The following is a 144,179-nucleotide window of genomic DNA, read 5'->3' as shown; positions in this document are numbered from 1 at the left end:
TCTGGTGGATGGTCAGCCCGCCCAACGGGCTGGCCCTACTTGGGCGTCAAACAAGGGACGACCTGGATGAAATACACACTTCACAGTGGACTTAACACATCACAGTGGGCCCCACCAGCTGAATAGTGTAAATACAATACATGCACCAAGGCAGGCCTGGTATTGGACAGTCAATTCAGCAGCGTCCCAGCCCTGCTGGACGTCCTAAAAACAGCTGGACGGCTGGATCTCTTACATGAGGTGGTTCCCACTATATGTGGGTCACTAGAAGGTGGGCCCTAGTTAGGTGGGCCACAAAGTAGGTGGATGGAGAGGATAAAACACATACATCAAGGCCAGTCCAGCAAGTTATTGGACAGTCAGGTTGCTGGCCCAGATTGGGTGTGGGATTTGCCTCCTAGTTGGGCCCATGGCCTACTAGATATGGGGGAATAGATGGGCTATCACACCCCAGACTTGGTAATCAGACTCACAAGGAACTCGATGGCCGGTTCTAGTCGCAACAGCCTCCGTAATACCCCATTCTCGGCTCCTGAGGCAGGTTCTGATCCTCGGATCCTACAAGGTGGATTTTCATAACAATATAATCATTTCCAATACGAGTATACCCAAGATCACAGCAAGTATATCTGAGAATAACAAGGCACACATTACAAAATCCACTAAGAATTTCAACTTTTACGAGCTTTCATAAGGTCCAAAAGGACATACATAAGATAATAGAAAAGAAGAGAAAAACCAGCAACACTGGAGTCCTCAAGCTCAGCTCTACTCCAAGCTCTGCCGCTACGACACCCGCCTAGGATCACCTGCACGCATCAATCGTGCATAAGCCTATAGAAGCTTAGAGGGTGGTGAGAGTGTGTGATAATGGTGCACAGAAGAATAGGAGGAGATACAGGAAAAGGAACATGCTCAATGACAATATCACTAGCCTTGCCAAGGCTTATCATGAATACGATGCAATGAGTACTAGGCGTCATACCAAGGCGATGCATGAAGGGGCTTATACAGTCGATGCGAATGCGATGCAAGTAATGCCAGTGCTCATATCCAATCCACATATCAAGTACATTTTTAATCATAAGGAAATCACCAGGGTCCATTACACTACTGGATGACTGCCGCTCTACAGGCCCCGCACAGTCAAACGAGTGTAAGAGACTTCACTACCCATCTGTGGATAGCCAATCACCAGTAAGGCCTGACGGTAGCGGACCCATTCACGAGTTGGTCAGACTCAGCCTAGTGATGCCTTCTTACATCAGGCGAGTAAGGCCACACCCCTTTCCAACCGACTACATGACAGTGGGAGTCGCGGCCTGACAGTATAAGGCCCTCGTGCACTCATATATTCTCCGGTCACGGTGCTGAAGCAGATCCTTGGTACCATGGAAGTTTTAAAAATTTCACCCATGGGCATCCTATGCACCTGGTGTGCTCAAGTATCATTTTCGGTGTCCACACATTTGGCCATCCATGAATATCTCAGTGGAGGCAAGGCCCTGATGAAACAAGGGTGGTATCATCATGAAATGCGATGTCAATGCATGAGTCACACAAACAGATCATGCACCAGCTTCAGGCACTCAATGTGCATGAGGGGAGAAACTTCATCCCTCTATGACCACCATACAATGCAATCAATTCACATAGATGATGCATATGGGTGTGTGCGCTACCTGTAGAATATACATTCCTCCTTCCCAAGGAGGGACATGGTGTAGATACATAGATAGGTACTCTAAGGAGAAGTGAAGTCCTCTAGTGGGCGCCCAATACTTTGGGGTGACCCACAAGCTAAGAGAGTCGTAAAGTCTTAATGGAGGAAACGGTCCTAATCAGGTCCAAGGTGGGCCTTCAACCACCTATAAGGGCCCTATGGGCTTACCTTAGGGCCACTAAGGAGGACATCTAACCTCAACTGGGTCCCAAAAGGTAGCCTGTTACGCTTAAAAAGTAAGGTCCAAGGCCCCAGTAATCCATGGCCTAGTGGGCTATACACAAAGCCCAACTCATAAGCAATATGGTGGGCCCTCAAGCAAGGTTTGGGCCCAACCATGAAAGTCATAAACTCACATATTGTGGTGGGCCTCATGAGCAGCCGAGTAGTTCAACTATGTGGCCAATTTCACACTTGATACAAGTGAGTTGGGCCTCACACCTTACCCCAAGTACAGGGTTAATTTGGTGGGTAGCCAAGGGCCCAACTATATGCATATTATAGCCCATAAACCCATCACAATAGGTAGAAAAGTATAGGCCCAAAGGTCAATGGTCCTACTTAAAAAGTTCTAGTCCAAAAGGCCTAAGGAACTAGTCAATTAACCACATACAATGTTCCAATAAAAACCCAAGGGGGGGGGGGGGGGCGCAAATGAATACTAAGTAAGCCCAAAAATATTGAAGGAAGAGGCAAGGTAACTGATTAAATCATCCTCAAATCTGGTGGGTCATACTACCCAAACAAACATTTATGGGCAGCAACATTGGGCCCATTGCTGAATTTCCAGCCCACCTGCTTCTTGGGTTTGTTAGAGTTCAGCAAATAAATTAATTTATAGTATTTATTTTCTGATGACCCACACACATCACTATGGGTCCCACCAGATAAGAGGGGGATATACAAAACATATTACAAGTGGGCCATGTTGTTGGAATACAGGCCCAGCAATAGCCCAAGGTAGGGGCGTCCCATGGTGGGTAGTCATACGGGCCTGGGTATTTGGCCCAAAACTGACCCAAATTTGCAGGCAGCACCACGATTAGTACAGGGGCCCGATGACCCTAAAAATTTACAGGATGGTCCTTCCATGGGTGGGCCATACCTCTATAAAATTTTGTAATTTTTGTATGGTCAAAAGTTTTTTAATTAATTTAAATAAAATAGACTATCCAGACAATCTGGTTAATCTAGACGTCCCAACGTGGTAGGCCGGTCCAGCCCTTACCACGGTGTGTACAGGGGTTCATTGACCCTAATATTTTTATATGGGTCGTAAAATGTGTGGACCACCTCCTTGTAAATTTTCATGATTTTTTTATACTCAAAAGTATTTTAATTAATTTAAAGAAAATGGACTATCCAGAAAATCTGTTTAGTGCAGATTTTTGATAGGCCCTGATTTGAGCTTCCAATGGGGTAGATTAAAGTCCTCTAAAATTTGGAGAAAATTAGTTTTTATATCCCCTCATATATGTACTACAAAGTGGGGTCCATGGTGTGGTCCACCAGTGGAAAATTTATTTTATATTTAAGGAATTCCACACTGATATGTTGCTGGAACAGTACAGAAATTACAGACTAACCACCTCACTTGGGCCCACCTTTGGGACCTCAATCAGGGTCAGATGGGGCCGAAATTTGGTATGATCATAGGTGGGACATGCAGCTACAAGAATCACATATTAATTAGTATCAGTATTCCCATCAAATAACCATAAATCAGGCCCCAAGGTGGCTCAAAAATCTGTCCAGACAGTTTCTGGACAGCAACAATAGCTTGGAATAAAATAATTTTAAATAGTAATTAAAATGGGATTTAATCTCAGGAAATTAGGGAATGGACCACACTAATGGGCCCCATAATTATTCAGACCATCCCACCCTCCAAAACACCTTTGCATGTGCCCCTATTGGTTGGATTTTGGGGCCACATGTCATAGGGTAGGATGCCATGGGCGTCCTCCCTCTTTTGGGTGGCTGGATTTTTGTTGGCCCACAAGGTGGGCCACACACCATGATCAAGAAATACAAATAAGGGAAAGGAAGGAAAGAATCATGATCCAACTATAGGGAAAGGGCTCCGCTACTATTGAGCCCTCCTAAGAACAATCCAACCACGCATCATACATTGGTATACATCTACAATATGAATCTCACACATGCATGGCTAAAAATTCAAATAGATGGTGGGAATACCATTCCCACCATGATCCTAAGGTCTAGATGACCTCATCATGCAATAAAATCATGGGATCCACCATGATGGGGTCCATAAAGGAAAGCCCCATGCATGGGACATGTATGCATAAGGTGGACCATTAGGCCACAACCATGGGATTGTGTGGGATCTCCACCATGGATTGGTGGGTGCCACACTTCCCTCATGTAAGAAAGGAAACATCTAAGCCATGGAAATCAGATTTTCACATTAGAGGATCACCCACCTCTAAAGATGCCTTCAATCTCCAAGATCTAGGTACTAGGCTTCAAGAGGAAGATGATTCAAGGGTGGAGACGGGGTTTTGACGGCTTGATAGAGGAGGAAGGAGGAAGAAGGGTGCTGGAATGGGGAGAAGGGGCTGGAAGTTTTTACAAAATTGGAGAGGAAAGAAGAGAAAATGAGAAAGAAGACAGAGAGAGAGAGAGAGAGAGAGAGGAGGAGTTGTAGGGAGGTAATAATAGGTTTGTAAGAAAAATACTCATGACCATAAGGAGGAGTTTACAAAGTTGTAGGTTAGACTAGGTCTCTTGGTGGTGTTTGTAGTTAGTGGTGTTAGTTATGGATCTTTGTGTAGTGTGTGGGTAATGTACCTTGGAACTTGTGCTAAGGGTGGTGGTGGTCCACATGCATTCTACCAAAGTGGGCCACATGATTAAGGGTCATATAATGAAATGTACACAACTTTTGATCTACATAATGGATGGATGCATAAGATGCGTCGTTGGAACCGCAGTGACAATACGAACAAGATAGAATAGGTCTCGGGTCGATCTGAGTTGGGGCCTACATGACCAAACTCAAGGATGGCCGCAAGCACTACCCGAGGATCGCGAGTCGTCGAAATTTGACCGGTAGGACTGCGGGACCAAAATGAATGAGATACACACTCACTCACACATGCACATATGCGAACTCGGGTTGGGTCTCACATGGGCGGTGTGTATTCCTCACATGTACAGCAAGGTGGGGTCCACAAGAGTGGTCCACCAGTTTCAAATCAAGCTAATATTTGTCTTTCCCCTTAGTCCAGGCCTATTGGACGGTACCAGCAACTGGACCATCCAGACCTGTTGGGCCCACAACAGAATGGCCTCCCTTATGGCTGGATGGTGTAGATACAAGACATACATCAAGGTAGGGTCCACCTAGATGGACCGCACACATCCAGACCAAGCTAATATCTATGTTCTCCATACATCAGGCCTGTGTGGCCATCCGACCCATGCAAGCCCAACAGCCTGCAAGGTACTGTTGGATGTTCAACAGCTTGGGCAGCAGGGATGTCCCCACTGTTGGACGGTCTAGTTGCCATGGACACATCAGGTGGGCCATACATCAACATGGAAAAAGAGAGAGAGAGAGAGAGAGAGAGAAAGAGAGAGAAAAAATGAGTGGTGGAGGGGCTTCGCCACTATGAGCCCCTTTAGGTGTGCAATACATACATCAAGATGGGTCCCAGAATTGTGTGGGCCCTCAAATCAGCAAATCAAGGTGGGGATACCATCCCCACCACAAAATCAAGGGTCTAGATGACCCTTACATGCTAAGCATCAAGGAAACATCATGATGGGGTCCATGGAGAATGGCCCCATCATGGATACATGCATGCAATCATGGTAGGCCATTAGCTACACCTAGGGACCCAAATGGGATCCCTACCATTGATTGGTAGGCCCCACTTGCCCCATGCATGAAAATAGGGAAATCTACTCTAATAAGCACCTACCTCTTCTTCTTCTTGGCTTCTAAGGTCCCTTAGCTCCTAAGGTCCTTCTTTAATGGTGGGAGATGAGGCTTTAATGGTTGGATGGATGGGATTTGCTAGGAAAAGGGGCTAGGTTCTTTGGGTTTCTTCTCTTCTCCCTTGGACGTCCTAGCTCTCTATGGGGTTGCAATGGTAGAGAATGGAAGAGAGAGAGAGAGAGATATTATAGAGAGGAAATGATGGCTTGTAAGAAGTAATTATGGTATGTAAGAGGCATGGGAAGAGAGAGAGTATGCTAGTAATGATGGCTTTGTAGGGTATGATGGCTAGGCATAATGTCATGCTAGGTTAGGTTAGGCGAGGGTGATGTTATGCAATGATGGGTTGTTATAGAGATCTTTTCTAATCTGGAATCCTTCAGTCCCGCAACGCACGGTGTATGCCGGGATTATATGTGGGTCATATCTCCCAGCCTAGGCATCACATTGGCTTGCGAGACATGGCGTTGGAACCATGGCGACGGCGCGTTCACAATGGTACAGGTTTCGGGTCAAGTCGACTCGAATCTACAGGATGCGACTTAAGGTCACGCACAAATGCTATTTACAGGTCGCAGGTCATCGAAATTCGACGGGGAGGATCATGGGAGTCTAAGGAACGGTATGGTACTAGGATACGGGTCTTATAGGTATGGCATGTAAAACTGTGCTCCTGGACAATTGTCCATTGTAAAGGGTGATAAATTCGGCCAATTCTAGTGTCATAAGAATAATTTAGAAAAGAATCGAATGAAGGACTTTTCGTCTACATCAGTAATAGGGAGCATCATGTATGCTCAAGTATGCACATGACTGGATATTGCCTTTGTAGTTGGAATGTTAGGCAGGTGTGTATCTAATCCAAGAATGTAGCATTGGATAGCTGCAAAGAAGGTCTTGCACTACCTACAAAGAATAAAGTATTTCAAACTCACATATAGAAGATTTCATCATTTTGAGTTGGTTGGATACTTAGACACAGATTATGCTGGCTGCGTTGATACAAAGAAGTCCACATCATGTTATATTTTCATGATGGTTGGTGGGGCTGTGTCTTGGAAAAGCATGAAATAATCAACCATACCCTCATCCACCATAGAAGCTAAATTCATTGCTTGTCATAAGATATCTAATCAGGCATTGTTGTTACTGCATTTCTTCTCAACTTTGTGGGTATTGGAGCATATCCTGAAACCATTGAAAATATCTTACGATAATTCAGCCATGATTTCCTTTTCTAGTAACAACAAGCATTCATCAAGGTCGAGGCATATCGAAATCAAGTATCTTATTGTAAATGAAAGAGTTCAGACTCATCAATTGTCTGTGGAGTTCATCAGCACGAAGCAAATGATTGCATATCCGCTCACTAAAGGGCTCCATATCATGCCATTTCAGGAGCATGTAACATCCATAGGAGTCATTGATCCCACAGATGTTTTCAGTTATTGGCAGTTGAGCACGTTTTATTATCATAGACAATGAAGAGATCTCATTGGATATATTTTGATGATTTTGATATAAAGTTTATTTCTGTTTCTCTCTAAGTATGCACAATTTGTTTTGAGAAATTAGAATTGCAATAGTGTCTCGTTAGAGACATTTGAAAGCTCCATGACCTCTAAAGGATAGGCACATATTATCACACTACATGTGTAATTCTTATACTACACTTCCTAGTTTTTGATATATATCATTAAGGCTAATAATATTTATGACCACGCTTAGCCTAACTTCACTTAGGTTAAGTGTTGTGATAACTACTGCTAGTCAATACTAGTGGTCTTGATCAACCATATTGTAATAGCATTGCCCATATTAATTAACAATTATATTGGTCAACCATTTAGATGTTTTCTTCAAAATTAAAATATATTTTCCAAAGTTTTTCAATCATTGACATTGATTAATGTGGCCCAAGTGGGAGAATGTAAGAATTCTATAATGTGGGCCTTATTGATCAATAGTCTGAATTGTCCTAAGGGTTGGATAGTGTGATCAGGAGTACTAGTGGACCCCACTTAATTGTGATACATGCAAAATCATGTACGGGGTTGTTTGCTACAATTGTGATACACACACAGTGTTTTAGTTGAACTAAGATTACTAAATTCGTGTGAAGCCTTAGGGAGAGGAGTTTCGATGGGTTCCAAACTCCTCAATCCTCTAATATATATAAACAGGGTTGGGTCCCTAATCCTACATATAATAGAAACAAGAATTCCCATCTCAGGGCTTCTCTAAGCGTGTAAGGAGAGGAAGACTGCGGCATCAAGTCTATAGCGATGACGTCCTAATTAAGTACGTCGTTTATTTAGTTCATTGATCTCCATACTCGATGCATTGCACAATCCTTTGCAATTCCCCATATAGTTTACATTCTTGTCACCCCCTTTTACACTCCCTCTCTCTATCTCACAATGCCTACTCGCTTCATCTCTATTTCTTACCATGCTTGGAAATACATCAATTTTTGTCTTCCTAGTACCAAGAACATGAGGAGAGAGAGGGAGAGTGTGTGTGTGTCAGTTCTAGAACATAACAAGCATCTCACCCCAATTCCTACCCATGGGCCCCACCACCATTGGGCTCAATTTGGATTGAATGGCAACGTATGACAAATATTAACCTATGATCAATGCCCTAAAAAATTGACAATTAAGATTATTTACACAAAAATAGGCCCAATTAATAGTTTGATCCGTCTAGTGGTTAGGATCCTCATGGATTGCTTATGATTTTAAAAGAAAGAAATACTTTCGCTAGTCAATCATAGCCATCCATGACTTGTAAAAATGATGGCTCCAAAAATAAGGCCTAACTAAAGATGGCTTAAATTATTATCTAATCAACTATTTTATTTTATTTTTGCATAAAAGCCTACGAAATGTGTTCTAAATTTTATTGGCAATACATATGGACTAATTAGACTGTTCAAGTGAACTAATGCCAACTAAGATCACTATAACTTATAGAACTCTGAGAGCATGACCATTTCTCAAATAAAAGATCTACTCGTAAAACATTGTTTGAAAACTTGGCAAGTTAGTTAGGGACTCACCCGAGTTAACTCAAATCACAAAAAACCTAGCTGGTCATGACATTTTTTTTTTTTTGTACAAAAATAGTCCAAGTTCTAGGTAACTTGGCTAAGGTTTGTATGATTTGACTGATTTATTAAGTGGTGAAAACTCCACTAAGCTAGTCTCTTTTAAAAGATGTTACAATCAAGTGATTAACGGTAATCTTTCTTGTTAGTGAACTGAAGATCTTTAATTTTATTAGCAATATTTTTAAAATTACTTTTTAATAGCAATTTCATATCAATTAATATCTTTAATTAGTTCCAACTTTTTTTTATTTTCAATTAATTTTTAATCTTCAAATCACATTCTTCTCCTTCTTTATGAGCCCACCTATATTTTTGCCTTATTTGCAATATTTAAAGCTACATAGTACTCCAACTCTTGAAAGGTATTTATAAATCTCCCATTTTTCTTTTATTGTATATCATACAAATGGTCATTTATATGATTTTTCTCCCAGGTCATGTCACCAATTTATGTTCCTCATTATTAAGATGACGAGTCATGCAAGATACACATACATTCCAAATTCAAAATATGTTATTTGCAAGACAAGTTTATTTGGTGCATATTTATACTAATGAACAAAATAGGTATTAATGAATAATTTTCTTGTTCATGTAGTTTAAAATTTATTGAAATATATAATAGTGATTAGTATTTTGAATAGATTAATATGACAAGTTTATTTGGCGTATATTTATACTAATAAACATAATAGGTATTAATGAATAATTTTCTTGTTCATGTAGTTTGAAATTTATTGAAATATATAATAGTGATTAGCATTTTGAATAGATTAATATCATATGATTTGCTATATGTAATGATACATACATACATATATGGAAATGGTACTATAAGTTCGACCTCATGGGAACTTCCCATGAGGTCGAGCTGTATGAGCCCACCATGATGTGTGTCGAACATCAACACCGTGCATTTTATGGATCTCGTTTAGGTCTAAAAATCAGCCGTATACGGAACTCAGGTGGGCCATATCATCTAAAACCATGTGAAGACATGCCTAAAACATATAAAAGCACTTGGTGGGGCCCACAATGAGTTTTGGATGCATCCGAAAGTTGGTCTAACTGCTCATCCAAGTGGGACACACAATGGATAAGCTGGATTTGTAAACCACATCTTGGTGGGCCCAATAAATGATTATGAATATTTTAATGGGAGGGTAATCCCTCTCAACTATTGTATGTGGTGTAGCCCACCCAAGTCATGGATTGGCTTGCTTTTTAAGCCTATGGCCCACCATGGAATGGTGCATCTGACCAATGGGATAGATGTTTGACACACATCATGGCGAGGCCCACACAGCTCGACCTCATGGAAAGTTCCCATGAGGTCAACTTCAAAGTACCATTTCCCATATATATGTGTGTTTGTGTAGAGAGAGAGAGAGAGAGAGAGAGAGAGGAATGCTCACCTATGCACCTTTTTATGCGAGAACTTATGTGCACCTTTACATGCACATGTGTCATGGGCAAAAAATCCGAACGGTCCACATGATATGACATTCCATAAAACCTCAAAGATTCAAAATTTAAGATGAGCGAAAACTCTAGTGGGCTATAGCAAAGGGAGAGGCAAATCAAGGGATGAACCTTTTTCTCTTTACTATGGCCCACCAGAGTTCTGGATCAATCTAAAAGTTAGGCCATGGGGGATTCATGGGCTGCTACATCAAGTGGACTGTGACCATGGCACGTGTGCAAAGGTGCACCCAAGTTCTTACTTAAAAAAGATGCACAAGTGAGCATCTCTCTCTCTCTCTCTCTCTCTCTCTCTCTCTCTCTCTCTCTCTCTCTATATATATATATATATATATATATATATATATATAAGAACTTAACTCATTACAAAATCAGGCCTAGTGTGAGTTCCTAGTCTTTAAATGTTGTTCCTAGTCTTTGAACGTTGTCCTAAAATAAAAACCTTCCATTTATCATGAAAAGCAAATGTTGTGGATTCTTGTGTCCCCGCTGGAACATAGGGATTTGAGAGAAGAGACCGCCTTTCAGAGGGACAGGGGTTGGTACTAGTACTGCAATAGGCTCCTTCCCCTTTCCTGCCCTTGCAGGAATGGTCCGCCATCACTGTACTTTAGGGCCATCATACTAGATGATGGGGGGCGCGTCACGTTTTTAAGCTACCTCGAAATACTGGCTACCTGACTTACAGGAATTCTACAAGTACTCGTTAACAGAACGATTGATTAATCAAAGTCACCTTCGCCTAAACCTTCCATTTATCATGAAAAGCAAATATTGTTCCTAGTCTTTGAACGTTGTCCTATAATAAAAATGTTCCATTTATCATGAAAAGCAAATGTTGTGGATTCTTGTGTCTCCCCCCCACCCCCCCTCTACTTGATATTTTGAAAAAGAGGCACGGCTCCTAAGTGATAAAAGAAAGAAGAACTCATCTTCTTTCTTTTTTAATTACCTTCCTCATGCGCATATGTCCACACATATATGATATATCATATATGTGTCTGGATCATATTTGTATAGGGTCAAATACTCAACTAGATTCCAATTATTATTAGATTATTCTTCTTCTTTTTTTCATTCAAGAAGTGACTTTTGACCTCTCCCCCGAAGGAATTGGGGTTGTGAGACACATTAAAAGTACAAAACTTAATAGTATACCACTTCTATGAATAGCTCGTAATTATGCATCTCTTCCATTTTTTATTGGCATTACTATAGTGGGATTTCAAATAAATGGGCTTCATTTTTTAAGCTTCTCATTACCCGTAGGAGTCCCACTACCGTTAGCACCTTTTTTTAGTAGTCCATGAGCTAATCCCTCATTGTTCCCTGTTCATTCTGCTAGCAACAATTCGATTAGTTCTCTACACTATATCAAAATAGAATCGAAGTAAGTGAGCTCCTGTCCCTATCTCTATTGGGGTTGACACTCTTGTGTTAGAACTAATCAAGCTTCTTCCATTTCCCCTCACGGGCGGGGTAGGAGCCGAGATAGCTACTCTAGGAGGAATGTTTTTATGTGGTGCTAATGATTCAATAATTGTATTTGTAGCTCCAGAATGTTTCAATTTATGCTCCTACCTATTATCTGGATATACCAAGAGAGCGATTGGGATATGCACAAAAATCCAAGATTTCATCTTTTCACCCGGAGCATTAAGAGTCTTTTTTTTTGTACTGAAGTTTGCGGTTTTTTTTTTTACCGAAGTTTGCTGGGCAATTCAATCTACTCGTAGCAGTAAGCTCAGGTCTTTAATGCTCATTAGCCAGGGCTCCTCCGCAAGGTTCATCCATGAAGGGATGCCTTTCACTCCATCTAGACCTTTAATTGGCAAGACAAAATTCTAAGATTTCTTCTTTTTTATGTAGGTGATAACCCTTCCTCCTTCAGGACCCTTAGATTCCAAAACTATGCCTCGAGCTTCTTGAGTCGCAGGCGACGGGTACATTCGAGTTGTGGGGTGAAATGCCACTTGAACCCAGATCTATGGCTTATGTTCTTCATGTAGCATTCAGATCCAACATATAACACGCATCACACCCCAATTCCTACCTGTGGGCCCCACCACCACTGAGTTCAATCTGGATTGAATGACAATAGTATGACAAATATTAACCATATGAACAATACCCTTATAAATTGACAACTAAGATTATTTCCAGAAAAATAGGCGCAGTCAATAGTTTAATCCATCTATTGCTTAGGATCATCGTGGATTACTTACGATTCTAAAGAAATACTTTTGTTAGTCAATCAACACCATCCCTGACTTGTAAAAATGATGGCTTAAAAAATAAGGCTAAATTAAAGGCGGCTAAGATCATTATCCAATCAATTATTATTTTGTATAGCAGCCTACAAAAATGTGTTCTCAATTTTATTGGCAATATAGATTGGATGATTAGACCATTCAAGTGAACTAATGCAACTAGGACCACTATAACTTATAGAATACCGAGAGCATGAAAATTTCTTAAATAAAAAGATCCTCTCATTAAACATTGTTTGAAAACTTGGCAAGTCAGTTAGGGACTCACCCGAGTTAATTCAAATCACAAAAAACCTATCCGGTCATGAATAATTTTTATACAAAACTAATCCAACTTCTTGGTAACTTGTCCAAGGTTTGCAATGGTTCCAATGATTTATTAAGTGGTGAAAACTCAACCGAGCTAATCTCTTGTAAAAGCTGCTATAATCAAGTAATTAATGGTAGTCTTTCTTATTAGTGAACTAATAATCTTTAATTTTATTAGTAATATTTTTAAAATTACTTTCTAATAACAATTTCATATCAATTAGTATCTTTAATTAGTTCAAATATTTTTTATTTTTAATTAATTTTTTAATTTTCAAACCACATTATTCTCCTTCTTTATGAACCCACCGTACTTTTACCTTATTTACAATACTTGAAGCTATATGGTACTCTTAACTCTTGAAAGGTATTTATAAATCTCCAATTTTCTTTTTATTTTGATTTTTTTGTATATCATACAAATGGCCATTCATACTATTTATCTCCTAGGTTACATCACCAATTGATGTTTCTCATTATTAAAATGACAAGTCATGTAAGATATACATGTTATGGGAAAAATGGGTCGACCAATGAGATAAGGTTAGGTCAGAATTCCATGTACTTCGCCAAGTCGGTCAACAACCGATACAACTAAAGGCTTGATTTCTGGCCTCAATCCGAGTAGGAAATGAGATTGGCCTCGACCTTTTGTCAGTCCTCGATAACAAGTTGGAAAACCCATTGATCCGCCTGATACCAAAAAGAACTTGACTACTACTCATTAAAGCAATTAGGTCGGCATAAACCTAGGTTGTCATAACCCTTCTTCTACTAGTTCTAACTTGGTCTTGACGGTGTCTACCCAAAATCCCAGCCAAGGATCTAGGAAGGTGATCGCAACACGAATCTGCCCGAGATCTTGGCCAAGGATCTCGGAAGATCCTCACGACATGAACGGGATCTGAATCCCTATATAATATGTCCCTACTAAACAGGGAGACTACCTCTTATGCCACCGCCTTCTCTTACCTATAAATAGGAGCATCCCCAATGGTGAAAAGTATGCACAATCTTAAGCCTAAAGCCATACGCACGAACAAACCCAGATTCCCTACCTGACTTAGGCATCGAAGGGTCCCCTGTTATAACTAGGGTCTCCTTTGTCCGCTCCTTATGCAGGTGCTCAAAGGTTCAGGGAAGGTTAACCAGATTTCTGCATTAACAGTTTGGCGTCGTTTGTGGGGACAACAATTAAAAGCTGTTCTCATCACCTACAAGGGTTCGGCAATGGCAAAAGGGAGAAAGAAAGCCCAAACCACCACCGTTGTGCCCAGCCCTACGCCGTCGGAACAATTTGCAGATCATCAGGACTCATCTTCCCAACTTCTGACCGATTATGCACTTGTAGGCCAAACACAACGGTCCTGAAATCGGGGTGGTTGGGCCCCATTGATGTTGCATGGTCCATCATCGCCATAGACGGATGGCTCCGTGCTACCGAATTTGGCATATCCACAGGCGAGGGTCGATCCTTATATTATGGTTTAGATTGGCTGTTCATCTATGAACCCAGCCTTGCATATATACCGATTATCGAGGCTAATTATCGATGTCAATTATCGGTGCCGATTATTGATACCAATTACAAGTATGTAACAGCATAACATCATGATACCTACATCTTGGAGCCCACCTTGTGTATATATTGGGCCCCATAGGGAAGTCTAGTTTATTGCGCGATAAAGAAATTAAGGAAGCCCACTTATTATACTTAGACTCAGCTATGCCCTCGGTGGGGGATATTGTGACGCCTCATCACTGTTGCACATGTGGGCGGGCACACGTGGGCAGACGCTGATGTGAGCGGGACCTGAGGGTCTGGGCGAGCTACCAATGGTTGGCACGCTACTGTGTACGTAGTAGGGGTTGAACTTGTCCCACATCGGAAGAGTCGTAGGAAGTTGTGGTGGTCATATATGGGGTTCACACCTTAAAGATACAACACGTTTTGGGGCAACCCCGAGAACAAAGCCGTGAGCCCTCTGGGCAAAGCGGACAATATTTTGTCCTTGGGTGGGGTGTTTTATATGGTATCAGAGCCGAGGACGGCTCTGCCCTTGGTGGGGGATATTGTGACGCCCCGTCACTGTTGCACATGTGGGCAGGCACACATGGGTGGACATTGATGTGGGCGGGACCTGAGGGTCTGGGCGAGCTACTAATGGTTGGCAGGCTACTGTGTACGCAGTAGGGGTTGAACTTGTCCCACATCGGAAGATTTGTTGGAAGTTGTGGTAGTTATATGTGGGGTTCGCACCTTAAGGATACAACGCGTTTTGGGGGTAACCCCGAGAACAAAGCCATGAGCCCTTTGGGCAAAGCAGACAAAATTGTGTCCTTAGGTGGGGCATTTCAAATCATCTCTCTTAAACATCGAGTTGAAGCCCTAACTAGCAATCTCGATCAGATAAGGCAATTGGTGGAACGAAAAATCCCTCCCCCCCCCCCCCCCCCAACCAAAGGGCTAAGGAAGTTGTCACTCAAGCAGCCATAAAAATATATGCACCATCTCAAGCACCCATCAGCTTTCGGGGAAATAGACAAGTCGATAAAACACAGAAGCCAGCACCCTCCCACGCTTCGAGCACTGTCGCACTGGCTGCCTCCGACCTTATGCCATAAGTTGGAGAAGAAGAGGCATGACAAAGCCCGCGAGGCCGAAGCGATAACTAAAAATGAGGATCTTAGGAAGCCGAGCTCAATGAACTGCGAGCTTAGATCGATGACATACAACAGACTTATCGGACGCACGCTCCTACCTCAATAAAAGCATTACTGGAAGAAACTAAGCCCCCATTTACTGCCGACATCATGCACGCTCAGTTCCCACCCAGGTTCTGAATGTCGTAGATCACCCTTTATTCCAGAACCACCAATCCAACCAAACACCTTGAATCTTTTAAGGATGGGATGAAACTTCATGGCATATCAACCGCGATTATGTGCCAGGCATTTTCCTTAACCCTAACAGGAGCAGATCAAAAGTGGTTCCGACAATTGAAGCCACAATCCATTAGCTCATTCATGTAGCTCAGCAAAGCGTTCATCACTAACTTCATCAGAGGAAAGGAAGTGCTCAAACTGACTACTCACCTCCTCATCATCATCCAGAAAGAAGACGAGCTGCTAAAGGACTACATCAAACACTTCAACCTGGAAGCAATGCAAATCGAGGGCTATCTAGACCAGATCACCTTGGCCGTCATGATGGGAGGCCTGAGGGAGGGGAGGTTCCTCTTCTCACTCAACAAGAACCCACTAACAAAATTGTCCGATCTCCTTAATTAAGCTCAGAAATGCTCCAACACTGAGGAGATTTTCAGCTCGTGAAAAGCTGCTCGAAACAAGGGTAGCTCAACCAAGGAAAACTGACCTAAGGAAGAACAAGCCTCAACCACCAGCAACAAATGGAGAAAGGACGATGATTTAACTAGAGATCAATGTCTGAGCAGACGGCCTGAGAACAGGTTTAGCTCTTACACCCTCTAAATGCAACTCCCTGATAGGTTCTCATGGATGTTCGGGACAAACAAATCCTCAAATGATGAAACAAAATGAAATCTGATAACGACAAGTGGGACAAACGGAAGTACTACCAGTTCCACAGCGACCACGGCCACTCAACCAACGACTGCTTTGATCTAAAAGAGGAGCTAGAAGCTCTCATCCATAATGGGCATTTACGAGAATACATCAACAGGATAGAAGAACGGGTAGATCGGAAAAACAAACAGCCCATCAACAAAGAAGCAACCGGGGAAATCCGCACTATCTTCAGGGGACCCGCTAGAGGAGGAGAATCGAACCGAACACGAAGAGCTCATGACCGAAGTATCAGTCACAGCAGCTCAGAGCATCAAGTCCACGTCACCAGCAGGCCTTCGAAGGAACGGAAAGTAACATCTTGTGAGCTAACCTTCACCAAAGAGGATGCCCGAGGTGTCCACCGTCCCCACCATGATGCATTAGTGGTGACCATGACTATAGCCAACTGCAAGGTATTTCAGATATTGGTAGACAATGTCAACTCAACCGACATCCTCTTCATTGAAGCCTTCGATAAGATCGACCTATCAAAACTCCCTTGCTTGAGTTTGCATGGGACAAAGTCACCTCTGAAGGATCCAAATAGCTCCCAGTCACGACAAGAGAAGGATAGAACTAAACAACGACCATGATCGACTTCTTGGTGGTCGATTGCCCTTCCATCTATAATGTCATCCTCGGACGACCTTCCCTCAACACTCTACAAGCAGTGGTATCAACATACCATCTCACGATGAAATTTCTAACTGAGCATGGAGTTGAGCAGGTCAGAGGAGATTAGCAAGAAGCTCGGCAATGCTACTCCATGGCGTTGAGAACGTAACACCAAGCGATGGCCATCACCTCCCTGGATCCTCAGGAGGACTCAGTCGATAGAGGGTGTCTAGTGAAGGATCTCGTAAGCATCTCACTCGACGAATTTGATCTTACCAGGATGGTGCAAATCAACTCATCACTAACTCTAGCTCTATGAAATGAAATCATAAATCTCCTTCGACAACACATCGATGTATTCGCCTGGTCCCATTAGGACATGCCCGACATTGATCCAAAGTAATAATCCATAAATTGAATATCGACCTTGACCACTGACTAGTAAGGTAGAAGCGACGAGCATTTGAGCCAGAACGGTATGCAATAATCGGTGAAGAGGTCGAAAAAATCCTCGAGGTCAGTTTCATCAAAGAAATCTATTACCCCGAATGGATCGCCAACGTCGTTCTGGTGAGAAAGTCCACTGGGAAGTGGCTGGTCTATGTTGATTACACTGACCTAAACAAAGACTGCCCTAAAGACAGTTTCCCTATTTCGTGGATCAATCAGCTAGTCGACAGCACAGCCGGGCACAAACTCCTAAGCTTCACGAATGCTTACTCAGGATACAATCAGATCGCCATACATCCCTACGGCAAGTAGAAGATAACCTTTGTCACCGATAAAGGACTTTACTACTACAAGGTTATGCCCTTCGGGTTGAAGAACTCCAGGGCCACATACCAATGACTTGTAAACCAAATGTTCACTAAGCAGATTGAACGCTCCATGGAGGTCTATGTCAATGACATGCTCGTTAAAAGCATCAAATCTGCAAGCTACATTGCCAACCTCGAGGAGATGTTTACAATCCTACGAAGGTATCAGATGAAATTAAATCTAAGCTAGTGCACCTTCAGCATCAGCTAAGGAAAGTTCCTTGGCTTTCTGGTCAGCCAGAGGGGGATAGAAGTGAACTCTGATAAAATTTGAGCTCTGCTGAACATGAGCTTGCCCAATACGACAAAAGAAATCCAATGTCTCATAGGGAGAATAGCTTTCAACCATTTTATCTCCCGAGTCATTAATAAATATCTCCCTTTTTTCAAGCAATTGAAAGGGAAACAAAAGGTAAAGTGGACCGAAAAATGCGAGCTCACCTTCCAGCAACTCAAATAATACTTAGGATCTCCACCACTACTTTCAAAGCCCAAGCATGGAGAGCTATTACTGCTATACTTAGCAGTTTTAACAGCAGCGGTCAGCTCGGCCCTTATCCGGGAGCAAGAAGGGAAACAACTATCGGTGTACTACATCAGTAAAACCCTGGTCCCAGTAAAGACCAAGTATCCAGATATTGAGAAGATCACTCTGGCCCTAGTTGTCTCGTCACGTCGCCTGCGACCTTACTTCCAAGCCCATGCCATCGTACTCTCGACCAACCGACCTCTTCGCCAAGTACTCTAGAAACCTAAGGTATCAAGAAGACTTATGAAATGGACAATTGAACTCAACAAGTTTGACATTAAATATCAACAACGAAGCACCATCAAAGACCAAGCAATGGCTAATTTCATTGTCAAGCTCATGTGCGAGAGCAACCTGGGGGCCAATCAGAGTAACAAGATCAATCAGCTTAAAGATTGGACAACCAAGCCAGATCTTCCGACATGGACATTGTACATCGATGGTTCATCCAATTCTAAAGGCAACGGGGCTGGGGTAGTCCTTGAGGCTCCTAATCAAACCTACACATAATATGCTTTAAGATTTAGATTCCAAACATCGAACAACGCGGCGGAATATGAAGCACTACTGGCCGGGCTCAGGTTGGCAGCAGCAATGAGAGCTCAGAATCTGGAAGTCCATAGTGACTCACAGCTCATTGTCAACCAGATAACCAATGAATACCAGGCCAAAGAAGAGAGAATGAAAGCTTACTTTCAAAAAACCTGAGAACTTAATAGCAAATTCCCTAAATGTGATATCGGCCTAATCCCCAGGTCAGAAAACTCCAAAGCAGATTTGTTAGTAAAGCTGGCCACAATAGTTGAAGACGACATCCTAAAGTCAAAGCCAATCGAGTTTTTAGCCTAGCCAAGCATCAACAAATCCGACCCAAACACAGTCCTCCCAATAGATTTAAAGTCGAGCTGGATGGACCCAATAATCAACTACCTTCAAGAAGGAAAACTGCCCGAAAGTTGACTCAAGGCATGAAGACTCCTATCCAAGTCGGCCTGGTTGTAACGTCTCAGAAAAATTCGTACAAAAACCCGAGTATCAACTCAGGTAGAAATCACTAAGGATCAAATTCTGTAGAAATTAGGCGAAAATTAATTAAGTACTAAACTAAATAAATCAGGAAATTAGCTCGAACCACTTTCTATATGAATTGCAAGACCCAAAACTATTAGAATCGCTAACCCAACATTACGTAGAAACCTAGGATCAATCTTAAAACCCAGTTGCTCTCGGGAGCACATTGAAACTCCGTATCGAGCCTGGACCGCGCGTCGAAAGTCCGATACTGTGAAACTATATGGTTACGACCACCTTACTGGGCTTGACAACCTTCATGGGAATCGAGTCCAAATAGTATATAGAAATGTACAACTTGAGCCTAGAGTGAAGTGTGTGAGAAATGCAAATATTCTTAGGAAATGAACTCAAACTTAAGTGAATTGGGTTGTTCGCTTGCAGGCCAAATTTAAGGTTTTAGATCGTTATATTTTGACCCAACTACACTCTTGGATCAGGGAAATTTCTCTGCACCCATTGGTATACTTGTGGCCCTGATCGAGTGACGATGACCGTTGAACTAAAACAGGTCCTCCACGATCGATCCACTAACCCGATCAGACCAAAACCTTAACCTGGCATAGATCCATTATCAAGGAACTTTCTTCAAACCGTATGCAAGCAATGGACCTCCAGATGAGCTCCGTTGGCCCGAAACAGCCACCCTTTGGCTATACCCTAAGTATACCATGGCCCTGGGGCCATTGACATCACTTCTGGGCCTATATAAGGACCTTAACCCACCCCTCTCTCATTCCATATGAATTTTCCTAACCCTAGGAGAGAAAAGAGTAAGGAGAAGAGAGAGAGTTTGGGAGATCGTTACTGGGATTCATTCTCACTACTCCTCGTGTTGAATCACCACCCCACCATCGCTACACCGTCGATTCCAGATACGATTTGGGTAAGAAATCCTAACCATAATCTCATCCTTAGAATCCAAATAGAGGAATTAGCAAAATAGCTAACCTGTTTCAATGTTTAGGTAGCCGCTGTGCCATAGACAAAGACGTGGGTACGAACCGAGTTCACGATGAGCGTACCAATGAAAGGTGCAGACTATAAACATTTAAGTTATGGTTTTTAAGGCTTTTAATGTCAGCAATGATTTATGTCTGACTTGATTGCTGCCATATGATCTTAGTTATGACGTTTTTGATATATCATGTATGTGTAAACTAGGTTATATACTAAAAGGCATTCCATGTGTTTGTTGAAATGTTTGAATGAATAAGAAATTATGATTTATGCTTCCCATGACTATTAATCTAGAATTCATGTTTGTTGTACGTATGACAACTCCTTGGTGAAAAGATTTGCCCTAATATATATTATAACTAATTTATTATATGCATGTTGAAATTTGTAATCTAAGTGTTTAATAAAATGTCTGAATGAGAAAATGTTTGTTGAAATGTATTTAATAAGGGTACTGAGATGTGATTCTCAATTTTCTTATCTATAGTTACAATTTCCTTCATGTAACCTATCTTGCTATTACGTGATTTATGGATGAAATGCCTATGTAGGTTAACATATATAATATGGTTGTTAAAATGCCCGAATGAGAATTGTATTTGAATTGGTTGTTAAATGCTGTTAGATTATCACATGTGATTACTTACTATAATTGAGTATGATCGAGACTACTACGTAGTCTAGGCAATCGGTAATGGTTCCCGGTTGAGTGGCCAAACTAGATTCGCCACATTGGATACGTTCGATGAATTCGAGTTGTACGATGATTGTCGACAGTGGTCAGGCCATGTGGAGTGCTCACGTGCTCCATGTCGATTAATTCAGCATGCGCTCGTACTAATTGAACTTGTCAAATAACCCGATTGGCCTATTGTGTGCTTACCATGTATGGACGCTACTACTTAAATCTAAGGTACCACGATCCGCTAAGACTCATGAGCCGGGCATGGTGGTATGGGACATTGTGGTCGAGCAGTCGGCCTACGCTGGGGTGACGAGCCTCCCTATAGTGTCCAGTGAGGAACCCAAACTCGTGAGCCGAATACGGTGGTATGGGACACTGTATTTGAGCTGTCGGCCTACGCTAAGGTGACGAGCCTTCCCGTAGTGATCTTGAGTATAAACTAGGCCTACGTTGAGGTGACGAGCCTCTCATAGTGACCTAAACTTGCCTATCCACTCCTTTTAAATCAGGGGTGATGTTGCCTATAACTTGCCCATCGTATGTGATTAATTAAGATTGATGACCTTAGATGGATCATCGTTTGGGTAAATGATATAAAGGGAGGTACCTTAACTTTTCAAATCTGTTGTATGAACATGCATAATAAATTACTTAGCTAATACGATCATGTACCGCATTGCATGTGCTTTGGCAAGGAAGTGCACGTTTAGGGAGTTTGCCATGCGCGATCGTGAGATGATGTCGCTGAAGGAGTGTAGGTGAGGGCATGCATCATTATAGCATATCATTCCTGCATTAACAAGAGTACTTAGGACATAATTGTTGTACTGCTTTATCATTATTGCTTGACTGAATTGATAGCATGTTAACCTTTGCCTTATAACTCCACTGAGTTGATCACTCACTCCCACTCTGGGACGGTGTTTTAAAACACCAACCAGACTCTGTTTTAACTGCAGATGATGACGAGGCTTACGAAGCGAAGCCTAACTTGTATGATGATAAGGAAGAGTTCTCCTATATGCAGCTATCAGGTGGGTCTATGTAGACCATGTACTGATCGACGGGATTACAGGGATACGAATTAGTTGGAATTACACCTTGTCATTTTGTATATTTTGGAGCAAACATGTATATATTCATCCTGGTGACATGATCATACTCTAGGGATTTATAACCACTTCTATACATTATATACCTACCTCAGTCTTCCGCTTGCTTAACTTAATTCTCCTTGGAGTAAGATATGATGTTTTAGTATAATCCCACTAATGTTTAATGCACTAATATGGACAACATTTAATCATCATTATCTATGTTGCATAAGTGATGCGTTGGAACTCGGGATGAGCTTTGCTCGACCCCTAATTTTTGGGGTGTTACACCTATATACCATGATCGAGGACACTTCGTAAAAAAGATTCTCCCTACCATAACTCCAATATCTCTGACCCAAGGACGCCGGAGACCGAATACGTTCTCAGGGAGCTACACGAAGGAATTTGCAGCAACCATTCTGACAGTCGTGCCCTTGCTCATAAGGTCATTCTCAGGGATACTTTTGGCCGACCATCCAAAAGGATGTCAAGTAGTACGTACAGAGGTGTAATAAGTGTTAAAGGTTCGCAAAAATACCTCATCAACTGCTTAAACAACTGACCCACATGATCAGACCATGACCTTTCACTCAATGGGGAATAGACATCATCAGTCCCTACCAAGGGGTAAGGGACGGACCAAATTCACAGTTGTTGCAGTCGATTACTTCACCAAGTGGGTTGAGGTCAAACCCCTGGCCAAGATCACCGAGTAGAAAATATGTTTTCGCCTGGAGAAGCATCATATATTGTAACATCCCGAAAATTTTATGCAAAGACCCAAGCACCACCCAATCAGGATTCTCTTAGGACTCAATCCTTTAGAAGTTAAATGTAAATTAACTAGCACTAATCTCGATTGCCTGTGAAATTAGCACCAATCACTTTAAATTTGATCTGCAAGACCCAAAACCTGTAGAATCGTGAGTGCTATGTTACCCTGAAATCTAGGATTCAACGCTAAATCCAGTTGCTCTCGGGAGTACTTGGAAACTTTATATCGGACCTAGACCGTGCGTCGAAAGTCCGATAGCGATGATCTTAGACAGTTATGATCACCTTATTGGGCTTGACAATCACCTCAAAAATCAAGTCTAGATGATGTCCTAAGACGATTTGCTTAAGTCCGGAGTAAAGAGAGTGAGAAAGGTGAAATTATTTAGAAATTAAATATGAATTTACGAAATCTGAGTCGTGTTGCTTGTGCGCCGATTTTAAGCATTCTGACCATCAGAATTTGACCCGAATTTACCCTTGGATCAGGGAAGATGGCCCAGACATGTCAAAGTGCCGGTGGACCTGATCGAGTTTTGGTGACCGTTGAAGTGAAAATGGTCCGCCACTGCTGATCTGTAAATTCGATCGGTACAAAAACTCAGCCTGACCTAGATCCATGGTCAGGGAGCTTAAGTCCGACTGCACGTGGAAAAGGGACCACCAGAAGTGCTCTGTTGGACCGAAATAGACCCGATTTGGTTATAACCTAAGTATACCTTGGCCCTGGGGCTATTTTCATCAATATTAGGCCTATATAAAGACCTTAAACCCTCACTCTCAAACTCCATACGAATTTTCCAAACCCTAGCTAAGAGAGAGAGAGGAAAAGAGAGAGAAAGTGAGAGAGAAGTTGGTGAATCATCTTGAGATTCTTTCCAGTTACTCTGCGTACTAAACCATCGCATCTGAATCGTTATTTTGGCAATTTTAAGTTCATTCTTGGGTAAGTCAATTAAACCCTAACCTGTTTTAGAGCTTAGAATAGTCTAAGTGTTGATGTAGCTCATTTCATTCATGCCTTAGGTTATCTAGTCGTCGTTGACAAAGACTTATCGTCTGAATCAGATCTGTTGCGCACTTTCTGGTTTAAGGTGCGGACTATATTCGTATAGGTTATGGTTTTCAAGGCTTTCAATATCGGTTAATGGTTTATTATTGTTGTAGGTGAAATTTCACATGCTAAATACGATGTTTGTATTGCGTTTCTGATATATATGAATTATATTGAGATTTGTGTATTCCATGTATATGTAGAAAGTATCATTTACGTATGAAATATGAGCATGGGGTTGCCATGATTAATTGTCGCATGTTTGTGCTAGTTGTATGTGTAACAACTCCTTGGTGAAAGGATTTGTCCTAATGTGAGCTATCACCAACATACGTCATGTATGTTGGAATATCTAGCCTAAGTGTTTGTAGAAATGTCTGAATGAATAAGTGTGTCATATATTATACTTTTATGGGCGTTAAGAAGAGATTCTCTACTATCTTAATGATGTGTATGATTTCCTCCATGCAATCTATATTCTTTGTCTGTTTAACTTAGACGTTACTTACGTGTGAATTCATGTTAAGTTGATATTCAACAAATGCTCACATGCTGTATGATTGGAATTGTTGATCCATTACTATTCTGAATTGCTAGTATGAATATCTGTTATACTTGAATGTGTTTGGGACTATGGAATAGTCTAGGGAATCGGTAACAAACCTTGAGTTCGTGGCTGAGGTTGTTTTCGCCACGAAGGACGTGTTTGACAAACCCGAGTCGTATTAGGGTGTCGGCAGTGGTTTGACCACACGGAGGGTTTGCGCACTTCATGTCATTCAACTCAACGTGCGCTCGTGCTAGTCGAGCTCGTCAAGTAACCCGATTGTCCCGGTGGATATGCACCATGTATGGACACTATTGTTTGAATCTAAGGTACCCAACTTACCAGTGCAGTCCCGTTAACTATGGTACCTCGATCCGCTAAGACTCATGAGTTGAGCATGGTGGTATGGGACACCGTGGTCGAGCTGTCGGCCTACGCTGGGGTGATGAGCCTCCCAGTAGTGACAAGTGAGCAATTTAGACTCGTGAGCCGATTATGGTGGTATGGGACACTATATTCGTGCTGTCGGCCTACATTGATTGGTGATGAGCCCTTTGTAGTGACCTCGAGCATACCTTAATACTGCATTGAGGCGACGAGCCTTAGGGTAGTAACTAAGGTATGATAGGCATGCATTGATTGGTGACGAGCCCTTTGTAGCGACCTAGAACCATAATATCGTATGAGATTGTCTAGGACTGACGACCCTAGAATGGATCACCGTTTGAGAATTGAGATAAGGAACGTACCTTAGCTTCCCAATCTTGCTGTGTGAAAAGGATTAATAACAACTTGGTAATCATGTTCATGTACCGCATTGCATGTGCCTTGGCGTTGTGGAGCACTGCGGGAGTTTGTCATGCGTACCGTAAGATGAAGACGTTGAAGGAGTGCAAGCAAGAGCATGCATCATTTCTACATACATCCTTACATTAACAAGAGTAATTAGGACATGTTTGATTGTCTTGCCTTATCATTACTGCTTGATTGAATTGATAATATGTTAACTTTTACTGTATGGTTCTACTGAGTTGATCACTCACTCCCACATTCTGGGACGGTGTTTTAACACCAACCAGACTCTGTCTTAGATGCAGATGATGATGCGACCCCCGAGGCAGAGCAGGAGTATGAGGATGATGAGGATGCGTTTTCCTTTATGCAGTTCTCAGGCGGGTACATGTGAGCCGTGTTCTAAGCTACAGGGATTCAGGGTTTATTTTGTAATGGATGATTTCATTTTGATACTTATATTTTGCAACAAATACTTGTAATTATAACCTGGCAGAGCATACATATCTCAGGGACTTATATAGATATACATATGTTTCTTCAGTCTTTCGCTTGCAGATTTCACCTAGCCCTGTATTATGTTTGTAGTTTGGCTTAATCTACTCCATGTTTTATGCACTCATACAGACAACATACATCCATCATTGCATATGTTGCATAAGTGATGTTTTGAAACTCGGGAGCTGAGTTATGCTCGACCCCTGAATTTCAGGGCGTTACAAGTTGGTATCAGAGCATGATTTGGATTAAACCGGACCTGGGTTATGGTCACACAACGCACACTGATGCCACCTTAGGGTAGGAGGGTGCGAGATAAATCTAGAATTAGTGTAGGTTTTCTAGTTGCACCTATCGGTGAAAGTTTACTGAAAATGATCGCCCGAGATCGAGTCTGTACACACTCTTGATCACACACAGCAACCCCAAATCTCTTCTAGACCATCCATCGACAGGTTTAGACCATGTATCATCCCATCCCAGCCGTTAAAAACCCAGTAAACTTGAACCTGTATCAGATTCTAGTCGAGATAACCCGAATTGAGTCGAAACGGACTAGGGGCCCAATTGGGGCAATTCCAGGGGGACCCAGGGTGGGACCCACATCATTTTTGAGCTTGGGGAGGGGGAGGACCTCGCCCCACCGGCGAGCCATCGCCAGTTAGTCCAGAGACCGGCGAGGCCCTCACCGCCCAGTGGGCTCGGACGGGCTGGGCCGGTCGGGCCGACGCTGTTGGGGCCTAGTGTGGCCCACTCCTCCATGGTTGGTCGAATAAAACACCTCCCAAACCCTCTTTCCTTCATAAACTACCCTCCCATGCTTTTCTTTTCTTGAAACTTCTCTCAAAACCCCATAAAAACCCATCTTCAAACCCTTTCTTCTTCCATTTTCGTGCATCCCCATTCTACCCATCTCAAAACTCACCTCCATTGCTGATTTCCTTTCCTTTTCATTCCATTTGAGCACTCAAATTCCTACTTGGAGTCTCAAATTCGTGGAAGCCCCATCATTCCTTCCATTTCCCTCTTTTCTCTCATTTTCCATAGCCCTATTCGAGCTTATTACGGCCATATTTTTCATTTCCACCATTCTCTCTTTCATGGAGAAGAAAAGAGCTCCCGTTGATGAAGTCGGGCCTAGCCGCCCAACCCGTGCACCGAGGCCGAGAGGTGCCGCCGCGAGCACGACCGCCACCCGAGAGTATCAGACAAAGCGGGACCTCGATCCTCGGGCTCCCGTTGGAAGAACTTTGTTGGCGGAGCTATCTCATGGAGTCTATGAGGGCCGTAAGGTCCTTTTTGAAGCTCATGTAGATGCGCAGCTATTTGGAGAATATCTCTTATTTGAGCGCCTGGAGGAGGCCAGGTGGGGTCCGCTATTTGAAGGCGAATACCGTGCAAATGTGGGTACTGTCCGAGCTTTCTATGCTCACATTCGAGAACCTTCACTAGAGCCATTGCAGTTCAAGATCCCTTGCAGAAGAGAACGGGAGGCCACGGTCGATGTTGCTTTGATATCCCGACTTCTGAACGTGTCGCTTGGCGAGGTTCATGCAAGTGAGAAGAATCTGAATAGTCCGTGTGAAAGGGATCGCCGTACGCGGTTCCTGTGTGGTCGTCTGGTTGAATGGCAGCCTAACAGAAGTCTCTTAGTGACCAACATGACAGACGACTTCCACTTGCTTCACCACATTTGCATATTCAACGTCTATCCTAGGTGGAGCAACCGCAGTGAGTGCACGCGCCTGATGGTGGATTTCTTATATCACGTGGGGCAAGGAGAGAAGCTATGTGTGCCTACGTACATCTTGCGGCAGATAGTCCTTATTGCTCGTTCGAATAGAAGGACTGAATCACTCCCATTTGGCCGACTCATCTGAAAGCTTGCACATGAGTTTGGCTACAGACTTAGGGCGAAAAAGCCTGTACCTGTCCGTTACATCAATGAGACGACGCTTAATCAGATGGACATCGGGCCTCATCGACGACAAGCCTTACTTGAAGAAAGTGAGGATGAGACTGAGAGCAAAGAGGGAGAGAATAATGAAGAAGGTGGAGCTGAAATAGAAGAAGAAGAAGAGCAGGATGAGGAAGAAGTGGAGGCCTAGGACATGAGTGAGAGTTCTCCTCCTGCGGCACCGGAGCAGGGCATAGATCAGGCCGCCAAGGATACCCGTATAGCTCGACTTGAGGAGGGTCATGCTGTCCTATGGTAGGATATTATGGATCTTCAAGGCCTCGTGAAACATAAGTTCAAGAAGGTGTCTCGCACTCTGAAGTCTATCCTATGTTGCTTGCAGGATAAGGGTGCCCCTCCTCTATCTCCAGGTTCCGATGAGTAGTTGCATATGTAGTCATCCCTTGCTCTATTTTGTAGCTTATTTTTGTGTGTAGCCGTTATAGGCGTAGTAAATTGGAAGTTATTTTATTGTTTGAAGCTTAAGATATAATAGCACGCATGCTTTCTCTGTCGTGATCTATGTAATGCTGCACTTCTTGTATTGTGACAATTTTGTTAAATGAAATGCATGTTATTTTCCTTAAGTTGTGATGTGAATACTGTGTGGGTGGATTATGTGGATGTTAAATCTCACAGGTTGCATCCTCTGTTGAATGTAGGGTATGCCTCCTAAGGGCTCGAAGACTTCGGCCTGTCTCTTTTCGGGCGAGTCGCTTGCCGGGGTTCCCCCCTAGGCGATAGCCAGACGGATCCACAGTCGGGCCCATCTCATTTTGGTGTTGGGTCGGACTCTCAGCCAGCTACTGGCCCCGCTGCTGGGCCGACTCCTGTGATACCACCCATGGCTCCACCAGTCACGCCTTCGGTTCCTGAGCCGAACCGTGCATCTGCGTCGACGCCTTATGCATCTTCGTCCGCTCCGCCTCCTGATAGGCTTGAGCAGATGATGCTGTTGATGCATCAGCAGCAAATCCAGCAGCAGCAGCACCAGCAGTTTTTATCTTCCATGGCTAGTATCTTTGCTCAGTCGATGGAGGCGACTCCACCTGCTTCACCTATGCACCCATCTGGGAACACTAGTGCTAGCGGCACATTTGAGCGATTCCAACGCTTACGACCTCCCACATTTACGGGTTCTCATAAACCCAAGGAGGCCGAGTACTTGATTGACCGCATCTCTAAGATGCTGAGACCGCTTCACTGTTCTGAGGCTGAGCAGGTCGAGCTTGCCTCCTTCATGTTTGAGAAGGAGGCCAGTTTATGGTGGGACAGTGTTCTCCGCATAGTTGTGGAGGGTTTTGAGTGGACGTAGGAGGCATTTGAGGCTCGCTTCCACGAGAAGTATTTCCCGGTCACTTACCGACATGAGAAGGAGAGAATTCCTGCGCCTCCGTCAGGGAGGGATGTCGATGATAGAGTATGAGAACCAGTTTACTGAGCTGGGTCGGTATGCTCCATTGCTCCTGGGTGATCAGCCGATGCGGATACGGCATTTTTCTGAGGGGCTGAGGCCTGAGATTCGATCGAAAATGTGTTGTGCTAGCATCTCTTCTTATGCTGAGTTGGTGAGCATGTCCCTACGAGATGAGCAGGACGGGGACAGGTCACCCCGTATGCGAGCACCTATGGTTTCCAGACCGCGACCTAACTTTTCGAGTGCACCATTTCTCGGTAAGAGGCTGCGGGCAGATTCTCCTCCGAGACGTGCAGCGTCTCCAGCTCAGTTGATAAGTTCAGACTTGCGCTGTACATACTGTAGAAAAATCGGGCATTCGGATCATAATTGCTTCACGTGAATGCGGGACAGTGGATTTACGCCACCACAGAGGATCAGCCGTCCGATGCCTCAGGTCATATCAACTCCACCCCTTCATTCAGTGCCAGCTCACCCATCTTTCAGACCTTCTGTACCTCTCTTCAGGCCACCTCAACGGCCCATGGTACCACCGTCGAATCGCAGACAGTAGGCTCGAGTTCACGCGCTTACAGCTGAAGCGCCTGGGGCTGACTTGGCATCGAGATCTTTTGAGGTTACAGCTCACACCAAGGTATTCCCGTCTCCTTGTTGGTGGATATCGGGTCCACTACCTCTATTATACCGTATGCGGCAGTTAAGCGCCTGAGTTTGGGCACTGTTACTATGAAGAGAGTGACACTCACTACCGCTACAGGGACCTCCTCTGATATTACCAAGGTTTGCATGGGCTATTTGATTGATCTAGGGAGCAGATCAATTCTAGTTGACCTGTTTGTCTCACCTCTATATCATTACGATGTCATTTTGGGTATGGATTGGCTCACGAAGATGCGAGCAGAGATTGATTGTGAAGCTAGACTGGTGACAGTCTATGGACTTGAGGGTGGACATTTACTTTCCCTGTTCAGGTCAGTTACCCTTTCCGTTTGGGTTGTTATACTTCTCTATTGGAGAGTATTGCTGGTTCGGCGCTTGAAAGCACGCCAGTAGTTCAGAATTTTGAAGATGTATTCAAGTCGATTCCTGGATTACCCCCTCGGCGCGAGATTGATTTTACTATCGATCTCATGCCTGGTGCGACACCTATTTCATTGCCCACCTATCGCATGCTTCCGAGTGAAATAGAGGAATTGAGGAAGCAGATAGATGGCTTGTTGAATTTAGGCTTTATTCGACCTAGTGTGTCCCCTTGGGGAGCACCTGTTTTGTTTTCCAAGAAGAAGAATGGTTCCTTGCGATTATGTATAGATTATCGCAGGTTAAATCAGGTGACAGTGAAGAACAAGTATCTCTTGCCCAGGATCGATGATTTGTTGATCAGTTGAAGGGGGCACGGTACTTTTCGAAGATTGATCTGCAGTCAAGGTATCATTAGTTGCGTGTCAAGGATGAGGACGTACAGAAGACCGCATTCAGAACTAGTTTCGGCCATTATGAGTTCCTTGTGATGTCGTTCGGTCTTACGAACACATCGGCCATGTTCATGGATCTGATGAGCAGGGTGTTTCGACCGTTTTTGTTCCGATTCGTCATTGTCTTTATCGATGACATTTTGATATACTCTACGAGTCGGGGAGAGCACGAGGAGCAACTAAGAGCGGTCTTGGATGCTCTCAAGAAGAATCATCTTTTTGTGCAATACAAGAAATGTGACTTCTGGAAGGAGGAAGTCAAGTTCCTATGACATGTGGTGTCCAAGGAAGGGATAGCTGTCGACCTCGCTAAGGTAGTTGCAGTTCAGGATTGGAAGCAGCTTGGTTCGGTTACCGAGGTGAGAAGCTTTCTGGGTCTAGCAGGCTATTAACGACGCTTCATACGAGACTTCTCGAAGATAGCCAGACCATTGTCTCAGTTGACACGGAAAGACTTGAAGTTTGCTTGGAATGAAAAGGCCGAAAAAGCTTTTCAGGAGCTAAAGGATAAGTTGACGTCCGCCCCTGTGCTAGTATTGCCAAAGTAAGGGGTTAAATATATGATATATACTGACGCCTCTCACATTGGTCTGAGTTGTATCCTTATGCAGAAGGACAGGGTGATTGCATATGCCTCGAGACAGTTGAGGAAATACGAAGAGAATTACCCTACACACGACCTGGAGTTGGCAGCTGTCATTTTCGCATTAAAGCTCTGGAGACATTACCTCTACGGAGAGGAGTTCGAGCTCTTTTGCGACCACAAAAGCCTTAAGTATATCTTCACTCAGCGTGACTTGAATATGAGGCAACGCTAATGGATGGAAACATTGAAGGACTTTAAGTTCAATGTCTCTTCCCATCCGGGCAAGGCAAACGTTGTGGCAGACGCGTTGAGTCGCAAGAAGACTATTGAGTTTGTGGCTCCGCTAATGATAGCAGAATGGGACATGATAGAGTTTGTGCGAGACTTTGAGCAGAAACTCATGGTGGAAGAGCCATATGAGGTTATCGCACACATTCGAGTACAGCCCCTCATTGACGAAAGGATCATTACAGCTCAAGCAGATGATGAGCTATTGGCAAAGATGAGAGAACGGGTTCGTACAGATGAGGACTCCGAGTGGAGTGTTGGTTCAGATGGGGGCCTACGCTATCGTGGCCACCTATGTGTCCCAAACGTTCCTGACTTGAGACGGGAGGTTCTTGAGTCAGCTCATAATTCAAAGCTTGCAATGCATCCAGGTAGCACGAAGATGTATTAAGACATGAGGAGATCCTACTGGTGGGATAACATGAAGGTTCACATTGCTGAGTTCGTATCTCGTTGTCTCACATGCCAGCAGGTCAAGGCAGAGCATCGCTGACCTCTTGGACTACTTCAGCCCATGCCCATAGTAGAATGGAAGTGGGACTTCATCTCTATGGATTTTATTTCAGGGCTACCAAGAACGAGGAAGGGACATGACTCTATTTGGGTGATCGTCGACCGATTGACAAAATCGGCTCATTTCTTACTGATCAGAGTCACAAACTCTGCAGACAAGTTGGCTAGGTTATACAACAAGGAGGTTGTACGTCTACACGAAGTTCCCTTGGAGATTGTGTCTGACAGAGACACGCGATTCACATCTATCTTCTGGACTTGTATCCAAGAAGCGATGGGTGTGAAATTAAAGTTCAGCACCGCGTTTTATACGCAAACAGACGGGTAGACGGAACGTGTGAATCAGATTCTGGAGGACATGTTGCGAGCTTGTGTTTTGGATTTCAAAGACAGTTGGGATGACTGTCTCCCTTATGCAGAGTTCGCGTATAACAACATCTTCCAGGTGAGTATCGACATGGCTCCCTACAAGGCATTGTATGGTCGCCCGTGTAGAGCACCGCATTGCTGGGCAGAAGTTGGCGAGCGTAGTTTGATTGGCCCAGAGTTGGTACAGGCGACTTCAGAGAAAGTTGACATTATCAGGCACCGACTGCTGACAGCCTAGAGCAGGCAGCGACCGCTTGAGTTTGAGGTTGGAGACCATGTATTTCTTAAGGTTTTCCCTATGAAGGGAGTCCTGTGGTTTGGTAAGAAGGGGAAGCTCACGCCGAGATTTATTGGTCCATTTCAAATACTGGATCGAGTGGGAGTAGTAGCGTACTGCCTTGCTTTGCCCACACTACTTGCGGGCGTGCATAACGTATTTCATGTTTCTATGCTGAAGAAATAAGTTCCTGATCCTTCGCATATTATCAGTTGGGAGCAGGTGTAGTTGAGCAAGGATGCCACATATGTACTGCGACCGACGCGTATTCTAGACAGGAAGGAGCAGGTATTGCCTAGCAAGGTCATCCCTCTTGTGAAAGTACTGTGGACGCATCACAGTGAAGAAGAGGCTACTTGGGAGACTGAAGCTGAGGTAAAAAAGAACTACCCTCATATCCTCGAGGAGTATGAGAAGGTACTAATTTCGAGGATGAAATTTTTTCCTTAAGGGGGGTAGATTGTAACATCCCAAAAAATTTTATGTAAAGACCCTAGCACCACCTCAATCAGGATTCTCTTAGGACTCAATCCTTTAGAAGTTAAATGTGAATTAACTAGCGCTAACACCAATCACTTTAAATTTGATCTGCAAGACCCAAAACCTGTAGAATCGTGAGTGCTATGTTACCCTGAAATCTAGGATTCAACGCTAAATCCAGTTGCTCTCGGGAGTACTTAGAAACTTTGTATCGGACCTGGACCGTGCGTCGAAAGTCCGATAGCGATGATCTTAGACAGTTATGATCACCTTGTTGGGCATAACAATCACCTCAAAAATCAAGTTTAGATGATGTCCTGAGACGATTTGCTTAAATCCGGAGTAAAGAGAGTGAGAAAGGTGAAATTATTTAGAAATTAAATATGAATTTACGAAATCTGAGTCGTGTCGCTTGCGCACCGATTTTAAGCATTCTGACCATCAGAATCTGACCCAAATTTACCCTCGGATCAGGGAAGATGGCCCAGACATGTCAAAGTGCCGGTGGACCTGATCGAGTTTTGGTGACCGTTGAAGTGAAACTGGTCCGCCACGGCTGATCTGTAAATTCGATCGGAACAAAAACTCAGCCTGACCTAGATCCATAGTCAGGGAGCTTAAGTCCGACTGTACATGGAAAAGGGACCACCAGAAGTGCTCTGTTGGACCGAAATAGACCCGATTTGGTTATAACCTAAGTATACCTTGGCCCTGGGGCTATTTTCATCAATATTATACCTATATAAAGACCTTAAACCCTCACTCTCAAACTCCATACGAATTTTCCAAACCCTAGCTAAGAGAGAGAGAGAGGAAAAGAGAGAAAGTGAGAGAAAAGTTGGTGAATCATCTTGAGATTCTTCCTAGTTACTTTGCGTACCTAAACCATCACATCTGAATCGTTATTCCGGCGATTCTAAGTTCATTCTTGGGTAAGTCAATCAAACCCTAACCTATTTTGGAGCTTAGAATAGTCTAAGTGTTGATATAGCGCATTTCATTCATGCCTTAGGTTATCTAGTCGCCGTTGACAAAGACTTATTGTCTGAATTAGATATGTTGTGCACTTTCTGGTTTTAGGCGCGGACTATATTCGTATAGGTTATGGTTTTCAAGGCTTTCAATGTCGGTTAATGGTTTATTATTGTTGTGGGTGAAATTTCACATGCTAAATGCGATGTTTGTATTGCGTTTCTGATATATATGAATTATATTGAGATTTGTGTATTCCATGTATATGTAGAAAGTATCGTTTATGTATAAAATATGAGCATGTGGTTGCCATCATTAATTGTCGCATGTTTGTGCTAGTTGTATGTGTAACAACTCCTTGGCGAAAGGATTTGTCCTAATGTGAGCTATCACCAACATACGTCATGTATGTTGGAATATCTAGCCTAAGTGTTTGTAGAAATGTCTGAATGAATGAATGTGTCATAAATTGTACTTTTATGGGCGTTGAGAAGAGATTCTCAACTATCTTAATGATGTGTATGATTTCCTCCATGCAATCTATATTCTTTGTCTGTTTAACTTAGACATTACCTACGTGTGAATTCATGTTAAGTTGATATTCAATAAATGCTCACACGCTGTATGATTAGAATTGTTGATCCATTACTATTCTGAATTGCTGGTGTGAATATCTGTTATACTTGAATGTGTTTGGGACTATAGAATAGTCCAGGGAATCGGTAACAAACCTTGAGTTCGTGGCTGAGGTTATTTTCGCCACGAAGGACGTGTTTGACGAACCCGAGTCGTATTAGGGTTGTCAGCAGTGGTTTGACCACACGGAGTGTTTGCGCACTTCATGTCGTTCAACTCAACGTGCGCTCGTGCTAGTCGAGCTCGTCAAGTAACCCGATTGTCCCGGTGGATGTGCACCATGTATGGATGCTATTGTTTAAATCTAGGGTACCCAACTTACCAGTGCAGTCCCATTAACTATGGTACCTCGATCCGCTAAGACTCATGTGCCGGGCATGGTGGTATGGGACACCGTGGTCGAGCTATCGGCCTACGCTGGGGTGACTAGCCTCCCTGTAGTGACAAGTGAGCAATTCAAACTCGTGAGCCGATTATGGTGGTATAGGACACTATATTCGTGCTGTCGGCCTACATTGATTGGTGACGAACCCTTTGTAGTGACCTCGAGCATACCTTAATACTGCATTGAGGCGACGAGCCTTAGGGTAGTAACTAAGGTATGATAGGCATGCATTGATTGGTGACGAGCCCTTTGCAGCGACCTAGAACCACAATATCGTATGAGATTGTCTAGGACTGACGACCCTAGAATGGATCACCGTTTGGGAATTGAGATGAGGAAGGTACCTTAGCTTCCCAATCTTGCTGTATGAAAAGGACTAATAACAACTTGGTAATCATGTTCATGCACCGCATTGCATGTGCCTTAGCGTTGTGGAGCACTGCGGGAGTTTGTCATGCGTACCGTAAGATGAAGACGCTGAGGGAGTGCAGGCGAGAGCATGCATCATTTCTACATACATCCTTTCATTAACAAGAGTAATTAGGACATGTTTGATTGTATTGCCTTATCATTACTGCTTGATTGAATTAATAATATGTTAACTTTTACTGTATGGTTCCACTGAGTTGATCACTCACTCCCACATTCTGGGACGGTGTTTCAACACCAACCAGACTTTGTCTTAGATGCAGATGATGATGCAACCCCCGAAGCAGAGCAGGAGTATGAGGATGATGAGGATGCGTTTTCCTTTATGCAGTTTGCAGGCGAGTTCATGTGAGCCGTGTTCTGAGCTACGGGGATTCAGGGTTTATTTTGTAATGGATGATTTCATTTTGATACTTATATTTTGAAACAAACACTTGTAATTATAACCTGGCAGAGCATACATATCTCAGGGACTTATATAGATATACATATGTTTCTTCAGTCTTCCGCTTGCAGATTTCACCTATCCCTGGATTATGTTTGCAGTTTGGCTTAATCTACTCCATGTTTTATGCACTCATACAGACAACATACATCCATCATTGCATATGTTGCATAATTGATGTTTTGAAACTCGGGAGCTGAGTTATGCTCGACCCTCAAATTTCAGGTCGTTACATATATTGGTACGGAATCCTGCACATGATCGTCTTGGATAATAGGAAATAGTTCGACAATGATCGGTTCTGAGGTATGTATGAGAACTTAGGAATTCGAAACATCTACTCGTCACCTCGGCACACCCAAGCCAATGGGCAGGTTGAAGCTATCAACAAAATCTTCAAAAACCATCTCTGGACCAAGCTCGAAAAGCCAAAGGAGCCTGAGCCAAGGAGCTCCCCCATGTCCTCTAGGCATATCAGACCACCGCCCTTACGGCCACAAGGGAAACTCTTTTCTCCCTGGCCTTTGGATCTGAGGCCATTGTCTCGGTTTAAATGGGACTTCCCATCACTCAAGTCCACTTCTATGTCGAAAGTCAAAACATCTAACAAATGGCTTTAGACCTCGACCTATTCAAAGAAAGAAGGGACCTAGCTCAGCTCAAGATAACAACTCGGCAATAGCAGGTCGCCCGGTTTTACAACTCCAGTGTGAGAATGATGAGATTTCGAGTCGGGGATCTGGTCCTACGCAGAACATTCCAGAACACTGAAGAACCTGGCTTAGGGACACTGGGACCAAACTGGGAAGGGCACTACAAGGTGACGAGCATGACCCGACCTGGGACCTATCAACTCAAAGATACGGAAGGTCGACCTCTGCCGCACCTATGGAATGCCAAACATCCGAAGATTTACTACCCATGAAAGTCTACTTATATTCCAAATCTTAGATCGGAATCTACATTATAAGTACTTATACTTAAAGCACATTTTAATTTATCAAATTTCGTAGTCCGGTTACAATCGCAAGCTCGACTGAAGACAAGCTATCAACTTGATCAAGCATTTTTGTTGTAATTCTTATTTTTTATTAGCTTATTCTATTCTCGTTCTCAAAGTTAGATTAAACTATTTTTGATAGAGTAATCCATACTCTGCTTTGAGAAAAGGGAGAATCGAATCTGCAGCAATAGGTTTTCATTTATCTTATTGAAAATCTATTAGATCCCTTTATATCTTTTTGGGTTGAACACATACAAAGACTTCATCAATATCCTAAGAAGAAGATCGCTGCATTCAAGCTACAGCTACGACTTCGACTCACCAAATCGAAGATAAGTACTGTCTTTTAAATTATTTCAGTTTGGGTTTTTCTGAGATAGCCCGGAAATCTCAGTGGGTTTGTTTGTGGTGCCCCCATAAAATCACAAAATGGGTTTGATTGTAATAGCCTGTGAAAATCGCAATAACTATGTAAGATTTTTAAGGTGACCTTGAAAAACCTTGAAATAGTGAAAGCCAAAATTACGAGTATAGTAATTTTGGGAGTGGAGTAGGTTGTATTAAGGCACCGAACCACTATAACTCGTTTGTGCATTGTGGAGATTAGATATTATTATTTGTGCTATTATTGTGATTTATTTATTCATTGCAATAGTTTGATATTTTAATTTCCAAGACATCATGAAATAAGGTCGTCGTGCCTAAATCTTTTAGGTGTAAGGTTGTCCTACGAACTATTTAATATCAAGAATTCAATACTTTGCAAAATTATATTCAATTGATTTATTATTCTGCATTATATCGAAATATTTGACATGTCCCCCCCCCCCCCCCTTTAGAACATCTATAACTAGTCCTTTCAAGTGGTATCAAAGCGAGGTTGCTCTTTTTAGGATTAATTTCCTAAAGCTAGATCTAAATCTATTGGAATGTCAAATTTTGATAGTCTATCCATTTTCAGGTCATCGCCCTTTGATAGCTTAAACTATTCCTACTGGAAAGTTAAAATGAGAATTTTTCTCAAATCTATTGATGAAAGTGTGTGGCAAGTCACCATGACCCAATGGGTCCCTCCAATGTTGGAAGTAGTGGGTGAAAATGGAATTAAGTCCATGAAAGTACAAGTTTATAATCTTTGGACTCCAGGTCAGAAAAGCGAAAATAGTGCTAATGCAAAAGTACTTAATGTTATCGCTTGCGCTTTATCACCAGACGAGTTCAAAAGAATCATCTTGTGTGATACTGCAAAATAAGCTTGGGATATACTTGAAATGACACATGAAGGAACTAACATTGTCAAGAAATCTAATATTGAAATTCTTACAACAAGGTTTGAAGAAATCCATATGGAAGAAAATGAATCATTCATAGATTTCTTCACTAAACTAAATAACATTGTTAATTCCATGTGGAGTCTTGGAGAAAAAGTCCTTGAAAGCAAGGTATGTGCAAAAATCCTACAATCGCTTCCTGACAGGTTCAATTCTAAAGTCACTACGATACAAGAATTGAGAGACACTGACACAATGAAGGTAAATGAATTAGTGGGATCTCTACAAACCTATGAGCTGAATTTCAAAGCTCCTAAAATAAATCCATAGCCCTAAAATCCTCAAAATCCAAATCAAAAGACTCAGATAATGAAGAGAATAAGGATGACCTGGCTATGCTTGTTAAAAAGTTTTATAAAATATTTAAAAATAAAAATAGATCTGATTTTCAAAAACCGATTGACAAAAGAAAATGAAATTAGAAATCTAAATCTAAAGACTCTCAATGTTTTAACTAGTCTGAATATGGGCATCTAGTTGCAAAATGTCCTAAGAAGGATAAATCTAAAAGAAGTGGCATGTCGCCACATGGGATGAATCGTCTAAATCTGAATCATTCAGAAACTGATGAATCAGATCAAGAAGCTGAAAATGATTTAAGGGCCTTTATGACCTTAGCTAGATTTACCTCATCAAATGAAGATAAAACTTCTGATTATGAAACACCGAGAAGTGATATTGAAAATGAAGAAGATCTTCAAATAGCCTACAATGCCTTATATAAAGAAAGTTGTAAGATTGCAGCAAAATTAAAAATTCGAAAGGATAAATTTGCTGATTTAAAATTAGAACTTGAAAAATCTATTTTGGAGAAATCACATGTTTCTGATTATTTTGAGAAAACCAAACTAGAACTCAATCTAAAAAATTCTGGAATTGTAGATCTCAAAACTAAAAATAAAAACTTACTATTGGAAATTACTTCTCTAAAAAATTCTAAAGAAACTTGGATATATACCCAAGGTGACCCAATACTTGAAAAGCTACTAAGTGCATCTCGTCAAAGTAACGACAAATCCAGCTCAGGATATACCAAGAATCGTTCAGAAAAATCTAAAAATACAGCTCATATATTTGTTAAAGGTGAATCTTCAAACTCCAAAGAAGAAACTACTAAGGAAATTAAAGAAAATTAGAAAATCTCATCAAAAACCTTTTTATCTAAAAACTAAGTCCAACTATCAAAGAAAAAATTATAATCCATCTCTAGCAAATAAGATAGTGGACTTACTTAAGGAGCTTTTGAAATCCAACTCTAGAACTATGAGAGTAAGTGAGAATAAGAAAAAGTATTACTCTCAAACTAATCATGCTATTAGAGATCCTCCTAAACTCAAAACCATATTGAAATGGGTTCCAAAAAATAAGTGTCTTGTCATCCACACAGCTATCAAAGCTAGTAGCCATTCACGATGGTACTTGGACAGTGGATACTCTAGACATATGACAGGTGATATGTAAAACTTCCCAATCTTCCTATTTTTAAAGACATCAATCACATTGATGGAGGCTCAGTAACATTTGGAGATGGCAGCAACTACAAAATCACCGGAAGAGATAATGTAAAACTTCTCAATCTTCCTGTTTTTAAAGATGTTTTATATGTTGAAGGTTTGAAACACAATTTGCTAAGCATATCTCAAATCTGTGATAATAATCATAGTATTCAATTTTCTAATCACGGATGTGAAATACTTAATAATCAAGGTCATATAATATTAAATGGTCGAAGAACTTCTGAAAATTGTTATATCATTGATGAATCATGTTCCTCAAATCACTGTTATTATATGGTCAAAACAGATGAAACTGAATTATGGCATTAATGTCTTGGACATGTGAACTTCAGAGATCTATACAAACTTAGCAAGAGAGATCATCTTCGAGGCTTACCCAAGTTGAAAAGGTTGGAAAAGAAAGTATGTGGTGCCTGTTAAATAGGCAAACAAATCAAAAGTAGTCATAAGAAGGTAAACTCTTAACTACATCTAGACCCCTCGAATTACTCCATATGGACTTTGTTGTACCAACTCGAATAGAGAGTAGAGGAGGTAAAAAATACTTTCTAGTTGTAGTTAATGACTACAGTAGATATTCATGGGTAACCTTCTTAAGAGAAAAGTCAAATGCTTTTGACGAAGTATAAAAATTATTTAAACGCATCCAGAAGGAAAAAAGAACTTCTTGTGAAAAATATAAGAAGTGATCATGGAATAAATTTTTGAAATAACAATTTTGAGAAGTTTTATGATGACCATGGAATATTACATGAATTTTCTGCTCCTAAAACTCCTCAACAAAATGGTATAGTTGAAAGGAAAAACAGAGTTCTACAAGAAATGGGGACTGTTATGCTTAATAGTAAAAAATTAACAAAAAATTTATGGGTTGAAGCTGTCAACACTACTTGTTATATTATTAATCGAGTATTTGTAAGAGCGGGTTTAAATAAAATGGCTTATGAACTTTGGTTTAACAAAAAACCATCAGTAAAAAATTTTCGTACTTTCGGAAACAAATGCTTCATTTTACAAAATAGAGAACATCTAAGAAAATTTGAAGCAAAAAGTGATGAAGGTATTTTTCTAGGGTACACTCTAAACAATAGAGTATATCGTGTCCTAAATAAAAGGACCAGAGTGATATAAGAATCCATAAATGTCATAATTGATGATAAAACTATCACTCCGGCTAATAAACACGGTGATGAGGTTATTATATTCAATCAATCAGCACCTTCATCAAAATCAGATACAACTGAGAATAGACTAGTCAAAGACCACCCGACTAATCAAATTCTTGGTGACCCTCACACTGGTATTCAAATCAAAAGACAAGTTGAAAATATTTGTAATCATGTATGCTTCACTTCCCAGATAGAACCGTCAAATGTAAATAAATCATTAGCTGATGAAAATTGAATTTTAGCTATGCAAGATGAACTAAATCAATTTGTCAGAAATGATGTTTGGTATCTAGTTCCTAGACTATCTGACAAACATGTGATCGGAACTAAATAGATATTTAAAAATAAATCTGATGAATTTGGGAATATCTAAAGAAACAAAGCAAGATTAGTTGTACAAGAGTACACCCAAATTGAAGGAGTCAACTATGATGAAACTTTTGCTCCAATTGCTCGTCTTGAATCCATCAGATTATTTATCTCCATTGCATGTCATAAAAACTTTAAAATTTATCAAATGAATGTTAAAAGTGTTTTCTTAAATGGTGATTTAAATGAAGAAGTTTATGTAAAACAACCAAAAGGTTTCGAAGATCCTAAACTTCCTAACAATGTATACCATCTTAAAAAGGCCTTGTATGGATTGAAACAAGCTCCTAGAGCCTAGTATGAAAAATTAACAAAATTTCTTCTCAGTCAAAATTTTAAAATGAGTAGTGTTGATAAAACTCTATTTATCAAAAGAATTAATGAATAGTTGTTGATTGTTCAAATATATGTAGATGATATTATTTATAGATCAACGAATGCTAACCTTTCTTCTAAGTTTGCAAAGTCTATGAAATCAAAATTTGAGATGAGCATGGTGGGAAACTGAACTATTTTCTTGGACTTCAAGTGAAACAACTTGAAGATGAAATTTTCATATCTCAAACCAAGTATGCGATAAACTTAGTTAAGAAATTTAGGTTTGAGAATGGTAAAAACTTTGCTACTCCCATGGCTACAATACTCAAATTATCTAAAGATCACACAGGAAAAAGCATTGATCCTCATCTCTACCGTAGTATGATTGGTACTCTCTTATATTTAACAGCTAGGAGGCCCAATATCTCTTTCAGCATAAGCGTATATGCTAGATATCAATCTAACCCTAAGGAATCTCATTTGGCTGTAGTAAAAAGAATAATTAGATATGTTGTCAGTACTGTTAATTTGGGTTTATGGTGTCCTTATGCTGCGTCCTTACAAATTGTTGAATATATTAATGCTGATTAGGCAGATAATGTGGATGATAGAAAATCCACAAGTGGTGGATGTTTTTACATCGAAAATTGTCTTGTTTCTTGGATGAGCAAGAAGAAAAACTCGGTATCATTATCCACTGCTAAAGCTGAATATATTGTAATAGGAAATGCATGCCGCAATTAATGTAGATAAAAGGATGTTAGCGGACTATTGTATTGATCAAGAAACAATGCATTTATACTGCGATAATACTGGTGCAATAAATATATCTAAAAATCCTATTCAACATTCTTGCACTAAGTACATTGATATTCGATATCACTATATTAGAGAATTGGTTGAAAGCAAGTTTGTTATACTTGAATATATTAATACTGAAAAATAACTTGCTGACGTTCTAACAAAACCTCTTAATAGTGTCAGATTTTTGAATTTAAAAAATGATATTGGTTTATGCAGTGTTTCTTAATTAATTATTCTATATTGCAATTTTTTGTTTTACATTTTTTATTTTAATAGAATAATGTTTATTCATGTCAATGTTTTAAAATTATAAAATTAATTTATTTTTTTTGGCCAACCCTGTGCTGACTGCCCGATTTGGCCAGCCAAGGACACACTTGAGTTAGCCGAACCATGCGCATTTGGGATTTATTGGGATTTTTTTTTTTTATAAAACCCTCATTTCCATACTCATCTTCTTCAGTCCTCTAGTGTCCTTGTAAGTGAATATTTTTTAGTTTCCTTCAAGATTTAAGTTTCTCGTTATGCATTATTATAAATTCCATCATCTTTCTTGAATCTAGAACCCTATTTTGTTGGGTTTATGGTAGAAATCTGATCTAGATCTTTTCCTTCTACTTGTTGGTATTTCTTTTGCAATATCTAGTCATTTTCTATCATGGAAACTCGCACTAAGCGTACTGTGCGACGCCCCTAGACTGGTTCTTCCTCTCGATCCGCTAATCGAGTTGTGCGCTCTATCCGTTTTCCAGAAAATGATCTAGAAAATGTGCAAGATTTTCATTCCTGCAATATTATCATTGAGTGCACCGTTAATATAAATCATATTGTCCGATTTGGCCTTGTTAAAATCCTATCCATAGTAAGATGAGAAAAGATTTTTGTGTGGGGTGGTGCATCCTATCGGTCTATCGCAAGAGGGATGTATGCATCCATACATACTATGTCTTCAGAATAATTAACATTTTTCATTTAGTTTGTGGAAGACGTTGTCATTATTAACCCCTCCATCATATCATTAATCTTAGATATTGATATGGCAGGAGACGGAATCTCTATTCCACCAATCTTTGAAGATATGTACTCAACGGAAAGAGATTCTCTCACCAAGGAGTTATGTGGTTTTAATGCACCATGGCGTTACCGTAACTCACTCCCCACCTTCAATCTTCTTCTAAAATACCATGTCCTGCATCGTATTTTCACTTCGAATGTTTATCCTCGTGGTGGGAATAAGACAGACCTTACTCCCTATATGATGCGTATCCTTCATTCAGCTGTTTCTGGTATCCCTATCTATCTTCCATCTTTGATCATCTATCAAATCATTTAGTACCGTCTTCATCCTCATCATGGCTCTATTCCTTTTGCATATCTCATGACTTGCATTGTATTGCACTAAAATGTTCAAATCCCTGCAACTGAAGCATCGGAGTCTGAGCTCCCATTTGGTAATGTTAATCTCAACATGATGCAACTTGATCTAAGGTCTGAGCAGCGAGGAGATTAGGAAGGTGTTCCTAAAGAAGATGTCAATATGGAAGATATCTTTACAGATCTGGAAGAATCTGATGATACCAATGACTTCGATTTCTAGCCCTCTTAGTTCTTAGAGAGGTTGGATAATTCAGAGAAGAAGATGGATGACCTGCATATTTCTCAAGGAACATTACTGCAGACTCAGAAACAATAGATGAAGTACATGAAAAAGTACTTTCATCGTTTCAACAAGAATCTGAGGATTAATGACCCTAACATGTTAGTACCGTCCTCTTCTAGTTCTGACTGATTTACTTAAACTCTTGGCCTGTAATAACTTTAGACATTTTTTTACTCTTGCTGACATATATCTGGATACTATGCTATGCTTATTTGATGTAACTTAATCCCTATGTCATTTACTCCTTATTCCTCTATCCTATCGTGCTTCATTAATTGCTTCTTCCTTTGTCAACTTCTAACAAAAAGGAGAGAAATATATATTTGGATATGATCATGATCATCTCATGTTTATGAGCACACACATTTGCATGCACTATATGAACTATATTTTTGTAGATATGACTATGTGCTTAGGGGGAGTGATACAGATGCATGATCTCAGGGAGAGTAACAAGATTAAAAGTGTCGACTTAAAATATTTGTGTTGTTTGAGATGTTGTAATATGTTGTGGTGAGTTGTATTATTGTATAAGTGAGTTTTGTCATGAATGTGACAAAGGGGGAGATTGTAAGTGCTTATACTTAAATCACATTTTAGTTTGTCAAATTACATAGTCCAGTTACAACGATCTGAAAAGATCTTTTTACGGTAGGTTCAGCCAGCCCAACTTGGGGTTCGGCAAGCCCAACTTACTTTCGGCCAGCCTAAGGTGGTTTCCGTCAAGTTTCCAGCAATAGAAAAAAATCGGATTTTGGACCAGTTATGCCAGCCGAATCTCCTGCTCAGCCAGCTGAACTTGTGCTTGGGCCAGCCGAAGTTTTGAAAGATTTTATCCCACAGTATCCGAGTTCCATTGGAACGTAATTTTTGAAGTTCGGCTAGTTGACCCGATTCTCAGGCCAATCGAACTACACAGATCCTTGGCTATAAATAAAGGCTTTCTCTTACTCTTTAAACAATGAAAATTCATAGTTTCATGTTGTGTTGTAAAGAGAGATTCTTCAAGTCTCCTCAAGCTATTTGTGTTGTAATTCTTATTTTTTATTAGCTTATTTTATTCTCCTTCTCAAAGTTAGATTAAACTATTGTTGATAGAGTAATCCATACTCTACTTTGAGAAAAAGGGAGAATAGAATTTCCAGCAATAGAGTTTCATTCATTTTATTGAAAATCTATTAGATCCATTTATATCTTTTTGCATTGAATTCATACAAAGACTTCATCAATATCCCAAGAAGAAGATCGCTGCATTCAAGATACAGCTACGACTTCAACTTGCTAAATTGAAGATAAGTACTGTCTTTTAAATTATTTCAGTTTGGGTTTTTCTGAGATAGCTCGAAAATCTCAGCCGGTTTGTTTGTGATGGCCTCGTAAAATCACAAAGTGGGTTTGATTGTGATAGCCCGAGAAAATCGTAATAACTGTATAAGGTTGTCAAGGTGACCCTGGAAAACCTTGAAATAGTGAAAGCCAAAATTACGAGTGTAGTAATTTTGAGAGTAGAGTAGGCTGCATTGAGGCACCAAACCACCATAACTTGTTTATGCATTGTGGTGATTGGATATTATTATTTGTGTTATTATTATGATTTATTTATTCCTTGCAATAGTTTGATATTTAGATTTCAGAGACGTTGTGAAATAAGGTTGTCCTACCTAAATCTTTTAGGTGTAAGGTTGTCCTACAAACTATTTGATATTAAGAATTCAATACTTTACAAAATTTTATTCAATTGATTTATTATTCTGCATTGTATCGAACTATTTGGCATTGTCCTATTCGCCCCCCTTTAGGGCAACTATAGCTCGTCCTTTCATATATGTCCGCCACCTAGAATCTACAATGACCGATCCGTAAGGTCGAAACCTATGTGTTTTTATAACGTCTCGGAAAAATCTGTACAAAGACCTGAGTGCACCTCAGGCAGAAATCACTAAAGACCGAATCCTTTAAAAATTAGGCAAAAATTAATTAAGTACTAAGCTGAATTAATCGGCGAATTAGCTCGAATCACTTTCTATACAAAATACAAGACCCAAAACCAGTAGAATCGCTAACTCTACATTACCTAAAAACCTAGGGTCAATCTCAAAACCCAATTGCTCTCGGGAGCACATTAAAACTCCGTATCGGACCTGGACCGTGCATCGAAAGTCTAATTACCACGAAACTATACAATCATGACCGCCTTACTGGGCTTGACAACTATCTCGGGAATCAAGTTCAAATAGTATCCAGAAACGTATAACTTGAGCCTGGAGCGAAGTGTATGAGAAACGCGAATATCTTTAGAAAATGAACTCAAACTTAAGTGAATTGGGCCGTTCATTTACAAGCCAAATTTAAAGTTTCAGACCGCAGATTCTGACTCAACTACACCCTTGGATCAGGGAAAATTCCCTACACATGCAAGTATACTTGTGGCCCTGATCGAATAATGAAGGCCGTTGAACGGAAACTAGTCCCCCATGGTCGATCTACAAATCCAATCAGATCGAAATCTTAACTTGACATAGATCCATTGTCAGAAAACTTTCTCTGGATTGTATACAGAAAATAGACCTCAAGATGAACTTCGTTGACCCGAAACAGCCATCCTTTGGCTATACCCTAAGTATACCATGGTCCTAGGGCCATTGACACCAGTTTTGGGCCTATATAAGGACCTTAACCCACCCCTCTCTCATTCCATATGAATTTTCTAAACCCTAAGAGAGAGAAAAGAGAAAAGAGAAGGAAAAAGTGAGGAGAAGAGAGAAAGTGTGAGATAGTTGCTAGGATTCGTTCTCACCACTCCACGTGCCAAATCATCTCCCCTGTATCGCTATACCATTGAATCTGAATCCATTTTTGGGTAATAAATCCTAACCCTAATCTCGTTTTAGGAATCCAAATAGAAGAATTTATGAAATAGCTAACCTAACTCAATATATAGGTACCCGTTGTTCCGTATTCAGGAATGTAGGAATCAAACTGAGTTCGATACCAGTATACCGACAAAAGGTGCAGACTATATATGTTTAGGTTATGGTTTTCAAGGTTTTCAATGTTAGTTAATGATTTATGACTAACTTGATTGCTTTCACATGTGCTTAGATACGATGGGTTTCGTGTATTATGCATATATATGAACTATGTTGAATATAATGCATTCCATGTGTTTGTGGAAATGTTTGTATAAATATGGAATTATGATTTATGCTTGCCATGATTATTGATTGAGAATACATGATTTTTGTATGTATGACAACTCCTTTGTGAAAGGATTTGCTATAATATATGTTATAACTAATTTATTATATATAGGTTAATATGTGTCATCTAAGTGTTTGATAAAATGTCTGAATGAGATATTATTTGTTGAAATGTGTTTAATAAGGGCATTGAGATAGGATTCTCAATTACCGTATCTATAGTTACAATTTCCTTCATGTAACCTATCTCGCTACTACGCGATTTATGGATGAAATGCCTATGTGTGATAGCATGTGCACTATGTGTTTGTTAAAATGCTTAAACGAGATTTATATTTGAATTAATTGTCACATGTTATTCTTGATTATCACATATGAATGCCTATTATGTTAGTATATAATTGGGACTACTATGTAGTCCAGGCAATCGGTAATGATTCCCGAATTAATGGCCAAGGTCGTTTTGCCACACAAGACCCGTTCGATGAATCCGACTCCTACACTGTTTGTCGACAGTGGTTAGGCCACGCAAAGTGCTTACGCTTCCCATGTTAATCAATTTAACGAACGCTCGTACCAGTCAAGCTTGCCAAGTAACCCGATTGGCCTAATATATGTTCGTCATGTGTGGACGCTTCTGTTTGAATCTAAGGTATCACTTACCAATGAAAAACCCGTTTAGACCTTGGTACCACGATCTGCTAAGAGTCATGAGTCGAGCATGGTGGTATGGGACACCATGGTCAAGCTGTCGGCCTACATTGGGGTGACGAGCCTCCCCGTAGTGACCAGTGAGCAAACCAAACTCGTGAGCTGAATACGGTGGTTTGCGACACTGTATTTGAGCTGTCGGCCTATGTTAAAGTGACAATCCTTTCCTGTAGTGACCTCGAGTATAAACTTGGCCTACGCCAAGGTGACGAGCCTCCCGTAGCGACCTGAACTTGCCTGTTCACTGCTTTCAAATCAGGGGTGACGTTGCCCTATAACTTGTCTATCGTATGTGATTAGGTAGGATTAACGACCCTAGATGAATCATTATTTGAGTAAATGATATAAAGGGAGTTACCTTAGCTTTTCGAATCTGCTGTATGAATAGGTCTAATTAAGAACTTGGCTAACATGACCATGCACCGCATTGCACGTGCCTTTAGCGTGGGTGTTGAGCACAGTGGGAGTTTAGCATGTGCGACCATGAGATAATGTCGCAGAGAGAGTGCAGGCGAGGGCATGCACTATTAATACATATCATCCTTGTATTAACCAGAGTACTTAGGAATGCTTGTTGTACTGTTTTATCATTACTGCTTGATTGAATTGATAACATGTTAACCTTTGCCTTATAGCTCCACTGAGTTGATCACTCACTCCCACTCTGGGACGGTGTTTTAAAACACCAACCAGACTCTTTTGTAGTTGCAGATGATGATGCGGCTTACGAGATGGAGCCTGACTTTTATGACGAAGAGGAGTTCTCCTACATGCAACTCTCTGGCGGGTCTATGTAGACCTAGAGTTGCGTCGCAGGGATCGCAGGGATACGGACTAGTTGAACATTACACCTTAGCATTTTGTATATTTTGGAACAAACATGTATTTATTCAGCCTGACGACATGATCATACTCTGGGGATTTATGAAACACTTCTATACTTTATATATCTATCACAGTCTTCCGCTTGCGTAATCTAATTGTCTCTGGAGTATGATATGCTGATTTAGTGTAATCTCATTCATGTTTAATGCACTAATATGGACAACATTTAATCATCATTATCTATGTTGCATAAGTGATGTGTTGGAACTCGGGAGTTGAGCTTCTGCTCGACCCCCGATTTTCAGGGCGTTACAGTTTTTTTCAGAATCTGCAATAAAACCCCAAGGCTGGGGATTTTTATTTTATACTCGTTATCTATAATGGTTTGATCTACGTAGTTCACCGAGGATTTCCTTTAAAAAAACAAGAAAAAACTATTCTCCCACCAATCATCGGACCCTTAAAGAAGAGATCAGACCATTAACCGATTCTACTACATGACCTACTAAGGACTTCTCTTAGTGTAAGAGAGGAACATTCCTAACTAATCATTTGACCCTTAAAAAAGAGGTCAGACCACTAATTAATGACACTACCCGAGTTGCACAACCTACAAATGAAGGACCCCTTAAGATAAAGGGAAGCAGTCCCCCCTAAGTGAACTGCTTGACCCTCCATGAGGGGATCATTGCAACTGGACAGACCTGCTAACTAACTATAAATTGATCTGACAAGTCTACTTTAAAAATTCAAGCACAACAATCATTGCAACAAAATATTCTTTTCATTCATGAAAAGGATGGGGGTACATATAAAAAAGAAAAAAAATTATAGAAAGGGAAAATAAATCATGGCTGCTCTGAGGTCGACTGCCCGACTTCTAAAGGAGTCGACTATTTAATAGGGTTGTTCTCGAAAGGAGTCAGGTCGAGCTCGGAATACGACTCCTTGATGTCCTCGAGGTACTTACCTGTGGCTGAAGAGTGTATCATTGTCCTCCTCAAACTCCTTGAAGGTCTTGAACTCCTCCATGGCCGCTGCACGAGCTACCAGAATAGTTGCTTAGGCCTCCTTCATCTTTACACCGAAGCTGTACCTCAACTCACCCATCTCAGATTTCCACCGGGCACCCTTCTCCAGAGCTTCTTTAAGACGTGACTTTGACACTTTCAACTTAGTTTTTGCTCCCTCCACCTGGGCGTTCAAAGCAGTGTTATCGGAGCAGAGCTGCTCAGATTCGACGCTCTTCTGCATTAGAGTCGCTTTCGCCTCCTTGCACTTCGTCTCGCCACGCAATATCTCACGATGAACATTCAGAAGGGAGGAGGCAAACTGAAAACAAATCTATATTAGAAGACATGAAAAATTACTAAGTAATGAAAGATGACCATTATGAAAGAGACAACCTACCCTGTAGAAAAGTGTCACCAACTGACCCACAACAGCTGCTAGAGGCAGGTCCATCACCCTGGTGAACTCAACATTTGGAATGTGCCGAGATATCTAGGGCAGGAGGCCCTCTATCGAGGCATGGGCCGATCTGAGAGGTCCCCAAGCCTCACCACCTCGGCTATTAGCCGAACTATCCACTTGAGGTGAGAGGGAGTGAGCTTCACCATCAGAAGCCACCTAAACCTCGGAAGGCCAGGCCTCAACAACGAAAGTCGCCCCCACAGCGACCTCGACCACCTCTGAGACCGTTGGCAGGTCTGAAGGGGTAGTAGCAAGAACAGTGGTGGGACGACGTCCGTACCCTCCTGACCAGCGGAGGACGATGAGGCAGTAGTCCCCTTCTTCTTCGAGGCCGACCTTTGCTTCTTCTAGGCCTCCTCGGCCATGGAAGGGGCCTTGCACTTTGAACTTTTTTAGTTAGGCATTTCTACACAACGAAAGGAAATGATTAGCAGGCAAATAAGAACAAAGTAATTTCGGCTATCTCCCAAGGGTGTACCTAGTATGGACAAAGTGAGACCTGATTTGAAGAGTAGGTTGGGCATAATCAATGCCTCCAAGACCTCGATGTGGCGTCCAAAGACCTCGCCTTGGAAATTCGATTGCGCGCCGACTCACTCACCCCATCGGGATACTTGGGCAAAGCTGCTAAAGACAACCATGGTCAGAGACGAGAAAAAAGAAAATAAACTAAGGAAGATTCAGTTCAGATATACCGACCTGGTGCAGAGAAGCGGGTCGGAACTTGAGGGCGAAGCCTGGAAGTTGCTGGGGCCTCCCAATCTCTCAACGCCTAGAACTATTTACTCTTCCAATTCTTGTTCGAAGTTGGGGGAAGTAATTATGACCTTACCAGTCTTCAGCCAAGTAAAAAAATAGTACCAACCCTCATGGTGCAGGTTGGACTTACTTGGTATAGGTGGACAAATTCATCCACAGTTAGCTCGGGTTGGTTAAGCTCGGACCATAGGATGAATGTCCCCACTAGCACCCTCCGGGCATTGGGGATTATCTGCCTAGGAGCTAACTTCAGGTGCATGAGGACTTTCCTAACTATGTGTTGGAGAGGGGGCCTCAAACCACACTGGAGGGCGACCAGGAATATGGCCACCTCATTGACTTGGGGCTCTTTCAGAAGCTCGCCAAGTACAAGAGCTCGAAGTACCACAAAGTTTGGAATGTGATATCCCGACCTGATCCGTACCAGGTCGGCCTTCGTCAACGTTGACTCAACTGGTCCCTTCTCCTCTACCTCTAACGAGGACCCATTGGCTTCCTCTGTCACTGGGACAGCCCCCTCGGCATCCTTTGGTCGCTCGGGAGAGGACCGGGCAACCATCCTCGACTCATGGGACACCTGGAGTCCCTGTCACTCATCAGCATTAACGGTGATGGTGGGTTTTACATAGGGTAAAGATTGTTTGGCCCACAATCACACTGGGGCGACTCCCCTCGCTAGTATGATGATCTCGACATTTCCCTTAATGGACGACGACTAGAAGTCAGAGCTTGGAAGAAAAAGAAAAATGATAGGGGAGGAAAGACAAGGAATGGAGCTCACCAGAGAGGGGGAAGAAGGCTAGATTTCACCGGAAGTCATCTGAAGTCTAGGGAGAGCAGAGAGAGAGGCAGAAAGGTGACATGACAAATAGCCCTGGGCGGTGCTATGGCACCCCCTTTTATAGCCAACCCGACTCTATAACATTTAATGGTCGTACTCATTATGGAGGCCCGAGCAGCACCTCAATAACCGTGTCTAGACACGTGAAACGCTTTCACTCGCTAGTCGACCTAACTCCCCAGGAAGCGCCATGTGTAAGCACCCCATAGGTTAGAAGCTGAGCAGGCGAGTCGTTAGCACACGTGACCTCGAGTGGGGTGCATTATCTCGAGCACGCTGTACCATGATTGCAGATACACCCCAATTCTTGTGCACGCTGCATTATCCGACATTAATGACAAGCAGACCCGATATGCTAGCCATAATATAGTCTGACCTAACTAAGACCGACCTACTTCTCGAGCCCGCTGTGCGAGCTCAGAAGTATGGGGCTTATAGTTATGGGAAAAATGGGCCGACCAATGAGATAAGATCAGGTCAGAACTCCATGTACTTCGTCAAGTCAGTTAACAACCAATACGACTAAAGGCTTGACTTTTGGCCCCAATCCAAGTAGGAAATGAGATCAGCCTCGACATTTCATCAGTCCTCGACAGCAGTCGGAAAACCCCATTGATCCGCCCGACACCAAAAAGAACTTGACTACTACTCATTAGGAATCATGTCGGCATAAACACAGGTCGGCGTAACCTTTTTTCTTCTAGTTCCGACCTAGTCTCGACAGTGTCTACCCAAGATCCTAGTCGAGGATCTAGGAAGGCGATCGCAACACGGATCTGCCTGAGATCTTGATTGAGGATCTCGAAAGATCCTCAAACATGAACGGGGTCCGAATCTCTATACAATATGTCCGTACTAAACAGGGAGACTACCTCTTATGCCACCACCTTCTCCCACCTATAAATAGGAGTATCCCTAATGGTGAAATGTACGCACAATCTTAAGCCTGAAACCCTACTCACGATCAGACCCAGATTTCCTACCTGACTTAAGCATCAGAGGGGTCCCTGTTGCAGCCATGGTCTCCTTTGTCTGCTCCTTGTGTAGGAATTTGAAGGTTTAGGGAAGGCTAACTAGATTTATGCATCAACAATACATACATTCCAAATTCGAAATATGTTGTGTAAGACAAATTTAATTGGCACTTATTTGTACTAAATGAACATAATAAGTATTAATGAATAATTTTATTTCTATGTAGTTGAAAAATTATTGAAATATATAATAATAATTAATATTTTAATTGCATTAATATGGTAGGATTTGTTATATATATACAGAGAGAGAGAGAGAGAGAGAGAGAGAGAGAGAGAGAGAGAGAGAGAGAAACTTTAGGCCAGAGAGTAAAACTTTAGGCCACTCATTGTGAAGATGGGTCAACTCGTCCGAACTCATTCATTGCTCAACTGAGCCGAGTCCGATTTCAGTCTCCGAACGTTGTCATAAAATAAGAACTTTTCATTTTATCATGAAAAGCTCACTCTCTCTCTCTCTCTCTCTCTCTCTCTCTCTCTTAATGCCTCTCCCTCCATCTCTGTTTCTGGCGATGCCTGAAAATACAACAGTTTCTCTCTCTTCCTAACACCAAACACACACACACACACACAGAATGTCAGATCCAGCAGATAACAAGCATTCCATCCCATTTCCTTCCCGTGGGCCCCACCACCGCCGGGCGCAATCCGAGCTCTCCTTCCGCATCCCTGAAGACCTTGATCTCATCGTCGATGACCGCCACCAATCAGCAGCGGGATTCGATGGAATGGTGTCAGAGGATGATGATCTCGTTTCCACCTACATTGACTTGGAGAAGGTCGGATCCAGGATCGAGGATGGCCAATTTGGGGACAGAATGGATGGGAATTGCGGGGATGGGAATGGAGGCGAGGCCAAAAACGCACGACCACGGAATCATCACCATCGCCATAGTAATTCCATGGACGGATCGATGATGTCAGTGTCGTCAGGGTTGTATGGAGAGGTGGTGGAGGCGAAGAAGGCGATGGCTGCTGATAAGCTTGCAGAGCTGGCTGCGATTGATCCCAAGCGGGCCAAGAGGTCAGTTGATTTTAATTGAGTTCCTACTTGATTTAATTATTTTTATTTTTGGTCGAGCTTTAGGGGCTGTTTGGATGCCTGTAACTTGTGTAAAATGTAAGAAAGTTACAGGTGACTTTCTTACAGTTTGTGTTTGCGGGAGAAATGTTACAGGTAACAAAGTCTCAACCTGTAACTTTCTATCAGCTAAGATTGCAAGAAATGTAACAGAGGAATTAGGTGTTTTTCAAGTCAAAGGTTACTTTGTTACAGGCAATGGCTTTCCATTTCGAATTTGGGAGAGGGTGGTGGAAACGCAGCTGCATTGAAAATGCACCTACCTGCTCTGACCCAACGTTTCCTTCTCTCTCTCTCTCTCTCTCTCTCTCTCTCTCTCTCTCAGCGTCTCCTTCCCTCTCTCTGCTCTGGCAAGGGAAGCCCTAACCCTTATTGATTTTCTTTTTTATTTTTTCCTCTCCTTCATTTTTTATTTTTTCTTTTGCTTAAGTGCTTCGGATGCCGAACTGTGGGGCCCACAGTGATGTACTTTCCTTACATCCACACCGTCCATCCGTATTGAAAACAATCTTAACTAAATTCCTACTATTAAAAACATCATGGATCCACTAAAATATTTATTTTCCATCCAACAAAGTGGTTTCATAGGTGGAAATCAATCCTAACTGTCCTGTGGTATGATCCACTTCATCTTTGTATATGCTTCAATTTTGGGCTTAACCCCTTAAATTAGATGGAAAAACTGATGGACAGCGTAGATAGACCACATACATTCAAGGTGGGCCTAACTGAGTTTACTCAGTACGATAAGACTGTACTGAGTAACTCAGTACGCAATCTGATTTCCCATCCAACCTATTGACAAGGAAATCGGATCCTTATCGTACGGAGTAAACCCAGTCGGGCCCATGGTGAATGTATATGATTTATCCATGCCGTTCATTCATTTTTCCAGCTTATTTAAGGGGTTGAGACCAAAATTGAAGCAAATCCAGAGCTCGAGTGGATCATACCACGGGAAACAGTGGGAATAATGATTTCCACCATTGAAACCTTGCTAGGCCCCACAGTGATGTTTATTTGTCATCTAACATATTCATGAGATCATACAAACATGGATGAAGGGAAAAATCAAATATAAGCTTGATCCAAAACTTCTATGGCCCCCAAGAATTTTTCAATGGTAGAAGTTCAATTCACATTGTTTCTTGTGGTGTGGTTCATTTGATATTTGGATATTCTTCATTTTTGGGATCAAGACTTAAAATTATATGGTAAAATTGATGGATGGATTGGATACAATACATAAATCATGGTGAGCCTTAAAGAGTTTACTTAGCACGTAATCGACTTTCGTTGATAAGGTAACAAAGTGATGCAGGACATGAAATTCAGATACGATATGCGAGATTTCAGGCTTAAGATCACGTTAGTTCAGAAACAATTACACAAATTTCATATCCCACATGAAAGTCCAAACATTCAATTAAGGGGAATCTATACGGGTCCAGGCCTACACATGATAGGGCTGGATCAATAAAAATTATGAACCAAATGATACTCAAAGATAAGAAATAATCATCCACACATGCATAGTAATCAGTCCCTAATCCAAGGGATTTAGAAATTCCAATTCGGGGAACCCTAGGGTAAGAAAAGGCGCATAAAATTGAAGATTTGGGTAATTTAGGGTTAGGTTTTGGGATTTTGGGTGAAAGCGGAGTGAAAGAGAAGAGAGAGACGAATCAGAGAAGTACCGCACGCGTGGACAACAACATTGGCCCAGACGCATGTGTGTGGTCCTAGTCGCACGTGTGTGGGGCCCACTATTCAGAAAAAGGCCACCTTGGCCCTGGTCGGCCAGGGATGGACTCCAAAACCCCCAAATCTCAGCTCGATTCGATGTACGGTTTGCGCGTGGTGCTCTGCCGAAGTTTCAGCCCTCCTGTAGGGCCAGATTTTGAAATTTTGCTGTGGGGAGGAGAATTGCTGCAATAGATGATTGATTCGAAGTATAGATGATAGGGTGAGATGAGAAGAAGGGATGGTAGAAGATGGGTAGTAGAGATAGCGATAGATGGGGGCGAATCGAGTTAGATGTGGTTTCACAGCACGGTAGTTAATTCTTCGATGAAGGGAAGACTTTGCACCCAATTAGGCTTCACAACTCAAAGAGTAGGAAAATGCAGAATTTTTTTATTAATCTTCAATCAATGAAAAAAGCTACAATGGGTGCCTATTTATAAGAAAACCCTATACCCCAAAACTCGTGCCATGTGCGTAACCTATTACTTGGCGATGAAGTAAACCAAAATAAAAAGTAATCAAAGAAATCTAAAACGTCCATGATGTTCTAAATAACATTAATAAGCAAAACCTAAAATATGAAATCAATCTGACTAGTGGGCCACGATCATGAGATCCCATGATGGGCTTTTCTTGACTAATGGGCCCACTCTTTTGAATAAAAACTTCGTCTTCTAGCTAGGAGGCCCTCCCTGGACGTCGTCATCGATGCAGATCGACGGTGGGGCCCTCCTTTTGGCGTACGTGCGTAGGGGGGCGGCATAAGTGCCCGTGTGCGCGTGATGTCTCCATCACAAAGACTTGGACAAAGATACCAAACAAATATTATCTTGATCCAAAAACTTTTGTGCCCACAAGAAGTTTTTAATGGTCAATCACTATTGTTTCCTATACTATGATCCACATGAGATTCAAATCTTCTTATTTTTTGTATCACGTTCTAAAATGAGCTTTCAACACGGATGAGCGATGTGGATGTGAGAAAAATACATCACAATGAGCTCCATAATTTGGGATCCCACACACCTCAATGGATCCACTCAAGTTTGACTAGTGACGTTAGCCAATAACTATATCACTACTAGTTGGTGCTTTGTAGGCCTCACCATGTTGCATGTGTTTTATCCATGTTATTCATCAATTTTTTTCATATCATTTTAGGGCTTGATCCCAAAATGAGCAAACATAGGCAGATCTCAATCTTAGGTGTTCATGATTAAAAACCTCCTAGTGCCGACTATAATGTTTATTTGATGTCTTACCTCATGATTAGGACATAAAGACCTGGATGAAGGGAAAAACAAATATATACACACATATACATATGCATACACATATACACATACATACACATATATATATATACATATATACATATACATATACATGTATACATATATACACACGCATATATACATATACATGCATACATATATACACACGCATATATACATATACATGCATACACACACAAATGTACATATACACATACATATACACACGTATATGTATATGTACATGTGTGTGTGTGTGTACATATATATATATATATATAAATATAAATATACATATACATACATGTACAAATATACCTATACACATACATATACATATGCATATGCATACGTATACATATTTACATATATATACATACATATACATATACACATATTCATGTACATATATACATATACATATACATATACATACACACATACATATACATGCATATACACGTATACATATACATACTTATACACACACACACATATATATATATACACACACATACAAACACACATATACCGACTTATGGGGAAACTCAAATCCTGCAGGTATAGCATAAAACACCCAAGTATATAAGACCCGGCATGTATGAATGCTTTTATTCAAACTTATATTCTATAATAAAAATAATGTTTCTCACATAATGATTAGTTTAGCTTTAGAATCAGTACAACTAGTCATCTAAATGGGCTCAATAAAATTACATACTTTTATCCAAACTTTTCTATGTGACAATTTGATTTTTTAACAATTTCATACTCTAAACTCCGGTTGGTATGAATATAAAACATCTTACATGTAACTAATTTACAGGTTATTCAAACATAGAAACTAAGTTACCTGTAAGTTAGTTACAACTTAGACTTACATAGAATTACCTGTAACTTTCTTTCATGTGTAAGTAGGTTACCTGTAACTTAGTTACAACTTAAAAAACTTAAAGACATTTTTCTAGAAGTTCTGGCTTGGCAGATTGGAATGCTGTTGGATATTGGGTAATTGTAATTTAGCTCATTGGATAATTCAATTGGTTTTGAGGTGATTTTTATTTTTGAAATTGTTTTTTCTTGTTGGCTTGGGGTCTTCTTTGGTTGTTTTTTGCGAAGCTGTTTTTTTTTATTTTTTTTTATTTTTATTTTTATTGAATGGTAGATTGGATTTTCTTTTTGGTGAATTTGATTGCTCCTGGCAAGATTTATTTAATTATTTATTTTGAATGGGATGGGTTTTTGGGTGAAAAAGGAGAGAGTAGATTATTTTTGTGGACTTGTAACTAATGCTCTTTTCTTTGGGGTTTTTCGGGGCTACTTTGACAGGTTATGATATTTTCACCGACCTTTGTTTTTTTCCTTTTCCTTTGGGTTGTGATAGATTTGTTGTTTGTTGGAGAAACTAAGGTTTGGTACATTGCAATTCATTTCTTATGAACCCTTAAGGGAGCTTTTAGAGCAATATCAAATTGAATTGCAATATTTTATCTAATAAAGTCAAATAAGGAAATTGTAAATTCTTTCCTTAGCACCAACGTTGGTCATCTGGGCTACGAATTGCAATTGGTTACTTGAAATTAGACTTGAAAGCAATTTAATTGTAATTTGATTCATTATGAGTGCTAGGAAATGTTGTTATCTTTTGAAGGGAATGTAGCGCTCAAAGTTGCATCTGTAGAGAAGAATGTGTCTAGTTGTAACGGTGCACTAGATGAATGAAATGCATCACTAATGATCGGTTTTTGAGACATTTTTGCCTACGTGGAATCAATATCTTGGGGAAATGATGACTAAGATGTGTTTGGATGAGCAAGTGAATTAAAGTGGGAACATTCAGTTCAATCAAAAGGAAATGATAAAAATTAATGATGTTTCTGAGGCTTGATAACTTTTAAGTAGTCCTCGGGTTGCATTGTGTTTCTTTTAGGTTCAACTAGTAAGTAACATGATTGTAATTTGGAGAGCTAATCATCAATATGAATGCTATGAAAGGAAATGAGAGTTTGGCTATTCCATTTTATCACACCAATAAATGCAGTTTAATTCAATTGGGTATCCAAAATGCACCTTGAGATTTGATGGGTTCCTTTTTCCACTTTATCTATAATTTTCTCTTGATGCGATTGGATTCCTTTTTTTTCTTAACCTTTTATTTGAATGACATGGGTTTTGGGTTTTTGGTTCCCTGTTGATGGAAAATAGAAAAAAAGAGTGGAATGTTGTTGTGAACTTGTAATGAATACTAATACTATTTTTATTTGGTTTTTGAGGAAAAACATTTGATTGATTGTGATAATATTTTTGTTGATCTTTAATTTATTATTATTATTTTTTTAAAAAATCCTTTTGTTTCCGGTTTTGCTAGATTCATTGTTTGTTTGAGAAACTAAGGTTTGGTACATCACAATTCATATCTCATGATCACCTTCTTTTTTTTTTCCCCTACGTGAATCCAGTTGAATTGCAATAATTAGTACAAAGTCAAAACAAGCAAATTGTGATTGGCACGTGTTGTTACATGTAGTGTTTTAAATATCGACGATACCGGCCGATATATCCCATGATATATCTTGTATCCAACCTGTGCGATACAAAATGCATAGGTAGTGCAGATATATCACAACTATTTGATTCGGTGAGCATTTTCGATTTTCAATTTTATTTTATTTTATTTTATTTTTTGCTGTAAATCACGTTAAATCAATGTCAAATGGTTACAAATCTATGATCCTTCATGTTTTCCATGAAAAATCATGGATTTGGAGCTTCGATTTCGAGATTTGGGGGAAATAGGCAAGTGGCGGAAAATTAGAAAAAATCGAAATTTCTCAATTTCTCGCAAATCAGTTGCAATATTTGTATCCAAACACAAAATCAAACATGTAACCTGATCTAGTGATTTTTCTTTTGCTTTTGAATGTATTGCTTGTGTTTCCATACGTCTTCTTATGTTTATAAATTATATGAATAGACTTTAAATATACTTGTATCAATTCAGTTGGATAGTGCACGTATTAAGACCAAGGTATTCCGTATCGGTATCGGTTGGTGTAATGGTGCCCACTGATACTGATACGGATACGGGGGTGTAACGGCGATATGGGGGCGCAACGGCCCGTAACGGTGCAATTTTTTATTTTTTTTTGCCAAAAAAATATGGATTAAATCCGGAATATTCTAAGCATTCCAAATATGCATTCATTTATAAATTGGAACATATTTATGGTGGTGTAACGGTCCACTCTTTGGTGAGAAGTTGTATCAGACTGTCCGATGAATTTATGAATCAGACAACCTAGATTTGACTGCAAAACTCATATATTTAATTTTCAATGATAGATATATTAGAATGAATGTAATATGAAAATATCTTACATGTGTAGGTGTTTGCAATTATTTTTCATACCTATGGCTGTGACTGTGATTCCTGTCCCGTGACCTGTCATCCTCAAGTCAAGAATATTAAAAAAGAAAAAAATAGTAGTGTTTGATATACTCCCCTGCAACTTGATTAAGGATTACTTGATTGGTTGTCAGGGGAGCTATTTTAAATACAAGTTCGGCAGTGTCAAGTGTGTGCTTGGCTGCTTGCAATAATATTGTTGTGAGCTATCTGCTACAAGTACTTACCTTAATACAAATATATACTATTAATATTATCTTACAATCACAAGTCACTACCAAAATGAAAATCTACTTTTTTGTGGTTGCTCGACCTCCACATCATCGTCATCGTCATCATCAGGCTGAGGCTCTCCAATAGGTGGAGGTGCTACATATCTATAATATCTAGTGCTAGAAGGAAATATTAGATCAATGAAACTAGAGGATGACTGATCCTGACTAGGCAACGACTCCGATCCCGAGTAAGGATATCCACTAGTGCCCATCGAATAGCCATAATGGTGCCCGTACTCAGGCTGTTGAGAATCTTGAGATTGAGAGTGTCTGTGATGAGTAACTTGGATTTGGATCTGGATATTTATAATCATATGGATATGAATCAGGAGGACTACTCCAACATGAATGTGATGGAATAGGCTCAGTATAACTATAATCATAATCCAATTAGTCATACGAATATCCATCATAATAACCAGGATCATGAGCCTACTGATGTTTCGGACCTCTCGGACTCGGTGCAGGTGCACCACTAGACCTACCCTCCTTCTGCTGGCTGTATCGTGACTCAGTACACTCATAAGTCCGACCTCGTGTACTACCTTGTCAATGTTCATCAGCATCGCGATCTGTAGACAGCTGTATGGTGTGCTGAGCAACACCAGAAGTGCCAGCACTAGGGTTAGGGGCGTTATCATCACCATCATCCGACATGGTTGCGCTACCACTGCTCGTACTCTTTTGTTGATCTTGAACTGTACTTGGCATAAAAGCTGCCCCTCTTACTGGGTCCAACACATCCGCACGACTCTCTTGTTGCACTGTATGTATTAATGGGTCATCAATTTCTATCTCTTCACTATCCTCTTCAATTTGCTTTTCCCTTGTTTCCTGCCAAGGTAGAAGTGGGTCATCCTCATCATAAATATTGTCCAAGTTTATTGGACAGTAGTCCGTGTCATCAGCAGCTGCAATACTCCTATGATGTCGTCGCATTCTTAGCTTTATATTGTAGTGCAAGAAGACAAGTCTATCTAATGTCCTAGTTTGCAATATGTACCTATTCTTTGAATGAATAAGCGCAAAACAACTCCAATTCCTTTCGTAGCTAGAAGAAGATGTTGTCTGGCTCAAAACTTTTACTACAATTTTTCGGAGAGCCTTCGTACTCTCTTCGAAATTTATCCACCATTCGGCCGGTTGCAACCTAGATACTGCATGCTGTGCAAGAACATCTCCACAGTTACCCTGACGATTTCCAAATGTATCTAATTCATTCAACGCCTTTATTTGCAAATCTAAGTTAGGCTCTAATATCTTTATCACATTCTTTAGCCTGACACTAACTTCATTATCCGCAAATAAAGGCGTGCAGTCCTTTCGCCATTGGTGACATTATCTATTACTGTAGGAATTCTATATGGTAGTGCAGTCCTTTCGCCATTGGCGACATTATCTATTACTGTAGGAGTTCGTTTTATTTTTTGACCAGGAGGCTTTGTGCTATCTCAACTCACAAAAGAAGTTGAACCCGAGGCATGCCAAGTGGGTTTAATTTCTCCAACAGTACACTTTTGTGTTGAAGCACAAGGTCGGAGTTGAGAATAAACCTGCCGATGCATTAAGCCGTAGGGTTGCGTTACTCCACTCCATGAGTGTCGAAGTCACTAGGTTTGAGTGTTTAAAGGAAGATTATCCTAATTGCCTAGATTTTGGAGAGGTGTACATATCGTTGTTAGATAGTCAGTCTAGGGGTAGTAGTGAGTTTGTCCTGATCAGTGAGTTGTTTTTTAGAGGTCATAGATTTTGTATACCTCATACGTCCCTCCGTGACTTTCTTGTCTGGGAGCTTTATGCTGGAGGGATAGCTAGTCATTTTGGCACGACAAAGCTGTTGTCCTGGTAGAGGAGTGCTTTTATTGGTCAAGTATTAAGCAAGATGTGGCTAACATTATAGGGCAATGTAGGACTTGTCAGCTGGCAAAGCAAAGGAAGCAGAACACTGGTTTATATACACCTTTGCTAGTCCCCTGCGCTCAATGGGTTGATATTAACATGGATTTCGTGCTTGGGCTCCCCAAGACAATTAAAAAGCATGATTACATTTTTGTAGTGGTGGACCGTTTTTCAAAAATTGCTCATTTCTCCCATGTTCTAAAATGTTTGATGCCACTAACGTAGCTAAGATATTCTTTGAGGAGGTAGTTCGTTTGCATGGTTTGTCGAAGACCATTGTGTCAGATCAAGATGTGCGGTTTATGAGTTATTTAGGAAAACTATGGCACATGATGGGAACTAAGTTGCAGTTCTCTTCGACATACCATCCTCATACTGATGGTCAGACGGAGGTCGCCAATCGTTGCTTAGGGAATTTGCTACAATGTCTAGTGGGACACAATATTAGGACCTGGGATACAGTTTTTCCTATAGCCGAGTTTGCATATAACAATTCCATCAATAGGTCTACAGGAATGAGTCCATTTGAGATATTGTTTGGGTACTAGCCTAGAATGCCTATAGATCTCAAACCTATGTCCATTTCACATAGGCCATCGGAGTCCGCAAAAGCATTTGCATGGCATATTCATGATTTGCATAGTGAGATTAAGAAGTACATTAACGCTAGTAATCAACATTATAATGTTTTAACAAGAGTGGGGGCCTAATGCTAGTAATCAACATTATAATGAGACTAGGTGAGTGACTACGTCACAAGGTGTCCCAAAACGGTTACGTATCGGCCGTTACGACCGATACGTAATGATAACGGTGGGAACCGTTACGTGTTTTGGGGTCGTATCGGCCGATACCCGATTTTGTACACGTATCGGCCGTTACGGGCCTGTTATGGGGCGTAACGGCCGTTACTGACTCATAACGGTCATGTAACGGTAATTTTTTTTTTTCATTTTAAGCTCTGTTTTTGCTGTTTTTTAAAAACTTCTTGCTTCCAAACTGTTTCTCACTCCTACTACTAATTTCGACCAACCTTGGCTGGGTATTTAAGATAAAAACACATTATATTACGGATTTTGTTGAATCAAAGCTCGGTGGGCCATTTTTCAGAAATTCGTCAAAAATAGGTATTTATACTTTTTTTAATATGTTTTGCTGTTTTAATCATGCCATTTGATGTGTTAATCATAGTAGAACATGTTAATGTGCATTTTACAGATTTGGGGTGCCATTTAATATATATTTTTATATTTTTTTCTATTTACGCATAAATTTTGGCCTTTTTTTTTTTAAATTCGAAAAATCAAATTTTAATGGTTGTTTTGTTGTTTTAACCATGCCATATGATGTGTTAATCATAGTAGAACATGTAAATGTGCATTTTACAGATTTGGGGTGCCATTTAATATTTTTTAAATATTTTTTTCTATTTACGCATGAATTTTGGCTCTTTTTTTTTTTTAAATTCGAAAAATCAAATTTTAATGGTTGTTTTGTTGTTTTAATCATGCCATATGATGTGTTAATCATAGTAGAATATGTTAATGTGCATTTTACAGCTTTGGGGTGCCATTTAATTTTTTTTTTTTTATATTTTTTTCTATTTATGCATGAATTTTGGCCCTTTTTTTTAAAATTCGAAAAATCAAATTTTAATGGTTGTTTTGCTGTTTTAATTATGCCATATGATGTGTTAATCATAGTAGAACATGTTAATGTGCATTTTACAGATTTGGGGTGCCACTTAATATTTTTTTAATATTTTTTTTCTATTTACGCATGAATTTTGGCCTTTTTTTAAAAAAATTTGAAAAATCAAATTTTAATGGTTGTTTTGCTGTTTTAATCATGCCATATGATGTGTTAATTATAGTAGAACATGTTAATGTGCATTTTACGGATTTGGAGTGCCATTTAATATTTTTTTCTATTTACGCATGAATTTTGGCCATTTTTTTTTAAATTTGAAAAATCAAATTTTAATGGTTGTTTTGTTGTTTTAATCATGCCATATGATGTGTTAATCATAGTAGAACATGTTAATGTGCATTTTACAGATTTGGGGTGCCATTTAATATTTTTTTTTATATGTTTTTCTATTTACGCATGAATTTTAGCCTTTTTTTTTTAAATTCGAAAAATTAAATTTTAATGGTTGTTTTGCTGTTTTAATCATGCCATATGATGTGTTAATCATAGTAGAACATGTTAATGTGCATTTTACAGATTTGGGGTGCCATTTAATATTTTTTAAATATTTTTTTCTATTTACGCATGAATTTTGGTCCCTTTTTTTTAAATTCGAAAAATCAATTTTTAATGGTTGTTTTACTGTTTTAATCATGCCATATGATGTGTTAATCATAGTAGAGCATGTTAATGTGCATTTTATAGATTTGGGGTGCCATTTTATATTTTTTATATTTTTTTCTATTTACGCATTAATTTTGGCCTTTTTTTTAAAAAAATTCGAAAAATCATTTTTTAATGAATAGTTTGCTAATTTAATCATAGAATTTGATGTGTTAATTATAGTAGAACATGTTAATGTGCATTTTACAGATTTGTGGTGTTATTTTATATTTTTTTTTCTATTTTCAAATTAGTGACTTTATGTTTTTATTTGCTTATATTGGACAGATTTTGCCTTGGAGCTTCTTAGGGTTTAGTTGGAACATAAAATCATCTTTATTAGCATAGGTCATACACTCGTACTTATATCGAATTATCTAGTATCTACCTAAACTTAAAGAAATGTCTGGGTCTGGCCAATAACAAGTAAGTAAGGATATTGGATGGCTATATTGTGAGAGGGTTGGTGGTACTAGGCACCAAATGAAGTGCTAGTATTGTGATAGACTAGTGACTGGTGGAATTACCCGTCTCAAAAAACATTTGGCACATCGAAAGGGTCAAGTTGCGCCATGTAGTAGAGTACCGAAAGAGAAAATGCTTTTAATGCAAGCTAGTCTCGATGAGTTGAAGGGTAAACGTGCTGTTGTACAAAAGAAGAAAGATGATAATTTGGATGCAGCTCGATAGGAAGTGTTTAGTCTTGAATATATGGGCGTTCGTCATGAAGATATTCTTGATTCTGATGAAGATTCAGATCGAGAAGTAACTATAGTTAGGAGAGAGTTTGCGTCTAGCTCGTGAAGAGGAAGAACGTTGCCGCATGTTTGGCACGCATGGGTCAGTGCGTGATACAGGGGGGGCAGTGGGAGTGGGAGTGCAACTGCTTCTGCAGGGGGGGTAGGTTTGGTGGGTTCGACGTGTGTTTGGGAGCCGACGACAGGCATCTTCACGTGATGCCCCTATATGTTTGGATGAAGAAGTAAATGAGCCTATGAGACCCTCTATTGATCCAATCCTGTTTAAGAAAGAATCAACTAAACAAAAGAAGATAAAACAAATGTGGAGTAGAACTTCCGTTGAGAAATTAGGTAGAGCAGCAGCAAAGTTATTTATACATGCCAACATACCTCCCAACGCAGCCAATTTTCCATATTGGCAGGTGGTAATTGATGCAGCAGCAGAAGCAGGTGAAGGAATAAAAGCTCCCACGGCTAAGGAGATTAGGGGGAAATGGATAGATGCAGAGTATGCGGATGTGAAAGCATACGTGGCTACCTTTAAACCTGTATGGTAAGCCAGAGGATGCACGATCATGTGTGATGGTTGGACTGACCCAACATGATCAACTTCATGGTGTACTGCCACTTAGGAACTATATACCATAAGTCAATTGATGCCTTGGAGGCAACAAAAAATTCTACTTATATTAATGGACTAATGGATAAAGTTGTGGACGAGATTGGAGAGGAGAATATAGTGTAAATTGTGCAGATAATGAAGCAACATATAAGCTTGTAGGACATATGTTGATGGATAAGAGAAAACATCTTTTTTGGTCACCATGTGCTGCCCATTGTATTGATCTTATATTGGAAGATATTGGGAAGAAGAAGAATGTTAAGGAAATGGTCGAAAGGGCAAGAGAAGTGACGACGTTTATTTATAACCATAATCAAGTAGTCGCAATAATGAGAAAGTTCACGAAAGGACGAGAGTTGTTGAGGCTTGCGGCGACTAGATTCGCAACAAACTTTATAGCATTAGAGAGTTTATTTCAGCATAGGGAAGAGTTGAGTGAGATGTTCGCTTCTCGAGAATGGCTCAACACAAAACATGGGAAGAAGACATCAGGGACACCGGTTGAAGTTGCGAACACCATATGGGACAACAAATATTGGAAGAAGGTCAAGTCGATCCTAAAGGTGATGGAGCCACTAATGAGGGTACTCCGTCTTGTTAAAACCGACGAAGCACCTACCATGGGCTTCCTATACGATGCCATGGATAAGGCAAAGTTGGCAATTCAACGTGATTTTAGAAGCTGGGAGTCTTATTGGAGGATGATCGACAGGAGATGGACAAGACAACTTTATCATGATCTTCATGCAGCAGGTTACTATCTAAATCCTAGGTATAGATATGCCCAATCATTTGTTGAGGATGATGAAGTTCGTGTCGGGCTAAAAAATGTGATAAAGAGATTAGAGCCTGACTTAGATATGCAAATAAAGGCATTAATGAATTAGATACATTTGGAAATCGCCTTGCTATCTTTGGAGATGCTCTTGCACAGCATGCAGTATCTAAGTTGCAACCGGCCGAATGGTGGATTAATTTCGGAGAGAGTACGAAGGCTCTCCAAAAAATTACAGTAAAAGTTTTAAGCCAGACAAAATCTTCATCTAGCTGCGAAAGGAATTGGAGTTGTTTTGCACTTATTTATTCAAAGAATAGGAATAGATTGCAGACTAGAACATTAGATAGATTTGTCTTCATGCACTACAATATAAAACTAAGAATGCGGCGACATCATAGTAGCATTACAGCTGTCGATGACGGAGACTACTGTCCAATAAACTTGGACAATATTTATGATGAGGATGACCCACTTCTACCTTGGTTGGAAACAAGGGAAAAGTAAATTGAAGAGGATAGTGAAGAATTGCAAAATTGATGACCCAGAAATACGTAGAGCGCAACAAGAGAGTCGTGCAGATGTGTTGGACTCAGTAAGAGGGGCATCGTTTATGCCAAGTATGGGTATGGCTCAAGATCAACAAAAGAGTACGAGCAGTGGTAGCCTGACCGTGTCGGATGATGGTGACGATGACCCTCCTGCCCCTGGTGTTGGCACTTCTATTGTTGCTCAGCGCCCTATACAGCTGTCTAGAGATAGCGATGCCGATGAACATCGACGAGGTGGTACACGAGGTCGGACTTATGAGTGTACCGAGTCACGATACAGCTAGCAGGAGGAGAGTACATCTAGTGGTGCACCGGGTCCAGGAGGTCCGGAACATCAGCAGGCTCATGGTCTTGGTTATTTTGATGGATATTCTTATGGTCAATTGGATTATGATTATGATGGTTATACTGAGCCTGTTCCATCACATTCATGTTGGAGTAGCCCTCCCGATCAATATCCATATGATTATAGATATCCAGATCCAAATCCAAGTTACTCATCATAGCAGGCGCACTCTCAATCTCAAGATTCTCAACAGCCTTAGTATGGGCACCAGTATGGCTATTCGACGGGCACTGGTGGATATCCTTACTCGGGGTCAGAGTCGTTGCCTAGTTAGGATCAGTCATCCTCTGGTTTCGTTGATATAATATTTCCTTTTGGCACTGGATATTATGGATATGCAGCACCTACACCTATTGGACAGCCTCAGCCTGATGGTGACGATGATGATGATGTGGAGGTCAAGCAACCACAAAAAAGCAGATTTTCATTTTGGTGGTGACTTGTGATTGTGAGTATATATTTATATTAAGGTAAGTATTTGCAGCAGACATCTCACAGTAGTATTATTACAAGAAGCCATGCAGTCATGCACACACTTGACACTGCCGAACTTGTATTTAAAATAGCTCCCCTAACAACCAATTAAGTAATCCTTAATCAAGTTGCAGGGGAGTATATCAGACACTTCTAATTTTTTTTATTATTTTAATATTCTTGACTTGAGGATGACAGGTTATAGACAGGAATCACAGTCACGTGCACAGGTATGTTCGAGAAATTTCTCAAAAATAATTGCAAACACCTAATGTAAGATATTTTCATATTATATTTATTCTAATATATCTATCATTGATAGTTGATAGTTAAAAAATTAAATATATGAATTTTGTAGTCAAATTCAAGTTATCTGGTTCGTAAATTCATCAGACAGTCCGATGCAACTTCTCACCAAAGAGTGGACCGTTACACCACCATAAACATGTTCCAATTTATAAATGAATTCATATTTGGAATGCTTAGAATATTCCGGATTTAATTCATATTTTTTCATATTTTTTTGGCAAAAAAAATTTTGCGCCGTTACGGGCCGTTACGCCCCCGTATCCGTATCGGTTTTGGAGGTCACCGTTACGCCAACCAATACCGATACGGGACACCTTGCTACGTCATGGTCCGCATTAGGCTTGAACGATTCCCATAGGAAACCATGAGGAAATTGCATGCCCGCAGTGCAGGTCCATATAATGTTTTGACAAGAGTGGGGCCTAATGCGTATGTGGTGGATCTTTTATTTGACATGGGGCATTAATGCAACATTCAACGTGGAGGACTTTGTGCCATGTGATGGACTCACACATCCACCTTCTAGCCCTCTTGTAAGCCTTCTCATACCCTAGATGGTGTCCCTGACCTCGTCCTCAGACCATGGCCTTTACCAGACTTTTTTCCCAGCCATTGCCTTATCTTCCATCACTACTTGGTCGGAAAGAAGAGATCGAGGATGTTCTGGACCACCAGGCGGTCTCTATCCGCCATGAAGGATTTCAGAAATACCTCATGAAGTAGAAGAATAGGCCGAAGTCAGACAACACTTGGATTACAGAGGCAGAGTTCCAATGTATTGATCTTGACCTCCTCGAGCGTTATCACAACTTTATTTCGCTAGTAGCGAATTCTTCTCAGCCGGGGAGAATTGATGGGGACATCAGAGGACCTACTTGAGTGTACTAAAGACAGAGATGACCACCCACATCAGCTTATGGATGGGAGATGAGTTCCAAATGGGGCCCGCCGAGCCATTTTTATGACCCCACATGCATTGGATGTGCATAAGGAAGACCCTACTTTGGGATGATGCATGTGGGCTGCTTATGAGGCCATTTTAGTCATATGATTTTTATTTTGTGTCGATCTGACCGTTGGATCTTGTCGATCATGCCATCGGGCCGCCAAATCTTCTAGATCTAGGTCCTTTGGACTCTGATCTTGCTTCCTTTATGGTTTTTTATTTTTATTTTTTTTTATTTTTAGGATTTATATGATGGTTGAGATTGATAATAAGTGTTTTAATTTTCTTATTTTGGATGATAGGCCATTTCGGGGGGGGGGGGGATGTCCTTGTGAAAAGGAATTTTCCTCCCTGTGTTTTAGGGTTTGTGATAAACCCTCCATTCCAATTAAATTGTGGAAGCATAGATGCTTGTTTGGTGGTGGATTCTCCAAGGTGCATTCTTCCTCTCTCTTCTTCAAGAGGTATTCTTCTTCTACTGTCTTCTCCTTCCCTTTCCATTACAACATTCTCAACCCATTAAAATCCTTCTCTCTCTCTCTCTCTCTCTCTCTCTCTCTCTAGCCACGTGTGGACCTACACGTGCGTCCGCATGGGCAACGACCTGTGGGCTCCCGTTTGGGGTTTTCCCTCTTTGATTTTCCTTCAAACCTTCCTAATTCCTAGATCCTTTGAATCCTTAGAAAAACCCCAATCCTCAATCTCCATCCATGAACCCAAAACCCTAATGAAAATCTGATTTTTTGTTAAACTTTCCCCAAATCAGAATTTTGATTGCATTATCATTTATTCACATGGTTGTTGCACTACCCGTGCTAGATTGGAAGTCCCTACTTCCAAGTGGGCCACTCTTAAATTATTTTATATTTTCGTGTACTACGAATATGATAATTTAGGATTTTTCATGTTATAAATCTGAATTTCCAAATCTATTATGTGGATATGTTTGATTTTACATGTTAATTGCTAAAATTAATATGTAAATTGATTTCTCATCTTGCATCCAAGGATAGTTCCATCATCCTACATCATATGGTAGTTTCAACCCATGTGAGCTCCCCGTACATTTGCATGATATCCACTCTGGCCATCAGAAACACCATCACAGGGTGGGCCTTGAGCCTAAAAATCAGGCCAACCCATGACTCAGTTGGGCCACACCACAGGGAACAATGTAAGAGGGTGATTCTTGCCAATAGTTCTATTTGGAGCCCACCGTGCTGTGTATATGTCGTCCAACCAGTGGTTCATCCCCCCGGATGAAGGGATACGATAAAATTAATGCCATTCCAATGCAATCATGGGTGGGTCTCCCCTCCCAATTATCTGTGTTGTGGCCTACTTTAATCATGGATCAGCCTGAATTTTGGACCCTGAGCAAATTTAATTGAGGATGTCTGATGGACAGTGTATTTTGTTTGAACATCACGTTGGAGCCCACAAAACTCGATGTCGACATTCGACAACATGGGATCATTCTCCTATATATATATATATATGTATATATTAGTAGGATTTAGGCGTAGCATCCCAGATTTTATAGCCCGAGTTTGGTACTCGTGCACGAAATCCTGAGTGTTATCTTTAGAGTAAATCCTCTTTTCCAAATAAACTTATTTAACATTCTCAAGTGGCACCATAACATAAGTAAAGCCAAACCATAGAATAATGTTTAAATCAAAATCCAAACGTAACTAAATGGCTGCCCATAGGGCTTATACAAACCAACTACTCAAGTCCAAAGCAAAGGGAATAATAAATAAGTCTCAAAATAGAAGGGAAACAAAGCATCTAATCTTGGGCCGCAAAATTATCGAGCTCCTCTTGAGACGGGTAGGATCACTTCTCCCTAGCATCAACATCCTGCTCCACATATGCAAGTACCTGCTCATCCTTTATATTACCTGTTGGTACAATTGCACATAGTATCCATGAGTGGCCATCTCAATGAGAAACACCTCCCAAGATTATAATCCATAATAATAGTTCAAGATAAGACATACAATCATAAAAGCAATTCACAAATGCAATCTTGTTAAATGCATGGATGCATGAAATGCATCCATGCTCCACATTTGCAGCTACGTGCTCATCCTTCATATCACTTGTTGGTGCAATTGCTCCACTTGTCCCTAGCATCAACATCCTGCACATCTGCAGGTACTTGCTCATCCTCTATATCATCTGTTGGTGCAATTGCACATGGTATCCATGTGTGGCCATCTCAAGAACAACCGATCAGCTATGATGATCCACTTAGTAACTTACTGAATACAGCAAATCGAGTCACTAAACTCATTGCTAAATAGGGGGCTAACTTAGGTTGTCATCACAGCTCCAATTGAGCTTCATGCCATACATCTAAGCAAAAATAAATAGCTAGATAGAGAGGACTCACCTGATGATCCCAATAGATAGAGTTGTACATGAGCCGAGTCAAGTTTGACCCAAGTTTGGTTTGGCTTGTTTACGTGACACCCCCTGTTCGAGCTTTACACTAGTTGTCCCCAACCTTTTGCATGAGAGCAATTTGACCACGTGGATGGTTGATCCGGTGACAAGGCCCACCTTCTAAATGTCCCAGATTAGCGAACTATGCTCAATATAGAAGATGGTTGCTTTCGACCCAACGAAGAAGATGATTTGGTCAGCCATGGCAAATCCCAAATGGATATGCTTCTTCCCAATCTGAAGCTTCTGAATGACTCTGATGGAACCCAAGAAGCTCATGGGGGTCCACATTTGGACGGCCAATAACGTTTTCCTAGTGGGGCGTGAGTTTCTTCCACCGCACACGATCTCTAGCTATTGCTAGAGAAAACCCTAATCTCTATGAGAGAAGCTTCCAGGCTCTCTCTTAGGGTTTGATTGGATGCACAATATCTATCGGAAAGCCCACGAATGGTTCTTATTAGTTTTAGGGCAACTCTCTCTTTCTAACAAAAAAGATTCCCATAGATTCCCTTTTCTAACTGTAAAGAAAACCCTAGCTTCTAGGGCTAGGATTTGTTCACACACAGGGCTGAGATCAAGGGAAACACGATGCTTTTGATTGCCAGCGCGGTAGGTAGAAAACTGGCTTCCATTTTTGAAAGTTTTCTACCATTTCTAGATTGACTTGCTCCCACCGTTGTGCATGCACACTTGTGGACCAAGGTGTAGGTCCACACGGGTTTTGCTCGGAATTCATCCCTGGACCTGATGAATGGTTTAGATCTCCCATTTAGATAGATCTAGTGGGCCACTTTCGAACACAACGGACGTTGTCTGTTCGAATCTCAGCCGACCGGGAAAATGGGGGAAAGAGAGAGTAATTCGGTCAACGCCCGCTTTGATTGGCACTCTGGTCCGGTGTGTTGTGGGTGTAAACCCGATAACGCACACACATAGTGTGCGTGAGGTCCCCAATGATGGTTTTTACAAATCCATTCCATCCATCAGATTCTATGTGTCATATTAGGACATCAATCCAGAGATGAGGCTGGTCAAAATCTTAGATGGTCCATACCAACTGAATTATGGTCTTTAAGTGTCGATTTCCGTCAATCCGACAGTCGGATCAATTCCAATCCAAACATCAATGGTTTAAAGGGTCCTAGGGGATTGTTTGGATGTTTAGGACCGTCTATTCTATGTGTTGATAATACTACTATTATTATTTAAACTATTTTTAATAATTTTATTTGTATCATCATCGTCATTATTATATATGTATTTTGCTATTAAACATTTATAACTAACCTAATAATGATTCAAAATTCCAAGATGTTTTATAGAATCTTCTAAAATAAACTATTTTATTTATTTTATTTATTCACACACACACACACATATACTATATAACGATTTGTGGGTCCTGCTTTTGATCAGAACCATTCATTAGTCAAGTCTGCCCTTATCGGGCCATATGCCCATTTTAAAATGAAATTAGCAAGCAGGTGGCTTGCACAATGTGAATATCTAGCCGTTTATTGAAATTTCATACTTTTAATGGCCAGATTGCTCCCAGATTGATTCTGATGGTTCTCTCAACTGTCTGAGTTGCCTCTATGCTAGTCTAATAGAATTTGAGTGGTTGATTTTAAAATATGATGGTACGATCAATGTAATCAAGCACCGGATCATTCTATAGTAAAGTTATGGGTCCGATGGACAGTGGATGTTACGATCTGGGTCCCAAGATTGTTAATGTATGGTTAGATTATTGTAATGGGATGCGATTCAAGATTTCATCAAGTTTGCAGATCCATAATTTAGTTTTCTCGAAATACTAGCGTAAGTTATGTAGATTACGTGTTCTCATGCACACATATACTACATTATACTTCCATGGTAACACTCAAGTATTAAAAAGTATGGGGTGTTACGTTAGGCTTCCATTTATGTTCGTTATTTAAATTACTTAAAGTTCTATTTGTCAACCATCGTTTTTCTGCTGCAAAATATGGCATTTATCATTTATATATGTTTTGCATCTGGTTAGGAGTGAGTGAGTTAAAGTCGAAGGATCTAAAAGGGCAAGGGAAAGGCCCAAAAGGATGTGCGTGTAGGTAGTAAGAAAAGATTTGATGCCTATGGCTTAACTGGGGATATGGTCATTCATAGAGTGAAATGGCAGAACCAGATTCTCATAGCTGACCCTAATTAATTGGGATAAGGCTTAGATGATATATATTCTGCATCCCAGCACTTGAAATTAGAGTTACAATGTTGATTTGGGCTGAAGTTTCAGTTGTCCTATCCTGAATTTAGTTTAGATTGTTGGATGATTTTGAAATTCGCTTTTGAGCAGTTTTGGATGTTACTCAATGCAGGATTCTTGCAAATCGTCAGTCTGCTGCTCGCTCGAAAGAGCGGAAGGCCCGTTATATATCAGAACTTGAGCGGAAAGTTCAGACCCTTCAGACTGAAGCTACAACTCTTTCTGCACAGCTCACATTATTCCAGGTTTGTACCAATTGAATTATGTCTTTGGAGAATGTATTCTTCTTCAGTATTTATTTTATCACACGTGCACTTGTAGAAAACCTGGTTCGACCGTAAATGCTTATAACGATTTAGATTGCATTTGTAGTCTTATATGCTATAAATGTTTCCATGGATTTGTATTATACATGGCAGTATTTGTCTGCAAGTGTAGGACCCCACATGCCAATGTAGTATCCCCTAGCAGGTGTGCTGCACCATCTATGTACCATGGCTGGAAAATCAGGCCAGTCTGATCATCAGGTGGGCCATTTGTGTGAAGGAGGTTGATTGTAGAAAATTTAGCATCGCTTTACATACCTTGTATGTGGCCTTCCAGATGATCATGCCAGCCCACACAGAGCATTCATGTGGGGCTATCTGGCGAACAGCCCAGATCTCATTTCCATATTCCCATTGCCATGTGTTGGGAGAGTAGGAATTGAAATCCCATTCCAAGGAGTAGCCATAGCAGGGCTCTTTTCTTAGATGAACTTGTTGACATTATTAATTCAAAAGTAGACTGAGTTGCTTGACTTAGTTGGTCCCAAGCTCAACATCTACCATTGGCCAACTTGTAAGGCTGTCAATGGGCTTGGAAGCGTAATGTTCTTTCAAGGCTCATCACATGTTTTGGCAGGTTTGGGCCTAACAAGCCATGATCTGAGCTTAGGTTTTACTTTATAAACCTGCCACAAATGTTGGCTGGGGCTTGATTTTTAAGCAAGGCCAGTCAAAGCCCCACTGGTTTCAATTATGTTGATCGAGTCTCCTTCCACAGTGACCTTTCCTTTATACTTGCTCCTGAAAATGTAAAGAGCTTCTCTATGAGAGTGCTTCAGCCTCGTGCACTACACATGAAGGAATGAGTCACAAATAAATCATTTGTTTATCTCCCTTGGATCATCAGACCCTCTATCGTGTTGGCCCACCTTTGGTCCCTTATAATCATCACTTGGAGTGATTGACCCTAATAATCTGTTCAAGGGCTAAGAAAATGGACGATCTAGATGATTATATGGGAAAAGGTCCATTCATTGATTTGCATTGTACATCATGTTCTCCCACCTTTGGTCGATCATTCTTCTCAATAATCATTTTGATCGGGTGATCCTAACTATCTGATAAATGATCAGGAAAATGGATGTCCAAATCAATTATACCACAGAATATCTTATCATCAATATGGATCATACATCATGCAAGGCTATCCTTCAATTTATTGGGACTCTTAATCAGTTGTGACGGAGGTTCAGTAATGCAAGGGCATTTTTATACCGGACTCGAGTGGGGTTGCCTGTGGGATGCAGGGGCACACTTGGGGTGGGCGGCTCGTGTGAGGCGGTACCCATGTGATTTGGCGCCTACAAGGGGGGTTTGGCCGAGGTCTTAACCCATGTGATGTGGGGCCTGGGCTATGAGATAAAGAGATTAATTTGCCATGCTCTATCAGTTCGAGGTTTTAGTGCAAGTGGTTAATTGTCCTGCATCAAATTGGTATCAGAGCGGGAGGTCTCCTGTTCGAGACTCCTCACCGAGTGTGATTAATGCAGGAGCATTTTCACACCGGGCTCGAGTGGGGTTGCCTGTGGGATGTAGGGGCACACTCAGGGTGGGTGGCTCGTGTGAGGTGGTACCATGTGATTTGAGGCCCACGAAGGGGGTTCGGCCGAGGTTCTAACCCATGCGATGTGGGGCCTGGACTATGAGATAAAGGGATTAATTCGCCATGCTCTATCAGTTCGAGCTTTTAGAGCAATTGATTAATTGTCCTACATCATTCAGGTTCTTATCTATCTGATCAATGATTAGGTAAAGGGACAGTCCTAATTGATCATATTGGAAAAGGTTAGGTTATCAATTTGGACCGTCCAACATGTGGGCCTCCCCTTTGATGGCCCTAAATCTCAAAAATCACTTTGATTGGGTCATTTGAGCCATTTGATCAATGGAAAAGAAAGTGGACATCCCAATTGATTACATTGGAAAAGGTCCAATCATTGATCCAGACCATCCATCAGGTGGGTCCACCTTTGATTGTTTGTCCCTACTAAGAATCACCTAGATTGGGAAATGGGGATTCCGATTTGGTAGTGACACCACTATTACCCACCTTGGTACTGGTTGGTGCCGTAAATGCTCTGTGGGCCCCATGATGATGTATGTGTTTTATCCACTCCCAGATCATTTTAGGGCATGAGCCCAAAAATGTGGCAGATCCAAATCTCATGTGGACCACACCATAGGAAATTGTGGTGGTTGAATGGTAACCATTAAAACTACCTGGGGCCCACTGTAATGTTTATTTGCCATCCAACCTATTGATTAGGTCACACAGACCTGGGTGAAGGGAAAAACACAAATATCAGTTTGATCCCAATTTTTTGTGGCCTTTAAGAAGTTTTCAATGGTGGGCGTTTAATCACCACTGTTTCCTATGGTGTGGTCCATCTGAGATTTGGATTTGCATCATTTTTGGTCTCATGCCTTAATATGAGCTGGAAAAATGGATGGACGGAGTGGATAAAACACATACATCATGGCAGGACCCACAGCTTTTCTAGCACCGACTAGCGCCGAGGTGGGTACTAGCGGTGTCACTACCAAATCCAAGTCTGGAAAATGGATGGTCAATGATGTGCGTAACTATCAGAAATTACTTCTATTGGACATTCTAACATTTTGATTAATATCCAGGAAAATGAACAGTCCAGATTGATTATGTAGGGAAAGTCCAGGAACTGATTTACGTAGTTCATCATCGAGGTCCCATGTATGTATTTGGGTCTTCCTCTTGGTGGAAACCTGAGGTCAGCTATATTTTGGCATCTAGTTGATGAGAGATTTGGAAAGAGGCTCGCATATGTGGAGGGGGAAGTAGCACTCATTGGGAGGGAGAATCACAATCATTAAAGTGGCTCCATTGAATCACCCAGTCTATTTCTTGTCCCTTTTGAAGATCCCACATTCCATGGCAGCAAGGATTCAGCCATTCAGCTGGACTTCTTGTGGGAGGGATGTGAGAGGATTAGAAGCCCCATCTTGTGAATTGGAAGGAGGTGCAAAAACCCATGAACGAAGGGAGCTTGGGCATTGGAAATGTTAGGGAAAGAAATTGCTCGCTTTTGAGCAAATGGTGGTGGAGATTTGGGGAGGAGCTGATGGCAGCATAAAAAAATGTCATTCAAAGCAAATATGGTGATTCTGGGGAAGGGTGGTTCTTGGCATGGGGAATAGAGCAAACAGAGAAGATTAGGAAAGCAATCAGCAAGTTTGACCGTCAAGAAGGGAATAATGCCAAGGATACGGCTGGCAAAACAGGGATGGAGCTGATGAATGGTTCTCATTTTGTGGTTGGCAAGTAAGATGAGCCTGCTTTTGGCTGGATGCTTGGATGGAGGATTCCTCCTTGGAGTTCTTGTATCTGCTTTTATTTTTTTACTTGTTGTGAATAAAAAGTAAAAGGTGACTTACTACTATGAGATCTTAGGAAGTGCCATGGTGTGGAAGACTAACCAGCAGAGAAATTTAGACAACATGGAAGCTGCTATGTAGGCGGGCCTTCTTAGGCAAATGAACCTCCTATGTGTTCAAGAGCTTGAAGACCCTGGCATCCCCAAGAGTCAAAACATTTGTTGGATTATGGTGGCCAATAAAATCTTGATAGTTGATAATCTCAAGAAGAGAAATTTCATGCTTCTCAATAGATGTGTGATGTGTAAGGCGAATGAGGAAACCATGGACCGCCTCTTTATTCATTGTGGGGTGTCTGAGATTTGGGCATTCTTCTTGGCAAATTTGGCACTCATTGGATGTTCTATGAATCCACTGGGGCAATGATGATGGATTGGTTTTATGGGCTGTTGAAAGGTTGCAGCAACTATGTGTTCTTGTGTTTTTAGGATTTTATGAGGAATATGGAGGGAAAGGAATGGTATATTTTTTTTACAACAAAGAGGTACCCAGTGGAGTTTTAAATAGTATCATGTCCGTGATTACTAGTTGGGTCATGGGTGTCATTTCTCCAAAAAAAAAAAGGAAAAAAAAAAGAAAGAAAGAAAAGAAAAGAAAAAAGATCAAAGATTATTAGTTGGGCGCACCTTCATGCAGATTTCAGTTGCCTACCTTTTTTTTTTTTTCTTTTTCTTTTTCCTTTTATCTTTTTGGGAGTTTGGAGTGGGGATTTTGTCGATCTCAGTTAGAAAGGGCCATGGCTCTGTAGTGGAGTGCTTGCAATGTTCAAGTTGTCAGTATTGCTACAAGTTTCGCTGGCTGGAGATAAAGAAATAATATCGTTATTGCCGATAACCGGAAATGCGGGGAAAAAGGAGGAAACATGGGAAAAAGGTAGAATTTTTCAGTGAAACTTTAGGACATGCCTAAATACACATATTTGCATATTTAGGAATAAAAAAATTGCAAAAAGAATGCATTACTTTTTTTGAAGGGTAAAAGAATGCATTACATGATAAGTATTCATTTAATGGGCCCCAAAAAGCATGTGTTGTCATAAGAAATCACTCCAATAATAACCAAAATGAGTTTATATAACGAGAGGGTCACTTCCTGCAATGGGGGGGGGGGGGGGGGGGCCCATTTACTTCCGTATTTCAGATTTTATTGGGGATATGGAAAGAAAGGAATAGTAGAATTTTTTATGACAAAAAGGTGCCCAGCAGAGTTTCACATGTCCATGATTATTAGTTGGGCGCACATTCATCCAGATTTCAGTTGCCTATGGTTTCAAGTTTTCTTGGGGGGATTGGAGTGGGATTTTTGGTGATCTTAGTTAGAAAGTGACATGGCTCTGTTGTGATGGAGTGCTTGTATTTTGTTTTTTTGTTTTGTTTTGTTTTGTTTTTTTTTTTTTTTCCTTTCTTTTTTTGGCATTTTGGTTGTAGGAGAGGTGACGAGAGTGTCACTTCCTGGTGTGGTTGGGCTTTACTTTCTTTTCTGTGCTTACTGCTTAGTCACTTAATAAAATTAGTCATCATTCAAAAAAGAAAAAAAGAAAAGAAAAGAAATTCTGAGTCCCAATATTCATTGTCTATACCTCTCAAGAATCACGTTAAAGTTTAAACTGATGGTCCATATTCCATACCATTGGGTTAATGGCCAAGAAAACGGATGATCCACATCAATTATACTTCAGGTACAGACAAGGGTAATGAAAAAAAGTACTCTAAGGTACATTTTGACCGTCCATAATGTGGCCCCACATTAGAGAGAGGAGTTGGGAGAGAGAAAGGGCCTACCACGAAATATCTTACAGTTGTAATTCAAACTAGCCTTTTCTATTCTCCATTTAATGAGTTATGGGTGTATAAACTACTATGCTATAAATTTATTGCATGCAATAAACACTCTTTCTTGGGATATTTCATTATAAGATGTGTAACTTCCTAGCTCATGATATACCCTGTTATGACTTTTGCGCTATCTATATGGGTGCAATCATTTTGGTTGGCTCTCAAGGAGTGTATACATCTGTTGATACCTCAAAGCTTTAAAACAGGCAATCCATATACTATCTTGCTTGATACTTCACTCTCAAGTGTAAAAGCCCATAAACATTTAAATAGCTTCAATAAAGCACAAATATATACCTTCTGCACATATCAAAGGTCTGAAAAACAATCCCAGACATTGTCTCCAAGTTAAAGAGCCTTCTCTCATATTCAAGCAAATGTGATGGATCAATTGATAGGTTTAGCTTTATAGTAGGCAATTTTTCAGGGTGTTTGAACTGTAGGGGATGGCCTTTATCTTTTGTCGAAAATAATGAATTAGTCTCTATGATAAGGCTCTTTATAGATGCAACCTCGGTATGAGTCTGATTTGGGATGAGGGGCTGACTTTGGTGTCTGTGGGATGTGCTTAATAGTCCCACATGCACTTAACGAGTATTTTGTGAATGCTGCAAAATGCAGGTGTGGGATGCGCTTAATAGTCCCACATGCAAAAAGACTCCTTAATGTGAATGAGACAATGCTAGGTCGAACCCGTAATCGTTCTACTCTCATTTGAAACACTGGATGACAGGTTGCCTGCATTTTGGGGTATTCCAAGCAGTGCCTGAACATTTTATTTACACATGTGGATAGAGATGCTAATGAATGCGTTAGCCAAAGTTGTTGATAGGGCAGGTCTTTGTATTGGGAATTCACTCTTTCTTGCTTAATGACTCCCTCACTTCTGAAATAAATTTTTTGCTACTTATCCAGAAATGCAGGAAATCCTATTTGATTCAATTGATCTCAATATTTATCATGTGCTGCTTTTACTTATTGCATGCAATGTGATAAGAATGTAGATTGTGACTGTGCATCTTGTTGCCTGTCCTTGCTTTCAGAGAGATACAACTGGCTTGACTACTGAGAACACGGAGCTTAAGCTACGGTTACAAGCAATGGAGCAACAAGCTCACTTGCGTGATGGTAAGTTTCATTTTCATCTTACCCTGTTTCGAAAGTATCTATTTTATGTTCAATTTATTACTCTTATTCCATGGAGTATCATTCCACAGAATCTCTGAGTATAGAGTCTAAGACATGATAATTTAACTGTTGTATGTGGTGAAATCTTTGCAAAATATTTTATTATTTTATTTGCTCATTCGTATTCCCTATATTTTCTACATTCAAATGTTTCTTGCATGTAGCTTTTAGGCTGAAAGAATGCATTGAGGTGTAATGACCTGTTTCTTTATCATGTATCGATTCTGTTGGCAAAGCTATACTGACCCGAAGATGCCATGATCATAGCCCTCTCCGAGCTATTTGGGTTGGCTGGCCAGAAGCCAACTGGGGAAAAATATTGATGTTTGTCTCTGTTGACATTTATATTTATACAATATTATATGAGTGCATTTGTGAGGCTAATGCATTATATTGTTCTTCTTGTTGCTATATTTATGCCATTAAATTCTAGTTTTACTATGTTTTATTATTATTGTTATTATTATTATTATTATTACCATTATCATAATCATTATTATTATTGTTGTTGTTGATGCAGTTTTTTGGTGGACTCTTCTTAGACCCTTGGATGCCTGCACACAAAACAAAGCACGGGAGACCCTGGCTAATGCAAGGGACCCTTCGATGCCAAAGTCAGGGATCTGGATCTTTGTAGAAATGATCTCTAAAGGAAAAGAGTCACCAACGTGCAAGAGTTTTTGGGTTATGTTTCAATGTGTGCACCTTTCACCGTTTAGAGGCTTCCCCATTTATACGAGAGGGAAGATCACACGGTCGAAAGATCTTATTTGTTAGAGGGAAGATCACACCATTGGAGATCCTTTCTGTTAGAGGTTTCCTCCTATATTGGAGATTTTCTCGAGATCATAGGTGTTCGAGATCTTCGGGATTCCGATCCTGTCTCCCGAAATCTTAGGAGAGATCTTCGGGCCATCCATTTTGGATAAGACCAAATGTTAGTCAGAAACCGATAGACCCGCCCGACCCGTAGGCAAGATCAGATGATAGAGGTTATTGATGCCTCAGAGGCAGGTAGTACTGAGCTATCAATAGGTTGGTATCATCCCAATGTTGATTCTGATCAAACCAGCTTATAATGTCCTTGTGATCGTTGATTCCGGTAGCTCTTAACTTCCTTTGTCGAGCTTAACAACTCTTGTTAAGCTATTGTTCGGGGAAGTTCGTTAGAGGTCGTGCCGACCTATGGGCATGCCGACCTATGGTCATGCCGACCTACATTATGGTCTGCCCTTCTCCGTCAGTAGTTATCTTCCGAGTAGCTTGGCCCATTGGTCTGTGCTGGTTGTTGGTTCAACCTCTTTTCATGGGTCACTTTATTTTTTCCCTAACAGTAAGCCTCCCTACCTTTGAGTCGGCTGTACAGACTCGGAAAGTAGGTTGGAAGTTACTAGGTCGGATTGTTCCGCCATAAATGCCGAGTATGGTGGCTAGCACGGGAGTTGAGGTGTGTCAGTAATCATGTACAGTGTAGTCGAGGTGGCGTATCATGGCTCGAGGCCATGTGACTTTTCAGGCTCTCGTTTCGATGCTTAATCTGATGGGGACAAGGTATCCCGTATCGGTATCGGTTGGTGTAACGGTGCCCTTCGATACGGATACGGATATGGATACAGGGGTGTAACGGCGATACGGGGGCGTAACAGACCGTAATGGTGCAATTTTTATTTTTATTTTTGCCAAAAAAATATGGATTAAATCCAGAATATTCTAAGCATTTCAAATATGCATTCATTTATAAATTGGAACATGTTTATGGTGGTGTAACGATCTACTTTTTGGTGAGAAGTTGTATCAGACTGTCTGATGAATTTATGAACCAAATAACCTGAATTTGACTACAAAATTCATATATTTAATTTTCTAAAAATATAATTTATATACTTAACAATTTAATATTATTTCTCCCAATAGTTCTTTAAAAAAATGAAATTAAATTCAGGTAGATGGTGTTACCAATTTGGGCTGACTTAGAGGACCAATCCATGCCCTAAATCAGCCTCAAATTCATGCAATTTATTGGCATTATCCCACTTATGAATTGGTGGACATTTATTGGATAGTGAATCATGAAAAAAATCAAAAGGCCCTATTTTAAAAAATAAGCGTCCGCAAATTAACAATTAAAACTATTCAAACAATTTGATTTTGGCATTGTGAGTTAGCAACTACAGTTCATAATTTAATTGGTAAATTTTAAGTTAATACATGTCTCGTGTACAATTTTTTAAGGGCCCGAATTAGGCGGGACTTGAATTGTGAAGTGTAGCACACGAGCGTCAAAGTTTTTTGGGCCCCACCGTGATGAATGTGTTATATCCACACCGTCCATCCATTTTGCCAAATAATTTTAGGGCATGAGCCTAAAAATGAGGCAGATCCAAAGCTCAGGTGGACCGCACCATAAGAAACAACAATAATTAAACGTCCACCATTAAAAATTTATTGGGGGCTACAAAAGTTTTAGATCATGCTGACATGTGTGTTTTCACGTCAGCCACGTCAGTGTGACCCAGTTAACAGGTTAGATGGAAAATAAACATTACAACGGACCGTGTAACAAAACAGTGCAAGTGCACTGTTCAGCGTGCACCGTAGAACACAAAAAAAATAAAATTTAAGTGCATGCCACGCAGTCCATTCCGTTTTCGATGTTGGAAATGAAAAAGAAGAGAGGGAAACCGAAAAGAAGAGAGAGAGAGAGAGAGAGAGAGAGAGAGAGAGAAGAAGAAGAAGAAGAAGAAGAAGAAAAGAAGAATCCGCAGCTGCGGCAACAGTTTGAGAAGAAGAAGAGGAAGGAGGAGGAGGAGAAGAAAAGAAAGAAAAAAAAGGTATGTTTTTTTTTTTTTTTTTTTTTTTTTTTTTTTTCTATTTTCTTTAGGCCCGTAATAGCCGCTACGGTTACAGAATTGGGGGGGTGCCCGTTTCGACCCCGTATCGCGTAACGGTGTCGGCCATTACTGTTACATATCGACCGATACGGCCGTATCGTAATGGATACGGGACACCCTGGATGGGGACATCATGCGCACACGCACACCCCCCTACACACGTACGCAAGGTGGAAGGCCCCACCATCGATCTGGATCGACGACGACGTTCAGGGAGGGCCTCCTAGTTAGAGGACTGCATTTTGGTTCTTTGGAGTGGACACGATCGTCATGTGAATCCCACCATGGGTTCTCATGATCGTGCCCCACTATTCCAAACGATCTAGTACTTTGAGTTTTGGTTATTATTGTTACTAGGAACATCATGGACGGTTTAGATTACTTTGATTAGTTGTTATTTGTGGTTACTTCGTCTTTAAGTAGTAGGTTAAACACATGGCGCGAGTTTTGGGGTATAGGATTTTATTATAAATAGGCACCCCTTGTAGTCTTTTTTCTCATTGAAGATGATTAATAAAATTCTACGTTTTCCTACTTCTCTAATTTTTTGAGTTGTGGAAACTTAATTGGGTGCGAGACCCTCACTTCTTCGAAGGGCTAACTACTGTGGTATGAAGCCACACCCATCCTGAATCGCCCCCATCTCCTACCCTCCATATTCCTTATCTCCTACAGCCACCCCCTCATCAAATCCACCCACGTTTGCGGTTAATTTTTCCCTTACAACAGATTTTCAGAATCTGGCCCTGTAGGAGGGCTGAAATTTCGACGAAGTATCGTGTTCAAACCGATCATCTGTTTGGCGTGAAATTTGGAGGAAAGGTGGCCCATCCTTGGCCGACCAGGCCCTAGCTGGCCGATTCCAGATTTGTAGGCCCTACACAAGTGCGGACGACCATCCACGCACGTGCGTCGGGCCGGTTTGTTGTCCACACGTGCGGGTTGATCACAGGTTCCCTCTCGTCTCTATTTCACTCCTCTTTCGCCTTGTTTCCATAATCTTAACCTTGTATTATCTCAAATCCCCAAGTTCTATTCCACTTTTAAAATCCTAGGTTTTCCCAAATTGAAACGTGAGAATCCCTTAGATTGAGAAATAATCCTTTGCATGTGTGGATGAATCTACTATCCTTTGAGCATTGTTTGGTCTATAATTTTAATTGATCCAGCCCTAGCATGTGTAGGCCTGGACCTACATAGATTCCCCTTGATTGAGTGCTTGACCTTATGTGGGATGTGGAATTTTGCGTGATTGTTTCTGAACTAGTATGATCTAAAGCCTAGAATCTCACATATCATGTTTAAATTTTCATGTCCCGCATCATAATCATTGAATGATATCGTGCCACCTGTCGAGACAGGGTAGTCGAAGGGGTGTTGTATGGGGTTCGCATTAATGGGGGCGTTTAATCACCGCCACGTGGCTCCCCTATATAAGAACCCTAATGCCTTCAAAGATCCATTTGCATCTTGCCCCCCTCTTAGTTGTCTTCCTTAGCTTGCAGAGACGATTCCCGATGACTAGACCGCGTGACATTGCCAGTGGCCGGGCAACGTCCTTTCTCCGGTGCGCTCTGCTCTTTGACTCACCTCCTCCCATTCTTCTTTTTTCCTCCTTATCACCATTTCCCAATACTTTTCGAACCAACTCCTATGTCGGAGAGTTTGTGGGAGGGCGTTTCCGGTGGTGGTAGTGGGGCAAGTACCCTTTTCCCCGTGTCGAACCCACCATCGCTGCTGGTGATGATGAACAATGCTGATTTTCGGGCGTCGCAGTCGTTGAGAGTGCTGGAGAAGTCCCCGACAAAGCGGCCAATTAGGGCAGAGCACAATTCGCCTGTCGGAGGGAAGTCAGACAATCCCTCCGATGAGGAATGGACGAAGGGTCTTGTAAGGTCGACCCTCACGAAGGCCAACCTAGTTCGGATTAGGTCAGGATACCATATTCTGAAGTCGGTGGTCCTCCAGAGGGAGTAGTTGCCATTTTCTAGGTCGCCCTTCAGTGCGGCCTGAGGCTCCCTTTGCAGAGCATGGTAATGCAGGTGCTTGCTTGTCTAGATTTGGCCCTGGGGTAGCTGATCCCCAATGCATGGAGGGCATAAATCGGCTGCTTCGTCCTTTTGTTCGAGCTTGGACAGCCCGAATTTATCGTCGATGAATTCCTCCATATGTACCAGCTGAAGCCTAATCCTTTTCACGTAGGCTTGTACTATCTTTCTGCCGGGAGGGGGGCCGGAGGGAGCGTTATCACAGACGTCTCGACCTCCAACAAGAACTAGAAAGACAAATGGTTATGGGCCTCTGGCGGTTGGGAAGTAGCGGGTTTGACCTTTCACCGCAGTCTGGTTCCCACCGCATTCACTACTTCAGGTCGGCTTTCTTCGGACTTAGTTCTTTTTGTCATTTAACAATTGGTCGGCTTCAAGTGTTCTTACCTGTTTGCGTATATCTCTTCTTTTGTTGCAGTTATCCCCAAGTATCCCCCCCATACCGGATGCTGGATCCCTTGCTCGAGTTCAAGGAGCAAGATCGCTAGGGGAGGAAGACAGGTCTTGGAGAGTACTTGTTCAACCAGAGCTTCTGCTTAAGTCGGGTCTCGATACCACGCTTACTAGTAAGAGCTTTGGCCAACCTGTAGGACTTAGAAGAATTTCGTTGAATTTTGTAATTGAATCCCCTTCTGCTCTGATGTATAAATGCCTAAAGCTTGTCCCTTGCTGAAGTCCGTCTCTAAGCGCAAGGCACCTTCTCTCGAGGAAACCTTGATGGAGAAGAAGACAAAGAAGAAAAAGACAACCTCTAAGAGCAAGGGGAGGGTCGGTCCTTCATCTCCCACTATCGTGGAGATTGAAGATGAGGTGGCGGTTGCAGAGCCTGCCCCTGTTGCTGTTGAAGCGACGGTCGAGGAAACTGCTCGTGAGGAGGTTCCCCTTGCAGAGATCTGGGGAGCCGTCTAGCCTTCAACTGAGGCTCGGTCTGCAGAGTCTAGTGACACCAGCAGGCCTTCTGCTGGACCTTTCGAGGCTCGAGAGGAGGGAGAATGCCCTTCCAGGACAGTTCGTGGAGAAATAGAAGAGCTTCTACCTTGGGCTGAATGGAATATTCCTAAAAGGGAATTCTTCCATGCGCTGGACTGCACCCCAGACGCAATCGTTGCGTCTGTGACGAAAAGTTTTCTTGGAGTAAGTGAATTCTCTAAGTATTGATTGTTTTTCCTTATTTTCATTTGGCTCTAATGTCCTCTCTTATTCCTTTGGCAGTTCTCCCCTTGCATGCTGAAGGTGCATCGTGACATCGTGCGCTTGCGGAAGGAGGCGTGGGAGAGCGAACAAAGGTCTTTGTAGAGGGGAGCTGAAGCCGAACGGTTCCGTGTCGCTGTCGAGGAATCTCAGGCCGCGGCTGTTGCGGCTGACCAAACTCGTTTAACTACGAAAGCTCGTGCTTCGGACCTTGCGGCTGAACTAGAGGCGACGAAGAAGCTTCTCGCCGAGGCTTCTGATAGGTTGGCTCGATGGGAGGCTGACAATGGGGAACTGAAGGTGAAGCTCAAGGAGGCTGAGGTAGAGGCTTAGGTGGCTATCTCTTCGGCTCGAGAGGCCGCTGTCAAGGAGTACAAATCTTCTGAAGAGTATACGGAAGATGGAGATACCTTGTACTGGATGGCCTTCACGAAGTGCATCGAAGAAGTGAAGGAGGCCTTTCCAGAATTAGACCTCTCTGGCTTCGAGGATGCTGACTCTGAATTCGAAGCCTTCGCCAAAGACGCGCTTTCCGAGCAGCCCCCCGAGGCTTGAAGACCAGCCCTCCTTGTAATTTTGTGAATCTTTAATGTAATGTGCTCCTAGGAGCTTTCATCAATACAATTCGCTTTTGGCAAAATGCTTGTGTGCGAATTTCTCTAAGTTGGTAGATCAGACTAAGTAGATAGATCTGATCCAGTGGACAGATCGAATCCAGTAGATAGGTCGGATCTAGTAGATAGGTTGGACTTTGGGAAGAGGGTTGTTTAATCGACCGCCTTAGTCGTAATAACCGTAAGGGGTTTAGCTCATTCTCCTAGAATCCGACTAGTTGATGAAGGCCTTTTCTCCCTTATAAAGAGAACCCTTAGTCACTTCCTACTTTTTATGCATGCGAATGCTAGTAGTATAGAATCTGACCTCCCCTTGGGGGACCGACGCGTTAGTAGGGGCCTTTTTTTTTTTTTTTCAAGTCGCCTTGGAAGGCCCTCTGTAGATCCTTTCGTCGATCAGCCGTTTATAGGCACGGGAGTGAGGAAAAGGCTGGAGAACTTTATTGTACTAACCAAAACGCGATCAATGCACAATAAACTATGTAATCAATGTGAATTGGTTTCTCATGGATGGTAGATCTTGAGATGCTCGGCGTTCCAGGGGTGAGGTAGGAGCTGACTATCCAGATCTTCAAGATGGTACGATCTAGGTCGGCTTGTACTTGTCAACACGTAAGGTCCTTCCCAGTTAGGGCCCAGAGTTCCCGAGCTAAGTTCTTGAGTGTTTTGGAGGGTTCTTCGAAGGACTAAGTCCCTAGCTCGAAATCTCCTAACATTTACCCTGGCATTGTAGAAACGTGTTACTTGTTGTTAGCGAATTGCAGTCCGGGTCCGAGCCTGTTCTCTTCTTTCCTCGAGAAGATCGATATCTAGAGCCAATAGCTTGGAGTTTTGCTGTTCATCGAAGGACTCGGTTTGAGCAGTTGGTAGCCCGATTTCCACCGGAGTAACGGCTTCCGCTTCGTAGGCTAAGAGAAAATGGAGTTTCCCCAGTGGTTGTCCGGGTTATAGTTCGGTATGCCCAAAGAACATTGGGGAGTTCTTTGGTCCATGCTCCCTTGGCCTTCTCGAGCTTGGTCCGGAGATGGTGTTTGATGATCTTGTTGACCGCTTCGACCTGCCCATTGGCCTGTGGATGTTGTGGTGAGGAGTAACATTCCAGATTCCCAGGTTTTCACACATTCCTCGGAATTCCTTGTTGTCGAACTGCTTTCCGTTATCAGAGACGATCGTGCGAGGAATACCAAATCTGCATACAATGTTTTTCCAAACAAAGTTTGTTATCTTCTGCTCGATAATTTTCACTAGAGGCTCGACTTCGACCCATTTTGTAAAGTAGTCGACTGCTACCAAAACAAACTTGGTCTGGCCTTTATCGGTTGGGAGGGGGGCCGATGATGTCAATGCTCCATTGGGCGAATGGCCATGGCCTGACCATAGGAGTCAGTTCTTTGGGAGGTTATCGAGGTATATTTACAAAGCGCTGGTATTTATCGCATTTCTGGGTGTACTGCCGAGCATCAGCCTGAATGGTCGGCCAATAGTACCCCTGCCGAATGACCTTATGGGATAAGGCTCGACCCCTGGAGTGATTTCCACAAATACCTTCATGGGTTTCCTTTAGAACGTATTCTGCTTCCTCTGGTGGGAGGCATCTGCGATAAGGGAGGCAGAATCCTTTCTTGTATAAGATATTATTGACCATCGTGTAACGTGCTGCCTTGGTTTACAGCTTGCGTGCTTCCGTTCAATCTTCAAGTAGCTTGTCTTCCTTGAGGAAATTGATGATTGGATCCATCCAAGTTGGTTCCGAGCTCACTAGAAGAGCTATGACAAGGTCAGATTCGTTAATGCTTGGTTTGGTGAGGAATTCGCTTGGAACTGATCTTGGGGTATTATCTTCATCCGTGATAGCCAATTTTGCTAACATATCAGCCTCAGAGTTTTTTGCTCGAGGGATCAGGGCTATGTTGCACTTCTGGAATTTATCAATCAATTCTTTAGCTTTTCGTAGATATGCTTTCATGCGTTCCTTCTTGGCTTGGTATTCCTCAGCTATTTGATTGACGACCAACTGAGAATCGCTGAAAGCTTCAAGGTGTTGGGCTCCCACGGTGGCTACCAACCTAAGTCTGACGAGCAAGGCTTCGCATTCCGCTACATTGTTGCAGGCTTGGAATCCTGGCCTGGAGTCTCCAGGACTATCCCGGCCCCACTTGCTTTAGAGTTGGATGAGCCATCAACATCTAGTGTCCATTTGAGGAGGTTGAGGTCAACCTAGTGACCGAATGATTGTTCGGGCGGAATGCTTGAGACAACTTCTAGCCTGGGTTGAACGTTCAGGTCGACTTGAGTGGTCGGATTGGGAATTTGATTGGGTGGTAGGGTAAGTTCGACGATAAAGTCGGCCACCGCTTGACCCTTTATAGTTGTTTTGGGTCGATATTTGATGTCAAATTCGCTTAGTTCGATTGACCATTTGGTTAGCCTTCCCGAAGGTTTGGGCTTCTAGAGCACTTGGCGAAGAGGTTGACCTGTCAGGACGATGATGGTGTGGGCCTGGAAGTATGATCGCAATTGTCGAGAGGAAATGACCAGGGCCAACGCGAATTTTTCTAAGTCTGGATATCTTGTTTCGGCTGAGACCAAGGCCTTGCTCATGTAGTATACTGGAAGTTGCTTTCCTTCATGCTCCCTGATCAAGGTCGAGTTGATTGCTGCATCTGAGACTGCCAGATACAGCAACATCGATTCTCCTTGTTCGGGTTTGAAGAGCAATGGTGGTGATCTCAGGTACTACTTGAGTTCTTGAAAGGCCGTTTCGCATTCTTTTGTCCAGTTTACAACCTGCTTCCCTTTCAACTGTTTGAAGAAGGGGAGGCATTTATCTTTAGCTTAGGATACGAAGCGATTGAGAGTGGTGATCCTTCCTGTAAGGCGTTGGATATCTTTGGTTGTTCTTGGCGAATCCATGTCGAGTAGGGCTTTGATCTTTTCAGGGTTCGCCTCGATTCCTCATTGACTGACCAAGAAACCGAAGAACTTTCCTGAGCTAACCTTGAAGGTGCATTTATTTGGGTTCAGCTTCATTTGATACTCACGAAGAATGAGGAACATTTCCTCGAGATTGGAGATATGATCCGTAGCTTTGATGCTTTTGATGAGCATATCATCCATGTAGACTTCAGATCAGGCGAACATCTTGTTAACAAGCCGTTGGTAAGTGGCTCTAGCATTTTTCAACCCAAATGGCATAACTCTATAACAATAAAAGCCTTTGTCGGTGCAAATGTTGTTTTTGACTTATCCTATGGATGCATTACAATCTAATTATAGCCGGAATAGGCGTCCATAAAAATTAGTAGCTCGCGCCCTGCAATACTATTAACAACCTGATCAATTCGGGGAAGGGGAAAACTATCTTTGGGACAAGCTTTGTTCAGGTCGGTGTAGTTGACATAGACCCGCCATTTTCCATTGGACTTTTTAACCAACACGATGTTGGCTATCCAGTCCGGATAGTAAATCTCTTCGATGAATCCAGCCCCATGGAGCTTGTTGACCTCCTCTCCGATCACTGCGTATCGCTCGAGACCGAGCGCTCTCCGTTTCTGTCGAATTGGTCGGTGATCGGGGTCGATGTTCAGCCGATGTACAATGACTTTCGGGTCGATGCCCGACATTTCTTCATGGGACCATGCGAAGACGTCAACATACCGTTGAAGGAGGTTATAACTTTGTCTCGTAGCAGAGATGTCAGGATGACTCAATTTGGACCGTTTTAGACGGATCAGAATCGTCGAGTGGAATGGGAACGAGGTCCTCCATGGGACAACCTCTTTCTCCAGAATCTTCTCGGGGGTCTAGAGATGCGATGGTCATCGTTTGATGCGAAGCCCTTAGTGCCATCGTGTAGCATTGTCGAGCTTCATGTTGATCTCCTTTGACCAATCCAATGCCCTGGTCGGTCGGGAATTTTATTACGAAGTGATAGGTCGAGACCACAACTCGTAGGGCGTTGAGGGATGGTCGACCGAGAATCGCATTGTAGACAGATGAACAATCCACCACTAGAAAGTCGATCATTGTGGTTACCTGGTTCTATCTGTCTTCGGCAGTAAGCGGGAGTTGTATTGACCCTTCAGGTATTACTCTGCCACCTGAGAAACTGAGCAGAGGAGTTTTGACGGGTCTAAGTCCAGACTGACCAACCCCCATCTTGTCGAATGCCTGTGGGAAGAGGATGTTAGCTGATGATCCCGTATCCACGAGGATTCGGATTACCTTGCAATTGGCTATGGTCATTATAACCATAAGCGCGTCGTCGTGCGGATGGTGGACTCCTCGGGCGTCGTCTTCAGTGAAGGTCAGGCTGTAGGTTTCTACCTTATGTTTTTTCGAAGGTCTGCTGGTAGTGAGGATTTCTCGTTCTGAGTTGGAGTGACAGATGCTCCTTGTGTGGGCTCTTTGAGCTTGGTTCGAATCTCCTTCACTGCCATGACCTCCGAAGATGGTGCAAATCTCTCCAGTTGGCTCATTGTTGATGGGATATTCATCTTTTAAGGCAGCCCGATCTTCTCGATATCTGACATACTCCCCAAGGTGCCCGCTACGAATGAGTGCTTCGATCTCTTGCTTAATGTCGAAATAGTCGCTCGTTGAATGACCGTGATCCCGATGAAAGAGACAATATTTATTTTTACTTCTTTTATTAGGATTGGATTTCAATTTGCTCGGCCACTTGAGGATACGTTTATCCTGAATCTCCATGAAGACTTATTTGGGCGTTTTATTAAGAGTATATGTCTTGAATTTGCTGTCAGGCCACTTGCTCGGACGCTAGTTATCTTGTGATCGGTTGTCCTCTCTTTTCTTGCTCCCGCTGGCCGAACTAGGTTCTACTTTTGGTTTCTCTTCTTTGCCCGCCAATCCTTTGCTCTGGTTGGCCTTCCGTAGGGTGGAGGCTTCCTCGACATTGGAGTATTTTTGCGACCTGTTCAGTAGGTTGCCCATCGTTGTTGGTGGGTTCTTGCCTAGCAAGAAGAGAAACTTAGGATCCCTTAATCCTCCCATTATCGCAGTCAGAGCGAGTTCCTCAGAGTGTTTCCGCACTTGCATTGCTTCAAGGTTGAAGCGCTTGATGTAGTCCTTCAGCAGTTCTCCTTTTTAGACAACGTGGAGAATGTGTGAAGCTGGTTTAAATCTTGCCTTTCTCCCGATGAAGTTCGTGACAAAAATCTGTCCGAGCTGAGAGAACGAATTGATGGAGTTCGACTTCAATTGCTTGAACCACAGTCGGGTGGCTCCGGTTAGGGTTAGAGAGAATGCTTGGCACATTACCGCAGATGATGTGTTGTGGAGCTCCAGCCAGACCATAAAGGACTCCAGATGTTCAGATGGGTTGGTAGCCCCCGAGAAGGGGGTGATTTGCGGCATTTGGAACCTATCCGGCAGTTGGGCCTGCATAATGTCATAGGTGAATGGAGGCTCGGTTTCCTCCATTATCGCTTCCATCGGAGTCGGGGCATTTGTGCGGTAGGCCTGTCACATGTCTCCTATTTGTCCTTGCAAGTCCTTGAGCTCGGCTTCTCATGGTTCACCACTTTCGGCAGTAGTTTCGACCGGAGCTTTGCCGTGCTTCTTTCGATCTAGCTCATGGCGTAGGTTGGAAGCGGAGCCACAGTCCCAGAAACGTGAGAAGGGGCCGGTCTGGTCGACCCAAGCTGCCGACTCCTCCGAGAGGCGGCGAGCATATGGAAAGGCGCAGGAGAGTTGTGGCCCATTTGCTCGTCCTTGTGGGCAGTCCTCTGTACCAGTTGAGGTCTCTGTACTTTCTAGCCTAGTTGTTCCAACAATTGCCTCATGGAGTTCATGTTATTATTCAACATTTTGACCTGGTGCTCAATGGAGTTCAACTGTCCTCTGTTGTGAGATCGCTAGGCTTGCCTCGTGGGATCGGAGTCAGCTTGTCGTTGGGAGGTGGAGCCCCGGTGATTGTTGGGTTGCTCCGGTGGCGTAAGGTCTGGTGTAACAGGGGAAACTCGGGTTTTCTTCTTCTCTCTAGCCTTCACGGTTTATCTGGTGAAGCAGGAACGACTTTACTGTCACGTTCTCACTAACGACGCTAAACTGTTGATGCAATTTTCCTGTAGACCCTTCTTAGATCCTTGGTTGCCTGCACACAAAACAAAGCACGGGAGACCCTGGCTAATGCAGAGGACGCTCCGATGCCAAAGTCAGGGATCTGGGTCTTTGTAGAAATTATCTTTCGAGGAAAGGAGTCACCAACGTACAAGAGTTTTTGAGTTATGTTTCAATGTGTGTACCTTTCACTGTTTAGAGGCTTCCCCATTTATACGAGAGGGAAGATCACATGGTCAGAAGACCATGTTTGTTAGAGGGAAGATCACACTGTTGGAGATCCTTTCTGTTAGAGGTTTCCTCCTATATCGGAGAACTTCCCGAGATCGTAGGCGTCCGAGATCTCCGGGATTCTGATCTTGTCTCCCGAGATCTTAGGAGAGATCTTCGGGCCGTCCATTTTGGATAAGACCAAATGTTAGTTGGAAACCGATAGGTCCACTCGACCTTTACGCAAGATTAGTTGATAGAGGCTGATGATGCCTCGGAGGCAGGTAGTATTGAGCTATTAGTAGGTCGGTATCATCCCAATGTTGATACTTATCAAACCTTATCAAACCAGCTTGTAATGTCCTTGTGATCGTTGATTCTGGTAGCTCTTAACTTCCTTTGTCGAGCTTAACAGCTCTTGTTAAACTGTTGTTCGAGGAAGTTCATTAGAGGTCGTGTCGACCTATGGGCGTGCCGACCTACATTATGGTCGGCCCTTCTCCTCTAGTAGTTATCTTTCGAGTAGCTTGGCCCATTGGTCCATGCTGATTGTTGGTTTGACCTCTTTTCATGGGTCACTCTATTTTTCGCTAACAATTATTATTATTATTGTTATTGTTATTGTTATTGCTAAGGGAAGCTGTTCATGCAAAACAAATAACCGAAATGGGACCAAACACATCATAGAGGCAAAATGTTCGTGAAACAAATGATGGATTCAGTATCCTTAACAAGTATCACTGGAGCTCTCATGGTCGTGTACTTACATGCATTGTTTGGTGTATCCCCGATATTATCAATAATATGCTTGATACTATCCGTATCTCCAACTCAGCGATACCAATAACACTAGTAGTATCAGAAGTTCTAGGTATATACATCACAATGTATCGCCAATGTATCGCCAATATTTTTGATAGTGTAAATTCCAGGTGTCAATTGTCCGCGAAAGTATCGATATCACCAATACATCACCCATATTTTTGACTGTGTAAATTCCAAGTGTTGCTTGTATCGCCAATGTATTGGCGATATTTTGATGTTATTGCCTGTGTCGCCAATGTATCGATATCACTAAAAATCTGTTTATTAAAAAATTTCCATTTCAATTTTTTTTTTACACGAGTTGCATGGTTATATTTTATGAGTGCATGGTTGTATGACGAAGTGCATGTTTATATTTGTGTATATGTATCCATTCATGGATGGATGGATGGATTCATGGATGGATGTCTCTCTCCACACACACACACACACACACACACACCTGTGTTTTGTGTGTATGTGTGCATGCATGCATGGATGGATGGATGGATCATGCATGTGTGTATGCATGCATGGATGGATGGGTGGAAGGGTTTCTACAGTAGCTTGATCTCATTTTTTCATCATACTCCACAACAAAACCCCTAACCATGCCGCAATCTCTGTCCTAAGTGTCCGATTTTGTAATGCTAATATCTCGCATTTCCAGATTAGCGCCGAAGCTGAGGTGTTTGGGATCTATGATGCCGTTGCACAACACGATTGCTTCCTCTCACTTGAAATCAAACCTGTCTGTGTAGTCTCAAAGCTAGGGTTGGATTCCCGAAGTATAGCAGTCTTATTTAGAAAAAGAGCATGAAAACACCCACATTAGAGATGCTTGGAACCTCATTGTTCCGTTTGAGAGCTACAACAACATCTACAACAACAACGCTTATGAGAAGCTCTTGAAAAATCAATCTGTCTTTGGCACCTCCTATTCTAACGGTCATGTAGCGAAGCAAAACCACAGTTGGTGATGAAGAAATCGAATGTGACGAAGGTTTGGCGAGAGAAGCAACAAAGCAAAGACGATTAATCGGAAGATGCAACCATACTCACTGAAGTAAAGGGGCAAGAAGTACTATTGGAGTCTGTACTAGATGCAAATTTCATGGAGGAAAACCCAGAAGGATGGACATTAATTCGCAAGAAGACTTGAGGAAGACGAAGCCCTAGGCCGCATCCCATGTCACGGAGCTCCCTAAGTATTCGTAGTTGGATTTCCGGCCGGTTAGCTCCTAATAAACTTCGAAAGAGTTTTCGAGTGGGCCGAAAAAGTGATGGAGGTTGTTATCCTGCGAGCTCAAAACTCTTTCGAAAGCCATGGTTTTGCCTTCGTCTGGATGACTCGAGAGGACGGGGCAGAGAAGGCTGTAAAACTCCATGGTGAAAGATTCAGGGGTTTGCAATTGGGTGTTCAGAAAGCTCGATTTAGGCTAGGCATTGAGAACAAGGAAGCTTCAAGGCAAGGAGTAAATGGCCCAAACATTAAAAAACCACTAGCACATGGGAACGTATCTAGAGCTTTCTCTAAAAAAAGGCCAGCAGGGAAGCAGACAACCGTGTCTGGGGATAATTGATCTACAAAGACGCACTCAACGACAATCTCTGGCAGGGATGCAACTTCCAAATCCACAACCAGGAAAAAAGGGGAATCATCAAAACCCAAATTGGGCAAATGGATATGGAGAGGGGAATCGACCGAAGGTCTGGTAATTTCAATCCACCAAAAGGTGGTCGAAGATTTGCTAGAAGCACTGGATTTCAGTTTCGTACCATCCATCAAACTAGGGACAACAATTTCTGATCTCAAAGAATGGCCAACCCATAACTATAACTTAGAAGTTGGTGACATAGCGGTTAAAATCCTAAACAATGATCATGCCCTAGCCTCAGTTAGCTTGTAACCGCAAGCAGATAACTTCATGTCTTGTAACTTGTTTCAGGATGTCACATTTAGAAGTATTCAGAAGTGGGAGCTCTAGTTAGCGTTTGGGTTCGGATATGGAATCTGCCATTAGAACTCTAGATCAATGAAGTATTCCTGGAAATAGGGACCTCTTTTGGATCGAATGTGGTAATCGACCCAAAACCGGAGAGCTGCGATGAACTATTTTTCATTTAGATCCATGTTATGAAGAAGAAACTCAACCCGTGTCATGCCCCAAACTCGGTGAACGGGCTCACAAAATTCCCGAGCCCCAAACTCAACCCATGACAACCTTCGTAGTACCCCATTCTAGGCTCCTAGCTCTCATACACCAAGTTCCGATCATGGGATCCCACAAGGAGGATTTTCAGGGTGATTTATTTATTTATATTTTTTTAATTTTTAATTATTATTATTATTATTATTATTTTTATACCTGAGCATAACCATAAGTGTACCAAAACCAAAAACATCATCACATTTCCACTAATATCTGTTTAAGTACAGTGCTAGAAGGGAAATACATGATATAACAAAAGTCCAAAAAATCAGACATGTGCTCCTGCCTCAATTCTGTTGTGGTCTAGCATAAATTGCATGTAAACAAAGTGCATAAGCTTACTACGAAGCTTAGGGAGTGCGTGCGTGTGCGCGCAATGCATGTTCCAAGCATATAAATATCATAGTAAGAGAAAATGGAGGGCTAAACTGGCGACTCCATAAATGCTATTAGCCTTACCCAGGCTATGCGATGTAAGGGCTTACAAGGTCAAATATCATTTGCTAATGTTGCAATGCAACATATCCTCCACTAGTCCACATATCAGAATAGCTCTCAATTGGATCATCGTCGGCGTCTAGTATACTTCTGACACTAGGTGTCGCCCATCGCGTGCAAGACCAAGCGAGTGCAAAAGACCCCACTATCCGCCTTGTCAGTGGTACACAGAAAATTACCTGACTCGTCGATAGTGAACCCATTTCACGAGCTAATCAAACTCAACCTAGCATATAGCCCTTTGCACCTGGGTGGGTAAGGTCAAACCTCCTTCCAACCGACCTCGACATAATGGGAGACGCAGCCGACTAGTATCCAGCCATCATGTACTCATGAATCCACTCGGTCTAGATGTTGGAGCATCCTATTGGTACCATATTGTTTATGGACTTTCACCCAGGGATGCCTGTGACGCCTTGTAACCTCTATAGTTTCAGTTGTCCATAAAATCATCTACCAGCCACAACAAGGCTATGGGACCACCTCCCTAGTGTTGCTAGGGAGTTAGATGTAACGTGTCACACATAATGCACAATGCATGAATCACACTATCCAAGACATGAATCAAACATGTGCGTACTGTGCAAATCATGCTGGGCGACCCTATCTTGTACAAGTCCCCTAAGTATTTCTAGCCAAAAGGGCGTATGCTGTGATCAAGCGTCATTCATAATAAGCATACAAATGATACGTATGGGCAGATGAATGGGTATAGTATCCATTACACTAATCATATCATCAATATCGACCTATCAGGCTAAGTATACTAGCATGTTATCAAACATATCATGTGGTGTTTGGCGTTGAATAGCTTGAAATATAGAGTGGGACTCGATTAGTGGGCCCCTCTAGCAATGTAAGAGTCTATGTGGCGTGGCTCACTTGAGACTTAAATCGGCCCATCATATGATCCGTTTACTAGAATGATGCATTGGATAGATGTATGGTACGGATATATACATCAAGGTAGCTTTAGGAAGGCTTCAATGGTTAAAGGGTAGGCATTTAGTCACCATGATTTCCCTTAGTGTGGGCCACTAAGGGTCAAATTGGCCCGTTTTCAGTGTCATGTCCAAAAATCATCTAGTTAAAGGGACGTACGGTGGGGATTTACAACCCTAACTCGAGGGTGGGCCTCACGAGGTGGGCCTTGGATAGCGTGCCTAGGCATGCTACCATGTAGTGTGGTCCACTCATGTGCCACCTGTAGACTTTGGATCAAGCTGACATCTGTGCTTTACTCCCTCTAGGTATGTGCATACCTTTGCTGCAGAAAGGGGTAGCGCCCCTAGCCCTCTGTTCTTGTTGGTGTGGTCCAGCGAAGATCCTGATCAGGATGGTTTCGGGAGCCATGGCTTAAAATGGTCTGGCTAAGCAGATGAACGGTGTGGATTAAACTCATACATCAAGGTGGGTCGGTGGGTCCCACGAATGGGACCCAGTCCATGTCCCAAGGGGCTTCCGCCCACTCACGTCGCTAGGCAGTCAGGCCCAACATGTGATGCACTTCTTTTGTTTTGGGGCCCACGTTGGGATGATATACTCCGTTCACCTTGTCGGCTAGCTCGCCGTGGACCAAGGAGTCCAACCTTGGACAGGTTCCACTACATACACACATCTATGGTGTGGCCCACCCGAAATCTGGATTGGGCAGAGATCTGGGTCCAATGCCCAAAATGATATGGAGAAACGGGTGGACGGTGTGGATTTAACATATACATCTTGGTGGATCCCATGAGTGGGGCTACCTCTCCTGCCCAAGAGGGTTTCTGCCACCTCATGTTGCTGGCAGTAATGTCATGCATGTGAAACACCTTTTTATATATGTGTGTGTGTGTGTGTGTGTGTGTCTATATATATATATATATATATAGATAGATAGATAGATAGTATTTACAGCTATGCAAGGTCCATTTGCAAGATCCAATCCGTCCATTGTGTTGATAAATTTCCTTTTATATTTCAAAGAGGTTTGCCAAAAACTACCTCCAACCATTGCCCTATTATTTTAGAAACTGAAGAGGAAAAATGGGGCCCTCGTCCATTTAGATTTGAATTCTATTGTCTAGAAGTGGAGGGTTTCTCGGATCTAATTAAAGAATGGTGGTCCTCTTTCTCAATCATAGGTGGGCTGGTTTCACTCTCTTTCAAAAATTAAGAATGCTCGAAGGCAAAATTAACGTTTGGAAAAAAAAAAAGATGTACTGGGGGCGAAGGAATAGGAATTTTCCAAATTCTGAAAGAAATGCAAGCATTGAATATCAAAGAAGAGCGAGGGGACCTATCCAATGAAGAAAGAGCATGGCGGGAGATTCATAGAGCAAAATACAATGCGAAACTTAGGCCAAAATCAGATGGCGGCAGCAATCGAGAGCCCTATGGTTAAAAGTGGGGGACAAGAATACAATTTCTTTTCATGCTATGGCAAGTGCCGTGCTTGAGCTAATAGAATCAAGGGAGTCTTGGTGGGTGGTGTGAGGGTGGAAGGTAAGGAAAAGGTGTGCGCTTCAATCGTTGAGTTTTACAATGACGTCTTGTCCAAGGAAGATTAGAATCAACTCTCTTGGTAACCTTTATTTTGATGCTATCTTGGGGGAAGTGGCAGAATCTTTTGAGTCCCCATTTTCGGAAGATGAAATATTGAAAGCCATCTCAGAACTAGTGGGTGATAAAGCCCTTGTCTTGGATGGGTTCCCAATTGTGTTCTATAAAATTTTTTGGGGATTAATCAAGAAAGATGTGATCAATTTTGCTGATGAATTCCATGAAAAAGGTTTCCTTCCATCTGAGATGGGTGCCACTTTTATAGCCTTAATTCCAAAAAAAAGGAGCAGAAGGTCTAAAGGATTTTCGACCTATTTAGCTTGTTGGCAGTTCCTATAAGATTATTGCAAAGTTACTAGCATCCAAATTCGAGGCGGTGATTAGTGTTCACGAACCCAAGTGCAAGTTTGTGAAGTAGTAATAATTCGGTGTGACCGAGGTCGAATCCACAGGGAATGGGGAACATGGCCTAGAGGTAATCTTGTCTAATTGTTTGTTTGGGTTTTTAATATAGCGATGTAGGAAAGGGTTTAAAACAAATAAATAAATGACTAAGGATCCAGGAATCCACTCATAGCAATCGCAATATCCAATTTAATGATTCAATGGATAACTCAATTGGAATCGAAGTCCTATCCTATCCAATCGGAAGATAATTCTGTTAAACCATCATTCATGTATCAAAACAGATTTGAACTTCAATTGAATTTGTTCCCACATCATGTACCAAAGTATTGATCGTAGGAAATTCAAAGCATCTGTCCTGCTTGGAGTCTACGATAGATCAATCATTTGCAAAAGAGATAATAAAATATTCTTAGCTTTCCTAAGCATCTAATGTGCACAGAGTCAACAATGGATCAAAGTAAACTAGAAATAAATCTTCATTCAAATCAAATATTAATGAATTGTTCAACATTCAAATCAAATAACTTGAAAATCAAATAACTTGAATAAAAGCAACTATACATTATGAAGAACTACAAGCTTCTCCCCTTAGCCTTAACTAAGAGATTATTAGTTAGTAATAGATAACTCAAAAACAAACTAAAAACTAAAGATCTACTAGAACCCGTGAAGAAATTGAAGTGGAAGAATGTTGTTGGCGCTCCACTTAAGCCTTATCTTCTTCTCCAAACACTAGAAGACGATTTGGGATGTCCTAGGGATTCCAATTTATAATTTTGAAACTCTAACTTTAGCAGTGCATCAGAAAAATCGCAAACCGACTTTGAATTTACGTAGTCGTGTGCTCCCTTGATGGCATCGAAGAATGCGTCCAACAACTAACTTTGAAACTTCATAATTTTCTCGATGGAATCGAAGAAGGTTCGATGGGATCGAAGTTTCCTTTGATGGCATCAAATGATCGTTTTTGCAGTTTTTCAAGATTTTGTCTTTCTGGCCTTGGAATTTCAAAATATGATTTTTCTGGCCCTGAATTTTCAGGATTTCTTTTCCCAACTTTCTTCACTTGAAATCTTCGATTTCCTTCCTTAGATTCCTTGGATCTTTGGTACTTCAATTCTTTAATATAATCCTCCATAGATCCAATTCTTCATCATCTTCTCTTGAGCTCTAAATCCATCCTTTTAAGCACATATTCATCATAGGCTTCCGAATCATCTCGCATGACGAAAACGTATATAATTAAATCGAAATAACACTTAAATGCTAGGAAAATTAATGTAATTGAGAGGTTAAATATGCAATATTTGAGTCTCAACACACCCCCCAACCAACATTTTGCTAGTCCCACGCAAAACATGTGCAAGATATTTTGAAAACAAATGAATAATTTCTATAAGCTCATGCAGTTCTAAAAACAATTTAGATTATAGAAAATCTAAAATACATTAATGTTGAGTACTACTTTCTTTTAAACTCTAGCACTTGGTAAATGTCCAAATCAAGTTCAAAGCATTAATCCTATAATTAGAAAAATTCTAAACATTGAGTTCCATGGGTGCATAGTGAAGTCTAGACTTATCACAACCAAATGTTCAGTTTTCTACCTTCATGATATCATTGATGATCCAAAGAACATTCTGGATGACCAAAACCTAAATCAAAACCTACCTTACAGTTCAATCTTCTACTCATCCAGCTTTTGATTTTTCCATTGACGACTCTCACACTATTTTCACTTTTTTTTTTTTTTTCTTCTTTTCGGTCCTTTTAAGGAACTTTGATAGGTAGCCCTTTTCGACAATAACTGTTTTTTAGCTGGGTATTACTTCTCTCTCTCTCTTGAATTATTTTCATTGAACACGATGGACAAATTGCCCAGGTTTGGTTCATATCATTCTTAATAATCATCAAGTTAATAATTCAATATCAAACTTAAACTTTAATGTGTAAGCTAGATGTGATATGTAAATTACATGACTCAATCAATACTTTAAAACTTCAAATTAAGAATTAATAACTCAAACTTAACTTTAGAAATCTATCAAATAACTAAAATTCAGATTTAAAAAATTCTCAACAACAAGTATCTTGTCATTCTAATCTTTGGATTATTTTTAAAATCATAAAAAATTGAAAAAATTTTATAGCTCAAAAATTCAACAATTCAGCACAAATCTGAAGAATTTCCATAGGAAACCTACCTCCCAACCTAAATTCTACCTCGTCCTCAATGTATAAATATATGCAATAAGAGCAACTTGAGAGCAACGAAAATAAAGAAGAATAAATGAAAAGTACTTGGAAGGTGATAGACAAATAGGCTAGAGCGAACTTCCTATCAAAAGATATTTCAACAACTAAACTAAAGTAATATAAATCAAACTAATCCTAAGAAAACAATAAATTCCTAACCCTAAACTAGGAAAGCAAGGAAAAACTATTCATTCTTGATAGATATTTTTCTCCTCTGGTCAGTATCTCAATAAATTTCTCAACATGCTTCTCAACAAGATCATCCAAAAGCTCATTTTGCAGTAGGCTTGGATGTTCTGGAGCATGATCATCCAAAGAAATTTATGAACCTCATCATAAAATCTTATTTTAATCCCTTGAGGTATTCAAAGTAGATAATATTCACCTGCGGTAGAAAAATTTTCAATGTTAGTACACCATGGTGAATTAGCGACTACAATTAATTGTAAATTAGAGAAAATATCTTTAGCCAGTGTGGTCTCAACAAATTCCGAAGTTTCAGACTTCGGTTCAAATTCTAGATCCTTCACCTTTAATGGTAAACATTCAGAATCTATGGAATGAAGCTCTTCACAATAATGATTCTCCTGGTCAGTATCAACTACCGAGGTACATTCTTGCAAGGCATCCATTATGTCTTTAATCATATTATCATTAAAATCCTCAAAGTGTGCCAAGCAAACTTCTATAGTGTCGGGATATTTAGTTGAAAAGGACTCACTCTCCACATTGGAATCAAGTGTGTCATGTAAGTGGAGCGGATCAATATCACTATGTTTGAAAATTACTCGTGCCTCTTGATCATTAAATGGGACCTTACTTGAGATCAACTCTTGGGAAAATTGAACCGTAAACTCTTAAGTTTTCTCAAATTTAGTATACTCAACAAGCGAGGTGTGATCACTCTCCTCGCATTGTATTTCTAGATTGGACTGAGGCTGGGTTAGGCAAGCCTTTTCCTCATCAATGAGGCGTGACTGAATTATTTGAATGGAGGATTCAAACATCTTTAATGATGTTCAAATGTTTGTATAGTGTTTTGGTTGAATTGTGCTTGAGCATCTATGAATTTATCAAGTAATCCTCTTGAGGTGTTTCTGGTTGGATTTCATAAGTAGGGGATCCAAGGGGATAATCATCAGAATCCATGGTTGGTTCACTTCTCCAATTTAAACTCTGATGGTTACACCAATCCATATCATACGGGTCATGTGGGAGTATTTGATGGTTGTTGTTAAGCGTTACCATCCATATAATAATCACGCATTGTCTTCTTAACCGGTGGATGATAATTGTTCTCTTACATAATCGCATAGTGATTTCTTAATCGGTGGATCATCATATCCTGGTCGGTTCTCGATCATAGATTCCGTTAATTTACAAGATGTAGGGTATTTCCTAACATATAATGATTTGATAAGCCTTTAACCAATCTCTCGTCTCTTAAAAGTTGATTAGGGTACTCACGTGTCCACTTTGGCATAAACATAATGAAACCCTAAAAAAAATTCTATAGAAAAATCCTACAACAATAAAGAAAGCAAGTAGATGGAGTAAGGAAGGATGTTATTGGAAGAAAGGAACTAGAGTGAAGATCCTATAAAACAGAAATAATAAATAATGTTAGTAATGCTTTTAAAAAGAGATAAACTCTAAAAACAAAATTCTGAAAATTAGTAAATCCTAAAAATCCTAGATTAGAAAATTTCAGAAAACAAGAAAAATCTAACCTGAAACAAAAAATCAAACCATGAAAACCTAAACCTAATAGTGTTCAACACCACTCCTCAACAATGGTGCCAAAAACTTGTTCACGAACCCCAAGTGCAGGGTTATGAAGTACTAATAACTTGGTGAGACCGAGGTCGAATCCACAAGGAATGGGGAACACGGCTTAGAACTAATCTAAGTCTAATTATTTGTCTGAGTTTTTTAATACAGCGATGTAGGAAAAGGTTTAAAACAAATAAATAAACGACTAAGGATCCATGAATTCACTCATAGCAATCACAATATTCAATTTAGTGATTCGATGAATAACTCAATTGGACTCGAAGTCCTAGCCTATCCAATCGGAAGATAATTCTGTTAAACCATCATTCATGTATCAAAATAGATTTAAACTTCAATTGAATTGGTTCCCACATCATGCACCAAAGTATTAATCGCAGGGAATTCAAAGCATCTGTCATGCCCAGAGTCTACGATAGATCAATAGATTTTATAGATCAATCCTTTGCAAAAGAGATGAAAATATTTTAGCTTACCGAAGCATCCAATGTGCATGGAGTTGACAATGGATCAAAGTAAACTAGAAATAAATCTTCATTCAAATCAAATGTTAATGAATTGTTCAACATTCAAATCAAATAACATGAATTAAAGAAAACTAAACATTAAGAACTACAAGCTTCACCCCTTAGCCTTAACTAAGAGATTAGCTAACCATAGCTAACTCAAAAACAAACTAAAAACTAAAGATCTACTAGGACCTGTGAATAAAGTGAAGTGGAAGAACGTTGTCAGTGCTCCACCTAAGCCTTCTCTCCTTCTCTAAACCCTAGAAGATGATTTGAGATGTCCTAGGGACTCTAATATATAGTTTTGGAACTCTAACTTTGCACCGCCTTGGAAAAATCGCAAACCAATTTTGAATTTACGCAATCGCACGCACCTTCGATGGCATTGAAGCTCCCTTTATGGCATCGAAGAATGTGTCCAGCAACTAACTAGGAAAATTCATGATTTTCTCGATGGAATTGAAGATGGTACAATGGGATCGAAGTTGCCTTCGATGGCATCGAATGGCTGTTTCTACTGGTTTTCAGGATTTTGTCTTTCTGGCCCTGAAATTTCAGAATATGATTTTTCTGGCCCTGAATTTTTAGGATTCTTTTTTTCACTTAAAATCTTTGATTTCCTTCTTTTCTCACTTGGTTTCCTTGAATCTTTGGTACTCGAATTCTTCAATGTTGTCCTCTATAGATCTAATTCTTTGTTATCTTCTTTTGAGCTCTAAACCCATCATTTTAAGCACATATTCATCATAGGCTTCTGAATCACTTTGCATGATGAAAACGTATATAATTAAATCGAATTAATACTTAAATGCCAGAAAAACTAATGTAATTGAAGGGTTAAATATGCAATATTTGAGTCTCAACAATTAGTGAAGTCATCTCTAAACTGTGACTGCATTTTGTGGTTGGTTGAAAGATAGTGGACAGTGTCTCGATAGCAAACGAATGCATTGATTCTTGTTATAGAAAAAAAGATCTAAAGGGGTAATGTGCAAACTGGACATAGAGAAAGCCTTTGATCACGTTGATTGAGATTTTCTTGATTATATGCTACATCGCCTAGGATGTGAGGCGAAGTGGAGAGCATGGATCCGAACATGTGTTGAATCGGCAAAATTCTCAATTTTTGTGAATGGCTCCACAAACGGCTACTTTAGTGCATCTCGGGGGTTGCAGCAAGGTGACCCACTTTTGCCATGTCTTTTTGTGGTGGTCATGGAGGCTCTAAGAAATTTGATCGCAAAAGGAGCGGAGTTGGGCCTTGTAAGCAGTTTTTAGGGTGGATAACTCCTCATTTCAAATATCTCATCTTCAATATGCAGACGATACATTGCTTTTCTACGAGGCCGATGAATCCAAGATACTAAATCTCCGCAAAATCATAGTATGCTTCAAGGTGGTCTCGGGGTTGAAAGTAAACACGAGTAAAAGTGAATTGTTGGGAGTTGGCTTATCATTTGAAGAGGTTGAAGTCCTCGCTAGCATCTTTGGTTGTAAAGTAGGCTCTTTCTCAACCACTTACTTGGGATTACCATTAAGCCTAGGCAAGTTGTCTAAGTAGATATGGGAGAAAGTTATAGAAATGATTGAGAGGAAACTATCGTGTTGGAAGAGAAGGCATATATCATTGGGAGGGAGATTAACATTAATCAAAGAAGCTATGACCAACCTTCCAAATTACTTCATGTCTCTATTCAAGTGCTCAAAAGTTGTGTTGAAATTATTGGAAAAAAATAAGGCGGGACTTTGATGCCGGACAATTAACCACTTGCTCTAAAAGCTCGAACTGATAGAGCATGGTGAATTAATCCCTTTACCTTATAGCCTAGGCTCCACATCCCATGGGTTAGGGCCTCGGTTGAATCCCCCTCGTGGGTCCCACATCACATGGGTACTGCCTCACATGAGCCACCCGCCTCACATGGGCCACCTACCCTGAGTGTGCCCCTGCATCCCACAGGCCACCCCACTCGAGCCCGGTGTGAAAATGTCCCTACATTAATCACCCCTGGCGAGGAGTCTCGAACATGAGACCTCCCACTTTGATACTAATTTGATGCAGGACAATTGACCACTAGCTCTAAAAGCTCGAATTGATAGAGCATGGTGAATTAATCCCTTTATCTTATAGCCTGGGCCCCACATCCCAAGGGTTAGGACCTTAACGGAACCCCCCTCGTGAGCCCCACATCACATGGGTACCGCCTCACATGGGTGGGGCCCGCCTTACACGGGCCGCCTACCCCAAGTGTGCTCCTACATCTCACAAGCCATCCCACTCGAGCCCGGTGTGAAAATGCCCCTGCATTAGACTTCTTATGGGAAGGGGCAAGCGATGAGCATAAATTCCATCTTTTGATCTGAGAAGATGTTTGTAAGCCGCAAAGGAATGGGGGAGCCAGACTCCAGATTTTGGGGGACATGAACCTAGCATTTCTGGGCAAGTCGGTCTAGAGGTTTGACATAGAAAAGGGAAGCTTATGGAGGGTTGTAGTAGAAAAGAAATACGGGGTTCAAGAAGGTTCATGGTGAATTAAAGACTTCCTTATATCGGCCTTATCCATTTGGAATGTTGTGGTTGCTCTCATATCCAAGGTGTGGGAAGGCATTGGCTTCAATTTGGGTAATGGAGAAGATATTAGATTCTGGGAAGATAACTAGCTAGGAGATCAAAAGTTAAGGGAGGTATTCCCTAGGTTAGTAGGGTTCTCGATGGAAGATAATTTGAAGGTGGCTAGGTGTTTCTCTTTCATTGAAGGAGAGATTGTGTGGGCCCCTCCATGTAGAAGGAATATGGATGATTCTGAGATAGTTGAACTCCTAGATCTGATGAGTATGCTTTGCAAGGCTCGTCCATCTCCTTCGGAAAGAGACGCCTTGAAATAAGTAGTTGATAAATTTGGGAAGTTCTCGGTGACATCACTCTACAATAAGATCATGGGTGAATGTAATAACAATTCAAATTGTCACACTGTATTCCTTTTGAGAGACGGTGCTCCTCCCAAGGTGGTAGCTCTAGTTTGGTTGGTGGGTAAAAATAGGGTGCTCATAGTGGATAACTTGTGTAAGAGGCACACAATTCTTCAAAACGTGTGCCTCTTATGCTTTCCGAACAAGGAATTTGTTAATTATCTATTCGTCTACTGCTCATTTACTAGAATAATCTAGGATTTCTTCTTCAGCAAATTTGGCATCAACTGGGTCCTACCGGCCTCCATTAAATCCTTGTTTTTTATTGTGGCATGGAGGAGGCATAGAAAAATCATGGAAAAAGATATGGCATGTAAGGTTGCTAGCCGGGATCTGGTCCATATGGTCGGAAAGGAATCGGCGGTGTTTTAAGAACATTTCCTGCAATCCTTCAGAAGTCTGGTAGTTGGTTGCTGTCTTGGTTAAGAAGTGGGGTGCTGATTCTTTAGCTCATTCCCAACTTCCAGATTGTTGGGTTTTTTTTTTTTTTTTTTTCTCCTCTATTTCTGTATTTTTTGGCCCTTGGCCTTTACAGAATAAAAATTACCTTTCCCCAAAAAAAAAAGGATGATGGATGGATCATGCATGTGTTTGTATGTATGTATGTGTATACGTGGATGGATGTAATGATACTGATACTACGAACTATGAACATTGCTTACATGCAAGGGCAGTTAATGAAAATATACACCACATCCCCCCCCCCCCCCCCCCATCTTTGACAAACACTTGGGTGGAATCTATGTCCCATTTTGTAACACCCTGAGATTTCAGCTCTTATGGATAACACGATGGCCCAAGTTCCTTAGTGTTAACTCCGATATGTTAAGGATATTATCCCACATTTCCCTTTCATTCACCTTAATTTATATTCTCATGGCATTCATAGCATAATCGACGGAAATTAAATTCTTCTTCCATTAATAGTTCTAATCTAGGTATCAACATAAAGTCTATAATCGAACAAATATAAGTCTCTGTTTGTCCTCCCATTGAGGGCATTATTACATGTTTAACAAAATAAATCAAACTAAACATAAGAAACAACAAAATCAAATAATGGTCTTCCTCAAGCCACTTCGGCTTCATCATCTATTGTCTATTGCCATGAGCATTCATAAGCCTTATCTAGAGGTCCACTAACTATGAATGGATCATCACCTGTGTCACTTATAGTTGTTTGTCCAACAAGAGGAATGAGTTGCCATGGTTCAACTCAGCAAGGGCATCCCTCCAAGATTAGCACAATAATAGCACAATCATGTTAATAACATTCAAAACAAAAAATTCATGAGAAAAATCTTATTTAATGCAATGCATGTATGCATGATCTGGTGAAGGGACTCCTGACTAAATGAGATGGGATCTTCCAACACTCTCATTAGCCACTAGTCACCAGAGGTATTGAGCCGATGTGGGATGTGATCTTCCAACACTCCCATATACTCCAAAAAATTCCAACTAGTGAAACGAAATCTTCCACACTTTCACTCAATCATGCACAACTAGAGAAACTGGATCTTCCAACACTTTCTGTATTGTACGCTCCTAAAGTGAATGCATGATTAGTTCCACCTTTAATTAAATCGGTTTATCATCTAGCCGGTTTAATGATGCCCATACTCAACAAGTTACCATCTCACCCTATGCCATGGTTCACTACACCCTAGAATGGCTGTTACCCTTCTCACTACTTCCACTAGTGGAGGGACGTGCATACTTTAGCCGTGATGTTATACATGGCTCACATTCCATATTAACTATTCATGGATCCACTATAGGTAAACAATTTAACTATCGGATCCTCCATAATCCATATAACCCACACAAGGGTATTTCCATCAATTCATAAACATAACGCACATAGGTTTCCTCCATTCTATATTAACCGATCATGGATCCATCACAAGAAATAATCCAGCCATTGGATCCTCCAAGAATCATCAAAATCCATACATTGGATATTCTACACCAATTCACCAAAACAACCTATATGGGTTTCCACAATTCCATGTCATGTTTCTATCTTATGAGGTAAGGGGCTTCCTTTGATGTGGAATCCAAACACATGTCCATATCCAACAAAGCATGGGTGTACCATGTCCATTCACATAGCATAATATCCATGAAACAAGCATAGTTTCTACATAGTTCCCATAGGTTGATGTTGACATATACTATTTCACCTCCAAACGTCCAAACACACAACATGTAGAATTTTCACAAAAAGTCCAGCAATACTACATCAATTTATTCACATGAAAAACATCACCACAATATGTACAAACATCACCACAATATGTACAAACATCACCATGCATAGGTGGTATAGGACGGCCTAATCCAACCCTAAATGAATGTGGAATCTAAAATGGACAGATTTATACAAGCATTAGCAATAGAAATTCAGCATTATACATCGCGGCCATCCATCACAAACATGTTGTATTGAACCTTAACATCTGAATTTAGTCAGATCAGGCGAAAGATAGGACTTTCGTCTCGCAATGTGTCCGCTCGACGATCCAAGTGGATTTTCTAATCCATGAAATAAGAATTTTTTGGATTAGGGAAATCTGAAAAATTCAAAAATAGGGATAGTTCTTTATTTATATTTCAAATATAGGGCCTTATGTGATGGGATTTGAAGAAAATCAAAATATGTATATGTGGGGATCATGATCATCCAAGATCTAATGATTGGATTGAAATGAAAAGCAATCGGCTTCTAGGTCTGGAGACTTTAGATCCTGTGTGATCACTTATGCCTGATTACTTGTGCGATCGCACAATTGCATAAGTGATCACACAACTTTTTTTTTTTAATAAATAAATAAATAAAATGAAAAAAAATGGAAAAAATGGAAAGTATGAGATCACATGATTGCATATGTGATCACTTTATGCGATATGCGATTGTATACCATCCATATGGCATATATGACCATCATGTGTGCCATGTGGATGACATCATGCAATTATGCGATCGCTTTTGACAACGTTGATTCCATATCATTTTACCTTTTCTTTTTCAATTGCACATCCTTCGACCTACAAGTTGCCTTCATCTATGTCTGTAGTTTTTTCGCGTCTGTTCTGCACTGAAGGTCCTCTATTTAGCATATTCATATTGAAACAGAAGATTTTCCAATAATATATACAATGTTATGGAAGAGGAACCTATGGATTAAATTTCTATTCATTGCAAGGTGGCTAGAAAAGTATTGAGTTGCTAAAGATTTTGGTGCCTCCCACATTTTTCGAAAGAATTTGACAAATTAGTGGGGAACATAGGGACAAATTTCAACCATGTATTGAAAATATCGATATTTTTGGCGCATTTTGATTAAAAAAAAATTTGCTAAAACTGAAATATATCATGATATTATCATATTTGTTCGTCTTTTTTTTTTTTCTCAATTATACTGTTTTTTTTTTTTTTTCTAATTCTCCTTCATGTCTATTTTCATCACTTATTTCTCATCTCCTAGAACACTTCTGCTCATAAAGTAGCTCTCTCTGTCCCAGCTTCTCAAGCCTCTTTTGATTTCTAAGATGCATAACTGGCTTTATTTTTTTATTTTTTATTTTGTGGTATTATAGATTGTTCAGCCTGAGAGTTTGTAAGGTATGCTCAGGTTTTCAGTTTGTACAAAAAGGGCCCATGGTTTCGCAATCCATGGCAATGATACGATGCAACCCACTACAGATGGCTCATGCACCAAGAAAATCACCTGGATTTGGCCTTTTTAGGTGAAGGTGCAGAGTTTGGACATGTGGTCATGGGTTTGACTACCCATTTTGGTGAAATCCCATTTGCGGCGGGGGGGTGGGGTCGGGGGTCATTCTTAACAATCAATTGCTGGACACACATGGAGGTGAGAGATTTTTGTTGAATGGGCCATGCAAGGTGGATTCAATCATATGTTCATTCTTAAAGACTTTGGCGAATGGGACCATCGGGGGGGGGGGGGGGGTTAAGTTTTGTGCGTTAAAAAAAGAAGAAGAGGTGAAGGTGCAGAGCCCTGTATTTTCTTTCTTAACAATCAATTGCTGGACACACATGGAGGTGAGAGATTTTTGTTGAATGGACCATGCAAGGTGGATTCAATCATATCCACATTCCGGCTCCTGTACCATGGGAACTGGACACATGGAAGTTGCTACAATTGTTCATTCTTAAAGACTTTGGTGAATGGGCCATCCAAAGTGGATACATGCAGTTGAACTCATGATTCTATTATATAGGAGTCTCAGCTGGTTTGTGAGTAGTTAGACCAGTTCAAGAGAAGTGGTCTGTTGCATATATCCACATTTTGGCTCACTGAACCATGGGACCCCACTTGTAAGTCTGGAACTCAAGAGTACTGTTCAAAATCCTCTTTTATTTTCTTATCAATTTCTAAATAGCATGTTTTAATTAATACGTGCAGCTCTAAATGAGGCGCTGAAGCAAGAAGTCGAGAAACTCAGGATAGCTACCGGGGAAGTATTGAACCCTGGCAAATCATTTAACTTTGGCGTGCCTCAAATGCCATATAATCCCTCATTCTTTTCGATTCCTCACCAATCAGTAGGCCATCACCACAACATTCAACTGTCGCAGTTCCATCCGTCCCAGCATAACATTCCCAGTCACCAATTGCTTGCGCACTCACACATGATCTCAGAAATGATGAAGCAAGACCCACTTGGCCGATTGCAGGAGCTAGATATCAGTGGAGGCTCACATCTTGTGAAATCTGAAGGTCCCTCGATTTCTGCTAGTGAGAGCAGCAGCACCTTTTAACTGGTTACTACTGCCATTGGTAGCATACGTGTCCATCAGATTGCGGGAATGGTGAGAAGAGCCATGGGAAGAGGATCAAGTGGTGAGGGCTTTCTTTGCTGCACGTGCATATGTGGCACATGTACAAGGTCCTTGCAAGATGTGACCCACCATGAACATGACTTGGCTCAGCAATCAGGCTGGTCCACTCATTGCTTCAAAATGCATGCATGGTCCACCATCATGGGTGGACCAGCCCGATTTTCTGGCCATGGCATGTTCACTGTGGCTTCTGCCTAATGAATGGCCCAGATAATGCAGACGTGTCCCAAATCATGTGTCTGCGAAGAAGAGCCCTAAATCAACTTCACACCAACCCCCTTGCCACTCATGGTTAGGTTTGTCCATAGGCTGACATCCATGAGTTTCTACTTTCCTTTGGGTACTGTATTTTTTTATTTGATTGGTTCTTTTATGGTATAATCATTTCTTGATTATTCATCTGTAGGTTTCTCTCTTTCTTTCTTTTTTGTTTTGTTTTGTTTTTTTTTTTTTTCTTGAATCAAGATATGAGATTTTGTTGCATCAATCATTGAGTTCCTCTGTGGTTTTTTTTTTTTTCAATTGAAATCATTTTGTGAATGGTGTATTGTGGGGAATGGAAGTTTCTTCATGGATGCAGCTTCTGTATCTCTTATGTTTCTTCGGGTGCATTTGGTTGCACAAAATATCATGAAGTTTTGTTATTAATCTTTCTAATTTGGTGCAAAATTTTGTGGTATTTCATGAAATTTGGTGCAACCAAACAGGTCCTCCCTTTTGAACTTTGTAAACTTTTTTTTATCTATAGATGTTTTCAGGATCAGGGTTTGATTGTGGGCAGAATAGAGTAACTGATGGCTTTTAATGTATATCGCAATGCCAATCCTTTTCATTGTTGTGTTAAGACCACGGTTAGATGTATTCAACACAATGTTAATAATTTTTTCGTTGAGAGATGTAATTTATTGCTAAAAGTAGCTATAATAATCACAAATGAGGCGTATGGGTATAACTTCTTTGTTTTGAAACCGAACACATGAGAAAAAAAAAAAAAAAAGAAGAACAAGAAAAGTCCAGATTTCGGCATTGAGAATGTCTAATTAGCAGGATTGGCCATGCATTGTGTGAATTACATACGCGTTGGGAACTCTCCCCACTTTGCCTGCGCTCCAGATGGCCTGAACAACCGTCCATCGTGAAGAATATCTGCATTCGTTATCCTTGGCAGTTACTACACTTTCATGGTTTTTTGTTCATTCTCCCAAAAAGTCAATAGGAATGTTCACGCACCAAAAGCACGAAGTCGAGACTAACATCCACCGAATGTGCTGTCGGAATGGGAAGGAGTGTGTAGAGATTCGCATTCCACACTGCGCACTGCCCCATGGATACTCGGGACATGGCAACAGTCAACTCAATGGGCATCATCCCGAAGTGCCCATCACCATGCAGCTCCTTGAGAATTTGCACCCACAACTAGCACTCTCGAATGCATAGACAAGAATCTCCAAACAGGAACACGTCATGGATGTAGAAGTTAAGACTGCTGGCCCACGGATATATCACTTCTCGTCAACCAAAATACTGCATCATTGTAGTAATGCTCCTTGACTATTCAAATCTAGTGACCAGGACTGGGATTAGCTACTGAGTGGTTCAGTATCTATGTCTACTGAAGTGACGTCACCAGGTTTTTTCTGCCCCACCATGATGTATGTATTGTATCCACACCGTCCATCCATTTGGAGAGACCATTTTAGGGCATGAGCTAAAGATTGAGGCAGATCCAAAGCTCAGGTGGACCCCAGCACAGAAAAAAGTGGGGATTGAACGCCTACCATTGAAAACTTCTTGGGGGCCAAAAAAAGTTTCTGATCAAGCCGATATTTGTGTTTTCCCTTCGTCCATGTCTGTTTTGACTTGTAGAAAGGTTCAATCCCAAATAGACATCATGGTGGGCCTAGGTAGGAATCAACGGTGGGCGTCACCCTCTCTATTGGTTTCTATAGTGGGGTTCACTTGAACTACTTCATTTTTGGATCATGCCGTAAAATGATCTCTCCAAATGGATGGACGGTGTGGATACGACATCCGCCACCCGGTTTAGGACTCTGACCTGGTGTTTGATTGATATCCTCCTACAGAAATGCAACTCACTTCAAGTGCCATCAGTTCAACTTATATTCCTTGTTAATGTACTTAACCTCCTAAAGATCCAGAGTACAAAATAAACTTGCGCCGAATGAGGCCCTGCCCTGTCATTCCCATAGAACTCGATATCATTCCTAGTTGAATCGGGAATCATTCAATTTCTTGGAGAATGCTTGAATTGGCCCTCTTGACTCAGGACCTCTCCAACACCAACATGGGAAGCATCACAGCTAGCTTTGAACACTTTTACCAAAATCTAGCAGCGCTAGAGCTAGTGTGCTTCGAACATTTATCCCTTTATAAGATTGAAGCTTGTGTTTGTGACCTCAGGCCCAACAGAAGGACACTTTCTTCAAGCATTCCATGGTGGGTGTTACCATTGTGATAAATTTGCATATGGAGCAGCCGTAGAAGGTATCAAGCCAGTGAAAGCTATGGACCTCAACATTCCATGTTGATGGCATGAATCTTGCTTCTATCAACTTTGACATTGTCCACCAACACAACATATTCGAGGAAGACTACATTTTCAGTCATATATGTGCACTTCTTAACATTGGCCTACAATTTTATCTTCCATAGTGTATTGAACCCTATCTGGCATCTGCAAATTCCGAAAATGCTCTTAACATGCATGATCACTATACCCCCAAGATGTCTTCGATGTAACAACTAACTTCCTGCTAAAGGCGGCCTCAACAAATGATTCATGACCTTTGTAAATGTGCTCGGTGCCTATGACAAGCTGTTAAGGCATAACAAGACAATCCTAAAGACCCTCGTCTATCTTAAAGGCTACACTCCGTTCATCTCAGGACAGATATAAATTTGATGGTAGCCACTCTTTATAATGCAGTTTTGAAAACACTATCACAAGCTAATTGGTCCAACATATCGCCTAGCCATGGGATAGAAAAGCAATTCGTCACAGTGGTCTTATTGATGGCCCTGTTTATCCATATACACCTGCCGCAACCAATCTTTCTTGGTCCAATAATTCATACCCATTGAGCTCTTTCAAACCCATCCGACAAGTGATTTGTTTGGCAAACTAGCACCCAACACAAGATTGAAATGGTACCTGATGTTGCTCATTGGGTAAACCCTTGGGTTGATCCAACATCACATTTGCAAACTTCTATAACGATGGTTTCACCATGTCAGGTACCTTGTGCACCGCTAGTAACACCCTCTTGCACAATTGGAACATAAAAATAGGTCAACTCTCTTAGGGCCTTCACAATGGTGGTCATAGATAAAAGGTTCTGATACATGATCAATGCATGAACCAAATATTATGTAAGATCAAGTAGCAAAATTAAGATAATCAACAAAAGAACATAAAACCTGCCATTATGATCACTGATACCAAGTAAACCATAAGAATACCATGCATGATCCTAATGTAGGTTACAAACATCGTCGCATAGAATTATTAAATAAAGAAAACCATGATCTAATGAATGTAGGAATATCCAATTAGCATAGGGTAAATCCTATTTCAAAGTAAAAGACCTAATACTACATAGGGTAAAATTAGGTTTAGGGAAATTGGGGAAATCTAAGATTTACGGTTTATGGGATCAAATTGGATGAAGGGGCTAAATGGTTTAGAGGTTAGGATATGGGAATTAGGGTTTTGAGTAGAAGAGGTGTAAGGATTTCGGGTAAACTAAACAATGGGAGAAGTTAGGGTTTGATAGTTTGAGTAAATAGGAAAGTTAGAGATTTTTAGGTTTATGGTAGGATTTGGGACAATAGAGAAGAGGGTTTTAATTCTAGGGTAATGGGAAACTAAAAAAGCCAAGGTGTGGTCGTACGACCAACCCGCAAGGTTTACACGTATGGTTGTATGGTCACACATATGGCTAGGTTGGATGGGTTTAGGTATTTTAGGGTTTGAATTATTGATGAGTATGAGAAAGTGAAGTTTAGAAGAAGAAGATCTGAGATGGGAGAATCGAAAAACTTTGAAGAAAATACTTTGATAGATAATGAATGGGTGATGTTGGTGGGGATAGATGAAGATCTCGCACCTTCGTTGATAAAGATTAGCCTCAAACTAATCTTCCTTTCAAACCATATGGAAGTATCTTCAAATCTTATGAAGATAAAAGAAGAAGAAGAAGAAAGGAGTAAAAGCCTCTTTTTTTTCTTTTCACAAAATCCAATGGGGAGAGGTTCCCCCCCCCCCCCCTCTTTTATAAATTCAAGAAGTTTTAAAATTCTAAAAAACACCGTTTTATGAAATTTTAATAAAAATGGCCATAGTCTAAAGAGAATATACTAGAATCACTCATAAAGGTATCCCCGCATCCCATAGGCTACCCCACTCGAGCCTAATGTGAAAATGCTCAGGCATTAATCACCCCCAATGAGAAGTCTTGAATATGAGACCTCTTGCCCTGATATCACTTTGATGCAGGACAATTAACCACTTTCTTTAAAAGCACGAACTGATAGAGAGTGGTTAATCAATCCCTTTATCTCATAGCCCAAGCCCCACATCGCGTGGGCTAGGACCTCAGACAAACCTCCTAGTGGGCCCCACTTCATATGGGTTCCGCTTCATATGGGTTACCCATCCCAAGTGTGTCCCCACATCCCACAGGTTACCCCACTCAAGGACGATGTGAAAATGCCCCTGCATTAGGTTCTCATCCTCCCCATTGTTGGATTTGGGCTTGAACTCCATCTGCATCATCCGAGGGTGATCTTCTTCCCTATCATTGTGGAATAAACCGGTGCTACGATGACCGTCATGCTTGGTTCTAAAGTCTGCTTAAAATTTTATGGAAGCATTTAAATAATGATTCATTCAAAATAAGTGTAAAATATTTTGATTTTTTTTTTCCTTTAGATAGTTTTACTAATTTATGGGGTCATTGTACATTTTAATCCATGACATACCACAAGCCTTATTACATCTACTAGAGAGAACCCTTGATTAAAATGAAAAAAAAAAAAAAACAATACTATGAAGTATAAACTGTATTGTAGATAGTACAATGTGTCCGCTATGTGGGTGATCCTAATCTAATTATCTATAGAATGGGGCGTAGAATATAACTAATGTTGAATCTTTGGCAACAACTGAGTTACCTTAGCCAATAAGCATAAAGGAAACTCATGCATTCTTTGTTCTTAATTGTATATTCTAAATGCTACAACCCAATGTGATTTTGATAAACAAAGTGTGCCTGCGTAGATTTGATGTAGGCGACATCTAGATATATATTATAACCGCCAATGGGATTTTATAGACATAGTAAGTCTTATTGAGCCTTTCATGGACTTTCACTTTTCTCTAGGCCTATCAAATCCCTTAATCAAGCACACGATCAAAGTCATTTATCGCACCCATTTTGGTTCGTGTACCTTTCTAAATCTGATCGCCTCATAGGTCAGCCGCATCAACGTTTATATGGATTCCACATACATTATTTTGGTGTAGAATACTAGCACAATAATTCATGATTGGTGTTATGGGAAAAATGGTCTTACTCAGCACTCCCCCACCGAGCCAACTAGCATAACTCAGAGTTGGACTCATCTGGAATCTGAGCAGGTCACTTGAGAGGTCAGTGTAATGTGGATACTGATAGATCATGTGCTAGACTACTAAGTTCTTTTGTAGAGCTTTCACGTCGGCCTGGAACCCAGAAGAAGTTGTTATATGCTCCAACCTCTGACCTTAACCAGATCCTCGTCTGCAAACGATCGGGCTCAGCCTACCCATGGACTCGGATCGTCCTTAGTAAGGTTCGGAACATAGGGGTTGGCTCGGATGGAACGACCTATAATCATGCTTAGGAATTATCTCCAATAACGCACGCAAGGAGTGACTTCCGGCACACGATCTCAGGGCAACCGCCAACACCTTCAGTCGCTTAACTCCCGCGTAATTGTAAGTGCTATAGTTTATATCCCTATCTGTTGTCAAATTTGTGGTGCCAAAATCACTGTTATGTTATATATAACTTGTATAAGTGAAGCTCTCTCAAGGATCAACATTCATGAACAAGCTAAGCTCACAAGACAAGACTCAAGCTGAAGAGTACAAGGCAGTTGGTAAAGAACTCAAGACTCTTTCAAGATTGAGCTACATCAAGATTTCAAGATTGATCTATATCAAGACTTCAAGACTCATACTTCAAGGTCACTTGCTCCTAATGTTTCAATGTCATACTTCATGATTGAGGTTTGATTGACCATAGGTTGACCTTAGAAGTAGGTCATTTCGGATACATAAACTGAATGTTATTTTTCATGTGTTTGGTCTGTTCTTGGACTAGTCCTAGGCCTTCTTCGACTAGTCCTAGACTTGCTTCGACCAGTCTAAGAAATTCCTCGAGCAGTCGTGAGTTTGTTACAAATTACGGATGAAATCTGTTAGGCTTCGACTAGTCCAGGAATCTGTTCGACCAGTCGTAGGAACAGTGTCGACTGCATCTTCGACCAGTCGAACATCTTCGACTCGAATTCCAGCGAAGTTTTTCAGGACCTACGACCAGTCGAAGGAGACCTACGACCAGTCGAAGGAGACCTACGACCAGTCGTAGGTGACCTACGACCAGTCGTAGGAGAGCTTCGACCAGTCGTAGAACCGTCAGAGCATATCCCGCCGGATTTTTCAAATATCTGTTGTTGCTTCGACTAGTCGAAGAGCTCTCTAGACCAGTCGAAGACCCGATCTTCTCACTTATAAATAGTGCACGAATCTCAGAAGAAATCATCGAATTACTTAATCCATTCAAGCCAATCTTCGTCGAACTTCTGAGAGATAATTCTGTGCTCCATCTAAGCTAAGTGTGCTTATTTAATATTCTCTTTCCTTAGCTTTATTTAGATTTTGTTTCTGTTATTCCAATCTGATTTGATAAGAGGAATTGTTATTCCCTTTCTTTGGAATCAAAATCAATTAAGGCAAGCCCTGTTTGGTTTAATTTAAAATCTATTAGAATTAGAACCATTGTAATCGAGTACTGGACATTGAACTTGGACATTCAATCATCTACTTTGATTTGGTTCTACCGGGCTGCTACAACGAATGAGATAATCAGTTATTTTACATTTAATTGTAAATCCCTTTCTATTTTGGTTTCTTTCAAGATTTGCCAGAAAAATCTCATTGTATTAGTTTTCTGAGGAGAGCCAGGAAAACTCAGAAGTGGGGTTTTTTTAATTGTATAAGCCCACATACAAAGACATAGTTGTAAAGGTTTTGGGTGAACCTGGAAAAACCTATTTTTAGTGAACGCTAATATCCCCTATGTGAGGATATTAGGAGTGGAGTAGCATTTTGTGTGGCTGTTGTATAACAGTTGGTGAACACACAGTCGAACCACTATAAACCCTTGTGTTGTGGTTGATTGATTTATTCTTCTAATCTTTAATTAATTTTTGTGGGATGTATGTATGGTGGTGAATGTTGTAATTATTTAATTCAAGCTTTGTGAGAATGTTGTAATAGCTTAGAATTTATTTTCTGCTATTCCTTTATAAGCTTGATTTTCAATTTCTTTTTGAAAGTTGTTCCAGCAAGGTTGCCCTGCCATTTTTATGGTGTATGGCTATCCCTAGAACAATACATTTTTAATTACAATTTATTCAGTTTGTATTTAATTCTGTATTCCTCTTCGATTTGAGATTTGATACAAAGACCTTTCTAGAAATAAAGTTGTCCTACCATAAACTCTGGTTTTTGGTGTAAGGTTGTCCTTAGAACAACGTTTGTATCAACCTCTCAAGATCTGAATTTTGAGGTTATTTTAATTTACTGCATTGTGATTTACTTTAGCTATCATATTCTTTTTAAATTCCGCTGTTATAAATTTTATTTGGCATTGTCCTATTCACCCCCCCTCTAGGACATATAGCTTGGCCTTTTCAAGTGGTATTAGAGCCAAGTTGCTCTTTTTAATTCTTGGATTTAATTCCTGAGCTAACGATTTAAGCTATTTAAGATGTCAAATTTTGATAGCCTTTCAGTCACAAGGCCTCCACCCTTTGATGGCTCCAACTATGCCTATTGGAAAGCCAAAATGAGGATCTTCCTCAAATCAATGGATGAAAATGTGTGGCAAGCCACAGTGACTGAATGGAATCCTCCTATCATGGAAGTTGCTGGGGTTGATGGTTCAAAATCAATGAAAGCCACACCATTTTATCAATGGACCACTCTTCAGAAAAGTGAGAGTAGTGCAAATGCTAAAGCACTAAATGCAATTACTTGCGCACTATCACCGGATGAGTTCAAAAGAATCATTTCCTGTGATACTGTAAAGCAAGCTTGGGATATATTAGAAATGACACACGAGGGTATTACAATTGTCAAAAAATCTAAAGTCCAACTCCTCACAACCAGATTTGAAGAAATTCATATGGAGGAAAATGAAATGTTTATGGACTTTTACACTAGATTGAATGACATTGTAAACTCAATATGGGGTCTTGGCGATAAAATCCTAGAAAGTAAAGTGTGTGCAAAAATACTACGCTCACTTCCTGAACGGTTCAATTCTAAAGTAACCGCGATCTAGGAACTTCGTGATACGGATAATATGAGGGTAGAAGAGCTAGCTGGTTCTCTACAAACCTACGAGTTAAACTTTAAAGCTCCTAAAGGTAAATCTATCGCACTAAAATCTTCTAAATGTAATTCTTCTGAGTTTAAAGGACACATGGAAGTATGCCTAAGGTGATCCAAAGTTAGAGAAACTTTTATCCGGATCAAGAAAATGTGGCGATCGATCCGGGTTGGGCTATGATAAAAATTTACCTCCTAAACAAAAGTATACTCCTCCTATGTTTGTTAAAGGAGAGTCCTCAAACTCAAAAGGGAAAAGTACTTATCAAGATTTTTCTAAAAATTCAAAAACTTTTCAAAAACCTAGAAGCAGTCATGTCAACTTTAATCAGAAACGAAATCCACTAGCTGAAAAGATAGTTGATTTACTCAAGGAGCTATTAAAATCTAACTCTATAGGTCATTCCTACGAATGTGCACAAAAGAAGACCAACTATGTTCCTAAACCCAAAACAGTTATGAAATGGGTTCCTAAAGTTACCTGCTTAATTGCTCACACTGCTTTCAAAGCAACAAGTCATTCGAAGTGGTACCTAGACAGTGGATGCTCCAGGCATATGACAGGTGACAAAGCTTTATTCACCGATCTGAAAGATATGACTGATGGTTCAGTCACATTTGGTGATGGTAGCAACTGCAAGATTATAGGCCAAGGTACGGTTCAACTTTTTAATCTTCCGATATTTAAAAATGTTTTATACGTTGAAGGCTTAAAACATAACTTGCTTAGTATATCACAAATATGTGATAATAACCATAATGTTCGGTTTTCTAATCAAAGCTGTGAAACACTAAACAATAAGGGTTCTGTAATATTAACTGGTCGTAGAACGTCTGAAAATTGCTATATTATTAGTGAATCCAGCTCATCTAATCAAACATGTTACATGGTCCATACAGACGAGACGGATTTATGGCACAAACGTCTTGGACATGTACATTATCGAAATTTATATAGATTGAGCAAACGAGAACTTGTAAGAGGTTTACCCAAACTTCAAAAATTAGATAAAATATGTGGTGAGTGCCAGATAAGCAAACAAACAAGGAATTCACACAAAAAGGTGAATTCAAATACCACATCAAGACCACTCAAACTTCTCCACATGGATCTGATAGGTCCTACCAGAATGGAAAGTCGTGGTGGTAAAAAGTATATCTTGGTAATAGTTGATGACTTTACCAGATTCACCTCGGTAGTCTTCTTAAGGGATAAATCTAAAACCCTTGAAGAAGTAAGAAAAGTTCTCAAAAGGATTCAAACTGAAAAATATTCTCAAATCAGTAAAATTCGTAGTGATCATGGATCTGAATTTGAGAATAGCAATTTTGAGAAGTTCTGTACCGACCAAGGAATATTACATGAATTCTCTGCTCCCAAAACTCCACAACAAAATGGAATTGTAGAAAGAAAGAATAGGGTGCTTCAAGAAATGGCTAATGTCATGTTGAATAGCATGAAGCTCTCTAAAAATCTTTGGGTCACAATTAACACAACTTGCTATATTATTAACCGAGTATACACTAGCAAAGATAATAATAAAACGGCTTATGAATTGTGGTTCAATAAAAAGCCTACTGTTAAATACTTTCGAGTTTTTGGCAGCAAGTGCTATATTTTACGTGATCGTGAAAATTTGAGAAAATTCGATATGAAGAGTGATGAAGGTATTTTTCTAGGATATTCTTTAAACAGTCGAGCTTATAGAGTTCTGAACAAAAGGACTGGTGTGATTTAAGAATCCATTAATGTTGTCATTGATGATCACTTAAACACACCAATTTCTAATTCAGATAATGATGAAGTACTAATCATTGATAAACCCGATACTTCATCGAATCAGATTGATTCTAAGTTGAGGACTGTTAAAGATCATCCAACCACACAAATTCTTGAAAATCCTCTCACTGGTGTTTGCACCCGTAGACAACTTGAGGATATATGTAATTATGTATGTTTTACATCCCAAATTGAACCATCTAACGTAAAAGAAGCTCTGGCTGATGAGAACTGGATTGTTGCGATGCAAGATGAACTCAACCAATTCGTAAGAAATGATGTTTGGTATCTCGTACCAAGACCTAAAGATAAACACATCATTGGAACAAAATGGATTTTCAAAAATAAGTCTGACGAATGTGGAAATATAATTAGAAACAAGGCTAGACTGGTGGTACAAGGTTATACTCAAATTGAAGGGATTGATTTCGATGAAACCTTTGCACCAATAGCACGTCTTGAATCTATCAGACTATTTATATCCATTGCATGTTTTAGAAAGATAAAGATCTATCAGATGGATGTGAAAAGTACTTTTCTAAATGGCGATTTACATGAAGAAGTCTATGTTGAACAGCCAATGGGATTTGAAGATTCCAAAAATACTGATCATGTATATCGGCTTAAAAAGGCACTTTATGGATTAAAACAAGCACCTAGGGCATGGTATGAGAAACTAACAAAATTTCTTTTAAGTCATAATTTTCAAATGGGATCTGTTGATAAAACTCTATTTGTTAAGAAACATAATGATCATATCTTAATGGTGCAAATTTATGTTGATGATATCATTTATGGATCAACTTGTACTGACTTGACTACTGAGTTTGCAGATTTGATGAAATCACAATTCGAAATGAGCATGGTTGGGGAATTGACTTATTTCCTTGGATTGCAAGTAAAGCAACAACTTGAAGGAATATTCATTTCTCAATCTAAGTATGCCTTGAATCTAATCAAGAGATTTGGATTTGAGAATGGCAAGAATTTCGATACTCCTATGAGTACTACCCTGAAACTATCAAAAGACTCTAATGGTAAAATGTTGACTCAAAACTTTATCGGAGTATGATTGGTAGTTTGTTATATTTAACTGCTAGTAGACCTGATATTTCTCTAAGTGTTGGTATTGCGCAAGATATCAATCTGATCCAAAAGAATCTCACTTGATTGTTGGTGAATTATTAGATATGTCGCAAGTACTGTAAATCTTGGTCTCTAGTATCCTCATGAAACCAATGTCCAATTAGCTGGGTACTCGGATGCTGATTGGGCTGGTAATCTAGATGATAGAAAATCAACCAGTGGTGGTTGTTTTTACATTGGAAATTGTCTAGTTTCCTAGTTTAGTAAGAAATAAAATTCTATATCACTTTCAACAGCTGAAGCTGAGTATATCGCAGCTGGTAATGCATGTACACAGCTTGTTTGGATGCAACGAATGCTAAGTGATTATGGAATTAAACAGGATTCTATGTTATTACATTGTGATAATTCCAGTGCAATAAATATTTTAAAAAATCCTATTCAGCATTCTCGTACTAAGCACATTGACATTAGATTTCATTATATAAGGGAATTAGTAGAAGAAAAAGTTATATCTCTAGAATATATTCCTACTGAAGATCAACGAGCTGACATTTTTACAAAACCTCTCGATAAAAGCAGGTTCAAAAAGATGAAATTTGATCTTGGCATGTGCATTTTAAATTGATAATTTATGCCTTCTTGTATTATATTGTATATATTTGCTAGATTAAATTCCATTTTTTGTTTAAATTGCAAGAAATTTTGAATTTTTGGGGTTTATTCGACCAGTCGTGAGTATACACGACCAGTCGTCCTACGACCGGTCGTAGATACCCACGACCAGTCGTGGAACACGGGTTTCACTTCAAATTGGAGATTTTTCACTTTCTTCCTCATTTCTTTTTTCTTCTCCTTGGAGCCGAACTTCGACTTGTCGAACCCATCCTTCAAGTTCTTCAAGGTTAGTGTTCCAAATCCCATTTTTCTTGCAGATTTGTGCAACATGGATGTTCAATGGACTTAAAAAGGGAATGCGCTCCCCGCAAGGTATTTGTTACCCAAGTACAGAATTCTCCACAGAATCTTTGTGTCTAATCTGTATCCTCGTTCGGGTAATAAATCTAACTTGACTTCGTTTATGGTTCGTGTTATTCATGCTATTTCTAATGGTACTCAGATTTGTTTACCATCCTTAATCTGTCATTTCATTCTTCAGTTTCGACTCCATCCTAGTCATAGTGACATTCCTTTTGCATATTTTATGACTGTATTGGCTACTTATATGTTAGTCGATATGCCTGTTGATGAGGCACCAATCCATCATCTGATTTTCAACAATACCAATATCAATAAGATGAAGTTGGATCTGCTTCCTGAACAAGGTGGTGGTGGTGGTGGTGGTCCGGAAGAAGCTAGTGATGACATTAATATGGATGACATTTTTGAGGAACTGGATTCTGACTCAGCAAATGATCCAGATTTTGTACCATCTAATGTTGATGCACGTCTGAGTGCATTAGAGGGTAAAGTTGAGGATATAAATGTAAAGTTGGAAAACATGTCTGTTGCTCATAATTTGCAATTCAAGTACATGCGCAAATATCTTAGGCGCTTGAACAAAGGCATGCACCAACTTGATCCCTCTATTCCTGCTCCGTCATCAAGTTCTAGTTCTGACTAGTTTTTATGAGACTTTTGGTATGTAATAACTTTATAACTTAGCATTTGACTGACTTTGAGTTTGATATTATCTATGTTTTATGCTTACCTCCTAATGTTTACTCTCATGAATTCCTTTATTTAGTTCTCCTTTGTCATATTGTGACAAAAAGGCGGAGAATAGTTTGTTCTCTTAATGTGATTATGAGAGGAGTAGCATTGGCTATGTTACTCAGGGGGAGTCAAGGGCAGTATCTGTTTGATCTTGAGTATATGTTTGATCTTGTTGAATGAAAATGGTTGAATGTTGAAACTGGTTGAATATTGAATATTGAATATTGATTTGCAGGTATTAACTAGTTGTTTTACTTTTGTTTATCTTGGTTATGTGTTTTGTCACTAATTTGACAAAGGGGGAGATTGTAAGTGCTATAGTTTATATCCCTATCTGTTGTCAAATTTGTGGTGCCAAAATCACTGTTATGTTATATATAACTTGCATAAGTGAAGCTCTCTCAAGGATCAACATTCATGAACAAGCTAAGCTCACAAGACAAGACTCAAGCTGAAGAGTACAAGGCAGTTGGTAAAGAACTCAAGACTCTTTCAAGATTGAGCTACATCAAGATTTCAAGATTGATCTATATTAAGACTTCAAGACTCATACTTCAAGGTCACTTGTTCCTAATGTTTCAATGTCCATACTTCATGATTGAGGTTTGATTGACCATAGGTTGACCTTAGAAGTAGGTCATTTCAGATACATAAACCGAATGTTATTTTTCATGTGTTTGGTCTGTTCTTCGACTAGTCCTAAGCCTTCTTCGACTAGTCCTAGACTTGCTTCGACCAGTCTAAGAAATTCCTCGAGCAGTCGTGAGTTTGTTACAAATTACGGATGAAATCTGTTAGGCTTCGACTAGTCCAGGAATCTGTTCGACCAGTCGTAGGAACAATGTCGACTGCATCTTCGACCAGTCGAACATCTTCGACTCGAATTCCAGCGAAGTTTTTCAGGACCTACGACCAGTCGAAGGAGACTACGACCAGTCGTAGGAGAGCTTCAACTAGTCGTAGAATCGTCAGAGCATATCCCGCCGGATTTTTCAAATATTTGTTGTTGTTTCGACTAGTCGAAGAGCTCTCTAGACCAGTCGAAGACCCGATCTTCTCACTTATAAATAGTGCACGAATCTCAGAAGAAATCATCGAATTACTTAATCCATTCAAGCCAATCTTCATCAAACTTCTGAGAGATAATTCTGTGCTCCATCTAAGCTAAGTGTGCTTATTTAATATTCTCTTTCCTTAGCTTTATTTAATTGATTTTGTTTCTGCTATTCCAATCTGATTTGATAAGAGGAATTGTTATTCCCTTTCTTTGGAATCAAAATCAATTAAGGCAAGCCCTATTTGGTTTAATTTAAAATCTATTAGAATTAGAACCATTGTAATCGAGTACTGGACATTGAACTTGGACATTCAATCATCTACTTTGATTTGGTTCTACCGGGCTGCTACAACGAAGGAGATAATCAGGTATTTTACATTTAATTGTAAATCCCTTTCTATTTTGGTTTCTTTCAAGATTTGCCAGAAAAATCTTGTTGTATTGGTTTTCTGAGGAGAGCCAGGAAAACTCAGAAGTGGGGTTTTTTTAATTGTATAAGCCCACATACAAAGACATAGTTGTAAAGGTTTTGGGTGAACTTGGAAAAACCTATTTTTAGTGAACGCTAATATCCCCTATGTGAGGATATTAGGAGTGGAGTAGCATTTTGTGTGGCTGTTGTATAACAGTTGGTGAACACACAGTCGAACCACTGTAAACCCTTGTGTTGTGGTTGATTGATTTATTCTTCTAATCTTTAATTAATTTTTGTGGGATGTATGTATGGTGGTGAATGTTGTAATTATTTAATTCAAGCTTTGTGAGAATGTTGTAATAGCTTAGAATTTATTTTCTGCTATTCCTTTATAAGCTTGATTTTCAATTTCTTTTTGAAAGTTGTTCCAGCAAGGTTGCCCTGCCATTTTTATGGTGTATGGCTGTCCCTAGAACAATACATTTTTAATTACAATTTATTCAGTTTGTATTTAATTCTGTATTCCTCTTCGATTTGAGATTTGATACAAAGCCTTTCTAGAAATAAGGTTGTCCTACCATAAACTCTGGTTTTTGGTGTAAGGTTGTCCTTAGAACAACGTTTGTATCAACCTCTCAAGATCTGAATTTTGAGGTTATTTTAATTTACTGCATTGTGATTTACTTTGGCTATCATATTCTTTTTAAATTCCGCTGTTATAAATTTTATTTAGCATTGTCCTATTCACCCCCCCTCTAGGACATATAGCTTGGCCTTTTCAGTAATGGCAGAGATCATGCCGAGAACGATGAACACGTTTACTCCAACCAAACAGTATAAATAGGGAACTCATTTGCAAATATGGGTTTGCAAAATATCTCACCCAAAACCCATCTACACTACTTAGACCCAGATTCCTAGCCTGACTTTGGCATCGGAGGGTCCCCTGCTCTAGCTAGGGTTTTCTTTGCTTTCATCTTGTGCAGGCTTACAGGGCTCAGCACCAGTGCGTGGAGCTTGGGGAGGGTGAGTCAGATTTCTGCATCAACATTTTGGCGCTGTCTGTGGGAAATGGATAAAAACTACTCCTACTTTACCAGGGAGGAATGCCAAAAGGGAAGAAGAAAATGCATGCACTGATTGTTACGGCAAATCCTGAGCCGTCCAGAGCCCAAAATTCGACGTCTGGGTTGTAGATAGAGTCTGCGCCTACAGAGCCTACTCAGCGATCTAGGACTTGAGGAGGCAAGTACCAAGCATTACAGAACCAAATGGAAATGCTAGTCAATGAAGTCAGTCAGATGAGATGACAAATGAATAGACAACATCCACCTCTTGATCAGGAGGTGAATGCTCTGACGGTTGCGGAACATCCAGCCCCTGTAGCATCCTGAGGCGCGAGGTGCATCTGGTCGGATCCCGACGTGAGCACGGGAGCCATCGAACTGAGCCTTGACGCATGTCTCTGAGACCTCGACACTGGCTTCGAACAATCTTCGCCATGAACTAGAACGAAGGAGACGCGGAAGGACTCCTGAGCTTGATTATGCTCAGGAAGCAGTGGCCGAGAACAGAGATCCATGCGAGACTCGGCTCGAAGAACTGCGGGGCAGATCGACAGGATGCGCTGGACGTACCAAACTTAGGTCCCAACGACCATAAAAGCGATGATGGAGGAGACAGAACCCCCATTCACCAGCGAGATAATGAGTGTGGTAATGCCTCCGAGGTTCCGGATGCCTCCCATTATACTGTACTCAGGTTCTGGTGATCTTACTGAGCACATGTAGTCCTATTGTTCCTGGAAGGAGTTTTAGTCAGCCTTTGAACCAATCATGTGCCGGGCATTTTCAATAACGCTTACTGGAGCCGCACGAGGCTGGTATCGATAGTTGAAACCAAATTGGCTCATTTGCCAAGCTCAGTAAAGCATTCCTTCCAAAGTTCATCATGGGAAAGCAGCACAGGAAACCCTCTGCACACCTACTCACCATCAAACAGAAGGACGGGGAAGTATTGAGGACTACATCCTCCGATTCAATGGGGAAGCAATGCAAGTCGATGACTACTTCGACAAGATGGCTCTGGTTGCTATAATTTTTGGGCTCAAGGAGGGGAAGTTCCTATTCTCAACAGGGAAAAACCCTCCAACCACGTTGGGAGAATTCATGAATCGAGCCCAAAAGTACTGAAACGCTGAGTTCTTTAGCTCTCAGAAGGGGGCTTAACACTCGGAAAACTCCTCCTAAGACAAAAAGTGCAAAGATGCCCTATCCCAACCAAGCATGAGTGTAACGCCCCGTGTTTTCATGACCCGAGTATATGACCCGTTTTCCAAAAACCCGAGTGTTAACTTCTAGAGAGCTAAAATTACACATATAGAGATTTTCTTTCATTCAGAGTAAGCAAATTTAGTGTAGGATGGAAAAATCAAACATAAAAGAAAGTTGCATATCATTTAAATATACAAGAGGTTGTCCATAATGACTAATATAAACAAATGTCCCAAACTTACAATTACAAGTAAAATGATGTTACATGTAACCAAGGTAAAATATAACAATTCTGGAACTGTAAAACCATATAGCAACTCTTGACAATACAATCATGCATCTTCAACAGTGGTACTCTGCTCCTTTTCAGTTTGAACCTGAAAATCAATTAAGCCACCTGTGCTACCTGTACGGTTACATATTTGATGGATGAGTGGTCAACTCAGTGTGAATTCCCCTCAAGATTACACATCGCCGCATTAGGTAAGCATAGTTATAAAAAAAAAACATACAAAACAATATATGATGCAGGTCTTATTAGATACATAGATGCGTAAATGCAATCATTGCCCCGGGAATGGTCATCCGTGCGGACAGTGGGCTCATCACCCATACAATCATCGACTTGGGAAAAGCATCGAGTCGGACAAATACATACATCACGTACTAGCAATAGATGCTGGTCTATGTCATGTATGCATGATTAGCCAACCCGTTATTAGTCCATTTATAACCAGCTAATTTAAATAAGTTCAAAGGTCACTACGGGGGCTTGTCACCAGCGTAGGCCGATAGCTCGGGCATAGGTCCCATACCACCATCTCCGGCTCATGAGACTACCATCTTAGGATGTTTAATGGAAACCCGTCGACTAGTGACCAATCATATTACAATATATTGGGCTTACCATCGCATGGTTGCACAAAATAAAATGTCGAACCCATATAAGGCAAATATAGAAACAAAGCCACATAGGGCGAATATCAAAACTAAGCCACATAGGGCGAATATAAAAAATATGCGATAAAAGACCATCCTTAAAAATCACTTAGACTCGAAAACCCCTGGATGGTAGGCCCGCATCAATATTCAGTTCAAGCCACCATTTAATAACCACTAAGTTGTAGGTCTATTATAATTACACTCAATCGAGTTACATCCCAAGTATGGGTGTACATTTATAAGTGAGAGTTTTTCACTGATGTACCAGTTTAAATTCAAGAAACAATCCACAAGTAATCCACAAACATAAGGGAGTATGTAGGATAAACATTAAATATGTAACGCAGCAATTTAATTCCAACAATTAACACATGTTATTATAAAATGGAGATATCAATTATCAATTAAAATTAAAATGAAAACTATCACTTAAGCTAATGGGAAAATGGAAAGCTCAAGGGGAAGAAATCATCACCTGATGAACCGAATTACCTTCTAGTGTTGCTAAGTGCTTGCGCCCTTAGAATTGAATCCTACCACAAAGATGAGCTTGTACAATTAGATCCAAGTCCTACGCACTACCTAGGTTTAATGTTATAGTCTAGGGTTTGGATTGCTTATCTTTAGGGTTCCACCCTAGAGTCTAGGTCTAGGCTTAGACTTTAGGGTTTGGACTTTAGTTGGTGTGAAAATAATTATAATATTAATTTTAATGATTATAAAATATTGTTATAATTTATATTAGCTAACCTGACACTAATAATCATTATGGTGAAAATACATAGTATGTTCTAACATCAATATTAATATTTTAAGAATGGAAAAATAAGATACTAATATTTTAACGATGATAATTTTTATATGTATTAACTAATATTTGTATGGATAATTTACCAATGGTTAATTATATCTAAATTTATTAATCTTAAAATGATAATAATAATCACAGTGATAATTGAAATAGTTTCAATCTGGAAAGAAAATGTGGGCTCACCTTAAGATGCGGTCTATTGAGTGTGACCCGAACTCAGCAGGACTCGGTCCTAGCCGAGTTGGCTCGGCCTTCTCCTACTCTCTCCCCTTTACCCTATCTTCTTCTTCTTCTTCTTCTTCTTCTCTCTCTCTCTCTCTCTCTCTCTCTCTCTCTCTTCATTCTTGGAAATGTCTAGCAACAGCCATACCAGACCCAACTCAAATCGGCTGGACTCGGTTCCAGCCGAGTCAACTCAGCCAACAACCCCAACTCCCTCTCCCTCTTCTTCCTCTCCTCCTCTTCTTATTCTTTCTTCTCTTTTCCTTCTTTACTCAGGCCCATGCACCAGCAGGGTTTGCTGGACCAAACCAGGCCCGACTCAACTTAGACTTCCATCTCAAACTTTGAATCCGAATCAAGTCAAGACCGCCCGACTCGGTTGCAAGCCAATCTGACTCGAAGAAGCCAACCGAATCAGCAAGCATGGACCGGCAGCGAACAACCCACATTCCACTCATCCTTGCTCCCTCTCTCTTTTAGGATAACCTAGACCGAACCAGGTCCACCCCATCTTGAACCAAGTCAGCAACTCGGTGGCTGAACGGTGCATGGTGCAACTGCACTACTCCAACTCTCCCTCACGTTCTCTCTTTCTTTACCTCCTTTCTTCCTGGCCTTTCACAAGGCCTGGAATGGACTAGAATCGAGCCCAATTCGGTCCGACCATGACCCCAACTCAGTCAGCTTGCCCTGAACTCAGTCAGGTTGGTGCGGTGCAACAGCAACACCCCCTCTCCGCTCTCTCTCCTCTTCCACCGTCTTCTTCTTCATCATTCCCATTCTTTCATTTCCAGTCCCCACATGGCTAGATGAGCCTAGATCCGATAGACTGGGTGGGGTGTGGCTCGTCTCCAACAAGGAAGATATCTCGGGCGTTAATGGCAAATGTCGACCCGGTGCTTGTTTCTTCAAGGCGAAGCTTCTAGACGACCTGAATGTATTCCATGAAGCTTGAGGGAGAAGAAAAATGAATCTCCATTGTAGTTTTCATGGTGGGTTCAAGGTTTGAAGATGACGGTCGATTTCCTCTCGAGCTGCTGTAAGAGGTGGAGAGCGGCTGCGGCTACTCGATCCTCCTTTATTTATAGAGAAGCCTAGTTCTCTATGGCCATTAGATGAAGGATGGGTGGCCTAGATCGCACTAGCTTGAAGTCGTTTCCAGATACAACTTGTAGGACCGAAACCGGCCACGGTTTTGGTTTCTCTATGGGCGGAAACCCTCTCCCACATGGAGAGTTGTGATTGGAGGAGGGATCCTCACATGAATTGCTCGCCTGGCAGCAGCAAGAGAAATGAAAAGTTTCTATTTTTTGGAAATTGTGTGTTTTGTATGGCCTGTTTGCACCCAGGATTGTGCGCACGTTTGTGGGTTTCCAACATGCGAAGACACTGGGTTATGGCCGGGACGATCCACCTATCTCGATGGACGGTTTAGAATATGAAAATGGGTAGTGGAAGTGGGCCGCTGATCGAATTCACGGACGCCTGTCTGTTTGAATTGAAATTTGGAGGGAAAGGAGAGAGAATCCTCCTATTTGCGGACAAGCGCGGGTCAGCGCTCGTCTGACTATTCTGGGAGTCTGGTGCAACGTGGGTGTTCTAGCACTGTGCACACGCACTGCAAGTGTGGGGCCTACATAGGTGTTTTCTGACGAATCCACTCCGTCCATTTGGTTGGCAAGGCTTTATTATGTTCATCTATCAAAAATGGGCCCACGCTACAGATAAGGTGGCCATGATATGAGTTTTATGTGTTTAAGTGGTGATACCTGACGATGTTTGAGTGTTTAACGGTTAAATCTCTCCCTAATATAGTAAAATTATCTATTTGGGGTTCTGAGGGCTGGTTACGTGGGACCTGATAGTAAATTGGATGACCATTCCATTATATTGAAGCGGGGATCTTACGTTTGGACGGCTCAATGGACGGTGGGTCTTGCAAAACCTAGGGTCTCATATTAATGACCGACAATCCTTTTGGTGATTCGGTTTGCAGATCATGCCCAATGGCCAGATTTCACTACCGTCTGTCATTTGTAAATTTATAAGTTCCTAGCATCACCTAGGTTGTTCTAAGCAATTGATCGATGGTAAATTAGCCATGTAGTATGGTTCGGGAGCTGATGTATCATTAGGTTGTCTGGAGCATGATAAACCAGTGGGGTCAGTTGGCTAGTATTTCAAAAGCTGAGATAGATGGTCGAATAAGATCTACTTCATACAATAGTGGCCTTAGGGACTGCTCACGTGGAAATCAATGGTGATCTAAGTGATTCGAACCCTTGAGACCCATCTAAGTGGACTTTAGGGCTAGTGGGCTGATCAAGACGTTCCATGATCCAAAATGAATGATTGGATGATCGATCTTGCGGTTGAACAGGTGTATAATCTAAACGCATGATTGATCTTATAATCAAACGGTTGGATTACTAATGACCATGGTATAAGTTGAACAATTTGTGGATCGTGTGGTCTAAAGCTTGCGATAACTATCGTGAAATTTAATTGTCTAGCAAGGTTATTAAAAGCCTAAGTTAGGTTTCCCTGGTGACTCGATAATCTATCTCGAAGATAGAAGCCTTGATTGGTTTTTGTACTAGATTAGACTTTTATTATAACACCTGAGTACTAAATGTACGGGCTGTTACAATCTACCCCCCTTAAAGAGAATTTTGTCCCCGAAATTCAATGCTTCTAATATGATTGGGGACAATGATAATATTTGTGGTGATTTTAAACGTTCATTATTTTCCTATATGTACAAACGTATACCACTAGGCGCCCAAAACTGAGGTCGTTACAATTTACCCCCCTTAAAGAAAAATCTCATCCCTGAGATTCGATGATGCTCATTCCAATTGTCAATGGTACAGGTAGTAGGGTTATCCTAATGGTGTATCCTATCTCGTTGACTATTAATGATAGTTCCCAGTTGTCTAATGTATATTACCAATTTCTATTTTTCAATGTTCAGGCTAATGCGAATAGATGGTTGTAGTAGGTTTGAGTCCGATACGTCAATCCTTTGCCTACGTAAAGCAGATGACTTTCTGTATCAATCCCTAGTCCTGGTGAATCTCGATCTTTTGCTTGATTAGGGCATTGAGATCATTAGAATCTGCTAGGATACGATGTTCGAATCAAACAGCACAACTTCGCTTAAATACGGTTCCATCAACTCGTGATCCCGATTATTTTAGATTCTTGGCGAATATCATGTGATCTTCTACCTCCATAATGGATAAGACCACGTGGCCCATTATGCTTCCAATGCACACTCTGATTCCTTAATGCACTAACCGAAAATTTCAGGATCAAGATTTCTATATGAAGTTCGAGTTGGAATTTCTAAACTCACTTAGGATTTCAAATCTAATCCTAATATGCGCAGCCTAGGGTTGAAAACTCACCCAAAATCCCATAACTTCACCTCTAATTAATTTCATGTGCTAGAATTTGTAGGAAATATTAATTACTTGTAAAGAGATGTGTTAAGGAATTCACATTACATTTCCCATTGCGATTTCTTAAGTTTAGGGAGTGTTTATGTCCAACCTAATGTACAACATGGTGGGTAAGGAATTGTTTATGAAGTCTAAGTTCGCTTCGTAAACTAAATAATGTGACACCATTATTTCTATGTCATGCCCCAGACTCGGAAACCGGGTTCACAACAGTTTCGATCGCTGAATCAGGTGCTGACAGCCTTCGCGGTACCCCATTCTCGGCTCCTAGCATTCATACGCCAGATTCCGATCCTGGGATGCTATAAGGAGGATTTTTTTTTTTTGTACATTTAACTCGTAATAAGCATAACACAAGCATACCCAAATCACAAAGGCAACATCATCATCATATATCCACTAATATAAACATTTGAATACAATGCTGAAAGGGAAATACATAAATCGAAAATCAAGCTCCAGAAGACCGCTGCAAGCTCCAAGCTCAACACTGCTACAACCTAACATCACCTGCATACATCTATCGTGCATAAGCTTATAGAAAGCTTAGAGGGTAGTGTAAGTGTGTGCACAAGGTAAGTGCCAAGTATTCAACGCAATGCCGTAGTCATACAATGCCGAATATACCGGTAATCCATAAATCGTACCATATCGGAATAAGAAGAAATATTGATAAGATCATGAATTATCAGGGTAAACAGAAATACTGACAAGATCATGACAAGATCATAAATCATACGATAACAAAGTAAGTGGAAATACGGACAATTCCATAACTCAATCAATATCAGAATACGCAATATAGAACAGCTATGCAAATGAGGAGTCGTAAAGAGCCAGGTATCAGATGCTGAGGATGCGATGCAATATGCAATTCCTGATAAGTCCATGAATAACATCAGTCGTATATAGACCATATAATGTAGAAACACAGTATCCCAAAATGTCATATGCCATGAATGTAATGCAATATGCGGTGCAAATGAAACGACCATGCTGGAGTGTGAAGTCGGGATGATAGTACGTAGTATCGCAGGCTATGGGGTCCACCACAAGGGACTTCTATCCAAACCAATCCCATACTTAAATTTGGATAGTCAGACTCAATGTAGTAAACTCTTGATCTCAGGTTAGTCGTGCGCCCCAACCGAAATCCTGGCCATTGCGAAGGCACACGTAACAAATAGTTGCGCACCACCAACCTGAGTGGATAGTGAATGAATGAATGCATGAATGAATATGCAACCCCTACTCACTAAATCCACATATCAGTACAGTTCATCTCTAGGATCATCATCGGGGTTTAATACACTCCAAATGGCACAGTCTCTCTCCCAGCAGCACAGTCCAAGTGAGCGTAAGAAACCTCACTATCCGCCTGGCCAATAGTCTGCCAATACCTATCCGGCACGTCGATAGCGGACCCATTTACGAGCTGGTCAAACTCAGCCTAGTAATGCCCCCTACCCTCGGGCGGGTAAGGCCACACCCCCCTCCCAACCGATCACGACACAGTGGGAGACGCGACCACCTGGTATTCGGCACTCGGCCGCTCATGTATCCACTCGGTCTCGACGTTGGGGTGTCTCCTGGCCTCGGAGGTTTAGGGATTTTCACCCAGGGACATCTATGACACCCGTATGCTAGAACTAAACATTTTCGGTGTCCCATCTGGCCATCCACGATATGCCTGTGGAGGCTACAGCCCTGATGTCGCTAGGGTACACAATGCAAGATGCATGAGTCATACAATACAGTCATGCATCAATCCTATACATACCATGAGCTGATGTGAAATAGCCTCCGCCCATCCGGGAGTCTCATAACAATCTGCCCAGTGACATATGCAATAGTTAACCACATCTCATAATAAACATGCAGATGGTGCGTATGGGCATGTATGATGATGTTATGCTGTCACATACTCATAATTGATGTCAACGATCGGCCTCAACAATGTGGACATTTAACCAACATTGCCCCTAAGGAATGGCTCACATAGAGCCAAACATATAATGGGCCCACGGCCCCACATAAAGGCCTAATATACAACGCAATGGGCCTTACTCAAGGGCCATGTATACATAACAAGTGGACCCTGCTCATGAGCCTCAAATACATCACAATGGGCCTTGCCCATAGGCCTCAAATACATCACAATGGGCCTTGCCCATAGGCCTCAAATATATCACAATGGGCCTTAACTACGGGTCACATATACATCATATAAGTATCAACAATAGGCCTTGGCAATCGAAATCAGCCTTAACAATCGAGTTCGACATTCGGAACCGGCCTCGATACTCGGCCTCGACAATCAGAATCGGCCTATACAATCGGCATCGACAAATCGGAATCGATCGACAATCTAAATCGGGAAATTGGTCACGTCAATCGGCAATCGGTCATGACAATCGAAATCAATCGATAATTAGAATCGATAAATCGGTCATGTTAATCAGAATCAGCAATTGGTCACGACAATCAGGGACGATCGATAGTCGAAATCGGCAAATCGGTCATGTCAATCAAAATCAACAATCGGTCATGATAAACGGCATCGATTGGTAATCTGCCTCGATACTCAGAATCGACAATCGGTCACGATAATCGGCCTCGACACAATGCGGGGTCCATATGTGGACGACCGATGATGGACCAAGCAATATCAATGGGGCCCATTTGTTTGGGTTAACCCACTAGAGAATGATGAGGATGGGCCTTATCAGGCCTAAATTAAAGTCACAATGTAGAATCTAACCATCACTACTTAACAATGTTGACATCATTTCACTACTCCGAAGGAATGGCCCACATAAAGCCAAATATATAGTGGGCCCATGGCTTCACATAAAGGCCTAATATACATCGTAAAGGGCCATAATACATTGCATGGGCCTTACCACCTTGCCATAAATACACCATAATGGGCTACGACTCATGGAACTCAATATATAGCAATGGGTCGCACTAATGGGCCTCACACACATCAAGTGGGTTACATCAATGGGCCGCACTAATGGGCCTCACACACATCAAGTGGGTTACATCAATGGGCCGCATTAATGGGCCTCATACACATCAAGTGGGTTACATCAATGGGCCGCACTAATGGGCCTCATACACATCAAGTGGGTTACATCAATGGGCCATATTAATGGGCCTCATACACATCAAGTGGGTTACATCATTGGGCTGCACTAATGGACCTCACACACATCAAGTGGGTTACATCAATGGGCCATATTAATGGGCCTCATACACATCAAGTGGGTTACATCATTGGGCTGCACTAATGGACCTCACACACATCAAGTGGGTTACATCAATGGGCCGCACAAATGCACAATAGGTAGGCCCTGCACATGCAACAGGTGGGCCCCACCAGATGGTTAGTGTGGATATAGAAGGCATACATCTAGTGGGTCACGCATCCCACGGAAGTTGTGAATAAAACATACATCGAGGCTGGCCCTATATGGCCTGGACGGTTAGGATGGAACATATGAGGTGGGCTCTGCTCACGGGTTCCGAATACATTACAATGGGCCTCAACTCACGGGCCCCAATACATCACAATGGGTCTCAACCCATGGGCCCTAATACATCACAATGGGCCACAACCCATGGGCCCTAAATAAACTACAATGGGCTTTACTAAATGGGCCGAAAATATATGACAATGGGCCTCAACCCATGGGCTCTATTACATTACAATGGGCCTCATCATATGGGCCTCAAATACATAACAGGTGGGCACTACACATGGGCCTCAAAACACGCAACATGTGGGCCCCGCTCATGAGTCAAAGATACACCATGATGAATCTCATGCATGTCAAGTGGGCCTCTCGATCAGGCCACAAAATACATCAAAGTGGGACTGACGGATGGGCCACAAAGTACATCAAATGGGCCTCACGAATGGACTACAAAAAAATACATCAAGGTGAACAATTCGCCCACATGTTCAAATGGTAGACGGTGTCGATGTACATCAATGGGGGCCTGCTGTCAACAAAGGAGCAACTAGATGGCTGTTGCATAGACAGCTGGTTGCACTTAGGAAGGCAAAGGTGGGTACCACGCAGGGCCCACCACCATGCATATATTATATAGTATGAAATATATAATATATAATATATAATATAATGTATTATTTAGTAGTGGGACCCACAACACTTGCTGTTGTCATATGGCAGTGGGTCCCACCACCAAACAGATAGACGGCACAGAGGGACACATACATCATTGGGGTCCCACCGTCCAGTGACGTGGACGGTTTGGACAGAACACATGCACCATGGCGGGCTCCACCGTCCCACGCTGTGGACGGTGGAATAAAACACATACATGACAGTGGGCTCCACCGTCCGCCTGGGCGGTGCCAACGAAATACATACATCACTGTGGGTCCCATATGGGGCCCACCATAATGTTTCTATGCCATCCAATCCGTTCACAAGGTCACGCATATCTGGATGAAGAGTAAAAACAAATTTCACATTGATTCCGAAACTTCTGTGGTGACCCAAAGGAGTTCCAAGGGCAGATGTTCAATCAACACTGTTTCCTATGATGCAGGCCACCTGAGCATTAGATCGACCTGAGATTTGGAGGGGGCCCACTGGAAGAAGGTGCCCCTCATATGAACGACGTGGATGAAGAAGACACATCATGGTGGAGCCCACGGCTAGGACCATGGGTCCCTGGTCGTCCGCCCGCCAGCGCAGGACGCCTGTGCGTCCTCTCTCTCTGTCAGCAGCAGCAGCAAAGCTGCTGTGTTTACTATTTTTTTATTTTTTTTGAAAATCTAGAATTTCCGCGGTTTTTCCTACATGGGGCCCGTTTCAAGTGAATCCAACTCAGCCATTGCGTCCCATGGCTCAAGACAAGCCAAACAAGTCCAATATTAAGTAATTTTCGGTGCACAGAAACATCAGAGTTAATCTTAATGGTGAAAAACACTATTTTCTATGTAATGGCCCGCCATATAATTGGATTACTCTCATTTTTCGGCTCAACGACTAAAATAAAGTGGGGAATGGAATGGATGGCTAGGATTAAAAACATACATCGAGGAGAGGCCTACATGGAAAACCCTTCCCAAAAAGCCCCCTTTTTTTTTCTCTGCCATGGGTTCACCCACTGACAGCTCTCCCTTCACTGACGTCCAGTGTCCCTAGACGCTGGACGATTTTGGATACAACATATAAATTAAGGTGGGCCCCACCTTCAGACATGTTGTCCAGGTGGGCCACCATAGGCATGGATGGTGTGGATAAAACATACACTAAGGTAGGGTTCATCCGGGCGGCCACATAGCCATATAATCACTCAAAAACAATGGAGAGAGAAAAAGAAACACCCACCTTCTTTCTTTCTTTCTTTTTTTCTCCGTAGTGTTCCAAAGCTCCAATGAGGCTCCTTCAACGGTGGAGATGGGCTTCTAATGGTTGGATTGAAGGTGATCTAAGGTGATTGTGGATGGAAATGGGAGGGTTACCATGGACGTTTGGGAGTTCTCCTTGATGGTATGGGAAGAAAGAGAGGGAGAGGGAGAGAGAGAGGAGTTATTGCTTGTTATAATGATGGCCATCATAAATGCCTAGGTAAGGAGGTAAGGGGAGGTGTTGACTTAAGAGGATGAGCCATTATTACTTGTGTTAGGACATGACACCTAAGGAATGGTGTCATAGGGATAGGTAGGTCCCATAATGTGCGGTCCACAGTCATTATAATGCGCGGGTCACAACTTCTGATCTAAGCATCACTTTGACGCACGAGACGCGACATTGGAACCACGACGATAATGCGGTCATGACAGTACAAGTTTCGAGTTGAGCGGGCTCAGATATACTAGACATGACTCAAGATCGCGCGCAAATGCCAACAACAGATCGCGGGTCGCCGGAATTCGACTGGAAGGACCGCGAAAGCCTACAAAGCGATACAGTATAGGATACGGGTCTTACAGCTCTCACCACTTAATAAAAATTTCATCCTCGAAATTTACTATCACATAGGACGAGTCAAGGGGAGAGGAAGCATCAATATAAACATATACAAGGCATAATCAACCTACAAAAGGATGAAGATAGTGCTCTCTAATCTAAGCCTTGCGCTCGCAAGATGCCTCCTTAACAGGATGGTGAACATATAAATACTTGGATCCCTGATCAGAAACGATCGAAACGAGAATATCATGCAGCCTCTTTATTTCAACGGTAGGGAGCTATATCAGAAAATCACTAAGTTATTCGAATTCGGGGATCTAGCCATTATAAGTTCTCAACAATCATATAGTGAAGGGTAATTATCAGCAGATATGTGATGTTATCTTCAGGTATTCCTAAGTTATGCTTTGATACCAACTTCTGCAACGCCCCAAACTCGAAAACCCGGCTCATAAAATTCCCGATCACCGAATCCGGTGCTGACAGCCTCCACAGTACCCCATTCTCGGCTCCTAGCATTCATACGCTAGATTTCGATCCTGGGATGCTACAAGGAGGATTTTTTTTTTTGTACATTTAACTCGTAATAAGCATAACCACAAGCATACCCAAATCACAAAGACAACATCATCATCATATATCCACTAATATAAACATTTGAATACAATGCTGAAAGGGAAATACATAAATTGAAAATCAAGCTCCAGAAGACCGCTGCACGCTCCAAGCTCAACACTGCTACAACCTAACATCACCTGCACGCATCTATCGTGCATAAACTTGAAGAAAGCTTAGAGGGTAGTGTAAGTGTGTGCACAAGGTAAGTGCTAAGTATTCAACGCAATGCCATAGTCATACAATACCGAATATACCGGTAATCCATAAATCATACCATATCAAAATAAGAAGAAATATTGACAAGACCATGAATTATCAGGGTAAACAGAAATACTGACAAGATCATGATAAGATCATAAATCATATGATAACAAAGTAAGCGAAAATACGGATAATTTCATAAGTCAATCAATATCGGAATACGCAATATAGAACAACTATGCAAATGAGGAGTCGTAAAGAGCCAGGTATCAGATGCTGAGGATGCGATGCAATATGTAATTCTTGATAAGTCCATGAATAACATCAGTCGTATATAGACCATATAATGTAGAAACATAGTATCCCAAAATGTCATATGCCATGAATGTAATGCAATAGCGGTGCAAATGGAACGACCATGCTGGAGTGTGAAGTCGGGATGATAGTACGTAGTATCGCAGGCTATGGGGTCCATCACAAGGGACTTCTATCCAAACCAGTCCCATACCTAAATTTGGATAGTCAGACTCAATGTGGTAAACTCCTGATCTCAGGTTAGTCGCGCGCCCCAACTGAAATCCTGGCCATTGCGAAGGCACACGTAATAAATAGTTGCGCACCACCAACCCGAGTGGATAGTGAATGAATGAATGCATGAATGAGTATGCAACCCCTACTCATAAATCCACATATTAGTACAGGTCATCTCTAGGATCATCACCGGGGTTTAGTACACTCCAAATGGCACTGTCTCTCTCCCAGCAATACAGTCCAAGTGAGCGTAAAAAACCTCATTATCCGCCTGGCCAATAGTCTGCCAATACCTATCCGGCACGTTGATAGCGGACCCATTTACGAGCTGGTCAAACTTAGCCTAGTAATGCCCCTACCCTCGGGTGGGTAAGGCCACATAACCGACTACGACACAGTGGGAGACGCGGACTCCTAGTATTTGGCACTCGGGAGCTCATGTATCCACTCGGTCTCGACATTGGGGCGTCTCCTGGCCTCGGAGGTTTAGGGATTTTCACCTAGGGATATCTATGGCGCCCGTATGCTAGAACCAAATATTTCCGGTGTCCCATCTGGCCATCCACGATATGCCTGTGGAGGTTATGACCCTGATGTCGCTAGGGCACATAATGCAAGATGCATGAGTCATACAATACAGTCATGCATCAATCCTGCACATACCATGCGCTCATGTGAAATAGCCTCCGCCCATCCGGGAGTCTCATAACAATCTGCCCAGTGACATATGCATAGTCAACCACATCTCATAACAAACATGCAGATGATGCGTATGGGTATGTATGATGATGATATGCTGTCACATACTCATAATCAGTGTCAACGATCGGCCTCAACAATGTGGACATTTAACCAACATTGCCCCCAAGGAATGGCTCACATAGAGCCAAACATATAATGGGCCCACGACCCCACATAAAGGCCTAATATACAATGTAATGGGCCTTACTCAAGGGCCAAGTATACACAACAGGTGGGCCCTGCTCATGGGCCTCAAATACATCACAATGGGCCTTGCCCATAGGCCTTAAATACATTACAATGGGCCTTGCCCATAGGCCTCAAATATATCGCAATGGGCCTTAACTACGGGTCGCATATACATCATATAGGTATCAACAATAGGCCTTGACAAT

At 41.0% G+C, this 144,179-nt stretch overlaps 1 protein-coding gene across 2 annotated transcripts; it reads left to right on the top strand.

Moving 5' to 3' along the window:
* Positions 1–53,582: 53,582 nt before the first annotated feature.
* Positions 53,583–113,709, top strand: LOC131223838 (transcription factor RF2b). Of its 2 annotated transcripts, XM_058219363.1 has the most exons (4): positions 53,583–54,158; positions 74,745–74,877; positions 81,248–81,332; positions 112,854–113,709. In XM_058219363.1, the coding sequence occupies exons 1-4, from the start codon at positions 53,710–53,712 to the stop codon at positions 113,207–113,209; spliced, it is 1,023 nt and encodes a 340-aa protein (XP_058075346.1). In that variant the 5' UTR covers positions 53,583–53,709; the 3' UTR covers positions 113,210–113,709. The 2 variants fall into 2 exon arrangements, with proteins under 2 accessions (XP_058075346.1, XP_058075347.1); XM_058219364.1 differs by lacking the exons at positions 74,745–74,877; positions 81,248–81,332 and adding an exon at positions 54,411–54,493.
* The last annotated feature ends 30,470 nt before the right edge of the window (positions 113,710–144,179 follow it).

This window comes from Magnolia sinica, chromosome 13 (genome assembly GCF_029962835.1).
Source record: "Magnolia sinica isolate HGM2019 chromosome 13, MsV1, whole genome shotgun sequence".
NCBI lineage: Eukaryota > Viridiplantae > Streptophyta > Magnoliopsida > Magnoliales > Magnoliaceae > Magnolia > Magnolia sinica.
This window is presented reverse-complemented; position numbering and strand designations above follow the sequence as displayed.

Bases quoted from the DNA above. Each gene is read 5' to 3' on its own strand.
- LOC131223838 (XM_058219363.1), top strand. From the start codon at position 53,710: ATGTCAGATCCAGCAGATAACAAGCATTCCATCCCATTTCCTTCCCGT. The intron at 54,159-74,744 runs GTCAGTTGATTT...TACTCAATGCAG, and splicing joins GATCCCAAGCGGGCCAAGAG to GATTCTTGCAAATCGTCAGT. The intron at 81,333-112,853 runs GTAAGTTTCATT...TAATACGTGCAG, and splicing joins ACAAGCTCACTTGCGTGATG to CTCTAAATGAGGCGCTGAAG.